The sequence below is a fragment of the Poecilia reticulata genome, chromosome 10 (assembly GCF_904066995.2).
Source record: "Poecilia reticulata chromosome 10, P_reticulata-male-v2, whole genome shotgun sequence".
Classification (NCBI taxonomy): Eukaryota; Metazoa; Chordata; class Actinopteri; order Cyprinodontiformes; family Poeciliidae; genus Poecilia; species Poecilia reticulata.
Window position 1 is genome coordinate 26,764,555 of NC_088839.1, and position 144,179 is coordinate 26,908,733.

At 38.6% G+C, this 144,179-nt stretch overlaps 6 protein-coding genes and 3 long non-coding RNA genes across 13 annotated transcripts in view; 6 read left to right on the plus strand and 3 right to left on the minus strand.

Moving 5' to 3' along the window:
* Positions 1-7,331: 7,331 nt before the first annotated feature.
* On the minus strand, positions 7,332-26,784 carry LOC103471638 (uncharacterized). Of its 4 annotated transcripts, none has more exons than XR_014089359.1 (4): positions 26,697-26,782; positions 9,370-9,396; positions 8,703-8,742; positions 7,332-8,560 (listed from the first exon to the last, which is right to left on the minus strand). It is a non-coding gene; the product is annotated as an uncharacterized LOC103471638 (long non-coding RNA). The 4 variants fall into 4 exon arrangements; XR_014089360.1 differs by lacking the exon at positions 26,697-26,782 and adding an exon at positions 12,744-12,799; XR_014089358.1 differs by lacking the exon at positions 26,697-26,782 and adding an exon at positions 10,999-11,084.
* slc25a43 (solute carrier family 25 member 43) lies at positions 10,889-27,234 on the plus strand. Its single transcript, XM_008420788.3, has 5 exons — positions 10,889-11,395; positions 13,617-13,858; positions 13,943-14,115; positions 26,115-26,249; positions 26,612-27,234. The coding sequence occupies exons 1-5, from the start codon at positions 11,121-11,123 to the stop codon at positions 26,822-26,824; spliced, it is 1,038 nt and encodes a 345-aa protein (XP_008419010.2). The 5' UTR covers positions 10,889-11,120; the 3' UTR covers positions 26,825-27,234.
* LOC108166652 (uncharacterized) lies at positions 17,082-17,629 on the minus strand. The gene is made up of 2 exons (XR_001777002.2): positions 17,270-17,629; positions 17,082-17,167 (listed from the first exon to the last, which is right to left on the minus strand). It is a non-coding gene; the product is annotated as an uncharacterized LOC108166652 (long non-coding RNA).
* Positions 27,235-28,625: 1,391 nt separating the features above from the next.
* slc25a5 (solute carrier family 25 member 5) lies at positions 28,626-30,620 on the plus strand. The gene is made up of 4 exons (XM_008420789.3): positions 28,626-28,815; positions 29,381-29,867; positions 29,953-30,093; positions 30,176-30,620. The coding sequence occupies exons 1-4, from the start codon at positions 28,705-28,707 to the stop codon at positions 30,331-30,333; spliced, it is 897 nt and encodes a 298-aa protein (XP_008419011.2). The 5' UTR covers positions 28,626-28,704; the 3' UTR covers positions 30,334-30,620.
* A 9,349-nt stretch (positions 30,621-39,969) lies between these two features.
* LOC103471640 (ADP/ATP translocase 3) lies at positions 39,970-43,878 on the plus strand. The gene is made up of 4 exons (XM_008420790.3): positions 39,970-40,322; positions 41,945-42,431; positions 42,515-42,652; positions 42,735-43,878. The coding sequence occupies exons 1-4, from the start codon at positions 40,206-40,208 to the stop codon at positions 42,890-42,892; spliced, it is 900 nt and encodes a 299-aa protein (XP_008419012.2). The 5' UTR covers positions 39,970-40,205; the 3' UTR covers positions 42,893-43,878.
* A 1,752-nt stretch (positions 43,879-45,630) lies between these two features.
* LOC103471641 (uncharacterized) lies at positions 45,631-76,992 on the plus strand. Its single transcript, XM_008420792.3, has 16 exons — positions 45,631-46,017; positions 46,274-46,379; positions 59,414-59,627; positions 60,714-60,856; positions 64,711-64,885; positions 65,054-65,109; positions 67,067-67,257; positions 68,775-68,885; positions 68,987-69,112; positions 70,902-71,000; positions 71,074-71,232; positions 72,933-73,491; positions 75,633-75,696; positions 76,009-76,187; positions 76,270-76,358; positions 76,433-76,992. Exons 1-16 carry the CDS (start codon positions 45,829-45,831, stop codon positions 76,529-76,531), a joined length of 2,559 nt encoding a protein of 852 aa, XP_008419014.2. The 5' UTR covers positions 45,631-45,828; the 3' UTR covers positions 76,532-76,992.
* An 8,339-nt stretch (positions 76,993-85,331) lies between these two features.
* LOC145553210 (uncharacterized) lies at positions 85,332-86,160 on the plus strand. The gene is made up of 2 exons (XR_014089499.1): positions 85,332-85,731; positions 86,047-86,160. It is a non-coding gene; the product is annotated as an uncharacterized LOC145553210 (long non-coding RNA).
* A 3,744-nt stretch (positions 86,161-89,904) lies between these two features.
* Positions 89,905-144,179, plus strand: part of mrpl11 (mitochondrial ribosomal protein L11) — an 83,526-nt gene continuing 29,251 nt past the window's right edge. The window contains exons 1-2 of one of the 2 annotated variants that reach the window (XM_008420794.3): positions 89,905-90,045; positions 117,310-117,488. In XM_008420794.3, the coding sequence (XP_008419016.1) occupies positions 117,366-117,488 (123 nt within the window). In that variant the 5' untranslated portion in view covers positions 89,905-90,045; positions 117,310-117,365. Of the gene's footprint in view, positions 90,046-107,891; positions 108,044-117,309; positions 117,489-144,179 lie in introns of those variants that run through there. The other variant, XM_008420795.3, reaches the window with a different exon arrangement.
* Positions 143,394-144,179, minus strand: part of tmem265 (transmembrane protein 265) — a 9,690-nt gene continuing 8,904 nt past the window's right edge. Inside the window, exon 2 of the mRNA XM_008420793.3 lies at positions 143,394-144,179. This exon is cut by the window's right edge and continues 2,039 nt beyond it. The gene's annotated coding sequence lies outside the window, so the exon portion shown is untranslated.

Below are 144,179 nucleotides of genomic sequence, written 5' to 3' on the forward strand. Positions count from 1 at the left end.
GTGTTTTTGTACTGTTTTTAAAAGGCGCTTATTTGACAATAAGTTAAAGTTATTGTGTGTTTTCCAGCCACATGGAGTCATTTTATAGCACAAACAAGTAATTATGTTTCCTTCAATTGTTTTAAAAATGCCATAAACATCAGATATGGCTTAAAATAAATCTGACTTTGTAATTTAACACCTTTAAATTTGGCCTCTGTCTCTTTAAAAAGTCTTGCTCTTTCAAACCCTCCGCCTTCAGGAAGCCATCATAACATCGCTCCTCTATTCACCCTTTAATGTTTTAACGCAGCTACCTAGCAACCGCAGTGAAGCCAACCTGTTGCCTAGCAACCGAAGTTGAGTTCCAGCACGTTTGGTCAGCTGGTTTTTTCCCCGCTGTGAACAGTGACTGCTGGAAAGGACAAGTGTTTTGTTGTTGACTTGTTGTATTATTGTTGGTTGTGCAGGAGGCTCTACTTCTGCTTTTCAAAGATGTACAGTTGCACAATTGCACATCTGTTTGGAGATATTTTCTTGAGTGAGTGTAAACGTTGTGTTGGGGGACATAGCTTATTCGGATTTAAAGTTATAAGAGGCCGTAAAGCTCAATTTAGCTAACCAGACTGAAATCTAATTTATCTAAGAATTATTCTGTGCAAAAAAATATAATAAACATGTTTTGTATGGACCAATAAACCAACCCTAACATGTTCAGGAAAGGATAAAAGGTAACTTCTAAGCTTTAAAATCCTGTAATTGGCTGTGATTTTACTAAAAACTGAAAAAACAACTAAACGGATCATGGCTAAACATTATAAAGACGCAGTAAGAACTGAAAACGCTTGCTGTTTGTGAGTCAAACATCCTCTCTGTGTAAATACGCCCGGAACGATCTCCAAGGACTGGCTTGTTTGTACCTGCTGTGTGATTCTGCTCGTCCCCTCGGCAGGACACCCTGTAGCTCCTCTCACTTCAAAAGGCTGCTGCGCCTCTTATCAGATAATATTCTTGTCCGCCTTGCCTCCCCTTTGAGTCCAGTCTCCTCTCTGTTGACCTGGATCAGGCAGGCTGCTCCTTACGGCCCCTATGGCCTTTCCTCCTCTTATCAGCACGATGGCCGGGCCGTGATAAGGCGAGCCTGAGGACACGGGGAGGGAGCCGGCCTCTCTTCCACAGCTGCATAACTTTAAGGCAAGCGTGGTCTAAGTTTTGTGTTGTGCCAAATCGACAGAGCAACCAGTTGTAATTGTTTTTTTTTTTTATTGTACTTTGTTTTTGTTTGTCTAATTCAGTTAGCTTTAATTAGTTTTTATTAGTTATTACACTGCAACAACACAAAATCTTATCAAGGTCTAGTTTCTAGTGGAAATATCTTAGTACACATTAAATAAGACAAAACTAACTTAGAAGAAGAGGTGAGTAAAGTTGTACTCAAGTAAAAGTAGCGATACTTTAAGATATGTTTGCTTGAAGTTACTCAAGAAAGAGTAAAAAGGTATTTGATAAAAGTTCTGAGCAACTGATCAAAACAGCAATTATTTAAGATTTTAAAATTACATCATCGAGAATATAAACCTCCATGGAAATTTTGGTATTTTATAGACCTAAATGATTTATATAAACAACATCTTTACAAAATAACAGAAATGGGCCAAATAAACATTTTCCCAAATCAGTTTAGTTTATTCTACAACTTTAAAAACGGCAGGTGAGTCTGTGTGTCTGATGAATTTTTGGTTAAAACGTGTTTGTTTTTCATTCAGTGGGTACCAAATATAGAAATTTTACTAAAGTAAGAGTAACAATACTTCATAATAAAATTACTCAAGTAAAAGTAAAAGGTGCAGTGTAGTAAAAATACTCATAAAGGTAACTAGTATGTAATTGTTTACTACCCAACTCTGCTTAAAAGTAACTTTTCAGCCGCATATAGGAACTTGCTTTGAGTAAATCATTCCTTAATTTTGATATAAAAAAGATCTTGTTCTGTTGAAAGATTACTTCTCTTGTAACAAGACATTTTCCCCATGTTATAAGTACCTGCAGCAGAAACTAGACTAAAAATGCTTGGTAAGATTTTGTGTTTTTGCAGTGTATTAGTTAAGTATTAGTGAGTTTATATAACTAATAAAAAGTTGCAGTTTTAGTTTTTTCACTAATCGATTTTGTCAGGATTAATCCTTTTAATCGTTTCAGTCACAACAAAGCCGTTCTCTTTGGTTTTTATTGTGCTGTTTGTTCTCTGATAAATTGATTGAGTTTCTCACGTAGCATCTGTCGCGTACTGAAACTAAAATACAAACATGCATTTACTGATTACGTAAAATCAATTAATTTAATTGGTTTGTATTTGAGAGTAAAGAGGGATGCACTACTTTATGTTCACAATCCCAGTAAAACACACAGACTTTGTGGGACATAACCACGACAATCTTAGACATGGTTGCTTCATTTTCAAGCTTTAATCAGGAAAAACCCAAAGTTGTCCGTGTGGCCGTGTTGAAACCCCACGTGCCTCGCTGTCGGCTGCGTTCAGGCAGACAGACGGGGGAGACGGGTGTCCAAAGCCACGACCCTGCCCTGACCCGAGCAAAGGAAATGCTCATGCTGCTCGAGACAAAGCAGGGCACAGTAGAGTCTGAGGGGCTGGCTGGTTGGGCCTCGAACAATGGCTGTGTGCTCTCAGGCCAAACAAAGGCCAGAGAAACGCCCTCCTACCCGCTCCCACATGGCAATAGAGCTGGCATTTCACACCGCTCTGTGAACAGCCATTCACTCGCAGCACTGTTTAGCCTGAGTCCAGTGGCTGGGTTTAGATATCTGACCTGCCTGACTTCTCTCACCAATATGATCCAAAACAAGTCAGGAACGCCTCAGATTCCTGTGAATGTTCCTTAAAGGTGTGTAATCAACAAGCCGCACTGCAAAAACACAAAATGTTACCAAGTATTTCTGGTTCAGTTTCTATGTTAGCACACAATAAAACAAAGCTAACTTTTCAGTGTCAGTGAGAAATATGAGCTTGTTTTAGTAAATAAGTTGCATTGGCAGATTATTTCACTTTTAAAATGGGAAAATGTTTTGTTGAAAGTGAAATAATGTTTGTTTGTTTTTTTAATCAATATCAAGACATTATTTACCTAAGACAAGCTCCTATATCTTGCTAAAAAGTTACTTGAAAGTTAGCTTTTTCAAGTTTTAAGTTTACTAAGATATTTAACAGGAAATTAGATCAAAATTACTTGGCAAGATTTTGAGTTTTTGCAGTCCACAAACTGATCGATCAGTGATATTGATGAAAAAGTGGCAGATTATTTCTCTTATGACAGGAGAAAATCTAGTGTAAATATCTTAGTACACTTTAAGACAAAATGAATTTAAAAATAACTTTTCAACAGAGTATAGGAGCTTAAATAAATAATTACTTTACATTCATTTTTAAGTACTAGTTTCACTATCAGATTATTTAATTTATAACATGGTGAAAATGACTTGTTATAACTGAAATAATCTGCAAATGGTGTTAATACTTTGTTATCAATATTAAGGAATTTATTCACTTAAAAAAAGCTCCTATGTTACTGAAATGTTACTTGTAAGTTAGTTTTGTCTTATTTAAAGCATATTAAGATATTTACACTAGAAACTAGATCAAAATACTCAAAAGATATTTTGTGTTTTTGCCATGTGGATATGGGGGTGTCCTTGGTCCTCTTTAATTTTAGGATTATAGGGTCAGATGTTTTAGGGAACATACTGTATTTTCCAGACACATCAGTAAAAGATGCAATGCGAAGAGAAACAAAACCTAAAAGTTGCTCTGATTTACATGACTGATCTTAACTTAAAATAAAGGAGAAGTTTTTATTTCATTGCAACATGTTTTCCTTGCACAGTTTGTGCCATGGATCAAGTTGACATCAGAGAGTTTGGAGAGTCTGCAGCAGCTCTGAGTTTGGTGAAAAGAGCAAAATGTTCCCGAGTTGTAAGTGAAATAATCTGTCAGTGGAGCAAGAACGTTTTCATTAATACTAAGGAATTACTGACTTAAAAGAAGCTCATAAATCTTGATCAAAAGTTACTTGTAAGGATAGCAGTAATACATTTACTCATTTACTCAATTACTTTTACGTCAGTAATTTTATTATGAAGTATCTCTGCTCTGACCTGTGCACAATTTCTGGAATTTTTCTACCCACTGAATGAAAAACAAACATGTTTTAACCAAAAATTCACCAGACACACACACACCTGCAGTTTTTATTCAAGTTTCATAAGTTGTTTTATTGAAAGGAATTGATTTTCTTTTGCTTCATTTTGTTATTTAATGTTATTTATATGAATTATTGTCATTTTGTTCTTTAAAATACCCAAATTTCCACTGAGCATTATTGATAATTTGATCAGTTACTCTATATCTGCAAGTGGAGCCAGAACTTGGTCATCAATATTAAGGAATTATTTACTCAAAACAAGCTCCTATATGTAGCTGAAAAGTTACTTGTGAGGTAGTTTTTGTCTTATTTCAAGTGTACTAAGACAGTTGCACTATAAAAAACCAAAAATATTTGGTAAGATCCTGTATTTTTGCAGTGCGGCCTATTAATAACGTGGCTGTAAGACAAACAGCTCCCTGGGGAACGGGACCGCGACCAGACCCTCGTCTGGGTCAGATCCCCTCCAGCCAGGGCAGAGAGCGGGGCGGCCGCATGACCCTCGCTGCCCTCCGCCGGCTGCTCCTCCTCTCTACCTGTACGCAGCTCGGATCAAGGTGTGGGGGCCGCATATCAAACAGGGCCCGGCCTTTGATGTGGATGGAAACACAAACACTGATTTGAGCGGAGTCGTAACAGCTTATTTGTTCCCTTTAGTCATTCATTGAGCCGCTTGTTGAATGTGTATGCCTTCAAAGGAGCGGTGCATGCAGCGGCGCTACAGTAGCCGAGGAGGCCCTGAGAGCGGCCTGGCCTGGAGAGGTTGCAGGGAGGCCATCTGGCTTCCTCTTCCTTAGATTTGGTATTGATTTATTGACTGTACAGGGGAAGATAAGAGGGGTGCAGCTGCCAGAAGTTTTCCTCTGCCTCCTCAAACACAATTAACCTGCTGCTCATCTGTACTGGCTGAAGAGGTAATGCTTAATTGCTGAAATAATAGAAGTGAACAGGTTATTTGCTTGCATTTCATTTCAACAAGAAAAACAAAACACAATTGTTTCTGAATGCAGAAGTCTCTTTATTTTTTATCTCATTTTGAAGTATTTTAAGTGCTTTTGAAATGTGTTCACACCTTTTCTTTTTCACCTAACATTCATACTGCAAAAACAAAAAAATACTACCAAGTATTTTTATCCTAGATTCTGACATGCCTGACTTCTCCGTCACCAGAAACTGTTTAAAAATAACCCAAAGCATGATGTTTTCAATTTAGGAATGCTCAAAATTCCTGCAAATATTTCTTAAAAGCTCATAACCAACAGGCCACATTGCAAAAACTCAAAGTCATAGCAAGTACTTTTAATCTAGTTTCTACAACAAATATCTTATAAATAAAACAAAACTAACTTTCAAATATCTTTCCAGCAAGAAACAGGAGCTTTTTTTACGCCAAAATATAATAAAAGTAACTAGTTTCACTGGCTGATTATTTCACTTTTAACATGAGAAAAATGTTTTGTTAAAAATGAAATAAGTTTAAGAAGTTAAATAAAAAGTTGTTAAAAGTGAAATAATCTGCCAGTGGAACTAGTATTATTTGAATTCAAATGCAGATTTTTATTGGCTAAAAGAAAATTCAAACCATGGATCATTTCCCTTCTAATTCGCATTTATGCATTACTTTGTGTTGCTCTGTCACATAAAATCCCATGTAAATAAGTGGAAGTTTGTGTTTGCATAGCGACAAAATGCAAAAAAATACTTTAACAGTGCCCCCAGAAAGCATTTGTAAAGTATTTACAGGTCTGTCGTAATAAAGATGCTTCCCAGTAATGAGGCGCTAAGTCCCATTTATTATTCCTAACAAATCCTGACGGCCTTTCACAGTTTGCATCATCGGATAAATCGCAAAATGTGAATAAGGCCTCTTCGCATAACAAGTCTCTCAGTCCTGTTAAGTGAGCCAGGACCAGTTTGGCCTGAGCCTCACATTTAGAGGTGTGAACGTGGCACGACAGTGAATTGTACTCATCCTTGATTTTTTTTTTTCTTTTCTCACCAACACTCCCCCTCCTCCATTAAAACAAAAAAAGACCAACACACACAGGCAGACTCCCCATCCCCCACCCTTTCTTCCCTTTCCCCTCCCCTGCCAACACAAGACTGTGATGTGACAATCTTAGATAAAAAAAGGCGAGAATTTTATTGCAGCAGTCTGTGAGGCTGGCAACAGACCTCCATTGTGACCCGCTGCTGCAGGTTCCCTGGTGTTGAGCGCCCTCTGTTGGCCGCGTCCTCTCGGGTTCCTGCACTTCAAAGTGGGAGATCAAGGGCCAACTTGCGCATGACATCCAGAGAATGACAATACCACAGCCAGCCTACGACTGCTGCAAGGTGCCTGCTGCAGGGACACAAAGGCATGCAGGCAGCTCCCGCGCTGGTTCTCCTCACGGAGGAATGGGAGGCGGGGTGGGGGGGTTACATACAGGAAGGAGGCAGTGCAGCGACTGTGGTGAGCAGAGGCTACATGAGGGGAAGTGGAAGGACAGCAGAGGAGACAGGCTGGCAACAGATTGTCTGAGGTGTCCTGTTTGATTGCTGAAGCATTAATTGATAAGATTCATCACTTATCTTTATGTTTCTTTGAACTGGTTAGGATCGGTCTGGGGGCGAAACGAAACTAGTACATTTCTTTGGCACAAAATCATTCTTAGATCAGTTCTGCCTATTTAGGTTTAGGGTGTCTTGTCACTCTAAATCTAAATAAGCTGCTGCTGGCCACGGCCAAAGAAATAAACATTTACACTCGCACGTGAAAATGACTGCAAACAAATGCGCAATTATGAAACTGTACAACTTTGAAAAGCAGAAGTGGAGCCTTCTGTACAACCAACAAAAATGCAGGAAGTGGTGTCTGGGTGGTAAGTCAACACCAAAACGCTTGTCTTGTCCAATAGCCATTGTACAGCGTATATAGAGGTAAAACCAGCTGACCAAACGTGCTGGAGCTTCACTGGCGTTGCAAGGTGAGGGGCAGTCACTGCTAAATTGTGTCAATACATTCTGGATGTTTTTGAAACGGCACATTTTCCAGACATAAAAACATTACATTATTGCCGAAAACCGTCTGGGTGTTTTTTTGGCCAGTTTTCAGAACCATCTGAGACCCAAATGGAAGTACAAACATGCAAAATGTGAATTTTGCATAACAGGTCCCTTTAAAACATCAGACTATCGATACATGACAGTGAGGTCAAACAGCTTTCTGACTGTATTTTACAGAATATAAATTACACTTTTTTCATAATTTGGCTGGTTCTTCCAACTTGTAAATTTTTTCCTCTTCATGACGCATTTTTTGACTGACACAACTTGTACTCTGAGCCAATAGGAAAGTATGTTACGATCCTCACCTGCCAGCTGAACCTACACTCCTAAAGTAAATGAAAGCATGCATAGCTGATGTAAACCAGAAAAAGCAGAAATGAAACTCACGTTTTTAACAGAGCCAAGGACACACCTGCATCCACACTGCAAAAACACAAAATATTACCAAGTACTTTTGGTTTAGTTTCTAATGTAAATATATGAACACACTTTAAATAAGACAAAACTAACTTACAAGTAACTTTTCAGCAACAAATCAGAGCTTGTTTTAAGAAGATAATTACTTAATACTGATTTTTTTTTAAGTTCTAGTTCCACTGTCAGATTATTTCACTTTTAACAAGACATTTCTCCAGTGTTATCAATTTTTATCAAAATTAAGCAATTATTTACCTAAAAAACAGCTCCAACATTTTGTTGAAAAGTTACTTGTAAGTTAGTTTTGTCTTATTTAAAGTGTGCGCAGATATTTACACTAGAAACTAGACCAAAGGTAATATTTTGTGCTTTTGCAGTGTGGATACGGGTGTGTTCTTGGCTATATTTTTTTAAAAAGCGAGTTTCATTCTGCTTTTCTAGTTTACATGAGAAATGCATGTTTTCTTTTATTTTAAGAGTGTGGGGTCTGTTTTTTAGGGTCCATCAGAGGATCATCCTGTACTTTCCAGAGTATAAGTCAGCATAAGTCGCATCAGTCAAAGAATGCAACGTGACGAGAAACATGTAACTGGACTACAAGTCACATTGCAAGTTAGTTTTGTCTTATTTAAAGTGTACTAATGTATTTCCACTAGAAACTAGAGCAGAAATAGTTGTTAAGTTTTGTGTTTTTGCAGGGCGGCCCTAGAAGCCGGAGTGGGGGGGAGTGGGACCAGCGGCGTCTTGTGATCAGGCTGTCATTTCCTCTCCTCGACTCTGTTGTTCCTGAAAAAGGCCTTTGAGAAGGAGCCAAGTGGTCCTGGCAGTGACAGTAGGTGGGCTCCTCGCGTGGATCTGGTGAGACCGTCAGAGGGGGGAGAGGAGGTCTGGTTGGGCCCCTGGTAGGCCGAGACGAAGAGAAAAAAAAACACGGGGATGAAACAAGACAGCGAAATCCTGTCCCTGGTGGCGAATACACTTCACAGCAAACCAGAGGTGATTTACGGTACAGTAAAGAAAACAATCTAAATGATGACAAACCTGTCTGGTGCAGACTTATGATGGCAGCGCGACTGCAGATCTTGAAAGAAAGAGGAAATGAGAGTATTTAAAATTGAAACTCTCCTTTTGCCACACTACAACCACAAACTTCTGTGTTTTATTAATGTTTTAAATAAACACAGAACAGACAACACATAGTTGTTAAGTGGAAAGAGAATGAAACATTATTTTATACAGAAAATAACCTTAAAAGTGTGGCATGCATTTCTGCAGATGGCCATTTTTATTGATACTCCCATAAAAATCACCTTGAACTTTTGATCAAACTATATCCAGATGTTAGAAAGGCCTAGTCAAAGTCCAGACTTAACTAAATTTAATAGCTAGTGGAAGGAACTGAACATTTCTGCACGTTTTGTTGCAAACATTTCAGTTAGATGCTGCAGCAAAAGACAGATTAACTAAATGTTGACTCAGAGAGGCTGCATATAAATGCACACCACACTTTTTAGATTTTTAATTTGTAAAATGTTTTGAAAAGTTTGCTTCTACTTCACAATTATGTGGTGTTTTCAGTTAGTATATCACATAAAATATCATAAAAATATAGAAAATGTGTAAAATGTGGCAAAGTTCAAGGTTTATGGATGTGTTAGTCAGATACGGTAGCTGCTATAATAAAGATAAAAGTTATATAATAAGTTACCTCTCTCAGCCCAGAGGGTATAGTAACCTGAAAATGAAGAGTCAAAATCAGCTTTATGCTCAACAAATTAAACTTCTGATAGAAATTCAAAAGGGTTTTTTTAGATAATCATCTGTTTGTACTGATGTTCTCATAACGGATCAAAAGGAAAATACAAAGTTTCTGTGAATTCATCCTTCATAAAGTTCATGCGTTTTTCCACAAAATACAAAAGTCTTGCAGCAAAAACGTCAAAGGCGATTATTTGTAGTCCCATTCATGTTCCCATCTGACCTCCACTGAAAGGCCAAACCCAGAGAAACTCGGAAGGAGCTGCAAAGAACCACAGATATTTAAAGAGTTTAAGTTTAAAATCGGGTTGTTTGAAATGGCAGAATGGTTGTGTGGTTGAATGGTTATGGTTGTAGCGTGACCGAATGTGAAATTTTTCATACAGCTAAATTATACGGAAAAATTGTAAAACAAATATTTTGGCCTTGGTTATGAAAAAAAAACAAATCTAAAACAATTTTAAATAAATAAAAGTAAAATGCATTCCTTCATGATGGCATATGACATTTTATTGACCAAAATGTAGCATCTAAAACTGGACTTGGGCTAAAATGACAAAAAGATTTCCAAATTATGACTAAAATTAAAATATGTTTCAGTCAAAATTATGACTAAAGGAAATTAAAATGTGGAGTTAAATTTAAGAAATTGTTGAACATTTATTGATATAACTGAAGAATAAAATAAAGTTGTAAATTATTCCATTTACTGTCTATACCCACTTATCCTACCATGTGTCTAATGATCATAATCATTTTATAATTAAATGTATTTATAATTATCTGTATGTGTATTATACATACATAAATGTTTAAATATTATATTAATTCCCTATAATAAAATTTCAAACAATAAAGTCAATGTTCATTTAAACTATTTCCAGGTCCCAGGGTTGAAGTGGACCATTTCAAGCTGTCGCTATGATTCTTTAAACCCCAACATTTGATTGGTTGACCGGGGCAAAAAGTTCACTTCAGATCAATTAAATTGATCAGAGCAGTTTAAGCCCAACCTTTTAACTTCTACAGGTAAGGCTGACAGCAACACAAAACAGTTTAATAATAAATAAATACTACTAACATGTGTCCTATGGATAGTAAAATGTGTATTGATTATTCATGTATGTAAAGCCTTTTGATGTATGGAGGACCAAAACTGACAATTAAAAATAAAAGCAGAAATATGTGTATTTTGTGTTTCCTTCTCCCTATACACGTGTTTTCATTAAAAATTTATATATTTAATTTTTTATTTTCCTTATGTGTTTTCATCAAGAAATGTATATATTTTTTTTCTTTCCTTTTTCCTTTATACATGCGTTTTCATCCATAACTGTAGTTTGTGTATGTTATTATTAAATAGCCTAGATATTTTTATGCACCCAGTTTTGAATATTTGCACTTTTGAACTGCCATACTTACTTGTCTACTTTCGTCCTTAAAACTGCCCATTTATTTGGTTAAAAGTAGGTCAAGGAGCGCCCTCTAGTGTTTAACTGAGTTCTCCCACAGGATCAAATCAAAGTGACGTGAATATTTTTGTCACATAACACCACAGGCCCGCGCAGTACACACACACCTTCCGGGTGTTTAAAATTAGATGTATGTCACCCATCCACGCAGGTCGCTAGTTGTCCCTCGAAGAACATCGAAACCCAGCCGGAGGATCGAGTTCAGAGTTCAGGCTAAACAACCAGAGAAATGGTGGTCTCGGTGAAAAACGACACCCGGCTGACCAGTTCTCAGAGCTTCCTCTGCGCTGGTTTCGCTGGTTTGTTCAGCAAAACCGTCACGTCTCCTCTGGAAGTGGTGAAAATTAAACGTCAGGTGGGAACTTTTCACGGCAAAGGCGGATTCCTGCAAACATTTATCGTCATCTACCAGAATGAGGGACTTCGAGGATTTTGGAAAGGGAACATGGTCTCCTGTCTCCGGCTGTTTCCATATACAGCAGTTCACCTAACCACATACAAGAAGTAAGTTTAGCAGGAAAATATATAATAATGAGATTAACTGCTTCAAATTGCATCTTATTTTATAGCTGCTTGTGTTATTATTCATTTATTACTTAACTTTTAGTACACACCGACTTTGCAAATTGGTGCTATTATAAATTTGGATTAAGCATTTTAAGTCGTGTGATGTGTTAAAATGGAAAAAAGGCTGTTTTGTTATTGTTTTGCCGTTTACTTTACAGATACGGAAATACTTCCTGTTTTGACCGTGTGATACGCACCCTCTTGTTTCCAGCCAATCAGAAGCCTCCATTTACTCAGTCGATTTTTAAACAGCAAGATGTTTTGTTTGCCCGAAGTTTTGTCTGGCAGGTTATGATAAGTTTAATCGGTAATCGCCAGAAGCAGAAATACAGTATATAAAACAATTTTAGAGATATAACAAAAGCAATATTATATTTTGCCTCCTAACTTCACCAGCTTCTGCGGATTGAATAAAGTTAATACATTAGGACTCAAACTTTCATTAGAAATATAGATTGATAAGCTAACTATTACACAACTTGTAAATCATCTGTTGATTTTTTAAAAAGTAACAAGTTAAAAGTAATGGTTGAAACTGTTCAACATTGAATTAAAATCTATATCACTACCATAAAATGTTATAAATTGATAAGAAAGCGTCATTCTATAGATACCAACATTTTTTTAATTGTTTATTTTTTTAATATTTTTAAATGTTCTTATTAATTTTATTAGATTTCATGTTGAAAATTTTCTTCCTTACTTAAATGATGTAATTAAATACTGTGTAATTAGTGCAACATGAACGGGAGCATTTTTTAAATAGACCGTTGCTAGATGATATATTACAGAAGAAAAATTACTTATGTGTTCAAAGCTTAAATATCTTTAGCAATAAAAACATTGTTTTGTTTACAAAACGTTTTTAATGAATGCAAAACACACACTGTCTGTAAATTATACATGTTTAGGAATTGGGCCAAATTAGCTTTTTGAGCTAATTATTACCTTTTAAAAATATTTGACCAAATAAATATTAATCACATTATTATTCAGCTGTAAAAAATAACTGTGTTTCATGTTTAAATTGTTTGGGGTTTTTAAAACTTGCTAAAAGGGGAATTCCTGCCTGTGAGACTAAACTGAGGGCAAACGGAATGAAATCACATGTGCTGGGTTACCAGAGGGCAAAACAAACTGCTGAGCTCTGACAGCATGGCTACAGGAAAAAAAGGCATTAAGCTGAGCAGTAATCCAGCAAAGAGCAATAAATCCGGCTGGTCATGCTTTATAAACACGTGTATTGAATTCATAGTTTTATAAACATAAATTATTCAGTGCTCACCTTTTCCTGTCTAGAAGCGACAGCAGCAACTGTTCCAGGAAAAGAAACCCCCTTCCTCTTTTAGCTCATGTTTTTTTATTATTATTTAAATCATATTTCCTGTTGAAGGTTTCAGGTTATCAGCCTGAAAAGTAAAATACTGAGCATAAACAACCACAGAAATATATATATTTTTTACATTTAAACAACAGTTGTAGTTTTTACACCGATGTAGAAAGTGTTTAATATATTAAACAAGAGCCACAACACTTGTTGAATCTAAGTAGATAAATAAATAAGAGATTTTAAAAATGTTATTGACTTATTTTAATAATCGATCATGCTGTCTGTCATCCTGAAAATTAATTGATTCTTCGGACAAAAGAATTGGCACATTGTACAAATTTTTAACTAAAACACTTAAGCCTTTTTCATACAGCATTAGAAATATACTAAAAGACACAAATAAACGGATAATACAATTTTTTTGAATAAGACTTAAACATTGCATTGCCTAAAATACAATAAAAATAAATGTGAAACCAAAACTGCCACTTGAGGAGTTTTGAGTAAAACATATTTACAGACAAAGGTGTTTTATATAATCTTTTATTTATACAGGAACAATCTCTTGAGACGTATTGTCTCTTTTACAAGAGATACATTATATGCTGCATACATCACAAAAAGACAAATGCAAATGAATAAAAAGAGCAAAACGTACATATTTTTTAACAGTTTTTGTTTAACTACTGCTCTGAAAATATTGCTTTTTCACCAAATTACCATTTTTTGAGTATGCATACTCCGGTTAATCGATTACTAAATTACTAGATTACATTTTTTCAAAGATTGATTCATCTCTGTTCATTATTGACGCCTGTTTGTGTGCAGCATCGTCCACCTTCACATGGATGAGCTGGGCTTCATCTCCCAGTGGAGGGCCATATTAGCTGGCGGACTGGCTGGCGTTGCTGCCGCCCTGCTCACGTATCCTCTGGAGGTGGCGGAGACCCGACTGATCGTCCAGAACTGCAGACAGCGGACCTACATCGGCGCAGCTCACACCATCTCAAAGATCTACAGGAACGAAGGCCTGCCTGCTCTCTACAGAGGATTCTCCCTCACCGTTCTGGGTATGCACAACGCATTTATTCAACAGATGAGTCTGACATTGATACTGAATTATTTTCTACTTCCTCCATCTTCTCCGTCTGCAGGTGCGGTTCCCTTTTCAGTCGGATGCTACGCGGTTTACATGAATTTGGACAAGCTGTGGCAGGAGCCGTCGTTTCGCTTCACTCCTCTGCAGAACTTCATTAACGGCTGCATTGCAGCGGGAGTCGCTCAAACGCTCTCATACCCCTTTGAAACCGTTAAACGGAAAATGCAGGTGGGTAACGAGCAGCTTAACTAATTTAATTTTGTCTATTTTTCCTCCATTTTGTGTTATTTTTATAAATTTGTTAATGAATAGCATAAATGACAAATTCACAAAATGAAGCCTGCGAACAGGAATGATAGTTCCTGAGAAAAATGTGTTTTCAGTGGGTTAAAGGAGAAGAAAGTCGTATAAATTCACATATGAAAAGGAAAATATAAAATTGTTTTCAGTTTTCTGGAAACTGATTGTGATGAGGTGGATCCACCTTTGAAATTGCACAATATCAAAGTAAATAAAATATTAAATGTTAAGTTTTGTCAGAATTTTAAAATTAGGCTTTGCAAAAACACACACACACACACACACACACACACACACACACACACACACACACACACACACACACACACACACACACACACACACACACATATATATATATAATAATTCCCTTCTCACCCTCCGCGGGTGGTCTGTTTCATCCTCTGAGCTCGGGTCCTCTACCAGAGGCCTGGGAGCTTGAGGGTTCTTGGCTGTTCCTAGAACTGCACATTTCTGGACTGAGATGTCTGATGTTGTTCCTGGGATCTGTTTGAGCCACTGCTCCAGTTTGGGGGTGACTGCCCCGAGGGCCCCGATGACCACAGGCACCACTGTGGTCTTCACCTTCCAGGTCTTTTCCAGTTCCTCCCTGAGGCCCTGGTACTTCTCCAATTTCTCATGCTCCTTTTTCCTGATGTTGTAATCACTTGGTATTGCTACATCCACCACAACGGCTTTCCTCTATTCTTTATCCATTATCCACCACCACAATGTCCGGTTGGTTCGCCATTATATATATATATATATATATATATATATATATATATGTATATGTATGTATGTATGTATGTATGTATGTATGTATGTATGTAGCTTTTATCAATGGAAAAAAGCAGACAAATTACTTTCATGTAATTTAAAAACAATAAATATTTGTCCTGCCAGTGCATGTAATTGGTTCAAATGGAGAATTTTTATTTTTATTTTTGAGAAAAATTATCCCAAGCAAAGTCATCTTAAAATGGGAAATGTTTGATACAAAATAAAGTATTTTTCCATCTGTTTTTTCATCTGGTGACTTTTCCAGATCTGCTTTTAATTACTTTTACTAAGCTTCATTAAATAAATAAACTATAGTTTTTCTATTTTACTAAATAGAATCTAAAGGAATTTGAAAACTGAATTTCTCTATTTTGATAAAACAAATATACAAAACTCTTTTTAAATGTCTGACCTATATTACTTTCCCACACAAAATATGACTAGTTTATAAGTTTAATTAAAATATTTGATGCTCAGGTGAGAAAATTCACAGTATAATTTCAGAATCACAAGAACCTGTTTACAGGAACCACCCTGAAGCTAAATAGTTTATGAACACCAGACTGCTGCTCACAACAAAAACATGCTGCTAAAAGCACAAATTATGCTAAATATTAAACATCAGAATATTATTTAATACTTTTTCGTGACGTTAGACCTTAAATCAACTCGACATATCTGTGGCAGATGGAAACCGCTCGTTCTAAGCAACAGAGATCCTTCGTTTGATGAAAAAGTTGTTGCCACAAAGTTTTCTAAATGACCTTGTTTCTCTTCATGATGTTTTTAATTACATAAAAGTTTCAACTAAATCAGAAAATATTCAAAAGAAAAGTGTGACTTTTGTTAAATATGAAATAAGCATCGAGATTCATTTAAACCTTTGTTAGTTTACCACATTATTTCACTTTTTTCTTCTTCCATTTATAGTGGAGGGATACCAGCAAAATTGTCCATTTCTGTACATATTATTGGTCTAAAATCCTCTAAAAATGTCTGACTGCTCTAAAGCAAGTAGGCAATACACCGATCAAGCAATACACTTTTTAAAAATCTGTTTACTGTATACAAACCGGATAAATTGTGATGTGGTTTGTATAATGTAACTAACATTTCAGGTTTAGTATAAAAGTGCGGTCAGCTGCACAGAAAAACATAAATATGATTAGATCAGATTTTATCCTGCTTCAACTTGTTGCACAAGATCCTGTGAAGCTGCTTTCCTGCCACAGTTTCACCAGAAGGGGGCAGTAATGACGTGTCCACGTTATTCACTAAAGCCTTAGAGAGGCCATGAACGAACTGAACAACGACCTTTACTAGACAGAAAAATAAATCTCCGTTTAAAAACATGCCTATTACATAAGTATTAGTAAATGTGTATTATGTGGAATTGGTTCTGCGTGTTTAATAATCTTTAGTTTGCTTTTCAGACCCTTCTGGGTTTATTAGGAAGGACACACAGGGAACAATGGTTCTGCAAAGGACTGGGCACTTCATCCGGGTTTCGTCTGCTTATTATTAGCTGCCACAAGGTTTAACAGCAGCTGGGAATGTGAATGTGCCTCAGGTCCGTCAGGCTATAGATAAGTTCTCTAAAGATAGACTGTCATATAGCAGCAGCTCTGAGGGCTGTGCATTTCCAGATAATACAACCTACTGCGCTTTATTATACAATTTTTATTGAAATGCTTCCATTTAATGAGAAGCGTACGGTTAAACGTTAACCCACTGCAGAGAAAAGATTAAAAAGATGCTTCCAGAGCCATAGGGTAATGATTTAAGATGAGCTCCGTACAGTTTAACTTCTTCTTCTTAACGAGTTTATGTGTCAACTGGAAATTTTAAGACGCCCACATGTGACCTCAGCAGCCGTAACGCCCACATGATGGCCAGCTGGATGTACGACAGAACCTACGTGAACTCGGAGACGCTGAGGGCGCTAATGGCGGCTCAGGAGGTTAAATATCTGGAAGTCCAGCAGAGTCAGAGGGGAGGAAGCCTGTTGGAGGTGAAATGACGTCTGCAGCCTAGAAAAGGCGATACGGGAGATTTCTCTGGAGGGTTTCTAAACTGTAGCAGTCCCTCAGACCCAAGAAAACACGGAGAGCTTCGACGGGTGCAATAGAATTATATTTACTTCTTTCGAACCAAGTTGTTGCACTGAATACACCGTGCTTCGAATACACCGTGAAAACTAAAAGAAAAGAAAATACATTTTGCTTAAGTGCTTTTGTTTGACAAACATGAATACATAATAATAACGCTAACTTAAACTTATAGAGCTCTAAACATGTACCTCGCTCCGCTGTCCAAGGGCTGCAAAGTTTATGGCGGTAAAGTCCGTGCTGTGCTGTCTTTAGCCTGTTCTGAAGAGTGTGCTACAGTCCAGTCATTAAGATGAAGAATATCCTCTTCTTCCTCTTGTCCCTGGGATATTTCAGCCCAAAGTGCTGACTGACAGGAAGCTAGCAACACTTCATCTTATTTTACGGTTTAAATAAAGGCACTAACTCAACATGAACCAAACTACAGCGCCCCTACTGGGTACCATGGGTAACAACCTACAAACAGGACATAAAACATGGAACGGGCATTTACACTCCCACCAAATCATGTATGATGAGAGCTTATCAACGATTCATGCATGATTTTAAGCATGACAAATGGACGTTAAAGAAGTGAACAAACAAAAATACAGTTAACGCCACACATTAACCTTCAGCGACATAATGTCTGATGTGAGACTAATGAGCATCAATTAGTGACTTTCTAAAAGAACCACAAGTTTTTGAACAGGTCTTTCAATAATGTGAGGTTTGTGTGTTGTACCCTGCTTCTTTGCTGGATTTCGATCACCAACTTGAAGCTTGACTCTGCGCACCAAGCCATCATCCTCTTGTGGTGCTTCAACAACTCGACCCAGTTGCCACTGACTTCTGGGAAGCATGTCTTCCTTTATGATGACGATGTCATTGACCTCAAGATTGCGACGAGGCAGGTGCCATTTTTGTCTTGTGGATATGTTCAGAAGGTACTCCACTTTCCACCTACTCCAAAACTGTTCCGTTAGATATTGCACTCTGCGCCATCTTTTTCTTGCGTACAAGTCCTCCTTCACAAACTTTCCAGGAGGAGGCAATGCAACCTTTGATTTCATTAATATGAGATGGTTTGGAGTTAGAGGTTCAGGTGATTTAGGGTCATTGATTCCATCAATGCTTAATGGTCGGCTATTGATAATAGACATTGCCTCATAAAACAGTGTTCTTAGAGAAGCGTCATCCAGCCTGCCTTGTGATTGAGCAATGGTGGCATTGAGAACGCTGCGGATGGTTCGAATCTGTCGTTCCCACACACCTCCGGCATGACTGGCAGATGGGGCATTAAATACGAACTCGCACTGTTTATCTGCAAGAAAAGCCTGCAGGGCATTTCTGTCACATTCCTTGAGAGCCTCTTTTAGCTCATTTTTGGCCCCAATGAAATTTGTACCTTGATCGCAGTACAGCTTACAGACAGCTCCTCTTAAGCTGATAAAGCATCGTAGGCCATTAATGAAAGAGTCTGTAGATAGGTTCTCTAGCATTTCAATGTGGACTGAGCGTGAGGAAAGGCAGGTAAAGAGGAGTCCGTACCTCTTTTGCTCTTTGCGACCTTGCTTGGTGATGAATGGTCCGAAACAATCCATTCCACTGTAAATGAAAGGATCTGAGACTTCAACTCGTTCCTTCGGTAGTTCAGACATGCGCTGTTCTTCAGGAGGCCGCCGAAGTTTTCGACATTGAACACATCTGCTTATTAGCTTTGCAACTTCTTTGCTCCCACCAATCACCCAAAACCCATTTGCTCTGATCTCCATGAGCGTCTGGCTTCGGCCTTGATGACAAATCTTTGAATGAAAGTGAGACATGATCAGGTTTGTAATGTGATGGTCCTTTGGGAGAATAATAGGATGTTTCAAACCTTGGCAGAGTGTTGACTTTTTTAGTCTTCCTCCAACCCGGAGAAGTCCCTGATCTACAACGGGATCTAGCTGAAAGAGAGGACTTGAACTTGGAAGACTATCATTTACTTTCAATGCTCTCAGTTCTTGAAAGAAGGATTGCTGCTGGAGGAGTTTTATTATTATGTCAGCTGCTCCCTTGCGTTCATCTGCTGTTATGACACTGCCATATTGGGTTTTGTTTGGTCTCAGTCTTTTTATTCTTGCCACTACTTTAAGAAGCATTGACCAGCTAGAGAGCCTGTTGAAGCGTCTGAGGATAGTGTCTTGTTCGCTTGTTTGAGTTGTAAAGGTTTTGACTGCTTTAACTTCTGGATCACCTACCAACAGTTCAGCTGAGGGGGCAGCTGAGTAGGAAATCTCTTGTTCCCACAGAAACTTTGGGCCAGACAACCAGCAGGTTGTCATAATCTCTGATGCACCAAGGCCCCTAGAGGCATGGTCCGCTGGATTCTGAGCTGTGTCAATGTAGTGCCACTGTTTGGCATCTGTAGTTTCCCTAATCAACTGGACACGATTTGCGACAAAGATGTGAAATCTTCGTGCCTCGTTGTTGATATACGCCAAGACTACTTGGGAGTCAGTCCAAAAGAACTCCTCATCAACGTTAATCTCAAGCTCTGATCTTAGCATAACGCTCATCTTTGCTGAAGTGACTGCAGCTGACAGTTCGAGTCGTGGTATGCTTATAACTTTGGTAGGTGCGACTCTAGCTTTAGCTATAACCAGACTACAGTGCACTTTGCTGTCATCACTTATGAACCTAATGTAGGAACATGCTCCATAGCCTATGTTACTGGCGTCGGAAAAGTGATGCAGTTCCACTTTAGCAATGTCCTTTAGTTCAGGTGGATGGTAACATCTGGGTACTACGACTGATTTCAGTTTTCCCAAACCATTTTTCCAGTCCTCCCACCGTGAGCGCAGATTGTCGGGAATGGGATCATCCCATTCGGTACCTCTACGGCAGAGCTCCTGTAGTATACTTTTGCCACTCAAAGTGAATGGAGCTACAAACCCCAGGGGGTCGTACAAAGATGAGATAACTGACAGTAGGCTCCGGCGAGTAGGAGGCTGGTCCTTTGTGTTTACACTGAAGTTGAAGGTGTCATTTTTGACTGACCACTGGATTCCAAGCACATGGCCTTCAGATGTAGTATCAGGTTTGAGGTCGAGTGACTCTGTTGTATCGGCTCTTTCTGAGGGTGGTAGATGAGAGAGAGTATCACTTTGGTTGGAATTAAACTTGTGCAGACGTAAACCTCCAAGTTTGCACAGGGCTTGTGTTTCGTTTATGAGCTCTTGAGCCTCTTTGACTGATGGGACACTTGTCAACCCATCGTCTACATAAAAACTTCTTTCGACAAAGTCGGAGGCCTTTGGGTAGTCGGATTTGTGCTGTTGTGCTAGGTACTTAAGGCCAAAATTAGCACATCCAGGGGAGGATCCAGCACCAAACAAATGCACAGCCATTCTGTACTCTTTGGGCTCTACATCTAGTTGTCCATCCGGCCACCATAGAAATCGTAAGTAGTTACGCATCTCTGGGCAGACAAAGAACTGATGGAACATTCGTTCGATGTCGCAGATGATGGCTACATTCTCCCTTCTGAAACGACAGAGCACTCCCACCAGTGAATTAATCATATCAGGACCTGTGAGAAGAGTATCGTTCAGTGAGACGCCAAGAAACTTAGCAGAACAATCAAAGACGACTCTTAACTTTGTTGGCTTTTTGGGATGGTACACCCCGTGGTGTGGGATGTACCAAGCGATCTCATCATCAGTCACAGGAGGGGCTAGTTCTGCATCACCACTGCTAATAACATCTTTCATAAAGGCGTTGTAATGCTCATGATACTGTTTGTCAGCTTTTAGCCTTTTCTTTAGGTGTTGCAGTCGAACCGTGGCTAGCCTCTTATTATTGGGAAGGGCTGGTGGCTTGCTGTCCTTGAAGGGAAGGGGCATCTGATAATGTCCATCTTCTCTCTGCTTTATTGTGTCACTGAGTAGTTGTAGGAAACGAACATCGTCCTGGGATACGTACTTATCCTCATAGTTTCTCTCATTGAAGTCTGACTCCAAGACTTTAAGCACATCAGAAGTTGAGGGTGTCGGCATTTGTTTGACATTGACACGATGCACATAACTCTGACTTCCCTCTCTGTCTAAGTGGGGATTACCAGACCCAATGATACTCCAACCAAGTATGGTTCTTTGTGCAAAAGGCTCATTTAATTGTCCTGTGACAATTTCTAAGGGAGCTAGAGCTGATGGACAGTCATAACCGATTAACAAGCCCACTTCACAATCTTGAAGTGGCTGTAACTGGTTGGCTAAGTCTTTAAGGTGTGGCCACTGAAGTGCAGTTTCTCTAGTGGGAATATGGGACTTGTCAACTGGGATAAAGTCACGAGAGTAGGCTTGTTTTATTTTGACATGAGCATCAGAGTCAAAGCTACGCACCTGTAAGTTGCTAGCAAGTCTACTTGCCACAACTGTGTCAACAGAGGTCATTGTGCTGAGCTTTAATTGCACTGGTTGCTTATCCACATTCAGCTCAGAGGCCAGGTCTCCTAAAATGAAGGAAGAGTCACTTTGGGTGTCAAGCAGGGCATATGTGAGTATTTCTTTCTGTGGCTCTGATGTAGCTGACACAAAAACTGGTACTATGCTGGATGTTGCAGATGTTTTTCTTGTAAGTACATGGGTCATGACTTTATGTACTTCCCTGTTTGCATTTTCAGCTGGAGAAACGGAGTCCTCAGTTTTAGTTTCTTTGGGTTCTTTTATCCCCTCTTTGTGGAGACAGGTAGGGTGACGTCGGCCACACTTACTGCATGAGTGACGTACTTTGCATTCTTTAGTCACATGGCCTTTTCTCAAACATCCGAAACAGAGGTGATTTTCACGAATGAAAACTTTCTTTTCATCAATGGTTTTTGCTGCAAATGTAGGACACTTGGCCACACCATGCAGTTCGTCCTTGCAAAACAAACAAGGTGGCTTAAGTTTAGGAACGACCACTGTGGGGAAGGGAGACTTTGACTGGACAGTTGTAGTAAGTGCTTTAGCTCTCTTAATGTGTCTCTCTTCTGTTTTTTCACTTATTAGGAATGGTGAGGCGACAGGGTGGCAAGCAACTTTCGCTTCCTTTTGTAAGAACTGTGTGAAGTGAGCAAAGCTGGGGTACTCCTGATGTTTGTCTAACTCTTCCACAACAATACGACTCCATCTCTGTATTATCCAGTCTGGCAGTTTTTTGAGAAGCTTGTGATTTTCCTCACAATCATTAAGGATTTCTAGGCCCTTGACTTGGGGAATAGCCTCTGCGCAGCTCTGAAGAAAGTCTGCAAACTCTCTCAGTGCTAAAGGATCGTTGGCAGCTATTTTGGGCCATTTTGTAAGCTTGTTTCTAAATGCTCTTTGCACAATGAATGGGCTGCCATACCTTTCTTGCAGAACATTCCAGATGCTCTGGTATGCCTCTTCAGTGTTACGATAAAAATATCCCTCTACTGCCTTTCGAGCTTCACCTGCAATATAACTCTTTAGATACAATATTTTCTCACATGCAGGTAGGGGTTTGTTGCCAATTAGTGCCATAAAGGATACTTTCCAGTCAACAAACTTCAGAGGGTCACCACTAAAAATAGCCGGCTCAGGTACTGGAAGTCGGTTTAAAGTAAGGGAGTTTGCTAGAGCTTCAGCTAAACTAAGTTCTCCTCGTTCTGCACCGGTGTAGTGATGCTTAAACGACGGAGCCAACGGATTTAAGGAGGGCTGTGGTACACTGACAGAGTCATTTAGAGCGTTCTCAAAGTTGTTGCAGGATGCTAGATCACAGCTTTCAACATCATTTAGAGTGCTTAAAGCTCTTACACGTGCTGCTGCTATTCTTACTTCACTTTCTGCCTTTAAATGCTGCAGTTTAATTTTTTCCTGCTCAAGCCTTGCCTTCGTTTCCACTTCTTCTTGTTTTAACTTTGCCAGTGTTTCATTTTCCTTCAACTTCCATTCATTCTCCATGTGGTTGACTTTAGTTTGCTGTGCAAGTATTTCATGCGTAGCCTTTGCTTGTTCCATTTTAGCTGCAAATTCAGCTTCTGCTTCACGGTTGCTTGAAGAATCCGTCTTTGAGTGTGCAACTGAACCGTCTGGGAACGATGTTTCAGTTTTTGTATCTCCAAACACAGAGCCATAGTCATTTTTGTTTAGTATCAGCCTTACTCTTTCCTTCTCAAGATGATCATTGAAGGGCTGATCAATATTTTCTTGTCGTTTAGCAATAATCTCACAAATGTCTGTTGTAAGCACAGTGCAAGCATCCATTCTTTTTACTACGTTTGGAGTCATGTTTTGGTTGCGGCGAATGGGTTCATAATGTTGTTGTACAGCCGCATGCTTGTCCCTTATGTCATGACTAGCACTGTTTAAATCTCCAGGTGAGCAGAAGGCCTTCAGTTTTGTTCTAATTTCTTTAGCAGACTCCTTCCAAGAATTATATGCTCTGTTAAATGCTCGTTCATGTTTCTTTGCATCCTGTTCATGCATTTCTTTGCCCTTTTCGGTTAGGCGTCTTTCACGATTGCTGGATCTCACCTCTTGCTGTTCTAAGTTGTCAGGTTCTTCAGCAGGGTACAACATTTTGTTCCTTTAATGCGTGTGTTTGCTCTTTGTAGTAATGTCTGGACTTAAAATTGAATAAGTGTTGCTTTAACTTCAAGACTATATGGGAAACAACACTCAAATCAGACATTTAAACCATATAGGTGTACAATTTAGCATCCACACATAACAAATGTGACTGTAAATACTGCTGATATACCACAAATTATTCAGAGGATAAGTAACCCATACAATTTAAGAAATAGCATTTACTTAATGCACACGAACTGTAGCTTTAAGACAATAAAACCACGACTGCATTTAAGGCTTTAAATTCTTAATTACTGTGCAGGTAATTTGGTCCTTTTATCAGCAGAGTCCTTATTGAGTAAAATACCTGAACCTTTATGAATAACCGAGACAGAGTCCAATATGAAGAGTCGTGAGGAAGTCGCAATGATTCTTGACAGGAGTTGAGTCTCTCTCGGCTGGCGCAGGCCTTGCTCGACTGACACGTGGGTTGTACTCGCCAGATATAGGACCGTCTTACACTCAGCGACGAGTTTTCACTGTAGCAGTCCCTCAGACCCAAGAAAACACGGAGAGCTTCGACGGGTGCAATAGAATTATATTTACTTCTTTCGAACCAAGTTGTTGCACTGAATACACCGTGCTTCGAATACACCGTGAAAACTAAAAGAAAAGAAAATACATTTTGCTTAAGTGCTTTTGTTTGACAAACATGAATACATAATAATAACGCTAACTTAAACTTATAGAGCTCTAAACATGTACCTCGCTCCGCTGTCCAAGGGCTGCAAAGTTTATGGCGGTAAAGTCCGTGCTGTGCTGTCTTTAGCCTGTTCTGAAGAGTGTGCTACAGTCCAGTCATTAAGATGAAGAATATCCTCTTCTTCCTCTTGTCCCTGGGATATTTCAGCCCAAAGTGCTGACTGACAGGAAGCTAGCAACACTTCATCTTATTTTACGGTTTAAATAAAGGCACTAACTCAACATGAACCAAACTACAGCGCCCCTACTGGGTACCATGGGTAACAACCTACAAACAGGACATAAAACATGGAACGGGCATTTACATAAACTTTTTTCTCCTTACAAATTTGTTCTAGAGGTTTAAACCTTTAAAGGTCACACGTGAGGTTCAGTCTGTGGTTAAATAAAGAGAAAACAACTCAAGTTTTGTGGCAACATTTACTCCTCTTTACCTCTGGTTGATGACATCTTCCCCTTCTTAGCTTTGCCCAAAACATTTTTAACGGGCTTGTTTTATTGCGCTGACGATGTTTTGTTTAACGGCAAACAAACACAATTCAAGCAATTTTTCCTGAGAAACATTTTCCAGAAAAACCCTGAAATTTCCCTGAAATATTCCAGAGGAACTTCCTCCTAAACGTAAATGTCCAGATTTCTAGTTGCTGGTAGTTTTTTGTTGTTGTTGTTTGCTTGTTTTCTCCTTTGGAGCTTCAAAAATATTTCAATTATTTTATTGTATTGGCATAATCATCCATTGAAACAGTTGCTTCAGTTTAGTTTATTTTTATAGTGACAACTTAAAGTAAATATTAGATTTAGGAAAATTTAATATTTTATTTAAGTGCATTTATTCATCTGGAGGTAAAATATCAACTATAGAGGGATATTTTTCAGCTAAATAAAGGTTTTTAAATTAATTTTAACTTTGACTTCCTGTTTTCCTGGGGTATAAACATATGAGCCTGTTTCCTTGAATTACTCCTTAAGAACAGGAACTAAAGGAAAACACGCTGACCCAAACAAAGTGACCCAAATCCTGAGTGACAAAAATTAATTAAAGTTTAAAAGAAAAAAATCTGTCACAATAATTGAATTGTTTAAGATAAAAATAAGACTGGATCTGGGGATAATTTTCTTAAATAATCATGCTCAGTAAAGTGGAAAACAGAAGAAATGAATGCAGGTGCACCACAAGGCTCAGTACTCGGCCCACTTGTTTTTAGATTATGCATGTGTGATTTGTAATATTTGTCTCCGGGTTCAGGTTTCCAGGTTTATGCTAATTATAATAGCAGAGGTGGGTAGAACATCCTAAATAATAAGTAAAAGTAGCTTTACTTCAACATATTTTTACCCAAGCAAAAGTAAATGGGAAATTACTCAAGTAAGAGTAAAAATAATTTGGTAAAAAGTTACTTCAGTACAGAGTAACTAAAACATCTGATTCAATATTTTACGATAATGTTATTAGACAAACAAAAATAAAAGGCTGTAAAAATCCTTCCATGTTAAAAACTAAAATATTTTTGCAACATAACCTGCTTATAAAATGGGGAATATCCCACTTTGAGGTGTAAAAATACATACAAACTCCAGAAATAAATCTGTTTTCTACACATTCTTCAAAAAATGTTTACATTTCATACTTGAAAATGACGACAGATGTTTAAAAAAACAATCTTGACGTTTTAACTTATTGGAATTACATTTTTCTGCCAATTCACTCATTTTTAATTTCTTTTTCATTATTTTCTAGGCACAGAGTTCTCGTCTTCCCCATTTTGGTGGCGTTGATGTCCACTTCAGTGGAACGATGGACTGCTTCATGCAGGTTATTAGAAACAAAGGTGTTCCGTCACTGTGGAACGGACTGACGGCCAACATGATAAAGGTGCCTCTATGCTTGATTGTGTCATAGATTCATTTGGTTAGAAAATTGATTTCTGTGTAACAAATAGCTCCCATGTGCCAAAGGAAAGATTTGTAACTCATGATCTATGCAAAGGCAGGAGTGACGCAGAGTCCACTGCAGGAGAACAAGGTGGAACAGCATGCTCCAGTTTCCAATTTCAGCTGCAAATATCTTCAGAGCTGAACATTGTCTCACACATGATGATCTAATTTAAAACAAGACCGCGTTAAGTTCTAGAGAAACAATCATTAAGACTTAAAAGCGCACATTTGAGGTAATTTAGGTCAAATTTTCTGTTATTTTAACACTAATCAGATCAAAACTCTGTCGTTCCCTCACAGATTGTTCCTTATTTTGGTCTTCTGTTCACCTGCTGCGAGATGTGCAAGCAGGTGTGCCTCTACCGTAACGGCTACATCGTCTCACCTCTGAGCTACCAGCCCACGCCGGGGGTCGACCAGAGCCTCGGGCCGAACGAGCTGGAGGAGGTCAGGCGCTACTGGAAAAACAGGAACTTTGGGTCAAGAGAGTCGCCTTTTGGGAACCGCTGGTGAAGCTGGGAATACGTCCCGCTGACAAAAAAAAAAGAAGGAAAAGTCAAAAACATTCACTAGACCCTCCAAGAGACTACAACTAAGACTATTTCAGAGTTATATCATTTTTATCTGACAGTATTAAGCATAAATTGTGAGCAATTTATGACTGCTTTTTGTAACACTTGTGCCTTTGGTGTTGAGTATTTATTTTGGCTCCTGTTGCAGTTTTTGCTGCATTAACTTCACACTGTGCCACAGTCTATTCTGAGGAAGTAGACTTAAACTGTGATGATTGAATCTGAGCTTTATGATTGTAAAGAATCAAATGAAAGCAACGTTTTCATCGTTCAACACAAGCAGGCGTTTATTTGCTGACGCAAATTGTTATTGAAGGAATTAAACATTAAAAATGTTTACTTTTAACAAAACCTAAGTGTTTGTTTTTTATGTGTGCCCCAAAAAGATAGAACTGCATCCAAAAGCTGACTTTTAAAAAAAGAGTTTAGTGTCTTAACAGTTGTTTTGTTTCTAAGCAAACTCTTTAAACTCTTCTACAATTTCAATGTATGACACAAAGCAATGTTTTATTCAATTATTTTAACCTTCAACCTTCCAAATTCACATTTTATTAATACAACATAATTCTTTATGAGAAACTGCTTTTTAAATATAACTGTGTACATCTACACCAAATGTATTTTGGTAATAACTTTGTACATTAAACTATTTATGGTAGAGTCCAGTATGTTCTGTTTGCACTTTGTCCTCCACCTTGTAGTATTTTAGGGCAACACAGCGTGCTACATCCTGTATATGGCAAGCTGTCATAACATATTCATTTTGCAAGCATGCTTGTTAGTTGTTTGGATTTCAGTAACATTTAACCTCATTAAAATCACATTTAATATTATTTTTCCAAGAAGGGCTCTAAGTCTGCTATAAAATGACTGGAATGCTTAATGAATGCATTTTTTTTTCTTTTAAGTTTCATTTAGAGTTGTAACAAAATATTAATTTTTATTTAGCCACAATCCAGCCAACATGATTATCACACACACCTGACGTTTTTGTTAAAGTTTCATAAACTTAATTTTGAAAAAAAATTATTTGGAATTTGATTTGATTTAATTTGATTATTTTCATTTTGGTATTTAACATACCAAAATTTCCACATATTTTGGTCCATCTGATGATGCATTTCTTAAATATTAAATAATTGGTGTACCAAGTACTTGAGTAGCCTTTTCACCAAATACATTTTTTTTTTACAATTCAGTAATTTCATGAATGGCTACATTTTACTTTTGAGTTAAAATATGTTGAAGTAGTGATACTCTAAGAAAATATGAATTGGAAACGTTAAATTATTTGATAAAATGACCTGCCTTAAGAGCTGTGACAGGTTTTACGTGGACTCAGTCAGCTGATTGACTCATGTCCTTCACAGTGTGGGAAACACGGTGACAGCCAAAGGACATCAACAGATGGGGTGACCTTTACCCACCATAGTTTTCAGGCCCTGGCTGCTTCAGACCGGCAGATGACGCGACCTTTAACTTTAATAAGAGAAAAGAAAACAAATCACAACAAGGTGAAAGTAAAAGGAACTATACACAACTTTTCTTGGTAACTGACAAACTCCCTCTTGTGGGACGAAAATATGTCCTTTTATTCCCTGCGTGACCATGGAAACCAGCAAATCCAAAAGACAGAACGCCCCCTGGCCCCGCCCACCGCACTCACAACCGACCAATAGCAAGCGAGAGTCGAAGTTCACGCTTTTCTGTGCGTTCAGCCTCCTTAAAACCCCTTCAAGTCCCGGTTTGATTCTGCCATTTCAACTCCACCTGCAAACCCCACGGAGCGAGCAGCGGGACGGCGTCCGGAAACACCCGAAGATGACTGATACGGCTATCTCCTTCGCTAAGGACTTCCTCGCCGGCGGCATCGCCGCTGCCATCTCCAAAACAGCCGTAGCCCCCATTGAGAGAGTGAAACTTCTCCTCCAGGTAGGCGTTATTCCTCTCTATGCAGAGACGCCTCAGCTGTTGATGCGGCATCCTTAAAACAGCTGACTCTTAGATCCTGACCTGACGCAGTGAGGAAAAGATTTGTTTTTAAAGCATGGATGCTGCAGCGTCAGCAGCAGAAAGTAGGCTATTAATAGTAAATCTCAGCAGCTCTGTCTGAGTTTAAGAATGAGCATATTCGAGGCGTACCAGACCAGTTATGTAATAGTCAGGCCTGAAAGCTGCAGCACTCCACGGGAGGAAACACAGTGTCCCTTAACAGGCTCATATGGTCACCTGCTGCTGCGGCGTTTGAAAAAACATTTCTTCTTCTATGAAGTGTGACAGTTTGGCTTAAAAACTTACAAACAAGGTCATAGGAAGGTTTGCACCACGAGTTTTCACTGCTGCATAGGGGCATGGTGCAGCAGCAGCAGCAGGAGGAGGAAGAAGAAGAGGGGGCGGGGTTATGAATCCTTGAATGGATGCGTAAAGAGTTGAACCAGCATGCATGCAATAACAGATTAGTGTAAAATAATAATGTCATTTCCTGTTTTCCTAACAGGTGCAACATGCCAGCAAACAGATCACAGCCGACAAGCAGTACAAAGGCATCGTGGACTGCGTTGTCCGCATCCCCAAAGAGCAGGGCTTCCTTTCCTTCTGGAGAGGCAACTTGGCCAATGTCATCAGATACTTTCCCACACAAGCCCTCAACTTTGCTTTCAAGGACAAGTACAAGAAGATTTTCCTGGACGGCGTAGACAAGCGCACGCAGTTCTGGAGATACTTTGCAGGTAACCTGGCGTCCGGCGGCGCAGCGGGGGCCACGTCGCTCTGTTTTGTCTACCCACTCGACTTTGCCAGGACGCGTCTCGCTGCCGACGTGGGCAAAGCAGGGCAGGAACGCGAGTTCAAGGGCCTGGGTGACTGCTTGGTGAAGATCTTCAAGTCTGATGGCCTCAAAGGTCTGTACCAGGGCTTCAACGTCTCAGTGCAGGGCATTATCATCTACAGAGCAGCCTACTTTGGCGTCTACGACACAGCAAAGGGTGAGTCTACAAATTTTCTTCCCCCAATGAGCTCCTGAACTTTAGGAAACTAGATTAGCCTTTTGAACTGATGCATCTCTTTCAGGCATGCTCCCAGATCCCAAGAACACACACATTGTTGTGAGCTGGATGATCGCTCAGTCTGTAACCGCCGTCGCCGGTCTCGTGTCCTACCCCTTCGATACCGTCCGTCGTCGTATGATGATGCAGTCTGGACGCAAAGGAGGTGATAACTCCAACATAATACCTTTGTAGCTTAAAATCTCTGTTTGTGGTCATGATTGAGACCTTTTCTATCTTCTCCTCAGCTGATATTATGTACACCGGCACCCTGGACTGCTGGAGGAAGATCGCACGTGATGAAGGCAGCAAGGCCTTCTTCAAAGGAGCCTGGTCCAATGTGCTCAGAGGCATGGGCGGAGCCTTCGTGCTCGTCTTGTATGACGAGCTTAAGAAAGTCATCTAAGTTGGTTGTGTCTCTCCATTGTTCATGTTAAATTTATCTGTAACATATCTTGTACATTTGGAAGGACTTAAATACCTGAGCTATATATGTTTATAGGGGACCAACTAGTATTTTTTTACTAGTTGTACCAGGGGAATGTGTTATGCACGCGTTTTTTTTTTTTTTTGTTGGCCCATTCTTTTCCTTTTTCTTTTTTTGGTTTGCCCCTCACGAGAATTTCATTCCCTGACTGCAAGAACTTTGCCAGAATATGAGAAATAAAGGCAACCTACTGCGTGTACCTCCTACCTGGTTTCTAACTCTAATGTCATGCATGAATGGTTTCCAGTCTGGCAGCCCCGTGAGAGAGCTGTAAGCTTAGAGCTGCAGGTTGTATTTGGGGGTGAGCCAAAATCAGCTGAGAAAGTTAAGCTGCTGACAATATTTCAAGTCACACTTGCAGAAAGGTGATAGGCAGGTAGTCTGGGAGTCGGACGTTTGAACTTGCTGCAGAGGAACTGCTAGGATTACATGCAGTAGGGGTTGGATTATTACAACCTGCTAAATATACTTTGATCTCCTGCCGTGCTCTGTCTGTCTGCCTGCCTCGGACTGTTGTGACGAAGGACTTTGTGTCCTTGAGCTGATTGACAATTTACAAATATGACATAGAAGTTATTTACCGTCGCAGCAAAGATATCTGGTGTCTTTAGACCTTAGCGAGATGCTGCAGCTAAATGAGCCTCTTTAAGGTTTGGATCTGCAGCTCATACACTGGATTCCTCCTGACACATGATCTGTCCAGCATAAAGAGTTGCAGGGTTTGACCTGGTAGTGGCATGTGCAGGAGAGGACGCAATGTACCGCTTGGTCTCTAACCAGGGTGTGTACTCCTCCCCCTGTTGGTAGTATTTGCCCTTGTGCAGTCAGTGTAAATATGGAAGAGTTGTTTTACAGGTTTTAAATCTACTCAGTGATTTGGTGTTGATACTTTGATTCATCAAGTCATTTTGAGATAAATAATTAAGAAGTTAGTTATTAAAACTTGGATAAATGTCAGTTGCCCAGATTTTACATTCATGTCATTGTGGTTAAGGGTTTTTTCCTCCTGTCGTAATAATTAGGTCTTGAATCATTTTGAGTTTATGACTCCATGTCCTTTTCTCACTCTTTAACCTTGTGAATGGTTCTCTAACTACACCAGTTAAAGAAATTAAATCCGACAAGACAAGGCGGAGACAGACTCCTTTAGCAAATACTCAGATTGTCTCAGCTGAACTCTAGTCTAATCTCCTCTGCAGTAGTATGAACTTGACCTCTGACCCAGTGAAGCAGATTCCTTGTTCAACAGGGATCAATGCTTTATATATCCCTGAGAAACACATCGACCTCATGCTGCGTCTATTGACTGCAGGATATTGACTTACCATTTAGGATTTTAATGCATTTTATGACCAAATTTAGAAAACAGTTTTATATGTTTTAAGACATTTACATAATGATCTGGAGACAAACCTCTACATTTTGATTTATTTTTGCAGTTAAAATATATGAAACCAGATATTTACAAACAGTGTAGAAAACATTTTTTTATTGCCATATGGTTTATCCAGAATAAGCCGTTCCTGCTTTAGCCCAGTTATTTCCATTTTCTAAATACCAGAATAATGAGAGAATTTCCTGACTTATTTTCAAATTCAGAAATTTGCATACACCAAGATTTATGTCTTGGAAAGCAGATGATGACATCAAGATCTTGTAAGCAGCTTTATTTCTCAACATCAGAGTTAAATTGAAACATGTTTTACACTAAGAAAAAAAAAGTTGGTGTGGTTTTGATTTTAATTTTTATTTTAACAGATTGTGAAACCTTGTAAAAAAAAAAAATCTAGATGGCAACGCAACTCCCTTGAGCTGAAGGAAACTAAGTTGGAGAGAGGGAAACGGGATGGACGGATAAATGGGAGGAACCAGGATGGATGGATGGATGGAGGGAACCAAAACTCATTCAGATGTAGTTTAGCCGTTCATCTGACTCTGAAAGCAGCTTCTCATCAGGACGGTAGAGTTAAGTCCTCGTTTTCTCCTCTCAGATCTGCCCATCAGGAGAAACTCGCTGCGTCTCGTCTCTTCCAGCCTCCATCGGCTCAGTGTGACGTAGTGACTCAACCTGAGCAGGCCGTCGTTAGGCTGTTTGATCTTAAATCTCCTACAGCAGCGGCACTCCAGATGATCGAGTTGTAGCGACGTGACACCGACCCGTTTGGCTCGTTACTGACGGTACCGGAGTTTGATTGGGTCAAGCTGCTGCAGGAAACATGAAACTCTCCCTCTGCTCAGACACAAATCAAAGGAAGAAAGAGACAAGCTGACAAATCACTCGAGGAAACCCTGACTTCTGTCTATAGCTCTAGTTCTAAGTGGGAACACCGTCTATATTTATAACTCTAAGCAGGAATACTCTGTTTACATTTCTAAGCAGTTTCTGGGCTGCTCTTGGTCCGATCCCTCACCTAGAACCCGTTTGCCCCAGCGGACCTGACCCAACTAGAGGCATGAAGCCTCTGACAGCTCCTAGGATCACTGGGACACTCAAACCCCTTCACCACGATAAGGTGGCAGCCCACGGACGGGAAAAACAAAGCCAGAAACCGAAGGGTAGCCCAAACCCTTTACCCGTCAGCCAAGTTTATTTTCCCTCAAACCCGACTGAAGGGTAACTAACCTTTACCCATCGGTTGGGTTCGTTTTCACTCAAACCCCACCGAAAGGCGACCCAAACCCTTTACCCGTCAGCTAAGTTGATTTTCACTCAAACCCAACTGAAGGGTAACTAACCTTTACCCATCGGTTGGGTTCATTTTCACTCAAATCCCACTGAAGGGCAACTCTAACCTTTTACCCGTCGGCCAAGTTTATTTTCACTCAAACCCGACTGAAGGGTAACTAACCTTTGCCCGTCGGTTGGGTTGGTTTCACTCAAATCCCACCGAAGGGTGACCCAAACCCTTTACACGTCGGTCGGGTTTGTTTTCACTCAAACCAGACTGAAGGGTAACTAAACCTTTACCCATCGGATGGGTTCGTTTTCACTCAAATCCCACCGAAGGGCAACGCTAACCCTTTACCCGTCGGCCAAGTTTATTTTCAGTCAAACCCCACCGAAGTGTGACCCAAACCCTTTACCCGTCACTCAGGTAAAGGGTTTTGTTTGTTAAAACCTTTGGTCAGGTTTCAACACAAATCCGACCAAAGGGTAGCCCTAACCCTTTGGTTCCCGTCAATCGGGTTCATTTCCACACAAAATCGACTGAAGGGAAACCCAAGCCATTTACTCTAAAGTCTGGCTCTCTTTCTGTTCTTGGGTACATTCTAGTACCCAAGATCAGAACTTTCAAATGGCCTGCCATGTTTCTCTTGCATGGAGCATTGTACGTGGAATGGATTGACCCTTTCAATGCACTCATTTGTTACCAATTTCCTTAAACTCATCCGATGACTTCATAGCCTTGAGAAGTGGCTACCGGAATGAGAAAACCATTTTCTGGCATTGGATTCACACTCCAGTGCATCTTGATATCCACATTTCCTGCCCGTCTGAGGCCATCTGGTGTCTTCAGAATCTCCATCTTGACAAAAACTGTTGTTCGGCTTCTATATCTTCCCAGTCCATATTGCATGTGGTATTGACAAGGCCTTAAATTCTCAATCATGAGCTCAAAACTATTATCCATCACCATAGACATGCTGAGGATGCTGGTGGTGACAATGGAGAGAAAAGACTTCCCTTTAACAGGAAAACCTTCCCCCAAAACATTGCAGTTATCAAACATTGGTTAAAATCTAAGTAAGCTGAAGCATTAACTCATAATAGTAATAAACTTAATTTGTACCGCACTTTTCATTAGCAAAAATCTCAAAGTGCTACACAGTGCTACTAAAATGATAGATAAAATCAACATAATAAAAATCATGTGGAGGCAGAATAGGCTTGCTTAAATAGAAAAGTCTTTAAGCATCTTTTAAAATCAACCAGTGGTTGCAGAGCTCTCAAATAGTCAGGGAGAGAGTTCCAGAAATGGGGGGCAACCACAACGAATGCCCGATCTCCCATTGTCCTTAATCTGGATCGAAGAAGGTGGAGGAAGTTGCAGTCTTTATTATTTGTACAGATCTAGTGGATGAATGTGGAATGAGAAGGTCCTTCAGATAATCCGGTGAGGTTCTGTTTAAACACTGATGGGTAATGAGGGCGATTTACTGAATTCTGTAGGTGACAGGAAGCCAGTGAAGATCATGCAGAATAGGTGTAATATGGTCAGATTTACGGGCCCTCAATAGAATCCTGGATGCGCCATTTTGAATGTGTTGAAGCTTCTGAAGATGTTTCTATGGATTCCAACAAACAGAGAGTTGCAGTAGTCGAGCCTGGAGAAGACAAAGGCATGGACGAGAGTCTCGGCATCAGAGAAAGAGAAACGGACGAATTTTGGAGATATTACGAAGATGAAAAAAACAGATTTTAAACAGATGCTTAATGTGATTTTCAAATGTAAGATGAGAATCCATTCTTACTCCAAGATTTGCAACAGTGGTGGATAGGGGAATGTCTTGTCCAGAAAAGAAAATAGTCGTCAAAGTTGAAGATTGAACCTGGTGAGGTGTTCCGATCAATATGGCCTCAGTTTTGGAGCAGTTTAACTGAAGATAGTTCCGATTCATGCATGTCCTCATCTCTTCCAGGCAAGTAGTGAAGGCAGTGAGTGAAAATGGTGGTGATGATGCTCCAGTTCTAATGTAAAGTTGTATATCATCGGCATAGCAGTGGAAGGAGATGTGTCGATTAATGATTTGACCCAAAGGCAGCATGTAAAGGGAAAATAGCAGGGGCCCCAGGACTGACCCTTGTGGGACACCACTTGAGACAGACTGCCTGGGACTTGGCCTTGGCAAGGCTGACACATTCCAGCTGATTGGAGAGGAAAGATTTAAACCAGTCCAGAACAGTGTCACAGAGACCGACCTCCACATGAAGACGGTGTAGGAGGATATTATGGTCCACAGTGTCAAAGGTTGCAGTTAGGTAAAGGAGGACAAGGAGAGAAATAGAACCAGTATCAGCTGCCATGAGGACATCATTAGTAACTCTCAGCAAAGCGGTCTCAGTACTGTGAGCAGAACGAAACCCAGACTGAAATTTCTTGTACAGAGAGTTTTGTTGTAGGTGGAGCTGCAGCTGAGCGGCAACCAGTGGTGGAGAAAGTACTCAAAAAATTTACTTCAGTAAAAGTACAAATACACAGTCAAAAATGTACTTAAGTAAAAGTCAAAGTACCACATTAACATTTTACTTAAGTAAAAGTAAAAAAGTCCTGGCTTTTAAAAATACTTAAGTATTAAAAGTAAAAGTACTCGCAGAATGCATTACCTAATCGCTAATATCATTAAGTGTACCGATCGTATTTAATTTTAATACATCAGAAATGTGCCATTTTAATGAACACTACCACAGATTAAACATGTTTTTATTTTGTTTATTCTCTGTAACAGTTTAAACTTAGATATGTGATTCTGTGAGTCATAATTTCAGGGATGGAAACATTTTGTCTCCTGTCCTAACATAGCATGAACTTCATTAGTCACATTTATTTAGAAAGAAATCTAACTGAAAGGGGATGTAAAGACGGTGTGGGCGGGGTGGAGGATATGCAACCAAGGAGCCATGTAGCAGAGTTGTAGTCAAGACCACCGAACCCAAGACCAAGACCAGCGCCCTGCGCTAAATGACACAATAACATTAAGTTTACCTATCAAAATTGGTTTTCAGATTGATCTGAAAGATCCACATTCCCATAAAAAACACCTAGATATTAAATACTTAGAGCTGAAATATATTTAATCAGTATCAATTAAAACTCACTTCATTCTGTTTTGCTTTCATCGCTGTGCTACAATCCGCAGAGGTCTCCTGCTATTCCTAGAAAAATAACGCCCTGGGCGGTTGCCCATATTGCATATGTCAGAAACCACAACTGAAACATTGCAATTAACGGTAAATAACGTTCAACTATGAACACTGTCCAACGGCGCAACAAGTAACTAAGCAGAATGAGCATCGTGACTGTTTTCATCCTCCCTCCCACTGCGATGTTTGCCACCATGACAGGAGACGAAATCAATCAATGAGCAATGAGCATGCTCTGTGTTCATACGTTCAACTTTTACTTATTCAGCGATTAAATGAATGTCTATATATATATATATATATATATATATATATATATATATATATATATATATATATATATATATAAACGGCTCTCAGTGAGGCTTCAGTCCTTAGGATCCGTCCAGAAGAATCAGATCGTTCCTGAATGTCATATCACTATATTGCAGACTTTGGTCACAGCGTTGTCCCATATATGCGACACCTCAGTCAACACCTCCACACAATAATTCAGCGCATGAGTGACAACCTTTTTTCATCAGATGCAACATGTGTCTCAGTACAGCTAGCTTTGCTAGCACAGATCTTACCTTTCTTTAAGCTTTCCTTCCAAGTGACGCTAAAAGTTGGACGAAGTCCCCACCGTCTGTGAAAGCGAAGCGCTGCTGATTTTACATGTCGCCATATCAATTTATGCAGCGCTTTTATATTATAGACAAACATCTCCTCCCGCTCAGAGGAAACCACTGCGCATGTCTGGAGCTCCGCGTGCGAGTAAAGGTGGAGCCGATGGGTGACAACAGACACTAAGTCACGTTATTGCTCGGATTTTACGGCGCCACCTTAAATCCCTGAACTTCACATTTTAACGGAAGAAAAGAGCAACGCGACTTGGATGTAACGAGTAACGCGACACTTTTGTAGAAATGTAGTGAAGTAGAAAGTACAGATACTTACTGTAAAATGTAGTGAAGTAAAAGTAGAAAGTCCCCATTATTAAATCTACTTAAGTAAAGTACAGATACAAGAAAACTGTACTTTAGTACAGTAACGAAGTACTTGTACTTGTACTTCGTTACTGTAACAAGTAACGAAGTACTTGTACTTCGTTACTTCCCACCACTGGCGGCAACAGCCTTTTCCAGCACTTTTGACAGAAAAGGAGAGTAAGAGATTGGACGGTAATTGGAAAGAATATCTGGATCCAAGGTAGATTTCTTTAGAAGAGGTTTAATGATAGCCGTTTTGAGAGGCAATGACACATGACCAGATTTCAGTGATTTGTTTATTATTTGTGCGATTAATGGACTTATTGCAGCATGATTAAATTTTATGAGTGATGCGGGGAAGGGATTCAAGGCACAAGATGAAGGCTTCATTTTCTTGAGGATAGTCTCCACTTCACTCTGAGCAACATCGTCAAAGCAGCTCAGGGACCCATGATGTGCCAGGGTAGATGCCAGCCGAAGATCAGGAAGGCTATGGAGCTGAGACCTAATAGAGTTAACTTTGTTTTTGAAGAGTGAGAGAAACAGGTTGCATTTTTGAGTCGAATCCTCAGCATAAGTTTGTTGAATGGGATTAAGGAGATGGTTTATTGTAGAGAAAAGCTGTTTAGAATTTCCCTGACAGATGTTGATGTTGGAATAATACTTAGACTGCGCTTCCTTAAGAGAAAAGGCATAAGCTTTCTGATGTTCCTTACATGCCTGCTTGTGTACAGAGAGACCTGATTTTTTTACACGTCTCTCAATAGCACGACCTACAGCTTTTTAAACATAAATTGCTTATTTAAATAAGTACAATAAAGTTTTGTAAAATACATAGATCTTTGATTACAAATAAAAGTCAACAGATCTTAATTAAATGTTCGGCTTGGATTTAATTTAAATGTAAATCATGAACTTCTTGTCGTTCTTGTTTCTGAACTAACTGAACTTTATTTTTTGGTCAGAATCAAGAACTCTGCAGAGATTATTACCAACTTCAGCTGAGATCTCTACAGAAACAGAGAAGCTCGGCCTTCAGCAAAATCACCAGTCAGGTCCACTTTCCTGTCAGAAAATCATATTCATTATCTTTCAAGCCCCTTACTTAACTATGAACATTTACTTAAAAGAAAGTTGTGAAATTACAAAATAAAAACAGAATCTTCCTCCACTTTTCAAATTTCTCTGACGTGTTTCTTTTTTAACATCAACTTAAAATAGCAGCAAAGCTGAACTGATTATGTGCAGTAGTCGCATGAACAACAGTGATCGGATTGTGTATTAACATGCAAGACATTACTTCAGTGAGGCTACCCCCCTAAGAACTTTCTGTCAGCTGGACTGTTGCATAATGTCAGCTGCTAGCCTGAATTATGTCACAACGTCATGGCAGCACAGTGCTTCCCATACATGGAGGGGAAAAATCACAGCAGTTTGTCAGTCCATTCAACAATACAGAGCTAAGCAAGCAAAGAGCTTATTTATTTTACTTTTATACCATCAAAAACCACAATTAGTGTTAAAATGTTGCAAGTTTTTTTTATTTTGTAGATTATATTTCAAGCACATATGATTTTCTTCCAACTAGACACATATTTCTTATTACACAGCCCATAAATTGTCTCTGTGTAGCTGATGTCACATATTTTCTACATTATACTAAAACAACAACTATGGTTGGGTTTGATCCTCTTTCATGTTATGTTTTAAGAATAAGACTGTTCAGGTCGCCCTCTTGAGGATATAAATAATCCCTCCAGTCCTTTCAGAGTCATGTAGCAGAAACGTGTTTTCTGATTGGTGATTCAAGACAAGCACAAGTTTCTGACAAAATGTGAAGATTTTTTAATTAAAAGCTCCTGTTTTTAATTTTCTGAAGGTAAATGTGTAAATTTAAACATTAAAAGCGAAATAACAAACTCATAAGTTATTTTAAAACTCAAAATTCACATATGACCCAGAAGAAGAGCTGTGGAATATAGTCATTCCCTTCGACTTGATCTTATTTATTTTGCACACAATATTACGTTGTTGTTGTTGTTGTTGTTGTTGTTGTTGTTGTTGTTGTTGTTGTTGTTGTTTTGGATAATAAAGTAAGGAATACAAAAAATCTGAAAAGCCGCTTTGGAGCCGAAAAATCCTTATCTTTTTAGTGATCCGAGCCAAAAGAGCCGGTTCTCTAGAAAGAGCCAGAATTCCCACGCTGCCTTGAGCCCCTCCCACTTCCCCGAGCTCTGACAGGTGGTTAGTCCCACAGTAACCTGATGCAGAAACCTCACCTGCACACAGAGACCCCACCTTCAGGAATAAAAATGTAAAAAGATCTTAGAGTTTTACATTTCAAGACCAAACAATTTCTAAAACAAAAGCTAAAACGTGAAGATTGATTTATACTGACCTACATATTGTTGAGAATTAGCTTTCTCAGATCTACATTTTATTACTATCTTTTAATAAGGGTCCAACAAATTAATGAGTTCGCAAATTAGCCTATAGGTAGAAAACCTATTCACTAAACAACAGTTGGTCTGTTTTTTATCATGTAGCATTGTTTAATGTGCTGTTCTTGATTAAATAAATTTAAATTGAACTGAACTGAACAACATTCTGTGTCCACGTTGGAAATGAATCACGCATGCGCAAAGATGCTTCTGACCTGGGTGTAAATATAAACTTAAAATTTAGAAAATGTGGGACAGGAAACGTATCAAAGCATTTAAATTATTCCACAACGTTAATTTATTGTTCAAAGCATATTTAGAGTGTGTTTTTGTTACTCTCTCCTTTAGCGTGGATCACAACAATAGCAAAAAAGAAGCTAATTAATTTAGATGATGACGTCATCCAGGGGTTTCTAAGCTACTTTCAGAGAGCCAATAGCAATTTTCCTTCCCGAGGCGTTGGCAGAGGTGTTAGTTTGCCCATTACAGCTCCACCTGCAATCCTTACGGAAACACATGAAGATGACGAATGAAGTTTTCTCCTTTGCCAAGGACTTCCTGGCCGGCGGCCTCGCCGCTGCCATCACCGAGACAGCCGTAGCTCCCATTGAGAGAGTGAAACTTCTCCTCCAGGTAGGCGTTTTTCTTACCTGACGGTGAAAGATTACAAAAAAAAGTGCATTGATGCTTCATGATTAATGAATCTCTTGGTCTACAATGCCATCAAGTGGACAACAAATGTAAAACTGAAACAAATAAATGTTTCTGATGCTTTATATATTTTTATAAAGTGGCTTCAAAATGAAAAGTGGAGAGTTTGTGATGTAAATATGTTTGTGCTTCTTTGTAACTGTGCTTGTGTTATTAGGGACATTTTACTTTTATTTAAAAATAGTGACCTTTCTGCTGTGCTGGACTTCATTCATTTCTTTTCTGAGATAATATTACCGTCAAGGCAGATAAAGTGGAGTATAGAGAGAAAAGGGACAGCAAGTTTATACTTTTTGATGGAAGAAACTGGTGTTCAATTAAAAATATAACTAATTACAAAACAAATACAGCTAGTTACCAGATAATAATAAAACTGTACTATAAGATTGTATATTTTTTGATGACTTATTATTGCATTTAAAAAGGAACATGTATGTGTAAAACATTATTTGTAAACTGTAAAAAATGTCTTTTGTGCAAATGTTCAGTGTTGAACATACCAAAAGAAATTACACACGCACAATTAAAAATTATAAACACTCAAATTTGACACACACAATGTGTTAATTACGTGTGCACAACTCGCCAGGTACACTTGGACACTCGTTTACACACACAGATCAGATTACAACTGCATGGTGTTCATTTCACGCTTCCGAGAAGACTCGGAGAATGGTGCGTTTAAATGCTGCTGGAAAGTTGGGTATTTTAATTCTCCTTTGGGGTCTAGCGTTATATTTTCCCTCTACTTTTACCGAAGTTGTAAACATGTTTTTCCATGAAAAAATAGAATAAAAATATCTCAACAACACTTAGTTATACCACATGGACTGCCATTACCGTCTTCTTGTCTCTCGGATTGAGTGCCCTAAACCAGTACATACATGGTTATATGTAATTTTAGCGTATTTAAATGCAAGTCTAGGTCTATGTGGCTTAAAACGGGGAGATACTCTTCTTCTTTTTTACATGTACAAAAGTATTTGCCATTTCAGCACAAGTATAGAAGGAAATAACGACTCAGGAGAAAGCTCAAATGACCAGCTTTCCAACAGCATTTAAATGCACCATGTTCGAACCGATGGTGCATTTAAATGCACCGATGGTGCAGGTTGGGTTCAGCAACCTGCTGAACCCATTGTTTCAGCAGGTTCAGCAGGTTCGGGTGACTCAAATGAGTCGCCCGAACCATTTATGCAGCTTTAAGCTGATCTGTGCGTAGATGTTGTTTTGTCTGTGTGTACTTGGCTATTTGTGTGAAATTTGTTGCATGGAGTATTTTAATGTTCGTTGTAAATTACAATTATGAGTAAAATATATTTTACTCATAAATGTATTTCTTGAAATTTTTGGGTGCATTTGAACACGAAACAGTAGCTTACAAATCATGTTTGACAGATACAAACACCTAAAGCAGTTTACAAATCAGGTGTTACGTATGCAGAGACATTATATAATCCTTTAAGTTGGTCCTCCACATGCATTCAAATATGGGGGAAAAAACAGAATAATGTAAGATATGAACTCCATTTTCTGCTTTACAGATACAACACACCAGCAAACAGATCACAGCCGACAAGCAGTACAAAGGCATCGTGGACTGCGTTGTCCGCATCCCCAAAGAGCAGGGCTTCCTTTCCTTCTGGAGAGGCAACTTAGCCAATGTCATCAGATACTTTCCCACACAAGCCCTCAACTTTGCTTTCAAGGACAAGTACAAGAAGATTTTCCTGGACGGCGTAGACAAGCACACGCAGTTCTGGAGATACTTTGCAGGTAACCTGGCGTCCGGCGGCGCAGCGGGGGCCACGTCGCTCTGTTTTGTCTACCCACTCGATTTTGCCAGAACGCGTCTCGCTGCCGACGTGGGCAAAGCAGGGCAGGAACGCGAGTTCAAGGGCCTGGGTGACTGCTTGATGAAGATCTTCAAGTCTGATGGCCTCAAAGGTCTGTACCAGGGCTTCAACGTCTCAGTGCAGGGCATTATCATCTATAGAGCAGCCTACTTTGGCGTCTATGACACAGCAAAGGGTGAGTCTAAACTTTCTCCCCCCAATGAGCTCCTGAACTTTAGGAAACTAGATTAGCCTTTTGAACTGATGCATCTCTTTCAGGCATGCTCCCAGATCCTGAGAACACACACGTTGTTGTGAGCTTCATGATCGCTCAGACCACAGCCATTGCTGCTTTTGTTTCCTACCCCTTTGATACCGTCCGTCGTCGTATGATGATGCAGTCTGGACGCAAAGGAGGTAATAACTCCAACATAATACCTTTATACCTTAAAATCTCTATTTGTGGTCATGATTGAGACCTTTTCTATCTTCTCCTCAGCTGATATTATGTACACCGGCACCCTGGACTGCTGGAGGAAGATCGCACGTGATGAAGGCAGAAAGGCCTTCTTCAAAGGAGCCTGGTCCAATATGATCAGAGGCTTTTGCAGTGCCATTGTGCTCGTCTTGTACGATGAGATTAAGAAAGTAATCTGAGTTGATTTTGGTCTCTTCAATGTTCGTGGGCAACATGGAAGGACTTAAATACCTGAGCTAGATATGTTTGTAGGGGACCAATTCATATGTTTTGAATTTGCAATTGTACTTGTTTTTTTTAGATCTTAGTGCTGCCTTTGATACAGTCGATTATAATATTGTCTCTTAGAAAAGGTCAAACTTGCTGTAGGGATCAAATGAACAGCAATAAGATGGATCAAGTCTTAATTGGTGTGACACATTCCAGTTTGTCCATATCTGTTTGTTTGTCTGTTTGCCAACCAACCAACCAACCAACCAACCAACCAACCAACCAACCAACCAACCAACCAACCAACCAACCAGCCAGCCAGCCAGCCATCTAACCAACCAACTAATCAGCCAACTAACCACCTAACAACTTTGTTTTCTTGTTCTATTGATGATATTCTTGAGTTTTTACTGTAACAAACTGCATGTTGTTGTTTTTTTATTTGATATACTTGAAAACTGGCTCAGAGTTCATCTGTTTATCTGACTTTCTCTCCTAGTTGAAGCTGCTAAAGGAGCTACTGCTGCCATTGACCTTTGTAATTTTCTTTAACATGGAATCTACTCCTGGATTTGTCTTCTCAAACCCCAGTCAGTACTGGCCGTTCATTGAGCCAGGTTCTGGTTCTGATGGTGGTTTCTTCCTGTTAAAGAAGAGTTTCTCCTTTCTACTGTTGCTAAATGCATGCTCAGTATGAGGAACTGGGGCAAAGTCAACAACACAATGCAAGCGACTCTCCACTGTAGCTACAGGAGCAAAGAAACTTGATGGTTTTCCTTAGATAGAAAAACTTTTTCATCAATTTGAATAATGAACTGAACTTGACTGGGATTTTTGGATAATTAGGATCAACTTGAGTACTTCAAATTTCTCTGTATGTTTCATTTTGTAAAGTGTCTTGACATTATATGTGTTGTGAACTGGTGCTATATAAAATAAATTGTTATGAACTTGATCATTGGCCCATTTTCCTCATTCCCTGACTACAAAGAACGTTGCCAGAAAAATAGAACTGAAGTCAACCTACTGTAATGTTATACGTAAATGGTTTCCAGGCTAGCATGTCTTCAGAGCTTATAGCTGCAGGTTGTAGTTGGGGGTGAGCCAAAATCTGCTGAGAAAGTTGATCTGCTGGCGATATTTCAAGGTGCGCTTGGAGATTAGTCATTTGTCGGTCGGTATAAATATGGGGGAGTAGTAAAACTGGTTTTTTATTCCCTTTTTAAACTACTCACAATGACTTGTTATTTATTTGAAGATGAATAACTAAGAAGATCCAGTTATTAAAATTTGAAAAATCTCAGTGCAGTTAAGGTCATTGTTTCCTCAAGACTTTCACAATAATCCATCCATCCATCCATTTTCTGCCGCTTATCCGGGGACAGGTCGCGGGGGCAGCAGCTTCAGAAGGGAGGCCCAGATTCCCTCTCCCCAGCCACTTCTTCCGGCTCCTCCAGGGGAACCCCAAGGCGTTCCCAGGCCAGCTGAGAGACATAGTCCCTCCAGCGTGTCCTGGGTCTTCCCCGAGGCCTCCTCCCGGTGGGGCGTGCCCGGAACACCTCACCAGGGAGGCGTCCAGGAGGCATCCTGACCAGATGCCCGAGCCACCTCAACTGGCTCCTCTCGATGTGGAGGAGCAGCGGCTCTACTCTGAGTCCCTCCCGGATGACCGAGCTTCTCACCCTATCTCTAAGGGAGAGCCTTAAAGAGCCCACAATAATTAAATCGTTAAATCATTATGAGCTTAACTAAAAGTTTAATTCAGACGTCCTGCGTGGGAGTTTTCATCCTTCAACTCTGTAAATTAGGCTTTGGCCACGTAAATTAAGGAAATTAAATTTGACAAGACTGTGATCTTGAAGGAGACAGACTCCTCACACTCTTCCCCGAGGAAGAGTTGAAGAGTTGAAGGCTCAGTTGAAGACAGATTTTCTCACCTGGACTCTGGCTAATTTCTGCTCCAGTGACTCAAACTTGACCCCTGACCTTGTGAAACCAGTTGATGCATTGCTGATTATTGAAAGTGTTTCAACTTTTAACATTCACTTGGGACTATCCAGAATTGTCAGCATGGCCAATAAGATCATCGAGGCAGAGCAAAGAATGCTGGGAGATTTGTAGCAGGGTAAACAAAACAAAATCTGTGTCCGAATTCAATTTCTGCATCCCCTGCAACCAAGAATATTTGAAAAAAATCCTTAATACCAAACACAATAATGTTGATTAACAATTTAACATTACTCATATTTTGTCCATTGTGTAATTATTTAAAATATTCTTTATTTTTACCATGTGAATCTGAAAGCAAATTTCAACATATGTAGAAAATAAAGATTATTATGGGACCAGGTTGGGTTGAAATTGCATTTTATATTTACTGTGAGAATTTGAAATGTAATCTGAATCATTAAAAACACACAAAGATAATTGTTGGGTTTTGTAGCCAGTTTTCCCTAAATAAATAAAAAATATTTATAAAAATATTTACATTTGTATTAACTTCCATTTGGGATCAATAAAGTATTTTTGAATTTGTAGTTGCAATCTGAAACATAAAAATAAATTTGAGATACATTTTGGTGCAATAAACTACTTATTTATCAGCATCTTCTCTCTGTAACGTAACAGTGCGTCCACTAGATGTCGCGCTTTCACCGTCTACGCTTGACTCGGGAGGACTCCCCGCAGCCAATCACAGCTCCGCTTTAACCAGCTTGATAAAGTTTCTCGTTTTCCGCTGTCCGATTGCGTTCACGAAGCCAAACAGCGTCTTTGTCGTTTCCTTCTTCTTCGTCGCTGCGGAGCTTTAAAGATGGTAGTAAACAAACTAGCTGCTACTTCATCCAACTCTTATCGACTCAAAGTCAGCCACGCCGGCGGAAGGAGCCTGCTGTGAGGGAAGAAGATGTATCTGTGGCGTCTTTCCATCGCTGTGAGCCTCGGCCTGGTTTGGTATTTTTCAGACTGCGGTCGCACAGTCACGCAGTACGTTATATGTTTCCTCCTCTGCGTTCCAACGCGGCTGCTGTTTGGAAACAATGGGCGAGAGAGCAGCACCCAAACTGATGAAGAACCCAAAGAGCATCCGCCTGAGGTCGGCACGTTGTTTTTGTTATTTAAAAAAAGCTGCTTCCAACCATATTAAAGTTAATAACTTGTTTATATGAGGGTGAATTGAGTTTGTAAATCACATAATAGTTGGTTTTGAAACTCAAAATCAACCCCCACAGGTGAAAAACGCCAATGAGTCAGTTAAAGTTAGTTTCTAAATTCTTTTGAGGGTTGCCAACAGGTTGCTCATTCTCAAAATTTCCGGTTTCTCAACTTCCTAATCTCTGTTTTGTTTCCAGGAATATGTCGAGAAAGAGTCGTTTGAACAGACTGATGTGAGGAACCTCGAGCAGAACATCCCGCTGACTTCTCAATGTCCGCATGTAAAGAAATCCCTTCAGCAAGGTGAAGCAGAGAAAACTATGCACTCAGCAGTTTCAGCCAGGGAGGATTAAAGCAGATTTCTGAAGCCTGATTTCAGCCCGCTTTGCCCTCACCTCTGTTTTGACTTGACACAGCCAGGTAGGACAGTTCACAGCTGCAGATCATGTTACATGCAGTGAGAGGGGATTGGAAGCAGGAAGAAGATAAAAACCACTCCCTCCGCAGAGATCACGGCAGTAATGGATCATGCAGGAAATATGTCATGCATTCATATCAGCTGTGTTTGTGTTGCACCAGTTTCTCTTCCACAGTAATCAAATTGGCTCTTAATGCGTAAAATATGGACTTTATCTTAAAGTCACACCAATCTGCAAAATAAACATTTATAATTTAAAAATTTAAACTAGAACTTCAGTATCCAAATTTTTAATTTCACAAACTGTTTATTACACCAAGAATTGGTGAGTTGAAAGCAGCATTATATTTAACTAAGTATGATTTATTTGCATAGCGTCCATCACTGACATTAAAAATGCAAAGTGCTTCACAACAACACAACTATGTAAACTAGAATATACTTTAAAATAAGAGTAGCAGTCAACCAAAAGCCTGTTTGCTTGAGCCGGTGGAGTTCATAAATCTCATAATTTAAACTTTGAAATATTCCTAAAAGCAATAAAAGCGATTTCAGACCAGTTTTCTAGAACAGAGTCTGCAACTTTTACAATCCAAAGAGTCATTTTCCACCTAAATAAAGATAAACATTTAGAACTGCAAATGTTCCCTCAGCTTTTGAAAAAAGTACAACTTAAGAACAGGTTCAAACTTTGCAAAAATAGGGTGGAAACATGTTAATATTTATGGAAATGTGTAAAAAAAGGCTTTAGTTTCAAAAATAATGACCAAATAAACAGATCCACATAAATGTTATTTGTGTGACTCCAATGTAAGCATTCCATTACAAAACCTTTATTTGTTAAACCTGAATGATTCTTTATAGTTTTTAGAAAACGTTTTTTGGACTTTAAATTTAGGTTAACTCTTAAGATGAAATCTAAAGGTCAAACTACTTTTCTGTTTTTAAGTTTAAGAGTTATGTACTTTAAAACATGTTATTTAGGCTCTGAAGTTTTGACATCCTTTTACTTGTTTCCAACTCTTCAGAGTTGACAGATTCAGGGGTCAAAGGTGAAACTAGACTCTGCTCGACTCCATCACAGCCTCTTGTCTACTTTGTGTACTTTTCCTGTTCAGAGGACAATATTGTGCGTGACACTTTGCATCTGGTATTGAAATTCGTCCCTCGTGATGAAGATCTAAGTCAGTCGCTGTTCATGCAAATTAACACGTAGAAACGTCACACGGCCAGCTGTCGACTCATAAATTCAGTCTGTACTTTTAACACAGTTCAGATTCCCTGCAGTTGCATTTTAAGCTGCTAAACATCTTGATGAGTTAAGTTATTTTATCTGTCAGGTTCAAAGTGGGCGACTTTGAGGAGAAGTAAATGATTTGCAGCTCAAATCAAAATGTAAGGAAGGCAAACTGACAGTTTTATTCCTAAATGCTTTCCTTCTGCTCATTTGTAGCTCAGCCAGTAATTTGCACTAATTTGTTGTTTTTCAGATTTTATCGTAATGTGCATCATGAATGCACTTAGGATACGTAATTACTCCATTATTTGTCATTAACAGGAAAAGACAATAAGACCAAATCGTGCTTTCAGAGTAAAGATGAACTCTAATTGAAGTTTGCAAACGGCCCAAACTGATCACATGATTTCAGCCATTTTTGTTGTTTCATGTATTTTTACATTATTCTTTTTCCATAAGACCAGGGCCGGCCCCAGCTTTGTTGGGGCCCTGAGATTGTTTTAATTCCAACATATCAACACAACACACTTCATCATTCCTGCATTATGCATGTAAAATACCTACAATTACTGGTGTAATTTGTAATCAGCTTACATCGTAGCAGTGTTACTATGGATACCATTGATTTTAACCTTACAGGAGCAAACAAGCAAATATGCTTCAAATAATTTGCATTTTGAAATGCAGAGTGCTATATATGTGTGGTTTTTTAATTCATGTGTTTAAAATCAACATCTGAAGACAAATACTCAATATACAGTTAACAAATTAGATCTTTTCTTTAATAAATTTGTAATAGATGAGTAGAGTGTGCAAACGGTGCAACGCATCACTACAAAATAAAATCAAATGATGCTCTTGGGTGCCCCCTGGTGGTTTCTTAGCTCACATTGCCTTGGGCTGGCTGTGCATAGGATAATCACTAAGCGTACACTGCAAAAACTCAAAATCTGTATTATAAACTTTTTTTGATCAAGTTTATAGTACAAATATCTTAGTACACTTCAAATAAGATTAAAGTAACTTAAAATTAGCTTTTCATCAATATAATGGAACTCGTTTTCAGTAAATAATTCATTAATATTGACAAAAAAGTCAATATTACAATAAAAATAATCAGCCAATAAAATTAATTCAATTTGTATCAATATTATGAACTTTTGACTTAAAAACTGTAAGTTATTTCTGTCTTGTTTCAAGAAGGTAGACCAAAAATTACTTGGTATAGGTTTGTTTTTGCAGTGTAGTGTTTACTTGGCTGCACAGCTGAATTTATGAATGAACAGTTTTAAAGTGAAATGGTTTTATTTTAGAAGAATGTTTATTTCATGCAGTGACAGATTTATTGCTTCAAACACTACTATTGAATTTTTAAATGCCTCTTATTATCACTTTTAGTCCCTCACAATAGTTTCTATAGAAAATTAAGACTAAAACTTTGAATCCTGAATAAACAGTCAAGCATATTAAATGCTGTTTTTTTTTTTTTTTTTTTTTTTTTTTTTTACATTTTTTTTTTTTTTTTTTTTTTAAATTGAATTTTTTATTTGGAAAGGCAAGATACAATTATTTTGTACAATCCAGTGTCCACCACAATGGTGGAAAAAAAAGAAAGAAAAAAATCACAAGCCAATCCAGGATTTTTGTATAATAACAAAGAACATCAGAGTGAGTGGGGGGTAGAGAGGGGTCAGGTCTCATTTTCTTTTTGTTAGAAGAAAAACACAGTAAAGAGAATAAAATTTACCATAATCCTAAACTGAGGTACAATACCCATCACAACCTTATTTGCGTATAATAGATGAATTTAGTCCACAGGAATGACTGATTTCACATAGTTTGTCCATTTAGACCAGATCTTGAAGAAAGTTTCTCTTCGACCTTGAACAGAAAAGGATAACTTCTCCAGAATGTAAATGTCCTGTACAATGTTGACCCAATCATCCACTGTGGGTGCTTCGGGCTTTAGCCATTTTCTAGTGATTGTCTTTTTGCTTGCTACCAGAAGAACTAAAAGCAGTTTTTTATCATCCAGTGCCCAGTTATCAAGTGAAATGTTTCCTAAATATAGGGATTCACACATACATGGGATCCTTTCAGTAAATATGTTATTAATGTGGGAACAAATTTGTTCCCAAAAAGCCTTAATCACCGGACAACCCCAGAAGATGTGGTGATGATTTGCTCCATTACTTCCACAGAGTCTCCAACATGTGTCTCCGCTGCCCTGGTGTTTTTTCTGAACTGGAGTTACAAAATATCGAACAGAGTTTTTCCAACTGAACAGCCGCCATGAATTGGAGCTTGAAGTCACCCAGTGTAATTTATTAATCTGTTCCCAGACTTCAGTAGAGATTGATAGATTTCCTTCTTTTACCCACTTGTTTCTTATGTAGTCTGTGTCACCCTGTTTAGACAATAGAATACCATTGTACAATATGGAAATGAGTTTTTTGCATGAACCTGACTTCAACAAGGCCATAAACACACTAAGAAGTCCTGGTTTGGCCGTTTCCCAATTGTCACATATATTTTGATTGAAATAGGACCTAACCTGTAGATATCTAAAAAGTCATCCTTCTCCAACCCTTTAGAACTCTTAAGTTCCTCAAAACTCTGGAATACACCCTTCTCAGTAAATGTATAGTAGGAGGTTAGTCCTTTTTGGATCCATCCTCTGAATCTCCCATCCATCTTGTTCGGTTTAAAAGCTGAATCAAAGGCACACCATCTGAGTATTTTTATCTGGTTACCCAATTTACACATTTTAACAATCTTACTCCAAGAATCTAGCATGGTGTGTAGTATTGACCCATGTGGTATATTCAGCCCCCTTGTAGGTCCTTGTCCATTAATACTGATATTAAAGGTATTCCTTCTACTGTTGCTCTTTCCAAATCTTTCCACCTTGCATTGTAAGATGAAGAGCACAGGCAGAACACGGGTCTTAATTGAGCTGCAAGGTAATAAACTTGTAGGTTAGGAAGACCAAGTCCACCTTTCTCTTTCTTTAACTGCAGCGTACTATATCTCACTCTTGCCTTTTTCCCCTGCCAGACATACTGAGCGATTAACCTTTCCCACTCTATGAATCGCCAATCTGATATCTGAATAGGTAAACACTGAAATAGGTATAGGAAGCGCGGGAGAATGTTCATTCTGACTGACTCCACTCTTGAGTGTAAATTTGAAAAAGGGATCAGACTCCATCTCTTCATGTCTAGTCTCAGATTTGAAATTAGGGGCCCATAGTTGACTTCAAAACTCCTGGAGAGATCCTTGGGCAATGTGACCCCTAAATATTTAATGGATTCCGCCTCCCATTTCCAATTGAAGAGGTTCCTAATATTGTTTTGTGGGTTATAGTTTATTGTTAAAACCTGAGTCTTGGTAATGTTTATCTTGTAACCTGATAGGATACCATATTCTTCGATCACTCCCATAAGTACCGGTAGGGTTTTAGCTGGATTTGTTATGGTTAACAATAAATCATCTGCAAACAATGACAACTTTTGTTCTCCAGATGCCATATGAACTCCAGCTATGTCCGTCCTCTGTCTGATCCACTGACTTAGAGGCTCAATGAACAGGGCAAAGAGGAGTGGAGAAACGCAGCATCCCTGCCTCGTTCCCCTTTCCAGAGTGAAGCGATCAGATAGGTCTCCATTAATTTTTATCCTAGCAGATGGTCTATTATATAGAGATGCAATTACATCTATTATAGCCTGGCAGAACCCAAATTTGGACATAACTTTGTAGAGAAAAGACCATCTGACTGAATCAAAAGCCTTCTCTGCATCTAGACTCAGTACAAGTGTCTCTATTTTTTGTTGGGTTACATGATTTAAAATATGCAGGGTTTTCCTGATGTTATCCTGAGTCTGCCTCTGCCTGATGAAGCCTGTTTGATCTTTATGGATTATCACTGGCAGGATATTTTCCAATCTCTGTGCAATAATGGCAGTAAATAATTTGTAATCAATATTTAGCACACTTATTGGGCGATAGCTTCCGCAATCCTTCTTATCCTTTCCTTCCTTGGGAATTAGCGAAATAATTGCATCTCTCCATGAAGGAGGGATTATTTTCTTTTCCAGTACATTGTTGAAAACTCTTACTAAAACAGGGACTAACTGATCCTGCATTCCTCTGTACCACTCGGAGGTAAACCCATCTGTTCCTGGAGATTTCCCTCCTTTCAACTTTCTAATCACTGACCTTAGTTCTGCTTCAGTTATCTCTGATATTAATTGTTCGTTTTGCTCGTCTGTAATGTTTGGCAGAGAGAGTTGGGAAAGGAATATGTCTATTTGCAGTTCATTATTCACTTTGGGTTGGGAGTATAGAGTTTGGTAAAAGTCTCTAAAGCATTTCTGAATCTTTTCTAGGTTTGTTTCAACCCTGTTTGTATATATATTCTTTATTTTGTGAATAGTTCTATCAGCTTGTTGTTTTCGTAATTTAAATGCTAGGAGCTTCAGAGATTTCCCCCCTGCTTCATAATATTTCTGTTTAGTAAAGAGAAGTTTCTTTTGTATTTCTTGTACGTTTAAATCATTCAGTTCTTTTTTCACCAACTCAATTTTAGCTCTTGTAGCCCCCTTGAAGGTTTTAGAATGCTCTGTCTGAAGTTTTTTCAGCTCAACCTCCAATTGAGTTTGTTTTTGTTGTCTAATTTTCTTTTCGTTGGAGGAAAAGGCTATTATTCTTCCCCTGACCACAGCCTTTAGAGCATCCCAGAGTATTTCCGGACCTACCTCATTATTATCATTCTCTTCCAAATATTGTATGATTTCAGTTTTCATATTCTCCTTAAAGATTGTACTGTTTAATAAGTTTGTATTCAGCCTCCAGAGGGTGGATCTGCTTTTTCAGCCAGTTGAATGGAGATATAGATTGGGCTGTGGTCTGAGATTGGACTGGATCCTATCTCCCAACTTCTCAATCTATGCACATCTTTTTTGAACATAAAAAAATAGTCTATTCTTGAGTATACATTGTAAGAAGAGGAATAATGTGTGTAGTCACGACTGGTTGGGTTCTTATCCCTCCATATATCCACTAATCCCACTTCGTCCATCATATTTTTCATTCTTTTACTGATATATTTTGAGTTTGTTTTCCCATTTGATGAGTCCAGGTTTGGGTTTAATCTAATATTAAAGTCCCCCGCACAGATCATTACACCCTGACTTTTTGTTGCTGCTAATTCAAAAATTTTCTCGTAAAATGACCAGTCGCTACCAGGTGGGGCATAAACATTGACAAGACTTATCAAGATGCCATCTATTTTTCCTGTAATTAAAATATAACGACCCTCCTTGTCTTTATGCTCTGCAACATGTTCGTAGCACAAGGAACTCGATATTAAAATTGCAACCCCTCTTCGTTTACCAGAGCTGTGGGAAGAAAAATAAACAGATTTAAACCCCATCTTGTTCAATTTGGCATGTTCAGAGTTATCTAAGTGGGATTCCTGAAGCATTGCTATTTGAACTTTATCCTTCCTGAGTTTTGATAATACTCTCCATCTCTTAATCGGATTATTTATGCCATTTATATTGAAAGAAACCACCTTTAACTCTGTCTTTCCCATTTGTGCAGATGTCTTCCCCATTTCACTGATGACCCTGAAACTCCCCCATCACTCACTAGAACTGACATTAACAGAATATAAACAGAAGAACCAGAACCAAAAGTAAACGTATAAACAAGAACCATGACAAAACAGAACATGTTCAGCATCCAAGGCAGGGGTCTGTTGATTAGACCCTGTTGGGCTTCTTGGAGGCAGCCCAGAAGGGAAAAACCTCCCATAACTTTAAGGAGGGCCCTTACAGGTGGCAGCAGCCCAAATAAGAGTGGACCCCAGTCTAACCTTTATAGAATCCTATCATCCTTAAAACAGCCCTCTGTACACTTATCTCTGAGAGGAAGATTCCAGGAGGGAAAAGGAAGAACCCCTCAGTTCTCAGATCGTAGGTGGAGATGTTCTTCTGAAAGCCCGGAGCCTCTCTTTGTAGTTTTCTCCTCTTGCAGAACCGGAGGAGCCTTTCTGCCTCCTCCCCTCCTTCCTGCTCCAGGACAGCCGCTCGATCTGCTCCTTCAGGGAAGCTGGGGATCTGATGACTTTAACTTTGTAGCCCTTTTTAGCCAGATCCTCGGTGGTCTCCTCTATGGTGTCGTAGGTCCTGGTCCCCTCTTTATGTTTCACTCGCAGCCTCGCCGGGAAAAGTGTCTGAAACGGGACGCCGTTCTCTTTCAGGACCCTCCGAACCTCCACGTACTCTCTGCGCCTTCTGAGGATGGCTGGTGGATAATCATGATCCAGATTTATTTGCTTTCCATGCCAAACAAATCCTTTTCGCTGCCAGGCCTTGCGGAGCAACAGCTCTTTATATTTGAAGCTCAGAAATTTCACTACGATGGACCGTGGCGCCGCTCCCTCTGGTGGCTGCGGACCGAGCGCCCGATGTGCTCGTTCAATCTGCATGTCCGGCCGGGTGTCTTCCAGACCGAGCCCCTCTTTTAATAAAGTTTCCACAAAAGCAGCCATTGACTCACAGTCCTTTTCAGCCCCCTCTGGAACACCATAGATCCTGACATTCTCCCTCCTGGATCGGCTCTCCAAGTCAACCATCTTGTCTTCCAGACCCACGTGTAGCTTTAGCAGCTCTGCTAACACTTCCTCCGTGTTTTGGGTTCGTTCCTCTGTCTTCTCCAAACGCTCTTCTACTTCACTTATCCTTGCGTTCGCTTTTCGTATTTCCTCTTTAATAGTCGAGAGTTGTTCCTTAGTTTCCTGACGGAACCCTCTCAGTTCTTCTAATAAGATTTCGAGGCTAGCCATTCCGTCCTACTAGCTTAGAAGCTACGATACGTTAGTTGTGCCTGTTCGTTAAATTTTTTTGTCTTCCCTCTTCTACTTATTGTCGTTGGGCTTCGTTGTCGTCTTACCCCCTCTAATTGGTTTTCGTAAAGTAATATTGCTCAGTTGAATGGGGGTAATTCAATAATTTATCCGGTTATCTGGGGAGCCTCTCTAATGAGCAGCCATCTTAACGATGTTCCGGCCGGAAGTCTTAAATGCTGTTTTTACATCCAGTTTTAAGGTTAAAAAGTAAAATCATAAATGCAGCCAGTTAGGATTGCACAAATGTATCTTTATGGTAACATTACTCAACACAACAAGCATTTTCTGAAGAACTGCTTTGGCTGCAATAAGTGTCAGTTTATTACACTGCAAAACATTCAGGCTCTCTAACCTTACAGTTTATTTGATGGGATTTGTTGTTTATTGCAACATTAAAAGTTTTAGAAGAGGTTGTAAGGTTGCTTCAAAAGAGCAAACGTCAGCCAGAGGACACTTGGTTTTTTGCAAGTCATATTATTTGCAGAAAATTTTCTTTGACCTTTGACACAATTTGAGATGTTGACTTTATTGTACAGTATTTGATATTTTTTCACTATTTTAAGTGCTACTTTATTCATTTATTTGATAATTAGTCATATTTGTATTATGATCGTCTACAACACTTTGTTCCTTAAAGTGTTAAATAAAATTGGGATCATACTTTTTATAGGCGCTGTAAAGAACTAAAATAATAAATAAAAAACAGACTCAACAGACATGACATGCATGCAGCCGATCCTGTGGTTAGAAAAAATCTACGGTTTCATCTGAGCGCTGCAGCAATTAGAAGATGCGTTTGTGAAGCCGAGCTATCTGCAAGAAGCCCCCGCATAGTGACATTGTTGGAGGAAGAAAAAACTAAAAACAACATCCTGTAGAGATTAGTCTGCCAATAAGCACATTGATTGATCTAAAGAGAAATTAAGCAACGTTTTATGGACTGACTATAGCAAAAACTGGGTTCACTTTACAAAAAAAGGCTAAAAAATAGTTTATAGATATGTAATCCATCTTTTATAAACACTTTATAAATCATTCATAGCTGTTTATTATGCATTAATTATGTTTACAAATTCTTACAAGGTATTCTGAAATGTTTAGTATAGCAACTCTAGATAAAATATATAGATGGTCAAACTTGGCTCACTATTTAGCAAGAAACCAATAGGTTTTGTTTATAATTAACACATAATAAACAGTTAATAATGATTTAAAAAGAGTTTAGTGATGAATTAATATGTTTATTAGCCATGTATAAAGGGAACTTTAATGTAAAGTGGTACCAAAATTGTTCTTTTTGCTTCTATAAGTCATAATAACGCAATAGAAAACTTGTAGTGTGGGAGTAAAGCTGCTGTTCTGAGGAAAAACCAATAAAAACAGTGAAATGTAGCCCAGCTTTCTCAAATAAGACGACTTTATACAACAGATGTGAAGCAGTTTCACAGTTGAGCTATATAAACATTTGGTGATAAAATCAAATAATATTAGTTCATCCATTCACAGGGAAGCTAAATCTGCAGGTTCTTCAAGCTCTTAGTGAACTTATTGGTCAAGCATGTTTTTATGGTTGGATAAAACATAAATCTGTTGAAATACTTATTGTAAAATGATTAAAATCAACCACATAGTGGCGTTTTAGATGGAGGAGGTTGTGCAGAAAAACAGCTGAGCGCTACTGGCGAATCTTTTGGAAATGTAACGTATTTTTGACTTCAGGAACTTTCGAGTTTGTAACTAACAAAAAATGTTGGAAAGCACCCAAGAGAAATGTTTTATGGACCAATTAGACCTTGAATTGAGTCTTTTTCCCCTAATTTTATACTTTGAAAAAGACTTGTCTTTTCCAGGAGCCATTGCAGTGAAACCAGCTGACCAAACATCCTGGAGCTTCTCTGGGGTTGCTAGTTTCTTAGGTTGCTAGGTAACGACTATGGTTGCTAAGTAACGGCACAGTTCCCTTCAAATGTGACTTAACAATCCAGAGAATTTTGAAGTGGCTCATTTTCCAGACACAAATAAACATTAATTTATTGCCGAAGTACAGCTGTGCGTTTTTTGTTGTTGTTTTTTTTAGTTTGTTTTTTTTTAAGTGGTTTGGTTGCTTTTAGAAACAGTCGAGACCCAAACTTAAAGTACATAAGCAAAAAGGGGAATTTTGGATAATTAGTTCCCTTTTAAAAGTGCGACTGTTCGTTTCACAGCTTCTGGGTGAGAACAGTTTAAACCTCTTTGGGGTTTTGCTTATAGATCAATTGACAGATCAGAGTATCGTCTGCTGTTGTTTACTCACTGTACTGGTCGGTTGAATATTCATGTTATCACTGGATCTACATTCCAGTCGTCACCTAAACACAGAAGCTGAGTGAAAGAATGAGACGATGAATTCAGGTGGCCTCCAAACGCTGGCTGGTCTCGTCCTGAGGCAGCCAAAGCTCAGCTGTTTGGCAGGAGCTGAGCTTGGACTCTCAGGCATCCGGTTGGGGTGGTTTGGGCATCTGTTAAGGATTTTTCCTTATTGACTTTTAAAGTAGTACTTTTTCAGACATGCTAGATTAGAAAGATAGATTATATCAAGCTTGGTTTAGGAATTCCCTCCATTTCAACTGTCCCATCTGACAAGGTGTGAGTATTTGTAAAACTATCTGGGTAGACCAGTAAAGGCAGGAGAGGAAACTAGAGAAAGGATCCAGTTGCCTTTAAACTGTTGGTGGCTGCAGGACTTGAGACTGGGAAAGACAGATTACAGTCTGCGTGCGTAAGTGAGGGAAATGTGTAGAAGCCTTTAACTATACCGAAACGATTAATCATTATGAATCAATTACTGACATAATCTTCAACTAATTAAATAATCGATTAATCAAAAAAGAGGGTAATTGCTGAAATAATATACTCAGAACAGTAATTAAACCAAAACTTTGAAAAAATATATAAACTTTGCATTTAAGATGATAATAAAAACCTTTTTTAGTAAATATGTTCCACCCACAACTCAAATGGCATAGTTTTAGTTTCAGAAAACATAATCACAAATTAAGTACTTTTGGCTATCATTTATCAAAAATAATCAACAGTTCAGCCCCACACTGGATTATGGCTGAAACAATTAATCGTGATTAATCGACTAATGAACCAAATTAGTAATTGATTAATTGTTATCTAGAGTATACGGAAACAAAAAGTGGCCAATTGCTGAAAGAACAACATACTTAGAGCCAAAACTGTACAAAACGTTCATACATATTGAATTTAATTTTAAGTAAAAAAAAAAAAAAACCTTCTGACAGTAAGGTTTTCACAGACAAAGCAACTAAGATGTATAAAAACCTTTCTATAAACGTGTTCTACCCAAAACAGCTCAAGTGGCTTGTAGCTTCAGTACAAAAATAACCTATTTAGCACATTTTGCAATCCATTTATTAAAAATAATCAGCAGATCAGCCCCACCCCATATTGGGACTGAAACAGTTAATCATAATTAATCGCAATAGTCATGATTAATTGCTTTTAAAAAAAATCGTCAACTAATTTAGTAACTAGAGTCAACCAGAGTTTACAGGCTGAATAAAAGAACAACATTGCAATGTATTGACAAGTCAAGGCCTGAGATTTTAAAGTATTTTTATAAGTATTTTAAGTAAGTATTTTTTTAAGATGCACCTTTTGCACCAAATCATCAGGCATACACTAAAGGTTGAATTCTGGACAATAAAATGTTTTATTTGAAAAAGAAATGTAATTATTCATCTATTTATTTGCATCTTATTGATTTCTAATATAAGGCGGCACAGTGGCGCAGTTGGTAGAGCTGTTGCCTTGTAGCAAGAAGGTTCTGGGTTCAATTCCCGGCCCCGGTCTTTCTGCATGGAGTTTGCATGTTCTCCCTGTGCATGCGTGGGTTTTCTCTGGGTACTCCGGCTTCCTCCCACAGTCCAAAAACATGACTGTCAGGTTAATTGGCCTTTCCAAATTGTCCCTAGGTGTGAGTGTGTGTGTGCATGGTTGTTTGTCCTGTGTGTCTCTGTGTTGCCCTGCGACAGACTGGCGACCTGTCCAGGGTGAACCCCGCCTCTCGCCCGGAACGTTAGCTGGAGATGGGCACCAGCAACCCTCCCGACCCCATTAAGGGACAAGGGTGCAAGAAAATGGATGGATGATTTCTAATATTGTGTAAAAAACCCTTAAACAAAAAGTCTGCAGAATTTTTACCTGATTAATCATTCCAATAATTGATTAATCGTCAGTTGCAGCTCTAGTTTGCAGCAACTGATGAGGTAGTGGGGATGATTCATACAGGGAAAAAAAGTACTGTAATGTGGCCACTACAGACATAATTACCAACATCAACTGGAGGACTACGGCTACAACAGCAAGGGGACAAGCGGCCACCAGGGACTCATGAGTGCTGCTGTGGTTTCTGTGGGAGGCCACCATTATCTGCTGTTGCCATGGTGGCGCTGCAGCGACGTGGTCGCACATGTCAAAGTGACATTCACACAAACGACAAGACTTTATTTTAAAAAAAAAGAGACTCCCAAAGTGATTATGTTCACCCCATGAACCTTCTAATGTTCAGAAGAGAATCGTTTCATGAATATCTGTGTTGAATTTTACCTGAAGGTTCTCAGTAGCTTTTAAATTAGAGTTTGAATGTCTAACTACCTTCAGTGCAGTGCTGTGTTTTTTCCCCCTTCTTTAGTTTGATTTCCAGGAGGCGAGCGTGGGATTATTCTACTGTGACTCACTGAATTTGTGACAAATCTTCTCAGTGTTCGAGTGCGCCTACGCTCAGCTGGTTCTGCCTTGGTACGCCGTCCCCGAGCCCTGCGAGCAGCAGCCTCTGCACAAGGTGCTCAGCAGGGATTTCGACTTTGTAATCGACCGCATCATTGAGAGGGCCAGGGACTTTGATGTCTGCCAGGCCATGGTGGACTGCATCAGGATTCTGACGCAGCACTTGCATGATGCAAAGCAGCCTGACCGGTGAGACTTTTTCCTCTTTATTGTGAAGTGAAAGTTCCTGCTTCGGGTTACTCTTTGCACCCAGTAAAATGTCTAAGTGCTGTAAAATTCTTATTACTTTAACAACCTTATGAATGATTGACAATGTTTGGTGACGGCGCTGTGTAATATTTCTGAAAGTTTTTTCCGTTTTACAGATTTTTATGGCTCTTAAGTGTCTGATCTGATGAATCACATTTTAATAAAAGATAACCTAACTTCAGTTTTCAAATATTGATTTCATCTATTGAGGGGAAAAAGACTTGATCTTTCCAGAACAGCTTTGATTCCCCACTCAGCTCCTTCAGACTAGCCAGCAGCAGTTAGCAAACACCTGGAAGGAACTGCACATCTGCTGAGCTCATTATATGAGCTAGTCCTCAGTGAAACGCTGGTAAAAATGTTGTTAAAGGGTTAATAGAGGAGCCATGATGCGATAACTTCTTAACGGCAGAGCCTCAGAATGAGCAGGAGCTTCTTAAAGAGACAGAGACACAGTTTCAAGACGTTAAATCAGGACATACGTCATATTTGAGACATAACAACTGAAGATAACATCGTTACTTGATTATGCTATAAAATGCAGAGTTGAGTAGTTTTTTACTGAAACAAACTGATTTAGAAACATTTTCTTTTGCCTGATTGTGTTATTTTTGTTTCTTATAAGAATTATTGTAATTTCTGTCTTTAAAATACCAAAATTTCCTCTTAACTTTATATTTTGGTTGATCTAATTATGTAATTTTTAAATATTAAATGACTGATGTGTTGATCAGTTACTGTGTACTTGAGTAGTCTTTTTACCCAAATATGTTTTTACTCTTTAGTAATATCTTGGATGGCTACTTTTTACTTTTACTAGAGTAAAAATATGTTGAAGTAGTGCTACTCTTATTTAAGTACAATTGTTGGGTACTCTAATAAAATGATACTAAGTGCCTGGAAAACACATAATACCGCCCCTTTAACATTTTTTTAATATCAAACATTCAGTACTTTAATCCTAAACTGCAAGTTGTTGTAAATATTAGGTTCTCCTGGCCGTTCAGCCTCCATTTTTCCCCTCAGAGACCCGCTGTTCAGCGCTGCCGCTCTGGAAATGGCGCTTCTCCGAGAGCTTTCCGACGCCCTGGTGCGCAGCTTGTTCCCCCGATCTGTCTGGGGCCAAGAAACCAACCGTTGTGCCTTTAATGAGATCATTGCCTTAAAGGGTAAGGAAGCGCTAAATCATCTCTCGTACAGTAACACGGTGCCACACAAGCACTAAGCCTCTTCACTTCTTTTCAGAGTGAATTCTGTGTAATCCCTTATTGTCGGCAGCATTATAGAGCTTAGAGAGGTATTTTAAGGTATGTAAAAGAATGGATTTTCCTGCTGTGATCCTCCAATTTCCTTTAGGGATTTGTCACTTTTTTATATAACAGCGGATATAATGTTTTTATCCCTGGAGTTTTGCTGTAGGGGAAGGTTTAAGTTTTCATCTGAAGGCAACTCGGCAGGTCGGTGTCATACCGAGTTTCCTTCTGGTGCCTTCAACTTGAACATAACTGGGTCGAATCAGGAGCACGACTATAACTTTCAACACAGCATGAATAGAAATGACTGCAGGTGCAGCAGATCAGGCTTTAAATGCATGGATTAGGAAGCCGGTAGACCGAGGAAAAGAGTAATTTTATATAAAATGCAGGAAGAATTGTCAAACGGACAGTTTTATAGATTTAAAAACTCTACAAATAGGAGTTAAATTTGCTTTAGTTTGTTCAAATTTTCAAATTGCAATTTTTTCAACCCCTCTTTCTCCTCCTTCTATGAGAAAAACTTAATAAAATTACAAAAATGAAAGTAATAAAATCATCAAAATAACGTCATAAAATTGCAAGAATAAAGTTGTAAAATTACAAAAATAGCCATGAATTTACAAAATAGTCATAAAATTACAAAAATAAAGTCAAAATTACGAGACTTAAAGTACGAGAACTGTCTTAAAATTACAGGAATAAAGTCTGGGAAGAGAATTAAATTGTATTCTACTTAATATAATAATAAATTTTGTGTTGTTTGAACATTTTTGTTGTGTGACTTTATTCTCGTATTATTTTGAATTTCTTCTCATTCAAATTTTGTTTTCCTATTTTCTCAATAATCCCTAATACTTATCACCTGTGCTTCTAATTGAGAAAATACTCTAAGAAAAACCATTTGAGTCGCAGCAAAAGCTTTCCTCTCTAAATATTTAAATATTTCCTACTTCTCCAATCCCCTGCTGGTATTTTATAGGCAAAACATTACATTGGGAAAAAACGGCGACTGTTTAAAGGCTCACATCCTGCAGTCCAGCCGGGGTGACGTTTAAGGCCATGTGAGTTGAAAGATTTTTTTCTTTTTTACAAGTTAGCAGCCACGTTTCAGAAGTGCAATTAATCCTTAACGAGAACATCGCTGACTTATTCTGCTCATGCTCTCATTTCCTTTCATGTTGGCGGTTGGACCAAAAGAGAAACGTCTCGCTCCTTTTAATCTTAATCTATAAACAAGACGGTTTATTATGAAGATCAGAGCTCTTCATCTTTCAGAGAGAATTGCAGATTGAGTGCAAGACAATTACGCATACCTGGGTGGAAATATCTGTCCCTAAATCTCCATGTGAAACCCATTTCACAGTAGATTAAAACCTCAACACAGGATTAAAAATGAGCCATAAACTGTGAAGTCTTCTGGTCTTCCTTCTGCTGCATATTAAGAAGGCAGCAGTTTCCCTTTTATGCTTTTTTAGCATGCTGAAGTGTCTGTGGTGGGTTTTAGTGGTTTTGTGTTATATTAGAGTCCTGGGATGGAAGCGAAGCCACTTATCGATTAATCTGTTTGATTGATTGTATTGATGATTAATTGTATACAAAAGCTAAATTTTTCCTAACGTGCTGCACTAAAAAGAAGAAATGTAACATTATTTTTTCATTTGAGAGAGAATTATGATTTAAATTTAGACATATTTATGTTTTATACATACTGAATAGCATCCAGATGTTTTTATGCATTTTTAAAAATATATCAGCTGGGCCGGGGCAGAAATGAGCATTTAAGGCTATAACCTGCATCTCTCCTCTTATGGTCAATGTATGCTGCATATTGTCCCTATTTTAAATAAAATAAATCATATTTATAAAATAAAACAAAATTGGAAGCACTTAAGTTGCAGAATAGAAAACAAAAAGAATCAAATGTGACGCACTTAATTCCCAACGAATGTTAAAACTTTGCTCCATGAAGAGCATTAAAGCTGCAATATGTAACTTTTATACAAAATACATTTTTAGCATACTTGTTAAGACTATCACCAAGTGATGACAATATAATAAGAGACAGAAACCTAATCCCTGGGGTGCAATTGTTGTCTTTTGGAGAAATTCCTGACCAAAAACAACCAATCAGAGCCAGGAGGCGGGTCTTAACGCTGCCAATCAACTTGTGAATGCTCTACTAAATCTGCTAATGACTCAGAAACAACTCAGTTACAGGAAATGTGTTTTCAACCGTCATCTTTGGCCATGCTAACGCTGTGCTTCAGTTAAGTAAAGGCTGAGTAAAAATGCAGTGCACGCTTCAAAAAATTCATATTTTTCCTTTTACTTCACAATTATGCATTACCTTTTCCTGTAGCTTAAAATCCAAATAAAGTACATTAAAGTTTACTGATAAGGGTAAGGCTGTATGGTTACTTCAGCAGGAACCTGAGATAGGATCAGTGTGCAACAGGACACGCATAGCGTTACACAACGTCTGCATAGAAATCTCCTTCACCTGCTTCCTCTCCTGATGCTGATAAGCAGCAAAAACAGCAACAGCTTCTTTTACCACAGGGGAGCTGAAGCTGATGGTGGGTCTGCAGAAATGTTTCACCAAAAAATGTAAAACTGTGGAGAGAAACTGCACTCAGACCTCGATAAGAAACAACATTTTACTTTTATTCATTTTGCTCTGTGCTATCAGAGAAGTTTTGCAGATGAAGAACTGAATAAAAATGTGGTTTCTTATCAAGGTCTTTGCACAGTTTATTCACACTTATTTTAAGCCTTTTAAAGAACTTGTTTTCTAATTTTGAAAATGTTAAGTAATAGTCAAGTCTTGCCTGTTCTCCCCAATCAAACTCTAATTTTAGGACCTGTCACTAACGAAACAGTTTGCAGTTTTTTCTAACTTAAAGGTTTCATATGAATAAATGTTCTGCCAATTATTCAGACAATTATTCAAAACATTATATATCTTAATTTAAAACACTTTATGTAGTTTGTTGGTGCATTTCCCCCCCTAAACTTGTAGTTTCTGTGCAAATATCAAAAACTATAAAGAAACTCAAAGGCAATAACCCTGAATTTCTAACGTTAAATATAATTTTTCAAGCACGGAGGCTGCAGTTACCAATTTTCCAGCTATATTAGTAATTTTAAATCAGAGCATTAAAGGTGACCTATGATGCTTCCTAGAACAGTTTAGGGAAAACATGTTTATTACTTTTTTATGCAGTAATTAGTTCTTAAATGATGAGATTATAGTTTGGTCAGTTCTGCATATTTTGAGCTGTTTTAGGGCGTTTTGTCAGTTTAAATCTAAATAAGCTGCTGCTGGCCACACCCACTAACTCAACGTTTACGGTCACACTTCAAAATGGCTGCAAATAGATTTGCAATTATCTAACCATACACATCTTTGGAAAGCAGAAGTGGAGCCTCCTGCACAACCAACAAGAATGCAGAAATTGGTTTCTGGATGATAAGTCAGCAACGATTCTCTTTTCCAGCAGCCATTGTGCAGCGGTAAAACCTGCTGACCAAACTCAGCTGGGACAGTTTTTGAAACAAATCATTTTCAAAAACTTAGGAAACAGCCGTGCGGTTGTTTTTAGAAGCCGCTAAAAGTCAGATGGAAGTGTAAATTGTACAATTAGTGAATTTTGCATAATGGGTCCACTTTAAAAGAGCCTGATTATCACAAAAATCTTTAGTTTTTTCAGGAATTTCCTTAGAATAATGACTGTAAGTTTCAGGTGTCCTGGTGCTTGTCTCTGCAGGCCTGGGCCTTATAGTGAATTGGCTCTCCGACCCCGACAACCTGAACCAGCTGGTGGTGAATCAGCTCGACAGAGTCGCTCTGAAAAGCTGTGCAGAGGAGATGAGCGTATCTGACCCAGATCGCGCCTCCGTTTCTTCGCGGGAGGGCGAAGGAGACGAGGAAGGCAGTGAAGTGTGAGTAGCTGTCATCTCTGCATCCCGCTGATCTGACCTAGCGTTACTGAGGCTCAAAGAAGAAGAAGAAGAAACTGCTGCTGCTGCTGCTGCTGTTGCTGCTGCTGCAGCCGCCATCTGTGTTTAAAATTGGATCAGATTTGATTTTGTTTCTGTTTTATATCCCAGGAATTCGCCTGGAGCAGAGAGTTCAACCGGGACTGCATTCACATTCAAAAGAAAAGGTATGTTTGTTGATCTTGGTGCTGGAGATCTGCCTTTTTTTTAAATGCAAAAAAACACTTATAAAGATAATAATGGTGTCGGAAAAGCAGATTGAATTGAGTTTAGAGTACAGATGCAGTGGTGTGAAAAAGTCTTTCTGACTTCCTATTATTTGCATGTTTCAGTGTTTCAGAACATTAAACTTATTTAAATATTCGTCAAAGACAACACAATAAATTAAATAATCATCAACTAATATTGTTAACTGGAGCACACAGACTCAAAAAAGGCAATTTGCTGAAAGAAACGTATTCAGAGCAGTAATTAAGTCACAAATGTACAAAAAAAAATACATTTTGCATTTAAGATGGAAGCATATTTTTGTCTGTAAATACATTTTACCAAAAAGTCAACAAGTGGCACAGTTTCAGCTTCACCCTGTTCAGATTTAATTTTAGTTTAACTTTACTGAACATAGTGTAATAAAAGAATAAACAGCTATATACAAACAAAATGAATGTAAAAGAAAAGCAAATAAAAGATGAACAGTAGTAAGGTATATTTACATACTCAAATATTTACTAAAGGAAAACTACTGTATTACATTCCAGGCAATAAAATATTTATTGTCTTATTTGTTTATTTCCATCTTTTAGTGCAGTTCTAATATTGTATGAAAATGGCTTAAGTTGTTACATGAAAAATCAGTAAAATGTGCCATTTTGAAAAATCTGAAGTAATCATTAGTTACAGCCCTAATTATCTTTGACGAATATTTAAATGTTCTGAAACACAGAAACGTGACAGAGATGCAAAAAAGCAGGAAATCAGGAAGAGGGCAAACATGTTTTCACGCCACTATAAGTGAGCTGTCGCATCTTCAGCTGTTTGATGAAACACTGTGAGATGTCAGCTGTGACATTTCAGTTCTTTACTGGCTGGTTTTTCCATGCACAATTAGTCCTGTTTGTTCGTCCAGACAGCTCATTACGAAAGCTGCAAGCTGAATGCCAAATAAGTCGCAGTTTTTTCTTTGAACTGAAAAGAATCCAACAGCTTTAATGTTATAATTAATGCAATTTGTTGGACTATTACATTGATAACATTGAAGGTCTGAATACTAATCATGCTTTTTTTTCCCACTTTCTCTTTCTCTTTCCATCTACTGTTGACTTTGTCGCAAATCCTGGCAAACTTTAAACCAAAAATAAGCGTTAAGCAGAAATAATTTATTCACTTTATGCATAGTACCAGTTTGGGGGAAGCACAGTATCGTGGAAAGGTCATTCTTAAGATTGTATTTTTGTAACAAACCACCACAAACTTTTAATGTATGTTTTAGAGTACCCAAAAAATTTATTTTAAGAGAGAGGAGTGATACTTTTACATGAGTAAAATTTCTGAATTTTCTACCCACTGAATGAAAAATAAACATGTTTTAACCAAAACTCCACCAGACACAGACACACACCTGTAGTTTTTATTAAAGTTTCATAAGTTTTTTTCATTAAAAGAGGAAACATTTTCTTTTGCCTGATTTTGCTTTTTTTGTTATATGAATTATTGTCATTTATGTCCTTAAAATGCCAAATTTTCCACTTAACTTTATATTTTGGCCTATTTGTTTATGTAATTTTTAAAAATTAAATGATCAGTTACTTTGTACGTGAGTAGACTTTTTACCAAATACGTTTTTACTCTTACTTGAGTAAAAATACGTTGAAGTAGTGCTACTCTTACTTGAGTATAATGTTTGGGTACTCTGGATGATGAGTAATCAGTACTGAATCAGTATTGGCCAAAATTGGAATTGCAATTTAAAAATTTTAATGATCAGTAATCTGTGATCGGCCAGAAAACTGCAATCGGTGCATCTCCACTGATCCATCATTTCTAGCTGTAATAACTGAAGCAGGGTGCTAACTTTCAGTACAAAGATGACTTTGGTTTCGCTTATTTATTTATTTTATTTTTAAGGTCTTAAGTTAAGGGAAGGATGGTCCAAATTTGTGGACAAGATGAAGTCAAAGAAAGCCAAGAAGAAGAAGATAAAAAAGATGGAGCAGGAGCTGGTTAATAGGATCATCGCGACACAGGGAGACGGGTCCAACGATGAGGACGACGGCAGCAAAGAGGGCTCGTTCATCAGCCAGGACGACTCGGACAGAGTGAGGATCCTTGTGACGTCACACGCAAGCAAACGGCCCCATCTCGCTGCTGGGGGGCAAAAAGCTGCTAGCTGACGATAACTAGCATTGGTTCTAGCTGTTAATTCTCAAAATAACATATTAAATGTACTCCTGATATATTAAAGAAAAAGGGACATAGTGATTTGCTACACTATGACAACTAGATAACAAAGTCAATAAAGTTATAATTGACAAAAAATATATAGCAACGGACAGGGTAGTAGTTCAGTTATGCTAGCTTGACTTTGACAACCTTAGCATGTAGATGTGATGTGGAATTTGTTGTGTTTCGTTCAGCTAAAAAAAATAAAAAGGCGACCTCAACACCAACTTTGAGAGCTAATCAACCACCGCTGTGTTAGCTTAGCTAATAGCAGCGGTAGCTAATCTACCACAATTACTTACTAATAATCGCAAAATAAGCATAAAGCCTAAAAACATGAAACTATAACGCGATGAATGTTCTGTTCTTTGTGTGGGAAATGTTTGAGTGTTTTTTTGGTGTTGAATCTGGAAACATAAAATAGTGTTTTTTTGTCAGTTGCTATGACAACGAGTCTGCGATTAGCAGCACACAGAGGAGAAAGTGTTTATTAGTTATTTAACGTTTTTCTGCGGTATTTTTCCCTTTGATGTGGCACACAACACTAAATCAATAATACTTACACGTTTAATTTAGTCAACGGAGTTGTTCTACTGCGGCCACGCAGTTATGGATTGCTTGTAAAAGAATACAGTAGTCTTTTTGCCCTCCAGCTTTGTGCACACACGCGAAATTTACGGATTTAGACAACAACATCTAGGGGTCCATACATGATACCTGTCAAGTTTTGGATTCGAAAATACGTGAAATTTGCCGCCGACCTGTGCTGTCGTCAGAGCGGTGGGGTGGGGGTAGGCTATCTTTAGACTGGGGGCGAATGGCAGGTGGCAGACGTCATCATGTTATAATGAAATTTTACGGTAAAATACGGGAGCACGGCGGGAAAGAGGGGTAAAATATGGTAGTTTCCCGGCCAAACCGGGAGACTTGACAGGTAAATGAAGAGAACAATGCAGCCAAAGTGATCCAATTACGATTTTTTTGGCGTGGTCTTTCATGCTTCCAAATATGCAACTTGCATATGATCTCCAGTGTGAAAAACAAACGGCCTGAAAGTGTCCCGCATGCGCAGTAGAGGGCGCAATAACGTCGCACATAGAGAGTGTGCTCAGTGTTGTGCTAATCAGAAGTAATGCTCAGTGGATGCCAAGGATGGCTGACCGTTCAGATTCAGCAAACATTTGGAAAAAAGAAATCGGATACGTATCGGATATCCAAATGGCCTGGGTCGCATTAAAATAAAAGCATGACCTGTGTTGTCATTAGAAGATCGGCTACATTTCGCATTAAGGCAAAAGTAAGTAAAAAATTGGAATTGGTTCACTTCGGGCTGCAGTGTGAATGCAGTTAAACTTGCCATGTTGATGATCTCATTTCCCCTCCCTTCTGTCAGGAGGACAGCGATCTAGACGAGTACCTGGCCAGCGTCCAGGAGGACATGATGGAGTTCAAGCTTTCTTATGAGATATGGCGCGTTGGCTGCTGGGCTGTCAGCATCCCTCATGTGAGTGGCTAAAGACGTCGTAAGGCTCTTATCTGCCTGCCGAGGCTGTGTTCGCTAATGTCTGAGTCGCGCTGTTGAGCAGTCGCTAACTCTTGTTTCAGGTCGACTGGGAGGACGACGAGCTAATCTTCACCGTTCACTTGGAGGAAAAGGACAGCCCTGAGAATTTACACTGGGACATCAAGAAGACTTACATGGATGTTGTTTATTTCCGCAACAGATGGCAGGTAAAGCCCCGCAAGCACAGCCGCGATACGTTTTGTTCTTTCTAATTACAGCATTTTGCTGATTGTGGGACACTGGCAGGTGTTTCAGGAGCTTTCTTCATTATGTATATGCCACTGTGGCCAAGATGGATGACAAAAACAGCTTTGAGCCGCTGAAAGGCTTGTGTGTAAAGCGAGTTCAGACTATTTACCATATGGCTAAGAATCAAACGCAGCAGATTGCTCTTTTGGCTGATGCAATGTAGCGCCAACCTGTTGGAAAACATTTTTTTGGCAGTAACTTGATGTCTGTGCAGTGAGCGATGAAAAGCCCACTGGAATTGTTGCACTCAATAAAATTTATTTCTTGCCTTTTCCATAGTTTGTTTTGCCATAAACCACAAAAATGCAGGCAGGAATGTGAAAACATCTGTTTTGTATAATAAGGGGAATGAAGTCACTGCCATGCCTGAAAACGGTTTCCAAACTGCTGCTCTGTTTTTTTTCTGCTGAATAAGGAGCTTTCAGGGTACAACTCCTCTGATCAGAAGATATTGATCAGGAACAACTAACTGGTATCCTGGATAGGAGATCCTGAAATGAGCCTCTTTTGAGATAAGATCAAGCCCTCATCCATCTGGCTTACTGATGATGTTCTTTGTCTGATCGAGTGATTGTAGCGAAAACTCCTGGAGAAGTTGTTTCTAGATCTGACAAAATGGCATCCTAATATAAAGGTTTGTCATGTATTGAGCTGCACACCAGTTCATTGCTCATTGTTCATTGACCACTGTTCATCTGAAAGCGCTATAAATGGATGAATTTGGGGTATTTTTGTCTGGGTTTCCACCGGAAAACTTCCTCATCCTGGTGATAGGGGGCGCTAGGGCTGTCAACCAGTTGCTATTTGAGTTAAAAAAATATTTAAAGTTGACAGGAAATTTGAAAATATGATTACGTATTGTGAAAAATGTCTTCCAATAACAGAAAATTACCTAAACATCAAGTATAAAGTCTTTAAAAAAGGCAAACATATAAAGTACAATTAAAATGAAGTTCAGTTGTTTGTTTCATGTTGTCTTTTTAAGACCCGGTGGTGGGTTACCAAGGTTATTACTCTGAAATCAAATGGTAACTGTAGGTTCAATATTAAAGAAGATCTATTATACAAAATTCACTTCTTATATGGTTTTATACTTCCATTTGGGTCTCCACTGCTTCTAAAAAGCAACCCAGACTTTTTTTTGGAAATAAGTTCATGTTTTATGTTGCTGGGAAAATGAGTCGTTTCAAAAACCTCCTAAATGTTGAGTCACAGTCGAGCGGCACTGCACTGTCACCTAGCAACACAAGCTGATGTCCAGCTCGTTTGGTCAGCTCGTTTTACTGTGGTACAATGGCTGCTGGAAAAGAGACGTGTTTTGTTGTTGACTTACCTCCAGAAACCACTTCCTGCATTCTCGTTGGTTGTGCAGGAGGCTCCGCTTCTGCTTTTCAGAGATGTATGGTTGTATTGTGCATCTGTAAGCAGCTATTTTCACATGTGAGTGTAAACTTTGAGGTGGGGGTTGTGGCAAACAGCAGCTCATTTTGATTTAAAGTGACAAGAGGCTCAGAATAGGCAGATATGAGCAAAGTAAAATCTCATTATCTAAGTGTGATTTTTGTGCAAAAAATGTAATGAAATAGAGCACAAGTGCAAAACTGCTGTCGTTGATTGCTGAATCATTTGAATCAAATTATTGGATTGTTTGTTACATTTTGCCCATCTTTTATTATTTTTTTCTAAATGGTGATATTTATATTTCAGGACTCCACCAGCCTTCCCACCATCGTCACCCTGGAAGACTCTGAGGTCAGCGCTGAGGTGAAAGAAGAAGCCACAGCCTCAGTTGAGCACTTCCTGCAGGTCCGAAAGCTCAGGTCACACAGATAAACATTTAAAGAGCTTTGAGTGAACATTTTGTCTCTTTCTCCTACAGGAGTTGGTATCTGACGCCATGATTGGCCACACTCAGCCCGTTTTTCAGTTCCTGTGTCCGCTCGACAAGCTGCTGAACGAGGAGGAGCATTATGCAGGCGTGTGGGGGATTCTTAGCGGTCTGGCCTACTTCCTCACTCCAGGCCAAGAGGAAGAAGAGGTGATGGGTCACTGCAGCTTTCACATCCATTATCCTCAGAACAGCTGTTAGCGTAAATTTCCACAGAACTTTGTGGTGAAGGAAAACTGCTCATTAATGATGGATCATTAATGATAATGATAGTTGCATTTGAAGAAAAAACAAACTATTTCAATATTTTCAAAATAATTGACTAAACAGAAGATAGTTTCTTAAAGGAAAATGATTGAAAAACAGATTAGATTTTATTTTAAAAAATACATTTGTAAAAATTTAAGATTAAAAATATATGATTAATTTTTTCAATTTTTTTCTTCCCTTCCCTCCGACTTTGGAAAACAGAGACAAACAACTGATGGACGCTTTTATTATTTTTGGTTGTTTTATTGGTCATTTCAGTAGTTTTGCTGTTCGCTAAAAATTATAAAACCGTTTATCTGTAACGTCAATACAGATGTACCCCTCCAGAATACATCCCACTTCTGGTTCTTAAGTTCGGAACAAAATCACATTTTATTGAGTCTGCAGCCAAAAGCTTAGAGCACAGTCAACACCTGTGTGTGTGTGTGTGTGTGTGTGTGTGTGTGTGTGTGTGTGTGTGTGTGTGTGTGTGTGTGTGTGCGCGCGCGTGCATGTGTGTGTGTGTAACAGAGCTGGTTGCTGCTGCTGATAGCCATGCGGCCTGCATGCCTCCGTTTGTTTGCTGGTCTGCGGCAGGTTGCTCATCCATGTAGGAACTAAAATAGAAGCAAGTTCATCTCTGCAGTGGGAGCACATTTGTCAGATCCACAAAAGCGGCTCACTGACCTGCAAAGCCGACCTGGTGCAGCAGAACATCACAAGGTTGATGTTTCTCCTCCTGTAATGGTTCAGGGCTCTGCAGGACGAGTCACACCTCTTGAGGTTTTTCACATTTTATCATGCTACACACTCTTAGTGTTTACTGGGATTTTAATCGGATAAATGAAAAACAGAAATGGAATTAAAGCAATTATTTTTTTTAAATCTAAAAAATACCTTTACAACGACCTTTATAAGTAGCAAAAGAAAAAAATGATCAGAAATGTTCTGGAAAAACAAGGACATTTCTGAGTTTGAAAATTTGCTAGAAAAACTCAGAAATTTTGAATTTAATCTTGGAAATGTCTAGAAAAAAAATCTACATTTTCAGTTTCGAGTCAAAAATTAGCTGGAGAAAACTAAGAAATTTTTAGATTAATTTCACATTTCTAGAAAAAAATCTGTGAAATTTGAGTTTGAAAAGCTGAACATTTTTGTCGTACAACTTTCTGAAACTGAAAATTTCTTGAAGTTGAAAATATTCAACATTCCAAACTTTGAAATTTGAGTTTTTCTAGAAAATTTCTGAGATTAATCTCAAAATCTCTTGAGATTTTTAGCAGAAATTCTGTCGGGTCAATTAAAAAGAACCTTTTTGTCAAAAGAACATTTTGTGGTTTATGATCTCTATATGACCCAAAATGAAAACGAGTTTGACACCTCTGTTTTAAAGTGTTTGTGTTAAAATGTACAAAGCAAAAAAACATATTAGAAGTCATTTTGCGTCAGGATTTAAAACCTGATGAAGTTGGAAGCCTGCTCCTGATTTTGAAGTGTTGTTTTTTTTTTTTTTGAAGGTTTGTGTCTTTAATTAATTATGAAGGCTGTTTCCTCAGGGTCTGCTGTCTGTCACATCCAGATTGTTTTTGTTTTCTTTGCAGAACTCAAGCCTGCAGACAGAAGTCCCCAAAGAAAACACACTGCCATCTCCACATCCTGAGTCGACCTCCCTCTCTGCAGAAAATCATTGTAATTCCACTCCGCTTCTGAACGGATCCCCGCTCCCTAAGATCGTCGTCTCCCAGTACAACTCTTCTCCAAAACAGCCTGAGGAAGCAGAAGCTAACCCACATGAAAACTGCCTCCAGGACTCTGATAACACCTTAACCTCTCACTTCAAACTGATCATCAAGGGACTAAGCAGAACCAGGTCGCAGGAGTCTCTGTCCTCCTCGAAGGCCAGCGGGGACGAGGAGCCGCCTGATGAGACGCAGCAGGCGGCCGCAGAGGGGCCGTCGCGCCTCGGCTGCGGCTCAAAGTCAAATAAAAAGGAGCGGACGTGTTTCAGGATGTCAGGTGTAGCGGGGAAGACGAAAGGAAAGGAGACAACGCCGGGCGCTCTGCAGAGAGGAGACGACTCTCAGGGTCAGAGAGGTCAAGGCAGCTGGGAGCAGCTGGAGTCAACCAAAGCCATTTTTGAGCTGCTGAAAGAAATATCAGGTTTGTTTACTCTTTAATGTCAGACGATGCGCTCATGTGGACTTCACAGCAGGGTTTGAAACTCTGCCGTTTCTGCTATTATCTTCTTTTTTTATATATATTGATTTCTTTCTTTTTCCTGCTGAAGTCTTGACAGCTGGTTCATTTCTGTGGCAGAAAAAATAAAACCACCGCCTGAAAGCAGAGATGAACTGTACTCAAGTAAAAGTAGCACTACTTCAACATATTTTTACTCAAAAGTGAAAAGTAGAGATCCAAGAAACAATTAGAGAGTATTTGGTAAAAAAAAGTCTGATCAAATTATCAATCATTTAATATTTTTAAATTACATAATCAGATGGGCCGAAACATAAAGTTAAGGGGAAATTTTGCTATTTTAAGGATGAAAATTATAAAAATGAATGTAAATAACAACAAATAACAAAATGGGCAAAAGAAATATTTCCAAATCAGTTTCTTTCAATAAAAAAGTATACAATTTTAGCAAAAGCTGCAGGTGTGTGTCTGACATTTTTGGTTGAAACGTTTGTTTTTCATTCAGTGGGTAGAAAATCCAGAGATTTTACTTATGTAAGAGTAGAAATACTTTATATTAAAATTACTCAAGTAAAAGTAAAAAATACAGTGTAGCAAAAATACTGCTAAAAGTATTTTTTTTTAAAAATAAGGTTACTTGTCTCAAATGTAATTGGGTAAATGTAACTAGTTACTAGCGAACTCTGCCTGTAAGGACTTGAGAAGTTGCCTCAGGATTCCTGCAGTGAAACCAAACTCTTCATTAATCAACATGTGTTATTTTTAGTGCGGCTTGTTTTTATGAGGCCTGGGCAGCGCTTTCATTTTCAGAGGAAATCGAGAGCTGACAGCTGGTTGCCTGGAAAAATAATGTATTAAAAAAACATTGTTAAAAATGAGAACTTCTCGCAGTACGAGATGAGGACAGAAATCATGCAGAGTCGGTAAAATATAAAATGAAAGCAGCAGCTGCAGAAACATGTTTTAATAATGTAGCCTCAGCAAAGAAATAAGTTCAGTGAGGAATTATCAACCTCAGGCAAACTTCATACTGTTAAATTAATTTTATAATTAACTCACACTGTGGTTGTTTGTCTTGGAAATAAATGTGGCAGCAGTGATCTTAAATACTTGACTGACAGAAGGCCGCTTGGAGGAAATTAAGTTAGTTTTATTGCCGCAGCTTTAAGTAGGAAATGACAGATTTGCAAAAAGTAACCTTGATTTTTTTTTTTTTTGAAAGACAGAAACACTTTTTCAACTCCAGTTTTATGGTTTTTAGTTTGCGGTTATAAATCTCATCCAGTTTTAGGCCTCCGAGCTTCAGCAATGCAAACGAGTTGATCAGAGCCGGCCCAAGGCATGTGAGAGTTAAATGGCCCCACATTAGCAATTAATAGGTTAAAAATTAAATCTGACCTCCCCCACCCCACACACACACACATCAAATAAAATGTATGTAAAATAAAATACAAATGACAGAAAATATTTTCAAAAAGTGGCTTTTATTTCAATCACCCCTTCTGTGTAATTAAGAGATTACGGTCATAATATTAACAGAGTAAAGATGCAATTTTACCAGAACGTCTTGAAACTAAAAGGGAAAAAAATCGTTTTAATGAGAAAAAAAGCCTTTAATGAGAGCTTGTAAATTTATTTTGCATGATATTTCTCAAGGCTTCTGTTCTTCCTGTTGCTGGTGCATCTTTTCCTACCACACTTTATCCTTCCACTCAACTTTCTCTGAATGTTCTTGGCTACAACATTATGAACAACCAGCTTTTTTAACAATATTTTGTAACTTACCCTCTTAGTTCTTCCTTGTGGCTGTGTATAGATCATAAAATTGCCATTATGTGACATTTGTGCATTAAAAGTGAAAGTTGGGACACTTAATGTAAAGTTTTCATTATCTGTCTAAGTTATTGATGCTTAAGGTGTTTTTTCAATTTGTTAAATCTAAGGAGGACGTAACATCTTTTCCACTTTGGCTTAATATTTCCTTGATGTTTATCTAATTTGAGTTCTGTAAAAGAAATATTGATATTTTCTGATTTGAAAAGGACTGACTTTTATTCTCATGACTGCAGTTTTATAATTTTATAAGCGTGTTCTTGCTTTCACAGGAAACTCCATTCTGATCAACATTTTTGATGCCATATTAAAACCTGTGATGCCCATCTTGAAGAAGTAAGCGAACAATTTACGTTCTTTCACTTTTCAAACGTGTTTCACTGGAAAAACACAAAACCTGACCAAATATCATGTTTAAAGTGAAATAATCTGCCAGTGGTACTAGCACTCTTTCATCAATATTAACAAATTATTAACTTAAAACAAACCCTTAAATTTAGCTGAATAGTTACTTGTTAGTTAGTTTTTTGTGTCATTTCATGTGTACTAAGATATTTGTACAAAAAATAGACCAAAATGACTTCGTAAGATTTTGTGTTTTTTGTATTGTTGTTATTTTTTCTGAGTCTCTGTCTTGTTTCTTTGCAGGAAGATTAACTCTTTCCTGAACAAGTTGAACCCGACGGAGGAGCAGATGGCAGCCTACATCGACGCTCTGCGCAGCAAGCTGTGGCCGGAGATGCAGCAGGTCACCGCTCCTCATCCTCGCACCGACGAGGAGATGAAGGAGACCCGGGAGCGAGCGCACGACCTCATCAACGCTCGATGTACCCCGCTTCTTCCCGCTCTCCATTCAGACGCTTTCACGTTGCTTTGGAGGGAAACCTGACTCCTGTCTCCTCTCTGCAGATTCAAACTATCTCGTCCTGAAGAAGACGGACGTGGAGTCGGTTTTTAATCTCTTCCAGAACAAAGAGGAAAACAGAACTCTGATCTGTGTGAGTATCTCACCCTGTCCGCTTCCCTCCGTCTCATTTCGCTGTATAACATGTCCGCCCGTGTTTTTCAACAGATGCTACTCGCGTTCCTGTTGAGGGAGTTTCTGCCTACCGATCCCTCGCTTCACATAAGTGCTGCTATTCTTCACAAAGTGACCAACCACGCCATCTAAGCTGTGAAACCTTCCTTTATTTTAATGTGCAACCATTTTTTTTTAAATAATAATGTTTATAATTAATTGCCTTAATGTTTGGGATCATGTGTGTATAAATATGAAAGAAGTTTTCTTTTGTATGTAATTATTTTGTACCTCAGACACAATGTGAATGTTAGTTTCTTTTTGTTGATAGCTGAAATCAGGAATTTTGTCTGTGAGAGTCAGAATCTTGTAGTAATTGATGATCTCAGGAAGGACAAAGTGACCTCTGTTTCTGTTGACCGGGTACCACCGCCCACATTTTGTTTTCCAAAATGATTTGGCATTTTAAGCACTTTGTACTAAAAAGGTTTGCCTACTGAAGGAATCTGATTCAGGCATTTTTGAAAATGTAAAATCTTGCTGCCTCTCCCAAAACTTGAAGTAAATATGTAAAACTTGAAATTGTATCCAAAATAAAATATGTAATGATAAAATATTGGTCTGTTTTCCTTTTCTATTTAACCTTTATTTTACAAGGATAAAAACCAATTGAGATTAAATCCTCTTTTCCAAGGGAGCAACAAATACAACACAAAAATGATTATTTTTTAAAATGATTTTTCTTTTTTTAAATAGACGATCTGTATTTGTTGTAAATGTTGGGTGAAAATCTTGTTTTAGTTACGGCCAAGACATTAACATGTTAATTTTTATTAAGTACATCAATTTTAACATTAAAAATTTCACGTAATAACTTTTTAGTTGTTTATTTACTTATAAAAGTTCTGTTCCTGTACTCCAGTAAATCTGACGCACAAGCGACATCTGCAAACAAATAGCCATTATTCAAAAACCACAGAGGAATAATCATTCCTCCTTTATGACTCCTCCTCGGCTCTGCAGCTGTGCGCACACAGACTTTACGCCACTGAAACTTCCTGATGTCTGTGTCATGAGGGCCTTCTAAGGTTGACTCTGTGATGTCATAGAGGCAATGACATCACCAACTGATCAGTTAATTCTCTGATCAGTTAACACAAATCAGTTAAGTCAGTCAGCACAAGATTCATTTGGACGTTTTAGCTCAGCACAACGACGATGAACAAGATGAACGACGAAAGCCCACAGAGAGAAATGGATGTAAAGCCTAAGGTCTCTTTTTGGACAAAAGTGAAAAAAACATTGTCCAACAAAGTTCAGCCTGGTCAAAGAAGCCCAGATTACAAGAAGAGAAACTTTCTTAGTAAACTTCTGTGGGAAGTGATTGAAAAGGCTGCAGATGGACCAACTCTGCATCTTGTCAGACAAATCTTTCAGGAACAACACAGCAAAATTTTGATCTTGCTATTGAGAAAAACTGGAGAATTAAACGTGGACGTACTCTCCGAGGTGTCAGAAGAGCTAGGAGAAAGGATTTTCCAGAGTCTTACGAGAGATGCATTCCACTTTGCCAGTGAACTGCATTTAATCGCACTCCTTGAACACCCAGTAGGACACCAAGTAATTGTGGAGAAATTCAAAAAGCACCTGGAGAATCCTGTTCCTAAAGAGAAAATGTTAGCGTCTACAAAAAGAAAGTTAAGACAGACATTTTTTCCTACTGAAGACTTGTACGCAGATGAAAACTGCCTGAGTGAGGATTATACTCAGGCAGCCATGGACCCTGAACAGTTTTTGAGGGACGCAAACAGGATGGGTTTCAGACGAGGAACCGAAGACGAACGGAGAGTTATGGTGGAAAATATTCTTTGGAGAATAATTTATAAGTCTAGTTACAGATCTAGCTATGGGCATTACAAAAGGAAGCACACCGAACCTGTCCAGAGAAAGCTTGCCCCAAAAATCTGGAAAGAAGTAAAGGACATAGATTTCGTCTTTTTTGAGAAAATGGAAAAAAAAATCTGCAGAGACATCTTGCAACTTCTCTGGGGCAATGAAGATGCAGTTAGAGAACTGCTCTTCAAGTTGATCAAAAGCGACAACCCCATTGTTATTTATAAGGTTGTCCAATGCTTCCGAAGAACCCTGGCACGACCGCGGAAAATCATTCTCCGAGACACCGTTCTGCAAAAGGCATGGGGGCACATCAAAAAGGCTGCGTGTTGTGGAGATGCTTCAGAGGAAGAAGAGAGGCAAGAGGCAAGAGAGGCACCCACCAAGAGTGGACAGAACGCTGTGTTTAGTCCACACTTAGTTGGGCCTCAAAGTTTGGTTTGCTCAGAGGTCGGTACTGACTTGGAGAAGTCAGGGCCGGTCTCAGAGTCAGGAACCGCCTCCGAGACAGGACCCGGCTTTGAGTCTGGACCCGCCTCTGAGACAGGACCCTCCTCCGAGTGTGGACCCGCCTCCGAGTGTGGACCCGCCTGCGAGTGTGGACCCGCCTCCGAGTGTGGACCCGCCTCCGAGACGGGACCCGCCTCTGAGTGTGGACCCGCCTCCGAGTGTGGACCCGCCTCCGAGACGGGACCCGCCTGCGAGTGTGGACCCGCCTCCGAGATGGGACCCGCCTCCGAGTGTGGACCTGCCTCCGAGACGGGACCCGCCTGCGAGTGTGGACCCGCCTCCGAGACGGGACCCGCCTCCGAGACGGGACCCGCCTGCGAGTGTGGACCCGCCTCCGAGACGGGACCCGCCTGCGAGTGTGGACCCGCCTCCGAGACGGGACCCGCCTGCGAGTGTGGACCCGCCTCCGAGACGGGACCCGCCTCCGAGACGGGACCCGCCTCTGAGTGTGGACCCGCCTCCGAGACGGGACCCGCCTGCGAGTGTGGACCCGCCTCCGAGACGGGACCCGCCTGCGAGTGTGGACCCGCCTCCGAGACGGGACCCACCTCCGAGTGTGGACCGGCCTCCGAGACGGGACCCTCCTCCGAGACGGGACCCGCCTCTGAGTGTGGACCCGCCTCCGAGACGGGACCCGCCTGCGAGTGTGGACCCGCCTCCGAGACGGGACCCGCCTGCGAGTGTGGACCCGCCTCCGAGACGGGACCCGCCTGCGAGTGTAAACCCGCCTCTGAGACGGGACCCGCCTGCGAGTGTGGACCCGCCTCCGAGACGGGACCCGCCTGCGAGTGTGGACCTGCCTCCGAGACGGGACCCGCCTCCGAGTGAGGACCCGTCGCCTCCGAGTGAGGACCCGTCGCCGCCGAGTGAGGACCCGTCGCCGCCGAGTGAGGACCCGTCGCCGCCGAGTGAGGACCCGTCGCCGCCAAGTGAGGACCCGTCGCCTCCGAGTGAGGACCCGTCGCCGCCGAGTGAGGACCCGTCGCCGCCGAGTGAGGACCCGTCTCCTCCGAGTGAGGACCCGTCGCCTCCGAGTGAGGACCCGCCTCCGAGTGAGGACCCGCCTCCGAGACAGGACCTGCCTCCGAGTCTGGACAGACCTCTGAGTCAGGGCCTGCCTCTGAGTCCTCATGCCTAACGGTGTTTTGAGGATTTTTTCTCACCAATGGAGTGACACATTGTCAGAAGTGTCAAACTGGATGCGTTTCTTCAGCCGAACTTCACAACTTGCGGGTGTAGATGATTAACTGAGTATTCTCAGTTTTCAATCTGAGAATACTGGAAACCTTTAGTCATCTGCTGTTACAGTCAGAGCAAGGTGGGAAGAGTGTACCGAAGAGTCAGAATGGGGGGCTGAGGGAACGGTGGCGGACTGGGGGGCTAGCACACCTTCGAAGGGGTTCGAAAAAGAAGGAGAGAAGGTGGGGGGCTGACATATCGTTAGAGGGGTGAGGGGTCGGGGAAGCAAAGAAGGAGGGGGGCGAAGGAGACATTGAGGGGGGGCTAGTGTACCAATGAGTGCTGGGGGGCCGGACGGACGGCGTATTGCAAGAAGGGGGAGGAGGTCTGGCTGTAGAAGGAGGGGGGCGAAGGAGAGACGTTAATTTGCGGACTGGGGGGCTAGAGTATAATTAGAAGGGGTTCGAAGAAGAAGGAGAGAAGGAGGGGGGCTGACGTATCATTAGAGGGGTGGGGGAAGCGAAGAAGGAGGGAGCGAAGGAGAGACATTGAGGGGGGCCTAGTGTACCATTAGAAGTGTGAGGAGTCGAAGAGGGTGGGGCCGGCCCCGCGTACTGTTGAGTGCTGGGGGGGCTGGACGGACGGCGTATTGCAAGAAGGGGGAGGAGGTCTGGCTGTAGAAGGAGGGGGGCGAAGGAGAGATGTTAATCTGCGGACTGGGGGGCTAGAGTATAATTAGAAGGGGTTTGAAGAAGAAGGAGAGAAGGTGGTGGGCTGACGTATCGTTAGAGGGGTGGGGGGTGGGGGAAGTGAAGGAGGAGGGAGCGAAGGAGAGACATTAATCCCCCCGATCCCCTTATAAATGCCATTTTATTTATAGAATTAGGGCTATTGTAAATGAATATTTTAGTAATCGAGTAATCTATCGATTATTCTTACGAATAATCGAGTAATCATATAAAAAATTTAACAAAATAAAGCATTGGTAAATCTGGCATAACAGCAGTGTTACTTCCCTAACAGTTACTTTTTTGTAGTTTAGAAAACTAACCTGTAATAATAACAGCTCACTTTCTAAGTTAACCTGACAACAAGTTATACAAAAATCTAAAATTAATTTCAATTTACCGTAATAATAAGAGGCAGGCTAACAAATACGCTTATTAGAAATGTCTATGACCCAGCTTTTAGTTTATGTATTAATCTTCAGTCAGTTTAATAGATGAACTCTCACGTTGCCCCATACATGTCAAGCTTTGAGTTTGAGAATATGGGAAATGTCACCTGAAGTGGTGGTGGGCCATAATTTAACAGTTTGTATATGTTAAGTTAAATTACGGGGGAAAAACTGTTAAATTACAGAACAATTCTGCTGGAAATTCCATAAAAAAACAGAAAATGTATTGGCAGAAAATTACCAGGACATTTCCCTGTTTTTTTTACGAAAAAATTTGAAATAAAATACTGTTAAATTATGGGAAACTTCTGATGGAAATTCTGCAAAAAACATTGGAAAATATCCTGGCAGAGAATTACCAGGACATTTTCTGTATTTTTTTTTTCAGAATTTCCATCAAAATATTTTCCATAATTTAACAGTTTTTTGTGTCAAATTTATCAATATTTTGTTAACCCAAAACTGAAATTCTCTGTCTTTTTACTCTTTTGTGATATATTCACAAACTTTTTTTTTTTAAACTTTGGACATTTCCAAATACTTTTGTCTTCCAAACCATTGAAGTCTGTATTCTATACCATATATTAATTATAGTGTAAAATATATTAAAGTTAATGTATTTAATATATTCTTAACATAATTTTGAAACAAAACTAAATTCTAAGTCCACAGTAAATGTAGTTGTAGAACACAAAACACTTACATTGAAAGTAGCTCATCATGCAAAGTGATGTAAAAATGAAACCATTCTACAATCAATTTGCAGACTTTATTTTGCAATTTAAGACCATAAATTGACGTCATCTAGTCTTTATAACTAACCTTTGCTATTATATATTAAGAGTTAAACATATTCTTGAGCTTGCTAATGTTTATCTTCTGCACATCACAACTAATTTATTGCATTTTACTATACAAATTTCAACATATAAATTAAATGTAAAGCAATCTTGACTAGACTTTGTAGTCAAACAGTTTTGTTAATTACTATAAGATGGAACATACAAAAAATTGCTTTGGAACATGAAAATCATACCGTGTTTCCCCGAAAGTAAGACAATGTCTTACTTTCTTTTTATCCCCAAAAGCCCCACTATGTCTTACTTTCGGGGTATGTCTTATATTGGAAAATTTTTTTCGAATTTTTTGTTTTAACCATAAAATTAACATTTATTAACAACCTGAACAGTTTTGTATTCACCACAAAACAGTTTTATAAAAGGAAGTGCCAAGAATGTCTTGTTACAACATTGCATAACATGTAAAACAATGAAAAATGGTAAAAACGAACAGTGGAATACTGGAAGATAAAACACATTTATTCCATGACAACCATGTCATCATCCTCAGGATACTCCACGGTGTAACTTCCTTTTACCACTGGAACCGGAAGCGCTCATGTCTAGGGGCAAAAATATAGCATACGGTATAAGCACTGCTTGTGGTTCCGTATCACAGTCTCCTGTGTGCATTACCGTATTTTAAGCAGGAGGCGGCAGTGACAAGTGCAGGGGACGGCGCGGTGACGTATGGAGAGGGGGACGGCGCGGTGACGTATGGAGAGGGGGACGGCGCGGTGACGTATGGAGAGGGGGACGGTGCGGACGTGGGCAGGAGGCGGCGCGCAGCTAGATGAGAGGGAGGCGGCAATAACCCCGTGTTATAATAGTCGACCCCCCTGAAACCCCAGGTACGTCTTACAATCGGGGGTGTCTTACTATCGGGGAAACACGGTAGTTGTAAACAGGACCAACATACTTCAAAATAAATGAAATACAGGCATAAATATTTAGTTAAAAATCAAATGCTACATAAACCCAGCCTAATGCCAACGACAGTGGAAGACACTGGATTCATGAGTGTGTTCTCTCATTACCTCTAGTCGCTGTGAACATAAAACAAAACAGTTCATTTTATGTTTATGTTCTGCAAAAAAAAGGTTAATACAACTCTTAGGTCCAGTTACCAAGAGCTTGAAATGTTGTCTGACCAGTTCTTGTGCTTCGCAAAAGTTCTTGGTGCACCAGGTTTGATGAGATGACCAATCACGTTTAAACTTCAAAAGGCTCAAATTTTCCATGGATTCCCAGTCATTCAGTTCATTAAGGGACTTGAACCATCTGGTTGGAATGCAAAGCTGCTTCTTCACCTTCGTCTGCGTCATGTCAGTCGACCTCATTCAGGGTTTGAGTCCAGAAAATCTATAAACAAAGAGAGTTGATACTCAAGTTTAACACAGAAACACGTCATGTTATAAACATACTTTTTACAAAACGCTTCTAAATTACATTACAGCAGCATATCACCTTTCTCATCAGCGTCTCACCAAATGCTTATACCGCTTTCACAAACAACAACATTGAGTAATTTTGATTAAAAGAATCTACACTAGGAGTGTGTCAATTGCAGATTTCTGGCCAATCTTTAAAAATCTGACATGTCAATTCTGATTTTGGCCGATAATGATCGTCTTGCCTGAATATTGCTAAATGCAGAAAACGTCAGTGGGTTGGCAACAGTGGGGTGACTATTGATAACTGCAAACATGGAGACATGACCTGGTGGGCTGGTCTATCAGTCAAACATCTCTAACAGGAGAGGAAAGCGTTTGATTTTTAGATCTTTGCTGAGGTAGATAAGATGAGTGGATTAAATCACTTTCACATGTATTGGCGGATCCCCAATCGTCAAAATTAAGGATTTGGGGAAGATTTATTGGTGCACCCCTAACATACACAATACACAAATATTTTCTTTTGAAAATAAAAACATACACTGATTTTTGCATATTTGTTAAAATAAAGTCACCATGTCATGATTTTATGTCACGAGACGTATAATTTGTGAAAATAAAAACTCCTCCATTTCCCCTGAGCTATTTCCATCTGAAGAAATCCATCACTCCCAACCAAAACCAACCAATCAGAGACAGGAGGATAGTCTTGGCGCTGTCAATCAACCTCTTCATGCTGTCAATCAACTTAACATTACAGGAAAACCGTTTATCCACTGTCTTCGGTGTCCATGCTAACTAGCCTTCACATTCATGAGAGGTTCCGTTAGCTGCAGCGTAGCCAAATGCAAGAGATCAGGGAGAAGTGGGATGAGCAGCACCACAGTGACAGTTTCAACATATATGTAAAAAAAATGTATCATAAGTTACATAGTGCTGCATTAGATATTATTAGAAAGACACTTAACAAAACATTATGCCTATGTTATTGTAGAAAACACCTACTTCTTAATTTAAACTAATTTAAACAAAAACAAATGTACACACCTATTTTAAAGATGCCTTGTTGCTTTGCAGGAAAAGTTCAGGAGTGTCTGGATGCAGCTGTTGAGGAGAGGAAACAAAATAACCATACAAAGAGAAAGAAATATAAACACCAAAGCATGCAAGTCTTCCAATAATTAAATCAATTAGTTTTTTTTGTTTTTATAATAAAATGAAATAATTTGTTCCGACAACAAATTTGGAACAGTACTATTTATATAGTTTTAAGCTAAGCTACAATAACCAATAACGAGTTTTTTGCAAACGTCACTTTTATTTACTCTCAGTGATGTTGGTTCCTATTTCAGAAATATGAAAATTAACTATCTGTTTGTACAATCCACTAACTTACAATTTATATGAGGCAAGAAGCTTCTGACCCATTGTAACAGTTTATCAACATAACCTAATCTCAACATGCCTGATTAGAGCACCGAACACGCAACAAATTTAACGCTGACTGAAACACGAGCCGTCGCCACCCAAGTCTTACCGTCGTCCCCTGGTCTAACGGTTTCCCTCCGCCCCCACATTACGTTCGTCCGTCTCTCCCGCTCCCCCCAAGTTTACGTTCGTTCGTCGTTCGACCCCACCATACTCCCCACCCGCGACATTTCCCATATTCTAAAACCCCAAACTTGACATTGAAAGTATATTTACCGAAGTTAAATGGCCACCTGCTTTTATGTTAACAACCGGGACATCAAATCATGTTATCAAATAAGACAACTTGCAGCTTGATATTTTTAAAAAGCAGGATTGAGACATAAGTAGCATGACGCCATGAACGGTTAGCTTTCACGCGCCCAGTTCAGTTTGACTTGAAAAAATGGCCGGTACTTTGAATTCGGTAAAATACATGAATAGTAATACATAGTGATGGGTCCAGCAACACCGACGCGCCGGGGCATGTGTAACATAGTTAAAATGGTTCGGGTTAAATCCTGCTAAAATGCACCATCTGCTGGTAAAAAGTTGTATTGCCTTCACCTAGAAAGAGCGGGGTATTATGGGTAATCCTCAGAGCCATGAGGATCACCGACGAGGTAACGTGTCTCTGCCATGTCATAAAGAAATATTATTTATGCATTTTGTGCAATGTGTTTATGGTTTTCGTTTTTGCATATTGTTGAAATATGTTCGGTTTGAGTCACGCTAGTTCTGTTATTATGTCGTTTTTGTCATGTTTGAGAATGTTTAGTTCGTGGGAAAGTGCAGTGGGAATTTCCCACGCGGTAACACTATGGCTCCTCCTTGCAGGAGCTTGTTGTATGCCAGAGACTGACTTTACCTCCATGCCCGTTCTGTGAAATGCAGGTATGTTTTACCAAATCTTCTGTAGCAGATGGTTAGCATGAGTCTGAGTTTTATATTAACAGTTTTATATAATGATGTAGTTCATTTATGTTTCTGCATTGTTCTAAGGTTATATAAACTAAAAGATAAAAATGGCATCAGTAAATAAAATGTCAGCATTTTATTTTATTTTTCAGAATATTTTAACTAGTTACTTTATTTTCTCTGTATAAGACACTCACTGGTTGTTCTTTTACTGTAAAACAAAATCCACTATGCGATCACTGTAATTTATAATGATTTTATTGTAGTTACTTTATTATGGGTAATCCTCAGAGCCATGAGGATCACCGACGAGGAGCTTGTTGTATGCCAGAGACTGACTTTACCTCCATGCCCGTTCTGTGAAATGCAGATGGAGAATTAAAGAAACCGCTGATGCCAACTTGAGCAGCTCCTTGTCATTCATTGCTACACCAATAGAAGCCACCAGAACCACATAGGCCACACATGCATCAAGCCCACAGACCGTGTCGGTGCGCGTATTGGTTTCAGCAAGTCACGTGACCAATACAGGAACTGTTTCGAAATGACACTGGATGCCAAACTGTGTTTATAAGTAAGCGAATCTGTCAAAAGCATTTGCCAAACAAATTCTTGATCTTTTACATTGTCAACTATGGAGCAGCTTCAAAGGAAATGCTTCCGCAGTGTGGGACCATTTTGATCTTATATTGGAAAATAAATTTGTTTTCATTTTTGTCGTTTCATCCGGTTCTTGTCAGTTTCTACTTAATCTATCTGAACCCAAATTCAGCTGAAACTGACTTTTAGTTTACTTTTATATTATGTTCTGCAGTTTAAGTGCCGCATATGTTTAACTAAACTGTCTTATTTAAATAAATCCACCTTTTCAATGCTGAGGCATTATGAGGCCAAGCATGAGAATGAAGTCTCAGATTCACCTAGATAAACTCAGATATGCAGCCATTCTACAAATTACTCAGTTGCTTTTTATAAATTATTTCATATACAGTGAATCCTCGCTGTAACGCTGTTCAGTTTTCACGGTATCGCTGCTTCGCAGATTTTTTTGTGCATTTTTTTCCCACAGTGTTCTTCGTCCTAATTGACCATATGATTGGTAAAAAAAAAAAACAGTCTCCGCGCTACCTGAGTGCCAATAACGTTACGGTGTTTAATACAGATTGGCCACCCAGGAGATGGAAACTGAAACTTTCAATGTCTGCCGGGAAAAAAGAAAACTGTGGCCAGAGGCAGCGCAAAACCCGACCGGAGGCTCGTTTGATGAGATCCGTCGCTCTGCCGTAGATACAGCTGTGAATCTGGCGGTGCAGGTTGGAGGAAACGCTTTAATGACATGACTGCGGATCACATTAATAAGGCCCGATTGATGCACACGCACATCCGCCGATCTGAAAACAGGCTTTGTTCTTTGGTTTCAATGTAGAGTATTTATTTATGCTGTGTAATAACTGTAAAAAATAAAGGTAACTACTTCACGGATTTCGCCTATCACGGGTTATTTTCGGAAAGCAAACGAAAAACAAGGCTTCGCTGTAAATGTAGTGTTTATTAAATTTTTTTTTCTACAGCAGAAGTTTTGTCAAAAAAGCTTAACAGGCTTAATTTCAAAAGGTTGTAAAAACTTTTTTTTAAAATAAAAATGTGTGGGGAAAAAACAGTCCATGCATCCTCATTCCAAACACATTCACTTAAATTTTCACTTTATGGTACATGTTCACATTCTTTATTGACTGTATATCAAATATATTTTAAATGTAACTGAAGATACAACAAATAATATTCAATAAAATACAAAGACTTAAATCTTATTGTACAGACTTGGTCATCAAATCACTACGTTGCCTGTAGGAATTTTTAATGTCCAGCAGGTGTCAGTATTGAGTGATACAGTATCGACACAGTATCAATACAGTGTTGCTATGAGTCGAAACGTCTCATGACGCCTCATTTACCCATCACTAGCAACACAGCAATCACCGCATTTTACTTTTATAATACACAAGCAAACACAGCATTGTAAAAAACATATTTTTTGTAAAAAAAATAAATAAAAAAAAGACTGCAAAACAGTCTGCAATTATAGACTGTGCCAGGAGTCTCACAAAGTCAAACGAAGTCAACTACAAATATTTCAAAACATTATTCACAGAAAAGAATGTGTTTTTATTTATTTTACTTTACCAGGGAGGTGGCAGAAAGGGAACTCCGTCTCTTAATCCAACCGAAGTCCAAAAGATATGTTCCACGGTCCAGTTAGCGAGCTTGAAATGTCGTCTGACCAGTTTTCGCGCTTCGCGAAGGTTCTTGTTCCCATGATGCAATGCGTAAAATGGGAAATCATTATTTTGATTTTGATCTTTAAAATATCAAAATTTCAACATATCTTTATATTTTTGGCCTATCTGATTATGTCTTTTTTCAATTTTTTATGATTTTTTTGATCAGTTACTAACATGGAATCAACTCACTCACTCTTTGGTTACCTAGCAACTCACTCGCTCTTTGGTTACCTAGCAACAACCTACTGAGTGACTTGCTCAGCAGTTTCAGGTTCTGCCACAGTGCCTCATAACTGCTTAAAAATAACAAACAATGGCGTGGAGTGAAAAATATAGATAAATCAGAAAAGGTCTTGTCTGGCAGTATTTCAGATATTTAAAATAAAATATAATCGATAATTGTCAATAGTGACCGTTTGAGGCAATGGCTGACTTTTTGGCATTCATTTTGATCTGACAGCATCCAGGTGTCACGAGCTTGATACCCAAATTTGACAAATTAATATTGATTATTACTTTATTACTGCATGTTTAATTACTGTAATGTTTTTTTTATTTAAATGTAACTATGAGCATTTACCGCCCCCAGTTAAATTTGACTGTACAAAAGGAAAAGAAAATCTAAGAAATTAACTTTTTTTTTTTTTGCAATATTTCTAACAAACCACTGCATTCATATCTTTTCAGCTGTTTGAACCCTTCTAGTTGACTATCTTTAGACATTGCTGCAGCATTCTTTGTTCGCATAATTCTGGAAACATAAAAGGAGTGTTTGCTGCAAGAACAAAAACAACACAATGTTTTCTAGGAATTGTGTCGCAGTGTAATGGATTCCACCCAATCTGGCCGGCTGTGCCTGTGAGGCAGTGTCACTTACAAATGTAGAAACGTGCTGTGTGGGTGTATCTTTTGAGTGAAGATGTACTATTAGATTTTAAGCAGCGCAGCTCAAAACCACATAAATTATAAATGGATTGAATATATTTATTTTTGTAAGATTAATTTATTATGAGTGACGTTGTGTCGCTCCAAGATCGCTTTACATGTTTGTTCAGGAAATGTTCTCTTCTGTAGTGAAGATCAGTCTCTGTAAATTATATAAAAGCTTTAGATTTTAAAAAAAAAAATCTAATTTCAGTGTTTTATTTAAATCACTATGGTTTTATGCTATATCTGGGTCATATTCTTTTGGTTTGAATGAGAAACTTTGTGACCATTTTAAAAAGAAACATAGTGCCTATAAAAAGTTTTCACTCTTTTATTAGTGCTTTTGTAAATCAGTAATAATCAACAAAATGTAGCTTTTTTTGACCAAAGAAATCACACAAAAAAAACTTTAAATGTCAAGGTGAAATCCTGGAGGATAATTTGTGTCCATTTGCAAGTGAGACAACTAGCATCCAAGTCACAGAAATGGTCACTGCTGTGACTGCAACCACAGGTACATCTACTAAATACTGACTTGAAGGGGGTGAATATTGATGAAATAAATTATTTTATGTTACATATTTTTACTTAATTGTCGTTATTTTTGTAGAAATCAGAAGTTTTGTTGAAAAAGCCAAATTTAGCATTTATAGAATTGATTTGCAAAAGCAGTAAAATTAGTAAAGCACAGAAGAGTGTTAATACATTTTAGTAGGCACAGTACATTGCTTTTCCAAAGCATTCATAACCCTAGAATTGATATTTGTATTCAGGCCCTTGATTTACTTTGTCTTTTTGAGTATGTCTTTGTCCATCCAAACATTAAAATGCTATATTCGGTCATGCTTCTCTGTAAAAACATTTTTACAAATAAAAATCATTTTAATTCATTCCCTGATAGTTGCAATCCTCTTAAAACAAAACAAATCCAGTTTCTTTTTTCCCGGTTGCTGTAGTTGCTCCTCCGTGCCAGCAGGGGGCAGCTCTGTGACCGCGGAGCAGTAGGCAGTCCGCTTTTATCCAAGATGTCTGCGCCCTGAAGGATGCTGCTGACAACGTGAAGGTGCGGGACAAGTGACAGGTATGAAAACACGGAGGTTAAAGTCGTTTTAGCGGCGTTATTAATAACTCTGGTGGAGAAGAAAGTGAGTTTTATAGAGGTCTGGCTTTCAGAGTCGATGATTGTTGTCTGTTGGGACGGTGGATGTAAAAATTTGTCTCATTTATTTCACAATCAGTACAAAACATGTGTCCATTTGGTATTTTAGGAGAACCTCTGTAGTTAGTGGTCGTTTATTGGGGTTAAACAAACCCTCCTCTTTTGATATAGTTTGTATTTATTTACTGAAAGTTTAACAGAGTCAGGTTTTATGCTGATTTATTTAAATACATTTATCTCGGACTCAAAAGCTGCTAATATTGACACCTTTTGATAGATGCAGTGACAAAGAATAATCGTTTCAGGAATAAATAAACGCAGAACGAGGGACTGGATATTATCTGCCAGAGGACGAACGCCTTTATTCAACGTGGAGAGATCAATATATCCTCAGAGCAGATATAAAAACAAACCGCTCATAAATCCTCTAGTGCTGCTGGGGTTTTCTCTTACCCACCATCTTTGTAAGATATATTATGTACCAAACAGACAAGCCGTTTTTTTCAGTTATTTAGTCGCAAAGTGTCAAAGTAAAGTTTTCCAACTATATCAACCAAACAGGATTAATAACTTGCAGGAGTATTACTTCAGGTTGGGGTGGATAATGTCTCACCTCGATCCATTACCACGGTAACAAGGTACAGCTGCACAATATATCGCAAATATGTACCCGAATATATCTTCTTGTGCAATATTTATGTCGCAAAAGACTGTTTATAGAGCAATGCTTGTTGGCTAATATATTCCAATTGTTATGAACCTGCATTTTGCTAGTCGAACCAGTTGGATAGAGTTTCACCATCAGATGCTCAGAATGCTGAAGGTCACAAAATGGAGAAAGATGAACGGAGAAAATAATATATATAATGTCTTTACAATGTTTTAATGTCTGGCCTGCATTCAGCGATTATTTGCAAGTGAGGTTTGAGGACGTGCATTATTCTTCCTGTGTGAAACATAAACTCCAAACTGAATATATTGAACGTTCCATGATAGAGCGAGTGTTGGATGGAAAAGTCAAGCATTGTAAAAAAAAATAATAATAATCACAGTATTTAAAAGAAATGTAGAGTTTTACTCTCCTTAGGTCAGTGGTGTACTTGGATGCCAAAACCGGCAAGTTGAAATTACTTTAGGCCATACCTGCTTATTAATATACTCCAGTTAAAAAATTACTTTGAACTATTTCCTTTTTGCATGCTCAGTATTAATGTAAACATGCAATTATTAAAGAAGCAAAATAGAAAGGAAAATGTTATTATAGGTCCAAAGAGAAGAGTCTCAGACGTTTGCTTTACATTTTTTAAAAATTGGTCTAGAAAATGTTTTATTTCCAGCAACAAAACTGAGAACTTTCTTCGAAAACCTTTGCTGTTCTTAAAGATGCTCAATGAGTTTGTGTTTTAGTAAAAAGGCGCTGGATGTTTTAGTCCTACTTACCATATTGAATTGAAAGCACAAAAAAAAACATGGCTAATGAAAGGAATATACTTTGTGTTGTACTTATTGTTTTCAAATTATGGAGTATAAATGTGAAAAGATAATCCTAAAAATGTTCAAATCTGCATTATCATTTGCTATAGGGCCGGATTTGTTACATTTTACTTAAATTATTGCATTTTTGTTTTGGGAAGATCATGCTAAATAAAAAGTACATGATGTAATTGCATTTGGGCAAATTCTTAATGTATTCATATTATCACAGATACACTAATTTAAGGTTAGTTTCTGTTATTTACAGCATTAGTTCTTCTGAAAATATCTTCCATATCCCAGTAAAATTGTGATATCAAAGCGTAATATCATTAACTGAATCGAAACTCAGTCAAATTGAATCGTGAGTCGAATCAAATACATTTTGGAAATCTGAATTGATACCCAGCAGTACTAGAAACCCAAATGGAAGTACAAAAATGTGCAAAATGTGAATTTTGTATTGTAGATCCTCTGCAATATTTATTCCTTTAATTGAACAAAATATAAATAGTAAAACTAACAATCCAGACATAAAAAAAAACAGAAATCAATGATAAATCAACATTCTTAATCTTTATCACTATAAATAATAAACAATATGATAAATGCCAGTCAGAGTTCATTATTAAACAATAAGAGAGAGTATGTGCCAAAATGGCCTCAATGATTGAGTTCCCAGGTCAAAACCACTGCTGACCCAAAACAACTGAGAGGTTTGTCTCATGATTCAAAAAACATCTTAATGATTTCCAAGACTTTCTAAAAAATGTTATGTGGATTGAAACAAAATTGGATCTTTTAGGAACGTGTGTTGTTTATCTGCCCTCGTTTCTACTGAGCGGTTTGAAAAGAACAGGATGGAAAACTCAATAAAGCATTTCAAAAAAGAACATCGTTCTGACAGTCAGATATAGTGGTGGTAAACATTTAATGGTACATATTTCAGTTTTTAAAAAGCACAGTTTGTTCAGTGGTTGTGCAGTCATTGCAATCATTGCTGACATTTATACGTTTTGACATTTAATTTTTCTCTATATTTCTGTTGAATGAGGCTCAGTCCTAGACTTTAGTTATGTTTTAAAATGAGTTGCCAGTTGCTGTCAACAGTCAGGTTTTTCGTCTTCCCGCTTGTGCAAACTAAAGCTTCACAATCCGTGAGTATCAAAGGTTCCCTGCTGCAGAATCAACTAATGGTTGATGTTGACAATGAAGCCTAAATAAACTAAGCCTTCTCCATATTTCATGAGGTGGAAACAAGTGTCCTTGCATTCAGACGAGGACATTGGTTCACGAATTGGCGCTGTGATAGACAGCAATATTAAAATGAGGGTGTAAATGAATAAATGTTGCTTTTTTATTTTAAGAAATGCTTTGAATGAATGAAAAGAGAGTTATATAAATGCAACCTAGCTCCTTTTTGAATCTGAATAATGTTGAGATTAACCTCGAGAATGCTAAAAGCTTTTCTTAACTTTCCCAACTTTCACCAGAGCTCTTTTAATTTCTAATCACCTTTTCAGTGAATTCACTCCGCAGTTTCTTTTCTTGACACAACAGTGGAGGCTTCTATTGAAATATCACCTTGGCTTCAGTTCAGCAATTACTGCATTGCTTTGCTGCAATCAGCGAATAACTGATGTTATTTATTACACACATGGGGGCAGAGTTTATTCATTCCCATTTCAGGATTTCTTTCTTTCTTTCCTGCGTATCAAGTTAAATTTGTGGTCCTTTTGGAGTCTTGCTTTATTATAGTTTTTTCTCTTTTCATCTTAGCAAGGTAAGCAGCTCAATGCATTAGTTCCTGTTATTGTTTGGTTTAATTAACACTACTGAACTCTTTGAGAGAACAAAGCAATGTCTGAAAAGATTTTTTTTTGTCAAATTACATGCCCTTGTAGCCGCTTCTAGGTTTATATTTCAGGTTGGACTGAAACAATTAATCATAATTAATCAATTAATTGTCTATTAATAATTGATTACTAAAATAATCCTTACCTGCAACCCTAATTTCAAGTTTTTGTCCATAAAACTTTCTAAAACTGTTGCAGGTGTAGTTCAGTGGCCCACCATTTTTTATTACTATAAATATTAAAAGTTGCCAGAAATTTTTAAATATGATTATGTAATTATGTGTTATTTGAAGACATTATTGACAATACTTCATCACAGGATCCTAATAAAGGCCAACACAAAAAAATTAGTGGTGAAACTTGATTAAAATTTTAATCTAGTCAAATTAATTCATCAAATTAAGCAACATTTTAAATTCAGAAGCCCACTTTGCTGCTAAATTATTGAATAAATAGACATAATGAGCTCAATAAAAAAGTCTTATTATATCTGTTGTTTACCATCAAATTGGTGCTTCTGAAACCTCTGGTAATTCATGTGACGTCTTTAAAAAGATACTATTTTAGAAATGTTGACGTAACCGTTGAGGACGACTGTGTTGCTGCAACGTGTTTAGCTTTGAGATGCTATTTTACGGTTAAATAGCTTCGCTACGGTTAAATAGCTTACTGTTGTGTTAGCACAACTTTAACACAACAGTAGTCTTTTCCAGCGTCCGACCAGAACGTTTTTTGAAGAATAAATTAACTCCAGTGAGCCAAGAAAAAACGCTTTGTTGTCTACTGCTGTTATTGGCGAACGTCTGTTGTGCGTCGGATTTTCGGGCGTACTAGAAACGAGCGAATACAAAGGTTCCGCTCGACTCAGCTCGATTGGCGCACGGCTAGCTTTAGCCTGGCGAGCGGCGAGAAGAACATTTCTCATAAAATAAGTTAGTCTGGGAGATTATTACTTTCTGAAACGCCATTTTGGGACTCTCTCTCTCCATCTTCTCACCCTTGTTTCTTCTAGACTACTCTGAAATATTCCGTGGTGTGTTTCTTTTTTTGATATAAACTTTGTTGAGTTTTACATCTTGTCAAAACAAGAAACTTTCATTTTATAATGAAATACTACTGAATTTATCTCCTAGCAGTTAAATGCTTATTTCAAATGTAAATATTTTTAATAAAAACATAAAATCTAATATTTGAAAATGCAACATTAAAAAAAATCCTATACAATAATTGTCTCGTTGCACAACTTTGATAGTAAACAATGAAAGTCGTTTCTTGTGGGCAGAATACATAATAAGAATAATGATTCAATAAACATGGGGGGATAAGCCCCCCAGAAAACCAGCAGCAACTTCAAATTTAGACAGTGTATTTCTCCCCCTTCATTTTTTATTGTTCATGTATCTTAAAATTTTCCTTTAAGTGATAAAAATGAATTTAGCTCCTTCTTGAAACATTCATGCCATGCAAATTATGAATCCTGGCCTGAAGCCTGAAACATCCTGGTTTAAATTGGACGATAACAGAGCTGCAAAATGTCTAATTTATTTTCAGCTTGATTCCTGGCGCCAACAGTCAGAGGTTTGGATGTTTTTTCTAGGGTACCAGAAAATAAACTGGCAGCCAATGTAGCCACGTCATCCAAATAAAAGCTAACAAAAAAACCAAAAAAAAACACACACACAAGAAGCTGCTTGTCTGCAGTGTAAATCAGAAAATCCTCTGCATTTGCATTCTATTTCTGTGCTGGTAAATTTTTATGCTTGCTCTTTGTTGCTTTGTACAGATTGGTTCCAGATCTGTTGTTGTGCATGTGGTTCTCAGCGTTTCTGCTCTGTTATTCAAAAGAAGAGAGGAGAAAAGTAATTCAGAGGAGCCAGGAGCCTCGCTGAGGTTTGATGACAGGGAAGCAGAAGTAATACACGCAGGTTGTGTTTGGGTAGCAAGTTGTCACTATTTAACTAAAGTCCTGGACTGAACCCAGCTGCAGTGATACAGGTGTGTCTCTACTTGTTTATGTTATGTTTTTAGAATATCTTCTGGTGTATTCGCTCACCTTATGGCACCAAAGCCTGGTACTAATGCAGCGGATTGTACTTTATTAGAGTTAGATTTAGAGATATGAAGTGAATAGGGTTAGAACTATGATTACGTATTAGTGTCAGGACAAGAAAAATAAATAAAAAAAATAAAATAAAATTCAGAAAATACAATACAAAATTATGAGTCATTACGGGAATAAAGTCAATTTTAAGAGAATAACTCATATGAGAATAAAGTTAAAATGATACGAGAATAAAGTATTAAGAATAAAATTATAATATTATGAGAATAAAGTTGAAATATTATTAGATTAAAGTCATACTACATCAAGACTAAAGTCATAATATTACCAGAATAATGTTGTAGTAATAATATTATGAGAATAAAGCTGTAGTATTATCAAAATAATGTCACAGTAAATATTATAATCAGATTCTGATTTGTTAACAGATAAAGTATTTACTTATTGGTAAAACAATACTGACGTTATTGCAACATTATTCTTGAATTATTTTTGAATTTCTTTTTCCATTACTTTATTTTTGTAATTTTGCTTTATTATTATTTTGCTGTAGGTTAGGAATACGCTGGTCTTGGTTGTTTAATTTATTTTTTGTTGCGTTTGTACTGCAGGAAGCACAGTGTGTTCTTTTTTTTATCTCCTGCTTTTCGTATCACAGTGGGAAACTTCAATTGTTATAGAGGATACCATGGGTCCAAACTGCACAAATCAGTCAGCCTGTAATAGAAATTGTACATTTTGATCGACTCTGAGGGCAAATACAAAACATTTTATTTCTTCAGGCACCTAGAAACAGTTATTAGTACAGATTCTTTCTCAAAAATCCTTCAAAAAGTGACAGAAAGTACAGAATTTTTGCTTTGAAGTGATTTTTAAAGCTCCAAATAGCAGCTTTCCATTAGTCTTCAAATCTTTTCTGGATGCCAGTTGTGTGTAAACAGTGGAAAACAGCAGGAAGTGTTTACATTTAAAGCTAAGTGATGTTAGTTTTACACATTAATGTGTGTGAGATATGTCTGCTTTGATGGATTTTTCTGTGGTGTGCAACAAGCATTAACTGTGATTGTTTTGCTTCGCGTGGCTCCTGCTCTTTGTTTCCAGCCAACATGTCAGAAACACGCATTGTCTTTCCAGCTCATCTGTAATCGTTACTTGGTGCAGCTTACAGGGACGGGTTTGAGATTCTCACAGTGTGTTAATGTTAAATAAACAAACCCGCTTTATTGATATTTTAAATCAATAAAATTTTATTTGTATAGCACATTTCAGCAAAAAAGGTATTTCAAAGTGCTTAACAACATTAAAAACAGAAACACAGAGTCATGTAGCATTGAATAAACAGTAAAAAAAAGAAATAAAAAAATTAAATAAAAAATAAAGATTAAAAACATTAAAAAACATTAAAACCCGCACCCCTTTTCAACCGGGGGGGACGACATCCGCACCTCTGTCCCTAAAATAAAAATATTTAATAACTTGGTCATGCTGCTTTTTAAAAAAAATATTTCCAGTAAATGTCCTGCATGGATCAACCAGTTACATATCAGCATGGCATGGATCTACAAATATATATGGAATGCCAAAAGTGCCACAATTCAGGCAAAATAATTAGGTTGCTTAATTAATGCTAATATTTAGTCATTGAAATAAAATTGGAATTACATTTAACAGTTAATAAGTAAATTATTATTATGTGAATGTGTGTATAATTTGTAAAATTAAACATGGAAATCTGCATTAAATATTAAAAGCATATTTATTCATTCCAGTATTTGTTTATTTAATCATTCTGTGTTGAAGGAGATCTTGATTTTATCTGTTAGTTTGGCCCTTTAAGGTCAGTGGGCGGGACTAACTGCTATAAACAAGGTGATTGGTCTACAGTTGAGACTTTTAGCTACTTTCTGAAATATTAGCCTCTCTGTAAGTCTGCATTATAGTAATAGCTCATATGCTAACGACTGTTTTTAAGCTGACATTAGCATTGTTGCTAAATCTCAGCATCAGTACGCTGGACTCCAAACAGAGTTGGGTATTAATTACTTGCTACATTTACTGAGTTACATTCACTTGAATTACTTTTGTGGAAAAAAATACTTTTAGGAGTATTTTTACTGTGTTGTACTGTTTTACTTGAGTAATTTTACTAAGAAATATTGCTACTCTTACTTGAGTAAAATTTCTGGATGCTCTACTCACTATGAATAATTTCACTGAATGAAGAACAAAGTTGTTTTAACCAAAAATTTGTTAGTTTCATCATTATTTTAGATTGAAAATATTGGTCCTTCTGATGATGTATTTTTTAAATATTAAATGATTAGTTACCTAGTACTTCAGTAATCTTTTTATCAAATACTCTTTTACTACTCTTACTGGAGTAATTTCTTGAATGGCTACTTTTTACTTTTACTCGAGTAAAACTATATTGAAGTAGTGCTACTCTTACTTGAGTACAGTTTTTGAGTACTCTGCCCACCTCTGGTTCCAGCTGACACACACACTTTGGCAGCCCTTTTACGTTTCTTCAGACGTTTTTAGTCTTACTGTTCCATTTATAAGCATTTACAGTATTTCTTATTTAATTAAAATAATGTAAAACTATATAAAAACAGGCTTTATTATTTTCTTGGAGCAGGTTTCCAGCAGGAACATGTAAGTTGCTGCTGTGCTTGGCAGAGATTGTCTGTCTGAACCAGCAGTTCCAGTAAGCGCTGCGCCTGAAGCGGCATCGCTCAGCCGGAGCGCCTGACTGGACACCTGTCAGTGCAATTGCTCCAATTATTTCTTTAAATCCGAAGGTCCAACTCTTCCATCTCTTCTTGTCCTCCTCCAGTTGTCACTGAAAGGCTGGAAATGTTTTTCCAGAGCTCAGCTTTTGATTTTTTTGTGCCCTGTAACACCAGTGTGACACTGTTTTGTTGGAGCTAACGGGACAGTCGGTTTCAGTTCTGCTGAAACTGGACTCAGTGGAGTCTGCAAGTTCTTGCAAAAAAAGTGCAGCGAGCTTCTGCACGCCACATGACACGGCGCGCTGATATGTGTCTTTGGGGGTGTAACTTATGTCAGACATAATCAGCCATGCACCTGCTGTTTATAATCAAACAGAATTCATTGCTATTTCTACCAGGATCCTATATATCTGCTCTTTAAATAAAACAGAAAAGTTGCTGCTTAAAAATTAAAAGGAAAAAGCCTGCAGCTGTCGGTACAAAAACTCAGGATTAAAGAATGAGTTTAAAACTTTAAGTCTTGTGTTGACAAATATTTTCTCTAATGATCTCTGGATTGCTGAGCTGAAGCAAATGTCTTATCAGCAATGGAGCTGAAAGTTGTTTCTGTATTTATTTTTTAACCTCATGTTATGTAAGCTAATGTTTTGCAGTTTTCCCTGCATCTTTGTGCTGTTGCTCCAGGAAAACAAAGAGATTAAAAGGATCATGTTCAGGTTTAAGCAGCTCATGTATTACAATTTATTGCAGTAATGGTTAAGGTATTGGTTAAATTAATAAAATATGTAGATTATTGTCTAGCTATTGGAAAGATTTGCTCAACTAATGTGAATCTATAAAAAGGGAAGAGAAACATCTTAAAATGTGATTGCAAACTTGACTTTTTTCATATGGATCTTCACAATCGGCAGCAATAAAGTGTCTGTTTATTTTGACTATTTTTGAGTTATTAGTGTTTGCTCATTAATGTCAAATAGTAATTCTATCTTCATTTTCTCATTAACTTTACAAAATGACTTTTATCAAACTAATTAGTCAGTAGGTGTATCTCAGCTACAGATACAAAATATGAATATTGTAGAAATTAAAACTTATTTATAGATTTGTTATACACAGTGAAATATTTCAAGGCTGCTTTTTGTAATTTTGATGATTATGGCTTACAGAGAATCAAAACTGAAAATTCAAGCTTTTAAAAACTTTTTCTATGCACTCGGTACCTGATTTTGCTTGTCAATCCTCTGAAGGCTGCAGTTATTCCTGCTACTTCTGCACCTTTTCCTGCCACACTTCTTCCTTCCATTCAACTTTCCATGAAAGTTTTGCTTTTATCTAACGCTGTCCTCTCCAGGTTACAGTAATCCATGTTGCTTGTGCAGAGTTTCTTCCTTCCACTCATTCTTCCGTTCATATACGTACATACAGCTCTCTCTGTTTCTGGTGTCAGTGACTTTCAAAACTTCCCCATTATTATGTGATCCATAACATTTCTGTGTAAAAATGCTTTTTTTTTATGTTTGGAGGCTGTATAAAATTTTTCTGAGACATTACATTGGGTTTTCATTAGCTGTAAGCTGCAATCATCAAGATAAACAGAAATAAATTCTAAAAAATATATTGGTTTATTTATTCACTCGTCATTTTTGAATTCAATTAGTAAAATAAATTAAGTTGTCAGTGATATTCTAATTTCTTGAGTTGTACTTGGACTCCCTAGTGTGCACATCAGCATTTTTTTTGTAAGAAAAACAAGAAATAATTAAGTTTTTTTTTCAGAATGCGTTATTATTCTGCTTCACTGTAATGTTTTAAATGTCTTGACCAATAATTCTCCAGACTTCCTCCTGAAGTTTTTCAATCCTTTCAGTCAAACCCGTCTAGCAGACCCTGACTTCGTGATCACAGCTTCTTTGAAGGAGCAAAGTGAACAGGTTGAGGGTAAAATAAGAGTCAGCCTTCAAAATCCATGTACAGCAGTTGAAAAGCATCAGAAATCCTGACGCTTGAACACTGGATTTGAAAGATGCATGATTCATAGGTCGGAGTTGAGCGGCTTAACAGACAACAGAAAACACAGATTTTCTCTGTAAATGTTCCAGATACTGGGGTGAAAAAGCATCAAAGCTCCAAAGAAACCTTCAAAACGCCTCAAGAATTATCGATCAACACCATCTGACTACTTTTAAAGGAAGGAGGAAGGACTCAAGACTTTATGCTCCTTTTGCATGAATGTTTTGCAGATTTTATTGAAACGTTCGGTGAGGCAGCGTCTGAATGGCTCTGAGCCAGACATCCTGATCTGTGAGACTGAAAATCAAGAGGCTTAGCACTTTGCTGAAGGGCACTTCATGTTTAAGCTTGGGCAGGAACTGCTCTCACAGAGCAAAGGGCACAGAGAGCTGGACAATATGGCCGAAAACGCATCACGATATAAACTTTTCATTTCAGTCGATATCAGTAGTTGATTAGTTTTTGTTTTTAATATGTGAAATAAACTAGATTATCACTTATGGATAAAACCTTTCCTGTTTAATCCACAGTTTTCACTTCGCACCATTGTTTATTTTGAAGCAGTTATGAGTCACAATGGCAAATCATAAAACTGCTGCTGTGCAAGTTACTCAACAGGTTGTTGCTTGGTAACCAACGAGTGAGTGAGTTAGCTGATTCCACCAACTTTGCAATGAGAGGTTGAGAGATGCTACCAGATCATTACACGATACATGTTATTGATTTATTGTTCAGCCCTAGCAAAGACTGATCAATATCTGTGTGTTGGAGCTCAGCGATAAATCGATTGGATTGATTAATCTTGAGAAAATTAGCTTTTAAAGATTTAATTTTTGGAAAATCTGTCTGTTTTTTTTTTTACCAATGCACTCCCAACGCCCACCATCTTGTTTGACAAGTGCGCTTTAATTTGGAATTTGAATTCAGGTCAACTCCATGACAAAATACAACGGTCAGGCTTATTGTCAAAAAATACTGAGCTGTTTTTTGGCAATAAGTTCAAAAATATTTTTGTGTTTGAAAAATGAGCCGTTTAAAAAAAAAACCTGGAATGTGATGTCAAAAATCAGCAGGCACCTCAACCTCAGTGAAGCCCAGCTCGTTACCTGGCAACTCAAGCAGAGCTCCTGCACTTTTGGTCAGCTGGTTTTACCGCTGTATGCGCAGCACAATGGCTGCTGGAAAAGATAAGTGTTTTGTTGTTGACTTACCGTCCAGAAACCACTTGCTGCATTCCTGTTGGTTGTGCAGGAGGCTCTACTTCTGCTTTTCAAAGATATAAGGTTGCATAATTGTGCATATGTTTGCAGCCATTTTCACGTGCAAGTGTAAACGTTGGCCAGCAGCTGATTTGGATTTTAAGTGGCAAGACGCCTAAAACAGCTCAAATAGGCACAACTGGCTTGACTAAAATCTCTTATCTAAGAATGATTTTGTGAAATCATTCTTAGATAAGAGAACAGCTCAATTAGGCACAACTGGCTTGACTAAAATCTCTTATCTAAGAATAATTTTGTGAAAAAAATGTAACGAACATGTTTGGAGAGACCATAGACCTATCCTAACCAGTTCAAGGAATTATAATATGTAATCTTTAAACCATATGACCCAGCCTTAATGTGTGTTAAACCAGTTGTGGTTCAGATAATGTTGACTTTGTTTCTCCACCAGCTCTGCATGTAAACTCAAACAGATGCTCCCTACAGTCACCCTGCTGTTTTAGGGCAGTGATTAAATGTTTGTCTGCGCGCTAAGCTCATCATCTCAATGTAAGACATGAATTTAAATTAGTAATCTAAATATATGTTTTAAAAGCGCATTGAATATTTAATATGAAGCAGTTGCTCCTGCCTTCTCCTTGTTCTCTCTGTTTAAAACTAATGAGAGATGATAGACCATCTGACTGGTATAAAATTAATTTAAACTGAGGAAGTAGTGAAACGTTTAGTCCGTAGCTCAGCCAAGAGCCTGGGAGAGATGCGACCTGCGGGTTCACATGTCGGTTTAACCGAGTTGAGCAAGTCCCTTTTTCAGGTCTGGAGGGATCATTCAGACTCTTCTTGACTTCTTTGTATTATTTGACTGGCCTTTAGCACTTGGCTTTCAGTAATCGATAAAAACTCCAGTGCAGAAGTTTGGTGGGATGAATACTGATGTGTTGGAACAGAGAATCAGCTTTGACTGGATATTCATAATTCTTGAACTTATATTGAGCATCTTTTATGGCTCACCCAACGATTAGAGTCCAGAATATTTGCCTCTTTTTAATCAATGAACCAGCTATTTTTAACACAGCTGGTTAATTGATTACTAATAATATGTAGCTCCCATCTCAGAATCAGAATCAGCTTTATTGATCTAAGATTGTGTTGGACAAGCAAGACTTTGGTACAGACATTAAGTTTATATAAACTTTACTGAGAATACAGCAAAAGTTTAGGGCTGCAACTATGTTTTAATTTAGTAATAAGTTAATCTATTGATTTTTTTTTCTTCTGATGTTTAATCAAGTAACTTGATGAAAAAATTATTATTTCATTGTTTTTTGTTTGAAATACGAGAAAGTAAAGCCTTGAACTCAGCATTTGTAGTATTTCTGTATTTTATGCCATGCCCTTAAAGTTTTTTGTTGCCTGGAAAATTACTAATTTCAAAAACTTTCCAGATTATAATGTCACAAACCAGCACTGGTTTGTGCTGGTTTGTGACACAAACCAGTGCCACAATGGTTTGTGGCTGAGCTCAGGGATAGGCTCAGGGATAGGCTTCCCTGGGCTCACCTAGTGACCCCAGGGAAGCCTATCCGTTACCTAGCAACCCTAGCAAAGCCCAGCCCGTTGCCTAGCAACCTAAACTGAACTCCAGGACTTTTGGTCTGCTGGTTTGGGACTAATTTGTTCATTTTTAAATTAAAAAAATGGTCCTATCAGGTTTTGCATATTTAAATTGTTTTTGACTTCTTTATTTGAACTGGATTATTTTTATTTTTTTATGTTTTCAATGTTTTTTTGTTTGAAATTAGAAAAAACATAACTTTGCACTTAGAATTTATAGTCTCTTTATGTTGTTATGCCGTACCCTTACCATACCATTCATCTTTATTTGTCAGGTTTTTTTTTTTTTTTCATTTTTATATACCTACTAAGTACAGCTTGTGAATTAACATCTAAAGGCAGAAAAACAACTACTAGATGGGCTTTCAAACTAAAAGTTAAACAAGATTACAGATCGTCAAGAGTCGATATAGAGGAAGGGATTTGTTTTTCCTTTTAGCGAATAATCGTGTTTTCCTAAAAAGGACACTGGCAAGTTTTTATCTGTGTAGTGAGATGGAAACAGAACATTTCTTCTTCCTTTGAGACCGAGTTACGAGACCAGAATAAGAATTTTTCAGCCGCTATCAGCGGATGACAAAAATTGCACCCTCAGGACAGCAGATATCAAGTAATGAATCATGCTTCTCAGAGCAAACCAAGGTAGAGACACACTAGAATAAACCTAATCTTTCAAATTAAATCATTCTAATTAGGCCAGGGAATTATCATCGTAACTGCAGATATCATGTTATCAGAATTGTAGGAGAGGAAATCAAAAACGAGAAAACAGAAAGGAGGCCAACCCGAAAATATGAGCCTTTGGTTCAGATATATGAACAACATGCACTGATCAGCTTTCTGCCGCATTACGGTTCAGGGAGGTTTCCTGTGTTATCAGGCATGAAGGCATCATTTAAAACCCTAAGTTGTGATTTTTTCCCAGTATTCTGTAAAGAAACATTATGCGAGGTGTGTCACGTTTGCAGTGTCATCATGATCTTTTTCACTTGGCTGGATCATTGAGACTTGCGCCAAACACAACCTGCCCCGCAGCGATATATGTTCACAGCTTCGAATTAAATCATCTGTAAAACACCTCGTCCTTTCACTGATTCGTTTCCTGATGACATCCCTGAAAATGATATTAACACTGAAACAGCATATTAACGTCAACAGGCAGAAGCACTGAAAGCTGCTCTGTTGACGCTGGAATGTGCGGCTAGGCTCAAGAAGGCTTAAATATAACAGAAAACTCAATGCTTGATCAAATATTACTTCTCTGGTCAGATTTCAGTATCACTTAATCTATTAAACATTTGATTCAGAATTTTCTCTGTAAAATAAACTCCAAATGATGAATCATGACGCAGCTTCTTGGCTGACAAAACCTATTTTGTCTAAACCTGTTGAGCTCTTGGTTGTGCATCAAAGGCAGCTTTTTAGTTTCAAGAAACCATGCCGTAGGCTTTGCATTGTGTAACCATGGCAGCCAAGTGTTGAATTATTTACGCAGAGTGGGTTTTATGTATGTTCTTCAGGACATTATTTCGCCTGATCAGATAGAGATCTGGGTATTTAAAGGCTAGACGGGGAACCATTCAGGCTTTTTATGGGATTTGAGCCGTCTGGTGTGGAAACATGCCGCATGGGAATACCAGCTAACCCTGGAAACTGAGATATTCCTGTATTATTTTGGAAACGTGAGGGAAATTGTTTCACTGCACATCAAATAACATGTAGCTTGAGCAGTGTCTAGAACAGTAAATAAATTACTGTAGTTCTGGTTTCCCTGCTTGATCACACCTGACTTCCTGGAACGGGTCATTAGCTTCCTCCTGCAGAACTTGGTGACAAGCAGAGGAGATAATTAAAGTATCTGAGGCAGGTGTATTGGAGCAGGGACACGTCTAAAACATACAGGATCCCAAGAACTTCAAGTCGCTCACCTCTGTAAACAGCGAATGGTTTGTACTGGAAGTAGAGCTTAGATTGAAATGGAAATTTGCATATTTATAGCCGGTATATAAAAGTGACTTGCTTGTGGTGTGCAGAGATGAGCTGTTGTACAAAGAAATTGTGAATAATTAGGAGTGAATACATGAATAAATTGAAAGGAACTAGGTATATCTCTAAGACACTATGATCTATTTATTTTTTGTCAATAAGTTGTTACATTTTAAACATTTTTCCATAAATTTCACAATCTCACAGAAGGCACTATATCCATCTTATTTACTGCAAAAGTCTCATGTTTTTCTTTATTTTAAAACCTAAAAATAAAAAATAAATTGGTGTTCTTTAAAAATGAGAACAAATTTTCTTAGGTACAAAAAATGTAACTTTTTTTTCTAAAATTATATAACAAGTTTTATTTTGCTGCATTGAAAGCAAACATGGCTCTTAGTTAAGGTTGGGCGAAATGGACTTAGAATTTTACTGCGATATTTTGTGGTAGTTTTGTGATAATAAAAATTATGATTAAAAAATATATTTTTCTACTATTTTAGGTAAATGACTGACTGCATAGCATTATTAGCACCACAAACACAAATATTGTTCTTGAAAAACAGTAAATGCATTTGTGAATTTACTTATATTTATAGAAGAAAATGGTAAAACTAAGACTTCCTGTAATACTGTCATTTTTCCGCCCCCCGATTTAACATCATTTACTGAAATTCATCAAAACAACAAATCAAAATTCTTATCACAATGTGAAATTTTTCACAATAAATGATAAACGATACCACTAGCGGAATAAGTCAGCGTTGGGCCGGGGGGCGGGGCCAATGACCGGGCCTCTCACGTGTATCACCTGCGCTGCTGGAAACTTGGGGGTGGGGGGATCGGTTTGGGCCACGTTTCTCGTTTCATTTTTATCCAGGAAGCACATTGGCTAAACCGTGAGTCAAACAGTCACTGGGACTGACTACTATATATTCCATTGAGGGACAGTAACTTTTACATTACATACACCTTTCTGAACAGGCGAGGGCGCTCTTTCTCTGTCTATAATCAGACGTTAAAGCGACTTGAAACCATTCCTCCCTCCCTGGCACCTCCAGTCCCGGGCCACCATGGGCACCCGCCCGGGCCGGGGGACAGCCGCCCCCCCAGCCTCCCCCATAGCTCCGCGCCTGAACGATACAATAAATGCCCACCCCTACTTTTAGGTTTGTAGGCTAAATGACATCAGTGTGAAAATCTGTTAAATATTATTTAATCTGAGGAAGTGCAAATCGAATGCAGAGATATTATAACAGTTTGTTAATGGGTAGTTTTGGCCATAATTGTCCATTTGAGGACATTTATGATCTTGATGTGGCTCAAAATGAAAATGAGTTTAACATTACTACTCAGATATCCAATCTGCCTGAATGTTCTCCTGCATCTTTAGTTTTTCTTAGTTTTGCAAAAATGTCTCTGCATAAGATAAGTGGTGATGAGCCAATCTGCAAGCATTAATGTTGCAGCAATTTGTGTTATGAATCACTTTGCTTTGGTCGTCTGTTTTGGCATTGCAGATGGGACAGGAGTAGCCAGGTGTGTTGCATTATTTCATAATTATGAACTGAATATTCTGCGTGTCACATAACCAGCAGCAGGATGCCTCAGCAGCATCCAACTCGTCTTACGTGTGCAATCTGCAGTTAACCTCAAAACACAGAATCACTTAAAATAGACGGTTTGTAATAGGTTTACTGGAAATGCACTTTGTTGCATATTTTCCGAAGTTAATGCAAACCTTTTCATTGTGGATGATGCAAGTAAGCTGCAATTCAAAGAGACTTTTTCACCCTCAGTCTCAACAGACTGGTCACAAGTCGAGTGACCTGTGACCAATCAGAGGCTTCATTCTTCAGCTCTGCAAAAATGGCTTAAAATTTCCAAAAGAAAAAGAAAAGCCAATGCATCGCTGGAATATGTAAAGAGGAGATGTTTACAAGACTGACAGTAGGAGCTGTGTTTATTCACAGAGGAACTCTTTACATAAAATAACAAACAGTGAAAAGCAAACAAATCCTTAGAAAGGCAAGAGGAGACGGGGAGTAGGAGGAAGGTTTACTGCCAGCAAGACATCTGAGACAGTGATGTCGCACGTTGAGCAAACTATTGTTGTTGTTTTTTATACAAAATGGCTCCCTAAGTCTTACAGTGTTTATGTAGCTGGAAGTGCCATTTTCATCTGTCCAGCCTTCAAACCATTCAGGAAGCTGATGGGTTCTGCGCCTAAAGGATGAACATGTTTTGATACAAGATGTGCATCAAAACCACAGCAAACTTGGTGATTATTCTGGCTGAAGCTGGAAAGACAGTAGAGGAGGGCATTATCGTATCGTTTATTATTTATTGCGATGATTTTCGTGGTATGATAAAAATTCTGATTTGTCGTCACTGTAAATGTTTAAAACCCCTCAACACTGTCTGTATTGTCCGGATTGTTAGCTTTGCTACTTATATCTTTTTCAAAAAAAGTATCTAAAAGTACAATTATGCAAAATTCACATTTTCAAATTAAAATAAAAATAAATACTTTAATTAATCCCAAAAGGAAATTAAATTAATTAATAATTTTGCATGTTCTTTTTACTTCCATTTGGGATTCAGCTGCTTCTAAAAACAATCTGATCACCCAGCCTGTTTTAGGCAATAAGCTAAAGTTTTCTGGTGTGTGAAAAATTAGTTGTTTCAAAAAAACTCCGAAATGTAACAGTATGAATCAGCAGGGAACAGCCGTTACCTAGCAACCTCAGAAAAGCCCAGCCCGTTACCTAGCAACGATAGGCTGATCTCCAGAATGTTTGGTCTGCTGGTTTTACGTCTGTATGTGCTGTAAAATAGCTGCTGCGAGAAGATTTTCTGTTGTTGACTTGCCGTCCAGGAACCACTTGCTGAATTCTTGTTGGACGCTTTAGAGAATTATTGACATTTTTTCATATGATTCTGTCAGGTCACTACGTGGAAACACTGGTATGCAAAACTTTTACGAGTTTTTATGTGTTGTTGTGTATCCTGTCTTTGTTCTTTTTTATGTCTAAGTCGATAATAAGCAGTGGTGGGAAGTACTTAAGTACAATTTTCGTGTATCTGTACTTTACTTAAGTAGATTTAATAATGGGTACTTTCTACTTTTACTCCACTACATTTTACAGTAAGTATCTGTACTTTCTACTTCACTACATTTCTACAAAACCGTCGCCTTACTCGTTACATCCAAGTCGCATTTCTGTTGTCACCCATCCCCTCCACTTATACTTGCACGCGGAGCTCCAGACATGCGCAGTGGTTTCCTCTGAGCAGGAGAAGATGTCTGTCTAATCGTCAGTAATATAATAACGCTGCATAAATCATAGGATATGGAGACATGTAACATCAGCAGCGCTTCGCTTTCACAGACAGTGGGGACTTTGTCCAACTTTTATCGTCACTTGGAAGGAAAAGCTAATAGCTTAGCTAAGCTATTAGCGATTAGATAATGCATTCAGCAAGTACTTTTACTTTTAATAATTAAGTATTTTTAAAAGCCAGTACTTTTTTACTTTTACTTAAGTAAAATGTTAATGTGGTACTTTTACTTGAGTTTATTTTTGTCTGTGTATTTGTACTTTTACTTAAGTACATTTTTTGAGTACTTTATCCACCACTGATAATAAGTCTAATCAATCAATCAATCAATCAATCAATCAATCAATCAATCAATCAATCAATCAATCAATCAATCAATCAATCAATCAAGCTATTTCTGCTTTTCAGAGATGTATGGTTGCATGATTGCGCGTCCCTTTGCAGCCATTTTCACGTGCGAGTGTAAACGGTGAATTAAGGGGCGTGGCCAGCAGCAGGTTATCTGGATTTAAAGTGACAGGAGACCCTAAACCTGCTCAAAATAAGTAGAAGTGAGAAGACTGAAATCTCATTATCTAAGAATGATTTTGTACAAAATATGCTTTGTGTATCCAACAGACCAATTCTTACTACTTAAAAGAATATATCACCTTTATTTGAAAATATAATAAAATGCAGTTACTGCGTCCAGCTTAGTGATAAAAATCACACTTCTTTTTGTGACTGGTGTCCTAATGAAGATAAAACAAATGGGAATGTTTCTCATTTCTCATTTTTCATTTGTGTGTGCAATGTTTGAATACTTTATAAAGAGGTTTACCTTTAACACTAATTGGTTCTCTAAATGGATAACAACATTAATCACACAGGGGAAGGAAGCATGTCATTGTTTTAATGTCATAAAGTCCTGATCCTATTATTGAAAAAACTTTGTGGGTAAATGTGAAAAGCTTTGTGCAAGGAGCCTAAAATCCCGATTCTGTTCACCAGTTCTGTCAGAAGGAATGGATCAAGACAGTTTAAATTATTTCTGGTTGCATTTTGATGAGCTCAATAGGATGGAAATGGTTATTAGAGAGTTTGCAGCCCTGAGTCTGACTTGCATCATATCAATGATTTTAAAAACAGTTTTAGGAAATTTTGACGTGTCACTGGCAGCAGCTGTGCTCGTCACTATGCTTTGAGAAATGCATCATATTTTCTCTTATGATGGATTTCTAATGCATGACATGCAAAAGTATTCAGTAAATTAGAATATTATTGAAAAGTTTCTTCATTGCAGATACATAATTTATTAAGTGAGGCACATTAAATAGATAATTTACACAGACGGACGTTTTCAAGTCTTTCTTTTGGCTAAATATGATGATTTTTCTCTTACATCAAATAAAAACACAATTTAAAAGTGGAATATTGCAATGAAAAATATTAATTTCTTAATTCAGAAATGTCAGTTTAACTAAATCACGTTTGTCAAGTTCTCCTTTAATTTGTGCAGTTTCTCCACTTGGAAAGGGGATTTTTTTTTGTCAACTGTATTCAAAGAACCAGTTTATCCTCCATTTATTTACCAGTGTGTCATTTCTTTTACAGCTGGCCCAAAAGCCGGCAAAAACCTTTAAACAAACCTAAAAGAAGAACAAATGAATAATTACTAACCTATATTATTTAAGTTTACATAAAGAAAATAACTAAGCAAACTATGAAAATATTTTAGCAAACCCCTGTGAATCCATGCATAAAGTTCTTAAAGTCAAATGAACAAAAGTTCTCCAACTTTAAAGAGCATTTCAAATGTTTGCTTTTCATATTAACCATGATTTTTTAGTTTAGAAATATATAAATACTTTCAAGTTATTTTACCTACTTTATTAAAACCTGCTGAAAGGTTATTTTCACCAGATACTTTTAATCTGACACAATGTTGTTCTTTATTAGAGTTAATCAGATTATTTAGTAACACTTTATTGGAAAGGTGTGCATAACACTGTCATAAAATGACATAACACCTGTTATAAACATGAAGGAGTCTTTATAAATGTTCACGATTCTTGTCATGAAGTGTCATTTGGTAAATAATAACTTTTAATGCAAAGTTGCACTAAAACTTGCATTAAAAGTCAATTAAAAGTGTCACTATTTGATAAATAATGGCACGTTGTACCTTTGGGTCAGTTTTCCAATCATTTTATTAAATAATGACACATTTGCACTAAAACCTGCATTAAATGTGTCAACTTTGCAGTTAAAGTGTCGTTATTCACCAAATTACACCTCATGACGACAGTCATAAGCATTCATGAAGACTCTTCATGTTCAGGTATCATGTTAGTTTTATGCACAGCCCTTCAAATAAAGTGTTACCGGTTATTCTTCTTTGTCATTGCTCCTATTTACCAGAAATATTGGAAATCTGAATGGGATTCCTTGTTCTCTCGCTGCCTTATTCATCTCCTGGCTTGAAAATGTAGCACCTAAAATATATGATATAGGGGAATTTACTTTTTTATGGGTATGTAGTTGGAAAGCAAGGAGCTGAAATTATTAATAGACCAGCAGTTAACACGTTTATTCTGGTGTGAGATTGAACTTTTATTCTAAATTGCACATTTCATGGAGAAGATTTTTTTGATAAAGCTTTTCGGATCCATTCTGTGGACGGTTTGAAGTCGGTTCACCAGAGAAATTAGCATATATAAAACAGTCAAATGAGGGCTGTAAGTGTGCTGACTTCTTCTGGCCCCTTCTCTGACACAACATAAAATAAATGCTAATGTTAGCACTAAAACCTGGCAAGCACAGGCTGAATTTTAGTGGGGAAGGCTGGTTTGGGACGGAAATGACACAGATTTTTATTTCAGATGCATACAGCTTCCCTCCACATGATGAAAATTTTTTACTGCAGTCGTATAATTACAAACAGAAAAAGCCAACCTGTAATTTATATTGAGACGACAAAAAAATTAATGCTCTGCAATATATATTTTAATATAAATTAATGTGCTGCACACTTACTGGTACAGCTGCTATCAATGCTTTCATCTTATTTATAAATATATATATAATTTAATCTTGTTTGGCAAAACAGTTTACAACATTTAAAATACAAGTTATTGTTGAATAATTTTAATAATTGTACAACAGGGCTGCATGAAATTTGAAAGAAAATAAATTTACCTTGAAGTTGCTGCAGCTGAATTTTCCCACTGTGGAACATTAAAGAATATTTTTTATTTGGTTCTAATTTCCTTTTATGGATGTTTGGACCTTTGAGTCAGATTAGCAATCATTTTATTTTATTATATCTGCTAATCTTTTAACTATTGAGGGGTAAAAATAAGATGAATTGAGTTTCAAAGAAAACATGGATTTTTTTCTTACGGTGGCTGTGATGTTCTTCTCAGCAGCTCTGTGCAATAATTTTACATGATATTTTATTTTTAACTACAACAGCAGCATAAGTTGCACTGGTTTGCTTTCCATTAAGAAGCCTACTGAGCCGCCAGGTGATTAACATTTTCCAATGTTAATTTAAATTTCACTGGAACGGCCCATTTGTGTCAAACTAGTGCTATTAGCTTGTAGCATTAGCACAGCTAACATGTTGCATCCGTTGTCTGACTCAGGAAGTAGCTTGAACAACGTTTTGTGTTTGCTTTTTCAGCTAAAATAAAGTTGCAAATGTTCTTTTTATGGCTTCTCTCATCATGTTGGAAAAGACTAAATCTTCTATCAGCAACTAGTCATGGAGACACTGAGAGCAATTTGAGAAATTGCATTGATTTTGACGTGTTAAAGTATGTTTAAATGATTCATTTTTCAAATATCGGTTGTATTGAATATTTATTATTTTGACTGGAGACTGCTGTATGGCTGCATGTTTTGGATCATTATTTTGACAACTAGTTTTCCATTTTTAAGCAGAGGCTATCTGATTTTTATGTAAAATCTGCTTGTATCTGAAGCATGTTGTTCACAGAAATGGGACCACAGCACTACAGATCCTCTACCGTACCTATCCATGTGTTTAAGGTGTTTATCGTAGCTCCTAACCACTGCCAAAAAAATCAAAGCTGCCTATTCCAAGTAGGCTAACTGCATTTTTACCTTATTAGACAGAAAAATCCTTTTGGATTGTGGATTATTTCGCTGGAGATTTCTAACCATAGACTTTGAATATTTTAATTTAATATGATCCTTTTCACTTATCTGCCCTCCTCCAAACACTTTTGTTACAGCAGTAATTGATTAAAATGAATTTTTCCAGATAAATATACAGCTTGTTTGCCTGTCTTTCCCATTTTGTATGACGTTTAAAAGAAGATTGCCTGTCTTGTCCTACATTACAGAGACAGAAAGTCATGGACTGCTACTTAAAAGATCCTCAAAACCTTTAATCAAATTAAGCAAGGTGTAAAGTAAATAAAAATGCTTGACTTGTTTATTGTAAAGGTTACCAATAGTTGTGACAGGGTTAAGTGTATTACAAATAATAAAACATATTCTTTTTGTTCTTTACTCAATAAATGTACTGAAAATTTAAGGTTTTTAACATCTTTACCAGTAATGATTCAAGAGTGCTCTGTTGGCATATAGAGTTAAGTTTACCAACATTTACAGATAAAATAAAGCTTACCTAAACTTTAATTTTACATTAACTGGCTGAACATGATCTGGACGTCATATTTTCCCCCTTTTTTGCATTTAAATTTAGCAGCAACACAGAGGCGTAACAGAGGTCATTGAACCGGTTTCCCGTTGTTGCAGGTACAAAGGCTGATCCCACTGAGAAACTTAATTACTATTCGGCTTTTATTTCATCAGACTGCAGCAAAAAGATATGAAAGATAGAGAGAGGAGAAGACTTAATTTCCCCAAGGCTGATATAATACCAGTGTCATTTATATTGAGCGCAGTCTGGGACTTTCAAACCAGAGAGAAGTCTCAAAGACCAATTTGTTCATTTTTCAAAAATGACATTTTATTGAGGTTCAATATCTGCAACCTTGACTTTTAAATAAAAGATTTAGAGGCGTCACTGATGGTGGCTGCAGTTCGACTTTCCTCACTAATTAGGAACAAAGTGAAGCTAATAGCTTGAACAGCAAGCAGCAGTGGGCTTTCCCGGTGCAATAAAGCATGCCGTCTTTATTGCAAACAGATTAATTTCTTCGGTCAATGTCTGCTTTATCCTTGAGATGCACTCAGTTTTAATTATGCTGCTGCGACACGACGGCGTCGGCTGCCTGTTCTGTGGCAACCTTCAGACGTTTCTGAGGCTCAGGTGATAAAATGTGACGTGATTCTGCATGTGAAGCGTAGATGGTTTCTGCAAACCTGCACATTCTCCGTGACAGCTGGGATTTCTTTCGTTTCTTACCTCAGTGCTGACGTTTTACTGACATGTTTACCTCTGTCACAGATCTTTTTGTCACACCAGTGATGGTTTACAGACAGGCTTTGGCGGAGTCTGAGAAGTCACACATTCTCTCTGAAATGTTGGATTCGTAGTTCAGAGTTAGTATTTTAAAATTAAATTGAAACTTTTGATGATCAAAGTCCAGATTTTTACAGGCTAACATTCCAGAAATCCAAATTTAGCTGTTGATAGAAATAAAGGTTTGAATTGATGGAAACTGTAAAAAAGTACAGGACAGACGGACGGGCGGACGGACTGACTGACTGAAAAAGGGTGTGGGTTGGAGTCCCTCCCCTTTTTTTTGATGAGAACTTTGATTCGGCAGGAAGTTTAATGTTTTTGAATGTTGATTCAATGTTGCATGAATCTGTGTTTTTATGTTTAATGATGTAACGCACTTTGAAATGCCTTACTGCTGAAATGTGGCTAACAAATAAAATTTGATTGGATGGATGGATGGATGGATGGATGGATGGATGGATGGATGGATGGATGGATGGATGGATGGATGGATGGATGGATGGATGGATGGATGGATGGATGGATGGATGGATGGATGGATGGATGGATGGATGACAATAATGGATGTAGAGACAGACTGTTGGGTGGTTGGGCAGACGGTTGGATGGCTGGGCAGGCAGTTGGATGGATGGTTGGGTAGACGGTTGGATGGGCGGGCAGACTGTTGGATGGCTGGGTAGACGGTTGGATGTCTATCCAGCAGACGGTTGGATGGATGGTTGGGTAGACGGTTGGATGGCTGGGCACGCGGTTGGATGGCTCCAACATTTAACCAACAGGATAATGAAGTAGGTCTAGAAATAAAATAATTTTTCCTCTTTCATTGTTTGTTTTTCCAGACTTTTTCAGACTTTTCCAGGCAGACCTTGAATCCCAGCCCCTCCCTGCGGTTCGGGGTATTAATCAGACGTTGTGCGTTAACAAATTGCTTTCCAGTGGCGCTCTCCGAATCTCAAACTAATTACTCTTCCTGTGTTCTCCGTGTTAATGCTGATGCTGTTAGCATGAAACGCCTAAAGAGGGGCCCAGAAATGCGTCTGTTCCTCCACATTAGCGCAGCTTTGATTTGATTACTCGCTGCAGAGCATTAACTCAGCTCTGACCGAGCCCTTCATCGTGCAGCATTCAGCCACACTCGCTGCTCCTGTTGCCTGCTCTGCCTCTAATATAAATTTAGCTGGGCGAAACGCTCAGCGAGTGCCGTTTTGACGCCTTATGTAGGTCAATTCTTCTTCGGCGGCATGTGATGAGTGATTTGGTTTTGTTGAAAAAGGAACTGCGGTTTTATTATTCATACTCCAACAGAGATTGGAGATTCGGTGCATTAAAGCATGACTCTGTCGCTTCCCCTCCTCGCAGAAGTGGTATTCTTTCTCTAAATTGAAATTATAATGAGCATTTGATGTCAGTCCGAACTGTTTTTCAGCCTCAAAAATCTTGTTAAGATTCATCCCTGAACGGCCCATTTTCAGTTTAAAAGCCTTTAATTTCACCTTCTAGCTGCGGTTTCTGTAAGATTTATTGAGTTTTCTTTGTATTTGATTGCAAAAGTGGCCTTTCTAACTTCAGATTTAATGCAATTGGGCTCCGCAAAATGGACCCAACTCTCACGTAATTTCTCCACAGTGCAACAGCTGAACACATGAGGTGAGTAGCGTGAAATTGACCTTGGGAAAGCAGCAGTGTGTGCGTCACGTTGAGATTGTTATTCAGAGAATCCAGACTAAATGGGTTTTATTTGGGACTCTCTCTCTCTCTCTCTGCAGAACCAGCGCCAACCTTAATGCCCTTACAAATATTGCCTCATGGTGGCTGCACCTTAATGGCTGCCCGATAATCATCAGTTCAGATAAAATCACGTCTTTTCTTCGGAGTAGCTTATCCGTGTTTGTAGCTTCAGAGCCGTTCGAGGCGCCGTACAGCTTTATGGTCGTGTCTCTTCTGTTGATCTAATTGGATACCCTCTGTTGCCGACGATGAATCATTGCCGGACCTCCTGTCCGCTCTCAAGCACTTATTTTATTGAATGCATGGTTCCCCTGAAACTCAAAGCTGGTTTAAAACTTGTATCTTTCCCCTGACTCCAGCCATTGATCTTTCTTTCCTCTTCTTCTTCCTGTCCGTTTTTTACGGCTGTGTAGCGGTGTCACTTTTTATTCCTTTGGCAGATTATACGTCTGCTTTTATGTCCTCTGTCTCCCCAGAGAAAGGCTCTAAGTTCAGGCCGTTCCCTTCTCTCTGCTAATTGACTCCCAATTTCACAAATGCACTTTAAGGTGGAGGAAAAGCCGACTTGTCTTTCTGTCCATGTGAAGGACTGAGCCTCTGCTCCATTTACCTGGCCTTGATTCTTGACCTGCTGAGACGGAGGACACTCTGCAGTTCAGCGGTCAAACTAAAAATGGAAAACAGAAACTTTCAGGCTATCCAAGTTGTTCAAAATACGCTCACCAACGATGGGATGAGTTTGGTAGTAACTGATTACATTTAATGGAAACCTTTACTTTTAGGAGTATTTTTACTTATAAGTATCGCTTTTCAAGCTGGCTGAATGAAGAGCCAGTTGGTTTTAACCAACCAGTTTAACCAGTTGTTAATGACCAGTTTAGCCAGTTGTTAATGACCAGTTTGGTTTCTAGCCATTAGTAATTCATTTTTCAGATTTTTAAGCTTCTCTTGTCATCCCTTTGCTCTTCTTTGGGAAGCAGTTTGAATATTTTCTCGTTTCTCGTCTCTGCATCGACGTCGGACCCTGGTGTTGATTTTAGTTTCTCCATTTTCCCTGAAGCTCTAAATATGTTCAGTCACTGTTGCAAGTTTTTACAAACGGCGGGATTGCCTCTAGTGACTCAACCAGTGACGGCATTCCTTAGCCAGTCGTTGACCAAAAAATAATTTTGAATTTTTTGTGTGTAAAACAAACAAACCTTGGTTTACCCTCTTTTGAAGATCATTGCTGACGTCTTTTCATCTTGGCATGGTGCTAAAACTCTTACCGCTACTTAATTAGCAGCACCTGGGTTCTACTTTCCATCTTAAACAAATGCCTTTTCTATACTTCATTTAATTTTTATTTGATAACTAGTGACAGCATGGAATCTGTTCTGTGTCTTTAAAGGTAATTTTAGAATAAAGTCTTGGTATATCCACAGAAAGGTGTACTTTCTTTCTACCTTCTCTGTAGTTAAAGGTAGCGAGTTTCTCCCTCAGTGGCTGATCTGCACTGCGAACAGCTCCAGGAAAGCTGCTTTTTCTTTGACAATCGAAGGCAAAGATTTTTTTAATTACTCGCCTGACGCAGAGTAGAAAAGCTCTGGCTCTGCCTGTGGGTATTCATATTGACTTGAGTGTATGATGTTTTAATGAGGCAGCCTTGTGAATGATTTGTTGCAATCGTGTACGCTTAGAAGACTAATTTGTTTTTTTCTCCTTCGTTTTTCTGTGTTTCTAGTGGATGGATTCTTTGTTGACTGTGAGGCAGATTTGAGGTTTTCCAAACAGACCAGGATGTCAAAGATCTCCAAGGCGGTGAAGGCGGTGAAGAAAGTGGACACAGGCAATGTAATCCGGGCCATCGTGAGGTCAGGACAGGCGGCTCCCGGCCCCCCGCTGGGCCCCATCCTGGGACAGGTAAATTAACTACCATTTCACTTCTTGTTCTCTCAATTTGCTCTGAGTGATCTTTAAAATCAACCTAATTGCGGGAGCCTTGCTTCGTTTTATTAGCCGACCTTTCTCACACAGCTTCCATTAGCCGTCAGACAACCTGATCCTTTCCTATTTTCACTTTGCCAATCACGCCGCTCCCTCTTCCCCCTCCACTGACCTCGCGCTACACTTCCATGTCCTCCCACAGCCCTGTTTAGACTTCTCATTCTAGTCGCACATCTCCATTGTGCAGGTGTGTGCCACACACTTCCCTCAGCGTGCAACGTTTTTATCAGTTTCCGGGCTAAAGACACTAACGCCTCCATCAGCAGCAGCTGTCCATAAACATTAGCTTCACTCTTTACAGGCCGTAGATAAAATGGGACTGAACGTTTGAAGGCTTCAGCTTAAAATCTTCTGTTCTCCTTTCCGCTTCAGTTGCTCCACTGAGGCAGCCGAGATTGTATAGGTTTCTTTTTTTTTGGTTTGTTTGTTTGTTTCTCAGGAATGCACCACTGCAACTTTTTCTGCACTGATGCCGATTCTAACCAGAAAAATGTATCTGCTGGCTGCTACAGTAACAAGAAAAGTCAGCACTCCTCAAACAATGAGTGCTACCCGAGTTATTTTTTTTTTCCTGAATAAAACAACAATGCTGTGTCTCAGATACTCAGTGCTGTGTTTATTAACCAGATGCAGAGGATATGAAACGTCTGCACAGCCCTGGAAAGATGGCAGGTTTCTGAGGTGTGAAAGAAAAGAAACACATTTATTCTGACCTACAGTCAGTACGACTCCAGTAAAAAAGCAAACCAAAGCCTTTTAGGGCGAGGAAATAAAAAAAGTAAAGCTAGCACACTTGCATAAATAAGCACACCTTAAAGAGGATCTGTTTTGCAAAATTCACATTTTTATATTTCCATTTGTGTCTGTAAAAACTGCACAAGTGGTTAAGAAAAACACTCACCTTTTTTTTGGTATTGAATTGTTTCAAAAACCTCATCCATCCATCCATCCATTTTCTTCCGCTTATCCGGGGTCGGGTCGCGGGGGCAGCAGCTTCAGAAGGGAGGCCCAGACTTCCCTCTCCCCAGCCACTTCTTCCAGCTCCTCCGGGGGAATCCCAAGGCGTTCCCAGGCCAGCCGAGAGACGTAATCCCTCCAGCGTGTCCTGGGTCTTCCCCGAGGCCTCCTCCCGGTGGGACGTGCCCGGAACACCTCACCAGGGAGGCGTCCAGGAGGCATCCTTACCAGATGCCCGAGCCACCTCAACTGGCTCCTCTCGATGTGGAGGAGCAGCGGCTCTACTCTGAGTCCCTCCCGGATGACCGAGCTTCTCACCCTATCTCTAAGGGAGAGCCCAGCCACCCTGCGGAGGAAACCCATTTCGGCCGCTTGTACCCGTGATCTCGTTCTTTCGGTCATGACCCAAAGCTCATGACCATAGATGAGGGTGGGAACGTAGATCGACCGGTAAATCGAGAGCTTCGCTTTTTGGCTCAGCTCTCTCTTCACCACGACGGACCGGTACAGCGCCCGCTTCACAGTAGACGCTGCCCCAATCCGCCTGTCGATCTCCCGCTCCCTTCTTCCCTCATTCGTGAACAAGATCCCCAGATACTTAAACTCCTCCACTTGAGGCAGGACGACCCCCCTGACCCGGAGAAGGCACTCTACCCTTTTCCGGCTCAAGACCATGGCCTCGGATTTGGAGGCACTGAGCCTCATCCCGGCCGCTTCACACTCGGCTGCGAACCGCTCCAGTGAGAGCTGCAGATCACGTTCCGATGAAGCCAACAGGACCACATCATCCGCAAAAAGCAGAGATGCGATCCTAAGGCCACCAAAACGGATCCCCTCAACACCTCGGCTGCGCCTAGAAATTCTGTCCATAAAAGTAATGAACAGAATCGGTGACAAAGGGCAGCCTTGGCGGAGTCCAACTCTCACCGGAAACGAGCCCGACTTACTGCCGGCAATGCGGACCAGACTCTGACACCGGTCATACAGGGACCTGACAGCCCGTATCAAAGGGCCCGGTACCCCATACTCCCGGAGTACCCCCCACAGGGCCCCCCGAGGGACACGGTCGAACGCCTTCTCCAAGTCCACAAAACACATGTAGACTGGTTGGGCGAACTCCCATGCACCCTCCAGGACCCCGCTGAGGGTGTAGAGCTGGTCCAGTGTTCCACGACCAGGACGAAAACCACACTGCTCTTCCTGAATCCGAGGTTCGACTATCCGACGGACCCTCCTCTCCAGGACCCCTGAATAGACCTTACCAGGGAGGCTTAAGAGTGTGATCCCCCTGTAATTGGAGCACACCCTCCGGTCCCCCTTTTTAAACAGGGGGACCACCACCCCAGTCTGCCAGTCCAGGGGAACTGCCCCCGATGTCCATGCGATATTGCAGAGTCGCGTTAGCCAACACAACCCCGCAACATCCAGAGCCTTAAGGAACTCCGGGCGGATCTCATCCACCCCCGGGGCCCTGCCACCGAGGAGCTTTTTGACCACCTCGGCGACCTCGTCCCCAGAGATTGGAGAGCCCAGCCCAGAGTCCCCATGCTCAGCTTCCTCAACAGAAGGCATGTTGGTGGGATTGAGGAGGTCTTCGAAGTATTCCGCCCACCGGCCCACAACGTCCCGAGTTGAGGTCAGCAGCGCACCATCCCCACTATAAACAGTGTTGGTGCTGCACCGCTTCCCCCTCCTGAGACGCCGGATGGTGGACCAGAATCGCCTCGAAGCCGTACGGAAGTCTGTCTCCATGGCCTCTCCAAACTCCTCCCACGCCCGAGTTTTTGCCTCAGCGACAACCCGAGCCGCATGCCGTTTCGCCCGCCGGTACCCATCAGCTGCTTCTGGAGTCCCACAGGCCAAAAAGGCCCGGTAGGACTCCTTCTTCAGCTTGACAGCATCCCTCACCGAAGGTGTCCACCAACGGGTTCGAGGGTTGCCGCCGCGACAGGCACCAACAACCTTGCGGCCGCAGCTCCGATAGGCCGCCTCGGCAATGGAGGTACGGAACATGGTCCACTCAGACTCAATGTCCCCACCTCCCCCGGAACGTGTTCGAAGTTCTGCCGGAGATGAGAGTTGAAGCTCCGTCTCACAGGGGACTCCGCCAGACGTTCCCAGCAGACCCTCACTATACGTTTGGGCCTGCCAGGTCTGACCGGCTTCCTCCCCCACCACCGGAGCCAACTCGTCACCAGGTAGTGGTCAGTGGACAGCTCCGCACCTCTCTTCACCCGAGTGTCCAAGACATACGGCCGCAAATCCGATGAGACGATGACAAAGTCAATCATCGAACTGCGGCCTAGGGCGTCCTGGTGCCAAGTGCACATATGGACGCCCTTATGCCTGAACATGGTGTTCGTGATGGACAATCCGTGACGAGCACAGAAGTCCAACAACAGAACACCGCTTGGGTTCAGATCGGGGGGGCCGTTCCTCCCAACCACGCCTCTCCAGGTCTCACTGTCATTGCCCACGTGAGCGTTGAAGTCTCCCGATTGTTAAGTCATAATCAACGCCCTGTTACCTAGCAACATCAGCCAAGCCCAGTCCCGTTACCTAGCAACCCAAATGGAGCTCCACTATGTTTGGTCAGGTGATTTTATCTTTGTATGCGTTGTACTATGGCTGCTGGAAAAGACAAGTGTGTTTTTACTGTTCAGAAACTATTTGCTACATTGTTGTTGGTTGTGCAGGAGGCTCCACTTCTGCTTTTCAAAGATGTATGGTTTTATATTTGCGCATCTGATTGCAGTCAAAGTCAGTGGTCAAGGCCCGGTATCCATTCATGTTTTAGGTTTCTCCGTGGTTCATCACACGCGGATCAAATGATGGTTCATTTAGCAGTCCTCTGCAGAATTTTGACATGCTGAGATGTTAGTTGGACTTTTTGAATCAGCTGTGTTGGACCAGAGACACTGGATGCATTCATACCAGCTTTGTTTAATTTGCTTTAATTAAACTCTAGTCTATTTGTCTAGAATGTTTGGTTTGTTTGTTGAGGTATGAATGCGCAGTAGAACGCTGATGTGGACCAAACAAACAAACTCTCGTCCACTTAGGTCTCGGTTCAGTTGAACTCTGGCGCATACATATGTGAATGCCAAGTTGACCGGAAACCACTCTGAAAGCAGGATGTGGACTATAGCACAGGGCTTTCTGGATAAATACAACCAAAACAAACAGGAGTCTATAGTTAGTGGGAGAAATGGGTCGTGGTTTTCTACCAAAGACAAAAGAAAAATCCGACAACAGCTAGAGTCTGACACCACTTAATGGTTTTTGTTTACATTTTGTGAAGAAGGAAGTTGCGCTCACGTGTTCTTCTGAGGTCTTTGTGTCGCTGCCTTCAGTGGTTCTTGGTGCAGCGCCACCACAGGCGAGGAGGGGAACAGCGTCTCAAAGTTTGTTTCAGTGTGAGAGCGAATCAGCTGGAAATGTAACAAATATTTCAAGAGATGCTTTTTATGACTTGGACACCACTGCTTTCAGATGCAGCCAGGAGAATGTCAGGAAAAACCGGAGTAATCGAACAGCCGGAGTTTGTTTGGGGTTAATCTAAATTTTGGCAGGTGTGTCCTGTCGGGCTCCTTCTCGGTGTGAGTTTGCATGTGGTAAAAGTTTTTGGACCTGGTTAAGTGGGTGTAAAACTTCTATTTTTGCATCCGAAACAATTGTGTGAAGACCTTTTACATCCGGTAATCTTGCTTCAGAGTCTTTCTTGTAAAGCTTTTATTTTATTTCTCACCATAAAGGAGCAATCTGCCCCAGCTTTTACGGCCATTGAGCTATTAAAGGTTGATCGTCCCTTTCCAGATTGAATGAAAGCAGCTGCTCGGCTCGTTTCTGTACATACAAACGATCCAGTTAACCTCTTTTAATGGACAGTACTCATCAGCCCTGAACGCTGTTGCACACTCTGAAACCAGATCAATTCTCACACTTAATCCATCTGAGTGACTTAATGGCGGCGCTCAAGACAGCAGGACGGGGAAGTGAACAAAGCTGGCAGAACAGAGAAGATGTGAAAAAGGAGATAAGAGTTAAAATTATCACATACTTGTTTCAAAGCCAGCTTCTCGTTTGTTACAAGATACTAAAATTCAGCTAAAACAGCCAAAGAAAAAAAAAGCTTTTTTTACTTCGCCTAATCAGGAAAACGTTTTTAAACTGCACAGCCAGACACAACTGATTAAACCACTTGCCAAGAACAGACAATTAAGGCTTCAAATTATAAGACAATGAGCATCTGTTCTGAGACGCTGGTGTTATTTCTGACTGGAGGACGTTTGAACCAAACGCAGAAGCTTGGAAGTGAAATATTAAATATTTCATTCTGCTTCCACCCGTGGATTACATTACAAGCATTGCTAAATTGTGCGTCCTGTTCTTACATGACGGGACGTTGCAGCAGAAATGAAGGCAATGCGAGGGAAAGTAATTTGGTTACATCGGCGCAGCGGCTCATCAGTTTATCCCAGCTGGCTATGGTGAAATTTTTTAAGCCACCTACTGAATAATTGTTCCAGAAATGGTGGCAAATTGGGATTTTTTTGTTTTTTGTTTTAGCTGTTATATCAAACAAAGGATTGCATTGTCAAGCAGATTTTCCGTAGAAAGATGCTGCTACTGGTGCTTCACAGGCTTTGATATTCAGGGTGTTTCATGTGCAGTTATGGGGAAAATAAAATGCCCCATTCTGTAAATTCTGGTTTTGTTTGTGTGCATTTCCTGTCCTCAGAGCCCCACAGCCGACGTACCGGGGGATATTTCCCATCTCGCTTTAATGGCTTTTATTAATTTAAAGGTACAATAGACTTCTGGTTCAGGCAGCACCGAGGGCAGACAACTACATTTATAAAGACACAAGCATGAGCCGGGGAGCTGGAGGAAGGACCAGAGAGCCAACAACAACCAACAAAGATCGTTTATTAGCTGAATATTAGAATATTAAGATAACTTGGTTTTTACCTTCTAAATGTATTTAAAACGAACCTGTACAAAAAAACACATTTTCCACTCTGTGATTGTTTATCTAAGAAGAATGAGGTCAAAATTCAAAATGGAGAACTGGGCATTTATCGTATCGTCTGTCATTTATCGTGATACATTTCTTAAGTTTTGATTTATTGTTGCCACAAATTTCAATTAATTATGTTTAAAACTCCACTTTCCTTCAAAATGTAGGAGGAAAATTGGCAGCCTGGTGCAGCGATTAAAATTAATTTGATCATTTATAGTGAGAAAGTTAACATGCATGAATTGTTTTGGCAATTTAGAACAGAAAAGTTCAATAACAAAGGAATTAAAATTATTTCTCAGAGGTAAATGTATGGAAAATGTTTCCCACTGACCTCAGATGCTTGTTTTCCCATCAGTTAATTTATCAGCTTCATCTAGAAGGAACATTTTAATTTCTTCTTCTTGTTCTGATTTATTAAAGCATTATAATTTGGGATTTTTCCTTCATTTATTCATTACAAAGTCACCAAATCACCCACAAAAAAGAAATATTGAAATATTACATGTTCGCTGGAGGAGCGCATGTTTGTTATTTTAGTTTTTCTTTTGTATTTGTTGTTTCATTCAGATGAATCAGAAAACAAAGCCAGTCTGTTTGTTTCCCCACCATTGTGGTTATTATATAAAAATACATATTTTTTCTGAATATCACAGACTTTCATTTTATATTTCTGTTATAAGTTTGAGTAAATAAATTGCCACTGCTTTTAGAGCCACTCTGGGGGGAAAAATAAAAGCTTTGCTTGCAGATGGAGGGAGTTTGTGTGTAGCATTAAAAGCAACATTATAATTTTTTTTTGTATCCTGCCTCTGTTGGGTTCAGCCAAGCATTGTTAATAATTAACAAACTACATTTTTGGATAGAGGAAATAAATATATATATTCTTTAAAAAAAAAGTTTAAACTCACGTTGTTGATGGTTGATAAATTCATCCAGTCGTCCAGCCGCAGAGACTTCCTGTAAAAAAGCAGGAGTTTGTGCCGTTTGTTGCTCTGGAGGAGATTCAGTCCTTAAGAGATCCTGCAACTTTTAGATGCAACATTGCTGCAACGCACCTGAATCAAACAACTGAATTCCCTCATCGGCAGAAAAACACTAATGATGATGTATTTATGCTACATTGAACAGGTTAGGATAGCTCTACGGGTGATACGAAATGTGTTCATTACATTTTTTTGGACACAAATAATTCCTAGAAAATGAGGATTTTACTCTGCTCAATTCTGTCTAATTTGAGCTGTTTTAGAGCGTCTTGTCACTTTAAATCCAAATAAGCACTTGCATATAAAAATGGCTGCAAACGGATGCGCAATTATAAAACCGTACATCTTAGAAAAGCAGAAGTGGAACCTCCTGCACAACCAACAAGAATGTAGTAAATGGTCTCTGGACCGTAAGTCAAAAACAAAACACTTGTCAATACATTGGTAAAACCAGCTGACCAACTGTTCTGGAGCTCTGCATGGGTTGCTAGGTGATGGAGCTGTGGTTGCTAGGTAACGGCACACTTCCCTTCCAATGTGACTTAACAACTGAGAGGTTTTTGAAACGGCTCATTTTCCACACACCAGAAAACATTAACTTACAGCTCTGGAAAAAATTAAGACTATTTAAATGATCAGTTTCTCTAATTTTTCTTTTTATAGGTTTATGTTTGAGTAAAACAAACATTGTTCTTTTATTCTATGAACTACTGACGACATGTCTCTGAAATCCCAAGCAACAATTTAATATTTATTTGCAGAAAGTGAGAAATGGTCAAAATAAGGAAAAAGATGCAGACCTCAAATAATGCAAAGAATATTCATTTAGAAACAGCAATACTAATGTTTTAACTCGGGAAGAGTTCAGAAATCAACATTTGGTGGAATAACCAGGAGGTTTTCAATGAGGTTCAGTACAGTGGGCTTTTTTTTTTCTTCCCCTAACTGTATTTCCAAAAAAACGGCCGGGTGTTTTTTTTAAGCTCACGAGTTGTTTTTAGAAGCAGTTGAAACTCAAATGAAAGTACAAAAATGTGCAAAATGTGAATTTTGGCATAAAATTCACCCATTTAAAGACCGTTGTCAATCTTCCAAGGTTCAGGTGTGCAAGAAAACAAGCCCAACTTCAACTCATGTGCATAAAAATAAATATTTTTGGCAGTTTGCTAGTCTGCAGCCTCTGTTTGCATTTGAAAAAGTCTGGCAGCAGGACTTAGGCTTGTAAAGTTGTGTCTAAATGAATCTGAATATCTCAAAGACGTCTGGCAAAAACATTTATATGAGAGGAAAACACCAAGCATGAAGCACCAGGGTGAAGAAGAGGCGATGTGGCTGATTGTTGAGCCTCAGAACGCCTGCAGTCATGGAGTCAGCCATGAAGGGGTTAATTCAGACGCCATCTGTCTTACGGCCCTGAAGGTCGGTTGCAGTGGGGTTCAGCAGCGTTGTGCAAATAAAAACAGGTCAACATTTCTTCACAACGTTGTGACGGATTGTCAGTCGCGCAAAAAAAGAAATCTTGCTCGAGTTTGTACCGAATTTATTTGCATTTTTCCTCTTTATCTTCACTTTCTGCGGATTAAACGACGGCAGTCTGGAAAGTGATATTTTTTGTAAAACATCGGGACATAAAATCCTTGTTCTTTGTTTTTCCCTTGACGCTGTGAGAGAGAGCAGTAATATTTTTAGGCTACCATATTGCTTTATTTGATTATGTTGTTATATTTTTACTAGGGCCGGGATTTTAACGCATTAATTTCTATGAATTTATTACATAGATTTTAACAATTTTAACACAATTTATTGCTTTTTCCCCCCTTATTTACATACAAAAGTCCAGTTTTCGCTTCAAGGACGATTAGATGGGAGACTGGAAAATACTGTTGTGCTAAAAGTAGTTAGATTGTCAAGCTACAGAAAGTACTTTAAAAAAAAACATTTTTCTTCAAATAAATAACATGAATTATCAGGGATTTCTAAAACAAATGAAACCTAAATTAGTATAATATCACTTTTAATCAATCTCATGGCTTTAAATAACCGATAAAAAAACAATAAATATCTTTGTTGTTGAGCTCATCTGTCTATTAGAACCAAAACGATTAATCAGATTAATCGCAACGAATAAACTTAAAATAATTGTCAACTAATTTAGTAAAAAATCATTAACCAAAGTATATAAAGTATAACAAAAATGCAATTTGCTGAAAAAAACTAAAACAAATTCACAGCAGTAATTAAGCCAAAACTGTAAAAAAATATTTGTGCATTTTGCATTTAAGATAAATCTGTAAATATGTTTTACCTAAAACTCCTCAAGTGGCTGAGTTTCAGCTGGTTCATATTCACTAAAAAGGCTATATTACTGCATTTTATTCAATAAAATGCTTATTTTCCTTTAAAAAATTAATACAATTGTTTATTGGTATATTTTATTGTATTTCTAAGATTGTAGAAAACAGAAAAGAAAGGAAAAATTGATAGAATGTGCCAGTCTTGTTACCCAATTAATCAAATCAATAGAATAATTGATGACTAAAATAGTTGGTTGCAATAATTTAAGAACAAAAAAAGGGTCAATTATATGGTTTCTGATTAAATGTAGTAAATTTGAATTAACATAAATTAACTCATTTAAAAAGTTTTAATCAACTCCAACTACTAATTGATATATTCATATATTAAAAATGCAACTCTTCTCTTTAAAATCTAATTTAACATGAAAAACAGCCGAGGATCTTAAAGTGCACAGGCTGGACTTGGTTTCTTTTTGGTCGTGTGATCTTTTGTAGGACAGGTCCAGATATTCTGTTCAGGTCGATGGTGTCTTCATCTTTCCTGTCATCTGGAAACTCATAATTCGTTTTCTTACCTGGGCCCCAAGCGGGCGCTCACTTCAGCTGTCAGGCGTCCTGCGGCGAGCGATTGGAGGACAGAGCCCCCCTGCTGAGGGCGAGAGCTCAATTCATCCTGATTTCCTGCACGAATCCAGACATGGAAGGCAGCGACTCGCACGCCTGCTGGCTTTTAGGGGTTTTTCAGCAGCGGGTCTCAGAAGGGTTACCACGGCGATTGATGGCGTGTCACAATCTGAGCGGTTCCTATTGTAATGGAATAATTAGTGTAGAAGTGCCGGGTGACTAATGATGAAGCAGGAAGTGAGAATTACTTCGTTTCACTCCGATGTGGGGGGAGGCGCGACTGCGTTCCTGCTGGAAACTGAGGCTGAACTCGCCTCCAGACGGCCGGAGGTCCTCAAATATTAAACTATTTCATGATGAAATTTTGGGATAAATTTCCATATTAAGCTACTTAGGATTCATGGCAATAAGGCATCAGCAGAAAGTAAATGTTTTTTAATGTTTTAAAACCAGTTTGATTCACACTCAAGACGTTTTAGTTCCTAATTTTATATATTTACGTAACCCTTTCATGCGTAGTGGTCTCTGCAGTGGACAGCTGTCTAAACGCCATTTTCTTTTGTTTCTTGTGGATTTTGATGTTATAAATGCACACAGACCACTGAAGAAGACACTAGTGCATCATTTATTACACTGCCAACTACTGGCCATCCACTGCAAGTGCAAGAACATTTTTGTTAAATCCAATATGGCTGACAGACGAAGATCCAGTCCCTCCTTCTGCTCTTGGAGCTAAAAAAAAAAGTATTGTGGCATGAAGTAACACTACTGATGTATTTTACAAATAACTTTGTTTTTGTAGAAAATTACAATGTGATCACCTAGAAAAAAAATCCTAAAGAAAAATTTTGTAAAAATATCTTTTTCCTACCTTTTTCATATGCCTTGAGAAAATAAGAAACACTTTGGAACACCATCCTGGCATAAAGGATCATATTTCATGCATGAAAGGGCAAAAATATTCTTTAAACCATTATGGTAAAAACTGAAAAAAGTAGTTTTTTTCCCCCATTTACGATTGAAGAGTTTTATTGGTGTGTTTGGGTTTCTTGTCCTTCACTTGCATCTCGTTAAGTTAGACTTAAAAGTAGGTACCCTGCTGTGTTTAATTTTTTATGAAGTTCATTGTTAAGACTTTATTCTCTCTGAGTTTGTACAAAACAGTCCAAGAAATGCCTGCATATTCGTAATTCAGCATTCATTAATTTTTCTGTGGAAAGTGAAAATTTGCCTATTTTTTGTAAAGTAAATCTAAAATATTCAAATCTAAATGTATCTCAGGAAGCCAAAATTTCTTGGCATTTAGTGGAACGAGGTTCTATTACCTTCATGTTTGTTGGTTGGCTATTTAGATATTTTTTCCCCAACTTTGATCTACATCTGTTGACCATTTTTCTAAAACTTTTCTGTGAACGTCCCTCAATGTTGTGGTAATTTTACAATTACTTTGTTATTTTTAAAGATCTTCTTACTCTTTTTTGGCCCATTTTGCTAGGGAATCAGAAACTACCTGTAATATTTCACCTCATATGTTTTAAATGTATCTCTACATTTAATCAGCTACGATCAAAATACTCGCCTTATAATCCTGCAAACTGAATATTCCCTGCTGTGTCAGTGTAACAACAAAACCAAAAGCCCACAGCTGAGGCTGGGTTAGTCCGAGCCGGTTGTAAATGTTTTCCAGCCTCGCTCATTTAGATCCCTGAATGGATTTCTGTCTGCTTGGTGATTGATGTTTGGGAAGCCGGGCTCACAGCAGGACCTTCAGCTTGTTACTCCTGGAGAATCACGTTTCAGACTTTTTGTTCCTCTGATAATCTTCCTCTGGAGACCTTCTGTCTTTTTCAACCTCCTTTTTCTTCTGTGCTCCGTTACCCACCCAACACCTAAATAGCAGGTTTACTCTGACAAGAAACACCGGACTTATTAGCTCAGATATTGCAAATGAATTTTTGTAAGCAGGATTAGAGATGCATAATTTAAGATTTGCATCAAGGAGCTGTGAGTAATTCATCCCCAAACATCCCTGCAGCTTGATTTCATACCTGCTCTTTCTTCTCTCTCTTTCTTCCTAAATTTTGCATAATTCATAAAGAGCATTGGAACATCATGGCTTTGCAGATGACAGTCTCTCCTCAGCTTTCACTAAGTTATTCAGTGTTAGAAATACAATCTTTTCACATTGCGGCAACGGAAATTTTATACTTACTGTACAGTTTCTGTCTCAAAGCTGCTGGGATACATTTTTTAAATGAGTCGCATGATTATGTGCAATAAAAGTTTCTCATCCGTCTCTCCTCTGTTTGGGTTTTCTGGCTTCCTTCTCCGTTTGTATGTTTGGTCTTTTCTGCTTTTGGTAATCATGATTATGAGCGTTTAGCGGCTAAATTACTGAATTAAGTGTCAGCTGGATCTTTGAATGAGCAGAATCTCTCTAAATGCGCTGCTTTTTCCTGAAATGTGGGTTGTATGCAATTAAATATTTATGACACATCATCGTTGTTTGGCTTTTCTATCTGGTACATTGCATCCTCCACAAAAACGTGTAAGTGTTTATAAATTTAATAAATCGTCTCCCTGACACAGATCAGCATGATCTATGTGTCGATACCGAAAAATATTTGATTAATTATAGCTAACAGCTACAGATCGAATGTTTTTATCAGTTTAAGCTGAGATTAAAACAAAAATATAACATTTGAAGATACAAGCAATGCAAACTTTAAAGCGTAGAAAACAATTCAGATCATATATTCCTTTGCATGTTGTAGCTATTTTTAAAAGAATATATAATTTACATAGTTTTCTTTAAAATTGATAAATGACGGCTCTCTAAAACTAATTCAATTTTTCATTTATGGAGAAATACTGCTGTTGAGTTGGACTGTTTAATACAGACCAACTTTTTATATATATATATATATTTTTTTTCCTTAAATATGTACACATGCTCATGTGTACATATTTAAGGAAAAATATTTTTGTTTTTATTTAAAATATATATATCAGATTTATTTCCTTTTTCTTTCTGTTGTCTTGCATTTATTCTGCAAAACTGAATTAAATGTCACATTTTAACTTTACTAAACCCTTTAAGTCTGAATTGTGTAAATAAAAAACTAAAATACATAATAAGTGTTTTGGATTTTTAGTAATGTTTCTTAAATCTAAAATCCACCCAAATGCTTTTTCTGAGATCAGTTTTAAATTTATGCTTTCCTTTCATTTTTATCTAAATGTACTTTAGGCTGAAAAGACTTCATGAAATCTTTTTATGATCATTATTTCTGCTCTCTTTGTTGCTTCTCTGTTTAACTGAACATTTTCTCAGGTTTACGGCTGAGCTTTAGACACGCAGCAGATCCTCCTGATTTGACAGCCACTGTGATTGTCACATAAATAATAACTTTTCTCCCATTTGAGTTGCTGTGGGAACTTTAAAAACTGATTGAAGATTAGCCATCAAAGCTGCTGCTGCTTAATTTTGCATAGCGCGAGTCATTTAGCAGCATTTACCGCTGAACATTTTCTGTTCTTTTAAAGCGAAAGCCTTTATTTTGGCGGAGAGCCGACATGTTTTCTCTTGCTGCTCGGCATTAGGCTTTCAAGACGATTCAAACAATTGTGATAATATATTTTAGTATAATCCCCCTCCCAGCTCTAAAATCTGTCACAGCGATGCTTCAGTAGGAGTGGGAAGTATTTTTGGATGCAGCTTCCTTTCCAAATGTTTGGAATTTGATAAATTTCATCGCTCTGTTATTTTTGCGACGTCTGGTGAGGAGCAGTGGTTTCTTCCTGAAGCTTGGAGTTTGCAGCACTTACTGCCTATCTGTGTGTTTATGGCTCGTTTCACCTCTGAATGCTTGTTCCTCGCTGTGTCCTGTCAGATTATTCTGTTTGAGTGAAAGACACGTTAAATAATGCATGCAAGCCTCCGCTGAAATCATTTTGCATGCAGTTTTCTCACTTTCCTTGTTATATCTCAGTCTTCAGGTTTGGATTGTTAGCGTTTCGATCCAACATCCATCCGTCCATCATCTATCACAAGGCAGAGACTCTCAGGACAGACAGAAACTCACACTCATCCCTAACATAACAGGTTCATTTATGAGGAGAACGTGCGAGCTGCAGAATCCCCGGTAGCAACGATGCTACCAGCTGTGCAGCTTGCAGCCTTCCTGCTACGATTATTTACCATATTGAGTTTCCAATTAACAGCATTTATTATCTTAGGTTTTGATTCAAACTGATATTTTCAATTAGTAACGAGTAAATTTAGGAGTTTTAAGTAAGCATAAATTCAAGTGTTGCTCCTTTATGGTGCAGGAAGCTAATATTATCCGGTTAGTTAGTCAGGCTATCTGCTCCGCAGGGCCAGCTCAAGCCTGTCAGGACAATTGATTCTGCTAGACAATGAATTGTCCCAGAAATTATTGCGATAAACGATAATATTGTTTAGAGACAATTTTCAAGTAATACAGCAAAAATTAAGATTACTTAAAATGATCAGTTTCTGATTTTACATTTAATAGGTATATGTTTGAGTAAAATGAACATTGTTCTTTTATTCTATTAACTACTAACAACATGTCTCTGAAATTTCAAGCAAAAATTTAGTTTTTATTTGCAGAAAATGAGAAATGGTCAGAATAATGAAGAAAATGCAGAGCTTTCAGACCTCAGATAATGCAAAGAAAACAAGTTCATATTCATTCAGAAACATCAATATCAATGTTTTAAGTGAGGAAGAGTTCAGAAATCAGTATTTGGTGGAAAAACCAGGAGGTTTTCAGTCAGGTTCACTGCAGTGGGCTCTTCATTTTTTCCATGAAGAGATGTATAATGATAGTGGCATAATGATGCAAGAACACATTTTTGAAGATCAATAAACTTTAAATTCTAACGAACATCTAACATTTAACACATTTAAAATATCCAGAATAAATACACAAAAACAACAGAAAAAATAAAGCAAAAGGAATCATGTAGTTTCTATAGACTCGCTTGATTTGGGGAATTTTTTTTGTGGTTGTATTTACCCAGAATGCCTTGCACTGTAGTCCTCTTTCTGTAGTCCTTGGTTTGTAGGGAGTTCGATTGGAACTCCCTACAAACCAAGGACTTTGTCCTGTTTCCGGACAAAGTCCTGTTTGTCCGGAAACAGGACTTTCCGGACAAACAGAAGTCCTGTTTGTCCGGACTTTCTGGACAAACAGACTAGAACTTGATTAAAGTGAACTAAACAGGGCTAATGTGAATGGAGCCTTAAGATGGAATGGAGAAAATGAGGATCATTGTAAAACTGGAAATACTATTAAAAGAGTAAATAAAAGCATCATGTAAGCAGAAAGACATGTTAAAATTAAAACTAAAAAAAAAGGATGAGACACAATAGAAATAAACCCATGAACCGTTTTATTTTAAAGGCTGCGTGAACCAAGTCGTTTTCAGGGAGTTTTTGTATAATTTAAACTATTAAAAACTGAGCCTATGGAAAATAAAAGCATACACATGATGTTTTTTAAGTGTTTGTTAAAGTTCAGTGTTCAGTCCATTATGGCACCTTTGCTCCTTGAAATCTTTGTTTTTATCAGAGTTGTGACTTTTAACCTCTCATTTCTGAGGAAAACAACAAATTTCTGCCTTTTCTTCATTAAACCGCAGGTACTTCTGACCCGTTTATTCATGGATATTTTGGATTCACTCAGTGACTCAGTGGACTTTTGTGAAGTTGGACTTCATCAGCAAAGTTGTTGACTTACTCATAAACTGTGAAAGGGGACTATTTAAAAGCCTTTTCTACCATTTAGTGAATATTTCTGCTGTTTAGTCTTTGTTTTTATTTCCCCTTGTTTATATTTAAAGGTGAAACCAGGTTTATGTCTCACCTGATACCTTTAAGTTTCTTGTGATTCATCCTTAAGCTGCTTCTTTTCGAGCTTTTTGACCCACTGTCTGTGCAGTTATCTTAAAGTGTTTCCTATTTTACTCTGTTGTGTTTCCAATAACTTTAATCTCATCATAAACATTTGACTTACTTATCCGATGAAAGAAATTTCACCCAGACGCAGAAATCTACTTGGTTTCCCCTCATCAGTCACCAGAATCTGAGCAGACAGAAACTCTGTAAACACTTCAAAACTCATCTGGTTGTTTCTGTTTTCTGTCGTCAATCAGCATGACTGATGCGACCCCGTGTTTATCCATCAGCCTGGTTTCACGTTTTGTCACAGACGACATTTTATGCATCATGTCTCATGTAATCCAGGCGATCTCCTTACTTTTTTGTTCTCGTTAGTTTAGCAATAATCTGATAATAATTTTAGATCCTTAGCATCCTGAAGCGTCATGTCATCAATCAAAGCCTTGCAGCGTTTTGATGAATCTGAGCCGACAGAAATCCTGTAGCAGCTTCAGGATTCATCTGGTCGTTTCTGCTTTCCGTCATTAATAAACATGAGGAACAGGAAGCCGTGCAGGACTGCTGCTCTGCTTCACATTGTTCCACAGATTAAAGGTTATACATCCTCTCATGAGTCAGACATTTCCCTTTATATTTACAATGTTTAGAGCGTGATTATTGTTTTAGGTTTAGAGTTTCGCCCTTTCACTCCTCTTGTGAATTTCTCTCTTCATGTCTTCCTCCTGCTCTTCATTTGCAGCTGCAGTTTTTTTAAATTTTCCATTAGCAGGCCTCCTCTGTTATCTCAGCTTTTTTATATTTTCAGGTTCACATTTCTGCTCCTTTAATTTCCCTCAGACTGTCAAACACTGGATCTGATTGGTCCGAACATTTCCAGAAACCCTCCGAGTCGTTTCATCTCTTTCAGACGCAAAGAGAGAAACATTTTTCTGCCCAAATGTTTTGATGCTCCGTTCAAAGCAGAAATTCCCCCACAACAAAATACCAAACTCTGAATTAACAACAGACTTTTTTTTAAAGAGATAAATAAACATTTAAGTCTGACAAAGAGATTTTAAACTAGGCAAAGATTAAATAGTTTGTGTTTGAAAGTCTGCAAAAATATATTCTAAATGAAGGATTTCAGGGTGTGACTTAAATATCTGTATAAGCTGTTTATGTTGGTTCAACTAAATTATTGTAGTAATTATTCCATCAGTGATTTTGTTTTTTGATTAATCACATGTTTAAAAATTGGCACATTCTTCAGGTTTTTCATTGAACCTCTTAAGCTTTTATTAATGTTAGAAATGCATTAAAAGATGAAGGTTAACAAATAATTTGGTTCATTTTTAAATAGGAAAATAAACATTTTATTGCCTAAAATGCAGAAATGTAGATTTTCTTTAGTGAATTTGAACTGAGTAAAACTAAAACTGCCACTGGAGGAGATTTGGGTGAAAAATATTTACAAAAAATATATATTTTTATCTTAAATGCAAAATTTATATGTTTCTGTACAGTTTTGGCTTATTTACTTTTCCTACAAATTACCTTATTTTGAGTCCCGTTAATGATTAGTCAATTACTAAATTAGTTGCAGATTATCTCAATAATTAATCCCGATTAATCTGATTAACTGTTTCAGCTCTGATTCAGTGAAGTATATTGACTTTTACTTTACATGCAGTGTATTTTTTTACAGTTCATGTTTGATCCCAGAGAAGCAATATCCCGTTTTGTTGTGAATTGTTTTTTAAATACAATATTGCAATAATAAACTGATTCACATTATTAGTAAAATCTGGAATTAAGTAAAACAGCATGGATAATACATTTTTTTATTGATCTTTATGGATTTAAAATGCCTGAAATGAGTCTCGCACACACTTAATGACCAGTTAGGATAATATAACTACACGCTAAATAAAATCCTTTTTATTGTTTTATTGTTCATGTTGATGTTACATTTAAATTGGGAACTTAAAGCTGCAGCATGAAACTTTCATAAAAAACTTCCATCCATCCATTTTCTTACACCCTTGTCCCTTGGTGGGGGTCGGGAGGTGCTGTTGCCTATCTCCAGCTAGCATGCCGGGTGAGAGGCGGGGTCACCCTGGACAGGTCGCCAGTCTGTCGCAGGGCAACACAGAGACACACAGGACAAACAACCATGCACACACACTCACACCTAGGGGAAATTTGGACAGGCCAATTAACCTGACAGTCATGTTTTTGGACTGTAGGAGGAAACCGGAGTACCCGGAGAAAACCCACACATGCACAGGGAGAACATGTAAACTCCATGCAGAAAGACCGGGGCCGGGAATCGAACCTAGAACCTTCTTGCGGCAAGGCAGCAGCTCTACCAACTGCGCCACTGTGCAGCCCCTCATAAAAAACGTATTTGTTGAAATGGTCACTATGTCGTTACAGTTTGGTTTGAGACAATTTGTGAAAATATTGATCTCCTCTGCCTTTTCTTAGCGCTCCCAGTGCTAACCACAACCAACCAATCAGAGCCAGGAGGCGGGTCTTAGTGCTGTCAGTTATGCATGTGAGCAATCTCTGCTACTTCTCGTCAGTGAAGCCCATTAGTCACCGACAAAGGCGGATAAACAGTTTTCCTGTAACAGTAAGCCGCTTCTCAGCCAATAGCACGTTTAGCAGTGCATACATGAGGTTGATTGGCAACGCTAAGACCTGCCTCCTGGGTCTGATTGGTTGTTTCGACTGGGAGTGGTGCATTTCTTCAGACGTCGATAATAGCTCAGGGAGGAGGCAGAGAAAAACTAAAATACCAAAAAACAACAAATATGTAAAAAAAAATACATTTAATAAAAATTACTTACTGCAGCTTTAAGGACTTAAAGTCCCTAAAATGAGTTACACAAGTTTTATTTATGACTTTTCATAGAATTTATCTGGTGATGCGTCGGAATAATCTAGTTGCACTTTAAATGTGTAACTAGATTGCACATTTAAATGCAATCCTTCATCCTTCCTTTGACTTTTGTAAAACAAAATCTTCTTTCTGAATTTAATTCTCAGTAACTAAAAACAGAAAACAGCAGCAAAACGTCAGATCAGATCAGCAGAGATCAAAACCTTCAAAGCACTTCAGGTTGGTGAAACAACTATAGAAATTTCTTGCACTTTTTTGATTTGGGCCCTAAGGTAAATGTCACTGCTCCATCTGAGACCTGCATTAGTATTCGTTTGCCCGCAGTATTGCGTTGCATATCGGATTCTTTTGCATCATCTCTTCTCTTAGAGTTTTACTTTGAAGTTCTCTTCCCAAAGCAGCGGTGCTGACGGCGAGATGAATGATTTAGACGTCTGTCCATTAAATGTGGCCTCTCTGAGCAGATAGGTGCGTTTGAGCTCATATGCATCGGAGTAATGAGGTGATGCGCTTCGTCAGAAAGGACTCAGCGAAGCAGAACGAAGCCGTGTGTTTGTTTAAAGGCTCCTGTAGTTGGAAACGTCATTGTTGTCGGGATGCTCTGTCGTGGCTTTGTGCTCCAGCTCTAAATACACGAAGGAAGCAGCAGATAAATGGCAATGGAGAGCCATTCTGCTTCAGGCAGCTGCCCCAGCCCTTTAATCTTAGCCATCCTCTTCTTCTCATTTTTTCTCCCTGGCTCTGACTAACCACCCCTGACAGGGAAGTGCAGAGAGGTAGGCTCCCTGTCGGCTGCGGGGCAAATTTAAACAAACGAGAGAAATAAAAAGAGCGAACGGGAGACAAAAAGGAGGAACTGACAGCTTCTTGAATAATTAGTACAATGGATAATAAGGAGGAGGCAGAGAAGAAAGCAAACAGAAGAGGCTTTTCTTGAAGAGCAACTCATGAGAGTGAGAGGAAAATGCTGAGCATCGTATCTGCAGCTTAACAGGTGTAACAAATTCTAGGAGGCAGTCATTTTCCGCGGCTGCTGCCTGTGCAGCCGGTGCTTTTAGTGTAATAGAAATATGAGAAGTTGCCCAACAGGGACTGCATGCAGAGTGCATGTGTTTGAAATGTAGAGCGAACAAAGGAGGGGAAGAGATGAAAGACAGAGGCTGCATGCTGTCTGCCAGGTTGGTTTTCCCTCTGAGGTTTCTCCCCGATCCGGAGTGAACGTCCCCGCAGTGACTCGAAATGAACAGAGTGTGCATTAGTCTTAATGCGTCCTCTGAAATCAAGCTTCAAAATGGGCACTTTCTGTCCAACAAAAAAAAAGCCTCGGTTTCAATTAGCGCCGTCCGTAAAAGCTGAGAAAAGAGAGCGGCAGGTGCATCCATGAACAAAAGATGTCACGCTTTTACTGCTGCCCTTAAAAGACGGCCCTCATCGCTTTCTGAGGCGTTAAAGACGGACGCCACGCCGGATCGTCTGAGCCAGAACATCTGGGCTGCTGGGGCTGCCGGCGTGATCGTGATAAACGGCGGCTTGTCGCCTGATTTCATGCAGTCACATCTGAAAACTTACAGCCACTTCTGGTGGATTTTTATGTAGCGACTAAGTATTTACCCTCATATGCAGATTTCTTCTTGTTTTGAGATCAAAATGCAGTTTTTAAATTCTGTTTTAATTTATTTTACTGCTGTGAGAAGCTGGTTTGACCCGAGTCATACATGGATGTAAACTTCTGGCATATTTTCTCTCATTATTGTGGACTTTACCAATAAATCGATAAATTAAGTTTATTTTTACAGCACATTTCTGCAACAAGGCAGTTCAAAGTGCTTTACATTATAAAAGCACAAATTAAAAATGAATAACAACTTACAGTCACCAGCTGAGAAAACCAGTTGAGAAACATTAAATTTTGTCGACTGTCATCATTTAAATCATCAATAAACATCAAATATGTTGATCAATGTTTCATTAATTATGGTTCAAAAGACACTCTAAACATTTGGTTCGATTTAAAGGAACTCAGTGTTTCGGCTGTTTTTCAGTTTTCTGGAAGTTTACCTCAGCACAGGGCTGGACGATACGATCAAAGAACTTATCACAATATCAGTCTATCACAAATTGTTGATATTGATCATAATTGTTTGTTCATTTTTAAATATCTGAAATACTGTCAAACTGGTTTGTTTGATCCAGTTTTCACTTCACACCATAATTCTTTTATTTTTAAACAGTTATGAGGCACAGTGGAAAAACCTGGAACTGCTGCTGCCAAGTGACTCAACAAGCCGTTGCTAGGTAACCACAAGTTACTCAGCAAGTTGTTGCTAGGTAACCAAAGAACGAGAGAGTGAGTTGATTCCACCTTTCTTGCTTATCTGGGTGCTAAAGCCTTTACTCTGCCTACATTTCCCAGAATGCTGTGCTGTTCTGGATCAGAACTCTGTGACTATTCTGAATATTGATTATTGTATCAGATATATTATCTATTGATATCGATCACATTCAGAGGTGGGAAGAATTCCCCAAAATTGCATTCGACTAAAAGTAGCGATACTTCAACATATTTTTACTGAAGTAAAAGTAAAAAGTATATAATACATAATCAGACCAAAATATAAAGTTAAGTGGAAATTTTGGTAATTTAAGGACAAAAATGACAGCAGCTCTAATAAGTAACAAAATCAGGCAAAAGAACATTTTCAAAATCAGCTTTTTTACATATAAAACTTTAACAAAAGCTGCAGGTGTGTGTCTGTCTGGTGATTTTTTTTGATTAAAACACATTTGATTTTCATTCAGTAAAAATAGAAATACGTCATAATATTATTTACTGAAGTAAAAGTAAAAAGTACAGCACAGTAATTATTTAGTTTAATTAATTATTGTGATAGTTTTATTTAATTATTAAATTAACTAATTGCTATAATTAATTAAGTTAAATAATCAATTTCTCTTTGCCTTTATAAAGCATTTTTAAATTTGAATCAGAAAACTAAATTTTTTCAAAATAGTATATATATCGTGATATATATTTATTATGTATTTATTGTCCAGCCCTATCAAAGCTGTACATAAAATGTGATTAATCACAGTTAATTGATGATTAACCAATGTTTTTAATGATTAGTTAACAAAAACAGAACAAATCAGTAACACAGCTTTAGATTTAAAACCAGCCAGACCCGAATAGAGTGTCGGCATCCGGTGGATGTGAAACACGTTTATTAGTTTTCACTCTGAATGTGCATCAGGAACCAGCTCACAGTTTTTGACCCAGTTCCACATGGTGCACCGAACGGGGCGCCTCTCGTCGCTCCATGAGGAAACAAGGCACTTAACCGTACAGCAGATGTCAACCCTGTGACGCCCAACGTCTCGATACATTTACAGATGAAAGGCTCCATCACTCCTGAAATAAAAAATGAAACCAAAACTTTCATCTTCACAGATCAGAAGCTCCAACAGGCAGAGGGTTTTTTCTACTTCTTGTTTTTAAAAATGAGTGACAGACTCGGCGATAAGTACAAATCACATCAAACGTGGTTTTAAAAAAACAGTAAAGGGATTACTCAATTTCTGTAAACATGTAGTAAAATACCTGCGTTTTGTGTGGGTCGGGTTCTGCTTGGCGTGCAAACAGACTGAGAGACGGCATCTTCCATACTGACATCTTAGATTTTCTGTTTAAAGTCGGAGTTGAATGATTTAGGATAATATTTCTTGTTTTGGTTTTGAAGCAGCCAGACTTCCTTGTAATCTTTTAAAGTGGTTCTGAATCTTACATGGTTTTAATTGGACTTTGGCTGCTTCTGACCGACTTTGTGTTTTTGAAGAACGTTGTCCTTCTGAAACGGACAAACCAAAGCAGATGGATGGTTTCTGAACGTCTTTTAGAATTGAGACAAAAATCCAACCTGAGACGGACCTGAGAGACGAATTGTCCTTCAGGTGACCTTCAGATGACCTTCAGGTGACCTTCAGATTTGTGTTTTCAACCCACAGGGAATGATTTTCATTTTCAGTCTGGAAAAACCCAACAGTCTTTCAGAAAAACTAAATATTTGATTTCCAGATTTTTGGTGTTTTCTGTTTTATTGCCCGACTCGTCTGTCCATTTATTCATCCATCCATCCGTCCATCCATCCATCCATGCATCCATCCATCCATCTATACAGTTATCCGTCTGTCCATCCATTTGTTCATCCATCCATGCATCCATCCTTGCAGCCGTCCATCCATACAGTCATCCATCCATCAAATCGTCTGTCCACCCATCCTTTAATCCATCCATCCATCCATCCATCCATCCATCCATCCATCCATCCATCCATCCATCCATCCATCCATCCATCCATCCATCCATCCATCCATCCGACCAACCAACATTCGACCATCAGTCTGTCTGTCCGATGAATCTGGCATAATTTGTCTAAAATGATCTGACAAAAACAGAAATGAAAAAGCAGCCAAAGTCAAAACAAAACTTTGAAAGATCTGAAAAAATAATCATTCAGTCATTAAGACTTTTAAAGAAACGCAACATGTTTTAGGGCTTTTAGAAATGAGAACATAATTTGTGAAAGTAAACTTTTGCTTCTCACTGAGCTAAAATCACTTCAGGGTTTCTGACTTGGTATGCAAATCACAGCAAAGATGCAGCTTCAGATTTACGCTGAACTAAAATAACTCCTGGTTCCTCCAAAGTTTTATCCAGACGGGAGGAACTGGAAGCGATTCCAGTGAATCTTCCCTTCAGCTGGAGCAACGAACCCAACGGATCTGATGTCACTGATCGATAGATGTGGCCAGAGGTCTCCTATAAGTGACGCTCAGTCTGTTCTGATCATGGAAGAAGGAACCCAGAAAGCCTTTCAGATTATTTGACAAATTTCCTTTAGTTGTGCCATTAAGTTTTATATTTTATTTGTTGTTTTGTGTTAATCAAAAAGTGACCAAATCCTTTAAAAAGAAGCGGTTTTGATGCCGAGTTTCGGCAGAAAACCAGTCACATACATCTTCAGGAACGTGTTTAATTTCACCTCTTTATTCTGGCCGTGTGACAAGCCTGGTAGAAGCACGACAAAACTGGAGGTTTTATTGATTTCTTCTTTTTCTTTAGGCCAATCACCTGCCAGTTCATGTGTTTAAATTACTTGACGTTTTCGCTTATTGCTCAAATAAAGGTCAACATTCAGAAATGTTTGAATGTTTGTCGACACGACCAAAATAAATTAGTGGCATCGAGATTAAAGACTAAGGACTTGTTCTCTATTTAGGTATAAAAAAAATAAAGTTTTCTTGTTCTAATAAATGGCAGGAGATATTTTTTAAGTTGAAGAAGCTGCTCCTGGTCATATTTACACAACGAAAAATAAATGAAAATCTCCACATACTGCAAAAACACAAAAGCTTTCTGGTCCAGTTTGTAGTGCAAATATCTTAGTACACTTTAAGCAAACTCCAGCTAAATGTAGCAGCTTGTTTTAATTCAGTAATACTTTATCATTAATGAAAAAGTACTAGTTCCACTTTAGGTGGACACTGATAAATCGGCCCTGTTTTAGTTAATTTGGGTAGATCACTGATCGGGCATTTGAAGCTGATCTTATTCACCGATATTGAAAGGTCTAAAAATCAATCACTGTCCTCTTTTGGTCCCACCAGGTCATGTCTCAACGTTTACAGTTAACAATCGTCACCCCACTGTTACCAACTCCCCAACTTTCTTTCTACATTTAACGACATTTCAGGCAAAAAAAAATCAGTATCGGACAAAATCAGTAGTTCAGGCTTTTTAAAGATCGGTAATCAACAATCGGCCACAAATCGCTCCACCCCTGAATTATACTTTAATATAGATTAAAAAGTACTAGTACTTCTAACAAGACCGTGAAACTAGAACTTTCTCAACAATATTAAGGAATTATTGCTCTAAATTAAGCTCCTGTAAAAGTTACTTCTAGGTTGGTTTTGTTGGTAACACTTTATTTGAAGGGCTGTGCATAAAACTGACATGAACATGAAGGAGTCCTAATGAATGTTTATGACTGTCATGAAGCGTCATTTGGTAAAAAATGACACGTTTAATGTAATGTCTCACTAAAAGTTGCATTAAAAGTGTCTTTATTTACTGAATGACACTTCATGACTACAGTCCAAACATTCATGAAGACTCCTTGATGTTCATAACATGCCAGTCTAATCCACACTCCTTTAAATAAAGTGTCACCCTTTTGTCTCATTTCAAACGTAATAAAGTATTTGCACAGGAAGCTGGACCAAAAGGACTTGGTAAAGCTTTTTGGTTTTGCAGTTTGCATCCTAGAAGTTATAAGATCCCCTAAAACAAGATACAATTACTAAAATGAAAGCATGTACTTCCATCCAGTGTTCCTCCTCACTTCTTGTGGAGGTAATAAGCCCAGAGGGGGTTCTGGAGCATTTCTGGGCCAGAAGGGAGATGCGTTCCCTTCAGTGCGTTCTGGGTCAGCCTGGAGGTTTTCTTCCAGTGGGACGAATCCAGAAACTCTTCAAAGTGAGGCATCCAGAAGGCATCCTGATCACAGAGCCGATCTACTTCAGCTGACTTTCTCAGATCTCAGCAGCTACTGGGGAAAATAAGTATTGAACACAGGCTGCTCCCAGTAAATGTGTTCCTAACGGGCCCATTCACATGAAAGTCACACCAGTATGTCAGTAACCAGCCCAGTAAAACCACACAGATAGAAGAAAAGCAGCACAAGTTGGTCCAAAAAATTAGTAAAGTGGAATAAAAAATGGGAAATTAAGATTTATTCAATATATTTTTTAAAGTGAACGATATGGACTTAAAGGTTTTATCGTGATATTTTGTTGAACTATTGTGATAACGATAAAGATTTTGATTAAAAAACGGTTATTTTTTAAGTAATTATTTAACTGTGACAGTATTGTACAGCAGTCATGGCACCAAAAACAGATTTTGTTCCCATTCAAAAAGCTTCATCATCTAAATTACATCGCTAAGATGCACATAGTAGCTGCATTTCATCATGTTTTTGAATTTACTAATGTTTATTAATGCTGATAAAATAACAAAAATAACATTTTCAACCGTAATGTAAGCTTTGTTTTTTTTATTTAACGTCAATAACTAAAATTTATCAAAACATTTTTAAGAATTTTCTCACGATAAATGATAAGCGATGCGATATGTGCCCACCTCTCGTCCCAACCTTTGCTCAAGGAGGATTTTCCTTCTTCACGCTGACCGTAAATCTTCACGTGTCTTTTTTCGACTTTTAACGTGAACTGTGATGTTCAGACCTTTCTGTGGCTTTTTAAGATAACTATTCCAGCAGTTTTAGTTTTAATTACCAGTTATGATGATTCCTTGAATGGAATAATTGTTTTAGTCTCAGCTTCTGTTTCTCATTAGGCTCTGGCACATTTCTCCATCCGTTCTTCTTAGATTTATATGAAATCTACCAGTTAAAAATGCTGAAAAGTAGCCACACATCATGATGCTTCCACCGCCAACCTTTCGTTTGTGTTGTGTTTTTGGGATGACGGAGACTGATATTCTTCCTCACATTCAAATAGTTCTGACCGAATTGGGTTTTTTCTTCAGCAGTGGAGTCTTGTGCTGTGTGTGTATACAAACGCCATTGTAGTTGAGTGAATTAATAGTTTAAATGGAAACTTTGTTCGGTTTAATTCGTCTTTTGATTATTCTTCTGACTTCTGTGTCAGAAATATTGTACTAATACTTGATCGTGATGAAAATTTGCTGTTTTCACTTCCAGATTACGGAATAATCTGGATTAGTGCTAACTGGCACATTCATAAGGTTGGAAATGCGTCTTACTTTTGCAACAATAAGGTCTTAAGGGATCTCTTTACTCTGTAATGAAAAACTTTTTTATAGACCA

Coding starts and splice junctions, on each gene's coding strand:
- slc25a43 (XM_008420788.3), top strand. CDS start 11,121: ATGGTGGTCTCGGTGAAAAACGACACCCGGCTGACCAGTTCTCAGAGC. Junction 13,859..13,942: donor ATTCTCCCTCACCGTTCTGG/GTATGCACAACG, acceptor CTCCGTCTGCAG/GTGCGGTTCCCTTTTCAGTC. Junction 14,116..26,114: donor CCGTTAAACGGAAAATGCAG/GTGGGTAACGAG, acceptor ATTATTTTCTAG/GCACAGAGTTCTCGTCTTCC.
- slc25a5 (XM_008420789.3), top strand. CDS start 28,705: ATGACTGATACGGCTATCTCCTTCGCTAAGGACTTCCTCGCCGGCGGC. Junction 28,816..29,380: donor GAGTGAAACTTCTCCTCCAG/GTAGGCGTTATT, acceptor TTTTCCTAACAG/GTGCAACATGCCAGCAAACA. Junction 30,094..30,175: donor GCAGTCTGGACGCAAAGGAG/GTGATAACTCCA, acceptor TCTTCTCCTCAG/CTGATATTATGTACACCGGC.
- LOC103471640 (XM_008420790.3), top strand. CDS start 40,206: ATGAAGATGACGAATGAAGTTTTCTCCTTTGCCAAGGACTTCCTGGCC. Junction 40,323..41,944: donor GAGTGAAACTTCTCCTCCAG/GTAGGCGTTTTT, acceptor TCTGCTTTACAG/ATACAACACACCAGCAAACA. Junction 42,653..42,734: donor GCAGTCTGGACGCAAAGGAG/GTAATAACTCCA, acceptor TCTTCTCCTCAG/CTGATATTATGTACACCGGC.
- LOC103471641 (XM_008420792.3), top strand. CDS start 45,829: ATGTATCTGTGGCGTCTTTCCATCGCTGTGAGCCTCGGCCTGGTTTGG. Junction 60,857..64,710: donor TGAGATCATTGCCTTAAAGG/GTAAGGAAGCGC, acceptor TTGTCTCTGCAG/GCCTGGGCCTTATAGTGAAT. Junction 65,110..67,066: donor ATTCACATTCAAAAGAAAAG/GTATGTTTGTTG, acceptor TTTATTTTTAAG/GTCTTAAGTTAAGGGAAGGA.